Source organism: Ipomoea nil, unplaced genomic scaffold (assembly GCF_001879475.1).
Source record: "Ipomoea nil cultivar Tokyo-kokei standard unplaced genomic scaffold, Asagao_1.1 scaffold0188, whole genome shotgun sequence".
Classification (NCBI taxonomy): domain Eukaryota; kingdom Viridiplantae; phylum Streptophyta; class Magnoliopsida; order Solanales; family Convolvulaceae; genus Ipomoea; species Ipomoea nil.
In genome coordinates, this window is record NW_017616616.1 from 1,497,868 (window position 1) to 1,623,495 (window position 125,628).

The 125,628-nt window shown below is 36.9% G+C and overlaps 14 protein-coding genes and 1 long non-coding RNA gene across 20 annotated transcripts; 7 read left to right on the plus strand and 8 right to left on the minus strand.

The window, feature by feature from the left end:
* Positions 1–13,345: 13,345 nt before the first annotated feature.
* On the plus strand, positions 13,346–15,783 carry LOC109181372 (zinc finger A20 and AN1 domain-containing stress-associated protein 4-like). Its single transcript, XM_019331124.1, has 3 exons — positions 13,346–13,488; positions 13,907–13,959; positions 15,061–15,783. The coding sequence occupies exon 3, from the start codon at positions 15,075–15,077 to the stop codon at positions 15,558–15,560; it is 486 nt and encodes a 161-aa protein (XP_019186669.1). The 5' UTR covers positions 13,346–13,488; positions 13,907–13,959; positions 15,061–15,074; the 3' UTR covers positions 15,561–15,783.
* LOC109181381 lies at positions 13,974–30,734 on the plus strand. The gene is made up of 3 exons (XR_002054183.1): positions 13,974–14,646; positions 26,867–26,873; positions 30,724–30,734. It is a non-coding gene; the product is annotated as an uncharacterized LOC109181381 (long non-coding RNA).
* On the plus strand, positions 22,359–23,389 carry LOC109181361 (zinc finger A20 and AN1 domain-containing stress-associated protein 5-like). The gene has a single exon (XM_019331114.1). The coding sequence runs from the start codon at positions 22,529–22,531 to the stop codon at positions 23,051–23,053; it is 525 nt and encodes a 174-aa protein (XP_019186659.1). The 5' UTR covers positions 22,359–22,528; the 3' UTR covers positions 23,054–23,389.
* Positions 30,735–34,509: 3,775 nt separating the features above from the next.
* On the minus strand, positions 34,510–36,623 carry LOC109181389 (berberine bridge enzyme-like 13). Its single transcript, XM_019331139.1, has one exon. It carries the CDS (start codon positions 36,354–36,356, stop codon positions 34,695–34,697), a length of 1,662 nt encoding a protein of 553 aa, XP_019186684.1. The 5' UTR covers positions 36,357–36,623; the 3' UTR covers positions 34,510–34,694.
* A 6,748-nt stretch (positions 36,624–43,371) lies between these two features.
* LOC109181397 (60S ribosomal protein L31) lies at positions 43,372–45,026 on the plus strand. Its single transcript, XM_019331152.1, has 2 exons — positions 43,372–43,546; positions 44,549–45,026. The coding sequence occupies exons 1-2, from the start codon at positions 43,461–43,463 to the stop codon at positions 44,829–44,831; spliced, it is 369 nt and encodes a 122-aa protein (XP_019186697.1). The 5' UTR covers positions 43,372–43,460; the 3' UTR covers positions 44,832–45,026.
* A 458-nt stretch (positions 45,027–45,484) lies between these two features.
* On the minus strand, positions 45,485–49,474 carry LOC109181407 (putative tRNA (cytidine(34)-2'-O)-methyltransferase). 2 transcript variants are annotated; one of them, XM_019331162.1, is made up of 7 exons: positions 49,209–49,474; positions 48,988–49,088; positions 48,061–48,129; positions 47,892–47,950; positions 46,725–46,785; positions 46,567–46,620; positions 45,485–45,863 (listed from the first exon to the last, which is right to left on the minus strand). In XM_019331162.1, exons 1-7 carry the CDS (start codon positions 49,369–49,371, stop codon positions 45,591–45,593), a joined length of 780 nt encoding a protein of 259 aa, XP_019186707.1. In that variant the 5' UTR covers positions 49,372–49,474; the 3' UTR covers positions 45,485–45,590. The 2 variants fall into 2 exon arrangements, with proteins under 2 accessions (XP_019186707.1, XP_019186716.1); XM_019331171.1 differs by having other exon boundaries at positions 45,736–45,849.
* A 3,663-nt stretch (positions 49,475–53,137) lies between these two features.
* LOC109181419 (SURP and G-patch domain-containing protein 1-like protein) lies at positions 53,138–57,768 on the plus strand. 2 transcript variants are annotated; one of them, XM_019331183.1, is made up of 9 exons: positions 53,138–53,362; positions 53,926–54,384; positions 55,090–55,216; positions 55,858–55,964; positions 56,260–56,400; positions 56,474–56,608; positions 56,716–56,904; positions 57,205–57,383; positions 57,534–57,768. In XM_019331183.1, exons 2-9 carry the CDS (start codon positions 53,970–53,972, stop codon positions 57,558–57,560), a joined length of 1,320 nt encoding a protein of 439 aa, XP_019186728.1. In that variant the 5' UTR covers positions 53,138–53,362; positions 53,926–53,969; the 3' UTR covers positions 57,561–57,768. The 2 variants fall into 2 exon arrangements, with proteins under 2 accessions (XP_019186728.1, XP_019186736.1); XM_019331191.1 differs by having other exon boundaries at positions 53,140–53,362; positions 53,912–54,384.
* A 1,400-nt stretch (positions 57,769–59,168) lies between these two features.
* On the plus strand, positions 59,169–61,216 carry LOC109181449 (ras-related protein RGP1-like). The gene is made up of 2 exons (XM_019331220.1): positions 59,169–59,633; positions 60,401–61,216. The coding sequence occupies exons 1-2, from the start codon at positions 59,398–59,400 to the stop codon at positions 60,855–60,857; spliced, it is 693 nt and encodes a 230-aa protein (XP_019186765.1). The 5' UTR covers positions 59,169–59,397; the 3' UTR covers positions 60,858–61,216.
* LOC109181434 (thaumatin-like protein) lies at positions 61,156–62,495 on the minus strand. 2 transcript variants are annotated; one of them, XM_019331209.1, is made up of 3 exons: positions 62,107–62,495; positions 61,314–61,997; positions 61,156–61,251 (listed from the first exon to the last, which is right to left on the minus strand). In XM_019331209.1, exons 1-2 carry the CDS (start codon positions 62,159–62,161, stop codon positions 61,333–61,335), a joined length of 720 nt encoding a protein of 239 aa, XP_019186754.1. In that variant the 5' UTR covers positions 62,162–62,495; the 3' UTR covers positions 61,156–61,251; positions 61,314–61,332. The 2 variants fall into 2 exon arrangements, with proteins under 2 accessions (XP_019186754.1, XP_019186745.1); XM_019331200.1 differs by having other exon boundaries at positions 61,314–62,009.
* Positions 62,496–69,317: 6,822 nt separating this feature from the next.
* On the minus strand, positions 69,318–70,560 carry LOC109181481 (putative lipid-transfer protein DIR1). The gene is made up of 2 exons (XM_019331271.1): positions 70,135–70,560; positions 69,318–69,516 (listed from the first exon to the last, which is right to left on the minus strand). Exons 1-2 carry the CDS (start codon positions 70,451–70,453, stop codon positions 69,500–69,502), a joined length of 336 nt encoding a protein of 111 aa, XP_019186816.1. The 5' UTR covers positions 70,454–70,560; the 3' UTR covers positions 69,318–69,499.
* A 1,238-nt stretch (positions 70,561–71,798) lies between these two features.
* On the minus strand, positions 71,799–76,054 carry LOC109181464 (disease resistance protein RPM1-like). Of its 3 annotated transcripts, none has more exons than XM_019331252.1 (3): positions 75,722–76,054; positions 75,211–75,613; positions 71,799–75,126 (listed from the first exon to the last, which is right to left on the minus strand). In XM_019331252.1, the coding sequence occupies exon 3, from the start codon at positions 74,683–74,685 to the stop codon at positions 71,821–71,823; it is 2,865 nt and encodes a 954-aa protein (XP_019186797.1). In that variant the 5' UTR covers positions 74,686–75,126; positions 75,211–75,613; positions 75,722–76,054; the 3' UTR covers positions 71,799–71,820. The 3 variants fall into 3 exon arrangements, with proteins under 3 accessions (XP_019186797.1, XP_019186788.1, XP_019186805.1); XM_019331243.1 differs by having other exon boundaries at positions 75,211–75,639; XM_019331260.1 differs by lacking the exon at positions 75,211–75,613.
* A 2,046-nt stretch (positions 76,055–78,100) lies between these two features.
* LOC109181458 (disease resistance protein RPM1-like) lies at positions 78,101–92,315 on the minus strand. The gene is made up of 3 exons (XM_019331232.1): positions 92,216–92,315; positions 78,523–81,378; positions 78,101–78,414 (listed from the first exon to the last, which is right to left on the minus strand). The coding sequence occupies exons 1-2, from the start codon at positions 92,268–92,270 to the stop codon at positions 78,536–78,538; spliced, it is 2,898 nt and encodes a 965-aa protein (XP_019186777.1). The 5' UTR covers positions 92,271–92,315; the 3' UTR covers positions 78,101–78,414; positions 78,523–78,535.
* A 649-nt stretch (positions 92,316–92,964) lies between these two features.
* On the minus strand, positions 92,965–93,738 carry LOC109186323 (F-box/kelch-repeat protein At1g80440-like). The gene has a single exon (XM_019336262.1). The coding sequence runs from the start codon at positions 93,736–93,738 to the stop codon at positions 92,965–92,967; it is 774 nt and encodes a 257-aa protein (XP_019191807.1).
* A 17,536-nt stretch (positions 93,739–111,274) lies between these two features.
* Positions 111,275–113,364, plus strand: LOC109186339 (F-box/kelch-repeat protein At1g15670-like). The gene is made up of 2 exons (XM_019336284.1): positions 111,275–111,304; positions 112,225–113,364. Exons 1-2 carry the CDS (start codon positions 111,275–111,277, stop codon positions 113,362–113,364), a joined length of 1,170 nt encoding a protein of 389 aa, XP_019191829.1.
* Positions 113,365–122,226: 8,862 nt separating this feature from the next.
* Positions 122,227–122,934, minus strand: LOC109181490 (histone H3.2). The gene has a single exon (XM_019331284.1). The coding sequence runs from the start codon at positions 122,854–122,856 to the stop codon at positions 122,446–122,448; it is 411 nt and encodes a 136-aa protein (XP_019186829.1). The 5' UTR covers positions 122,857–122,934; the 3' UTR covers positions 122,227–122,445.
* Between the last annotated feature and the right edge of the window lie 2,694 nt (positions 122,935–125,628).

Sequence of the window (125,628 nt, forward strand, 5' to 3'; positions counted from 1 at the left end):
AGGTTAAGGGTTTGATCCTTTAACCTTAAATTTCATGTCAGTTTTGGGTACAACAAAAAAAAAAAAAAAAAAACTACAAATTTTTCTCATTACCCAATCGATAAATAACATTTTCCATTTATTTATGCATTATTAACTTAATTTGTTCTTAAAAAATATATAAAATAGAATTTATAAATTCAACTAATATATATATATATATATATATATATATATATATATATATATGTATATATATATATACACACGATAAAGTACAACTATAACATAAAGTTCAATTTGAAATTTATGATTATCAAGTCAACTGTTTGACCAACTCAAAAAAGAATTGTCCCTAATCAAAGACTAATTTACAAGAACACTTCCTTACCGGACTGAGAGAGTAACTTTTTACTCTACGAACCAATTCGCTGCCTGATTTTATCCTCCACATATGAAAAAACAGCTCTCTTATTCCTCCCTACAAAAGATGGTAGGCCCAAATATTTCCCAAAATTGGGTGCTTGCACCACCCCCAAACAATTCGCTACCTGTGTCCTGTGAGCTTCCTGGGTATTTATGCTAAAACATATATTAGATTTATTATAATTGACCACCTGGCCTGACAATTTCTCATACCTCGCAAGGCACTGCCTTATAACTTCTGCCTCCTGGATATTTGCTTTAAAAAATACGAGACTCATACCTGGGATCCGCATATTTTGTCTGATTTATTTCTTCCTGAAGATGTGGAGCGAATAAATATGATCCATGTTAGTCCTGAGTATGAGGACTCATGGTATTGGGTGAGTGACCCAAAGGGGACATATACAGTAAAGAATGCCTACAGTCGTATTGTGGGTGATTATGAGAATAATCCAGCGAATTTTGATAAATGGGTAGCAGTGTGGAAAATAAAAGTCCCCCCTAAATGGAAAACCTTCTTGTGGAGAGCCATATGTGACATTTTACCAACAACCCTTAATTTGATATTTAAAAGGGTAGAGGTGGAACCAACTTGCCCGATGTGTGGTTTAGATCATGAGGATGTGTTGCATGCTTTAGTGCTCTGTGAATATTCTAGACTTGTTTGGAATATAACACAATTGCCTATTATTAATATTATTGCAGGCTCGTTTACAACATGGCTAAAAGGGGCTATGGCGGCCTTGACGGAGGAGCAGACCCGGTTAATGGTAGCAGTGTTATATTATATTTGGAGACCCGGAATTCAGCTGTCTGGAAGGGATCAATGATGCGGCCTACCCAATTGGTCAGAGCAGCCACCGTAGCACTACACGCATACGGCACTGCCCATGCCCACCGAACCGAACCCGCACCGGCGACGGACCACTTGAACGGTCCAGGGGAGGATGGTCTACGGTGTTATGTGGACGCGGGTTTCCGGCACGACACGGGCGAAGCAACTTACGGCATGATAATTATAGCGCCAGATGGCTCGTTTGTGGTAGCGAGGAATGGCAAGTCACCGATTTGTTTTTCACCACTTATGGCGGAGGCCCAGGCATACAAGGAGGCTTTGTCTTGGCTGCTTGAACGGGGCAACACATCAGTAAGTATACTCACGGATTGTATGGAGTTGACGACGATTATCAGGCATCATCATACGCCAATCCATTCGTACGTTGGGGTCACAGTTGACCAGTGCAGAACATTTATGTTATTATTTAATCGTATTACTTTGGATTACATCTCTAGGCAGATTAATTTACATGCGCATACTTTAGCTACATTAGCATTTACTCAGGATCAAGATATGTACTGGGATGCTATCCCACCTGACGCTATTTCAGCTTTGATTCATTAATACAATCGCAAGATTGACCTTCAAAAAAAAAAAAAAAGACTAATTTACAAGCACTTCATATTGTTATCAATGCGACTAGTTTAGCACTGAAAAGAATAAGATTACTTTTTATTTAGATGACAATGAAAATTGGGTAAATTTTATGTGCAATAGATTGTAAATCACATTATTCTAAACTTGCTTTTTTTTTTTTTTTTTTTTGATATATCAAACAAACAAAAGTAGTTAACAATTTAGAATGGTAAGTCACCCGTCATCACACTACATAATAGTTGACATACGAATTTTGTTATATTTAATTATGACATATGAGATAATGCTTATTTGATTAACTCATAAAAGGTTATAATTTTAATTAGTTTATTCATGTAGTAAAAGTTGGACAGATATTATTCCAAATCCATATGGAACTTGATATGTAATAAATAAGTGGATGAGGATCAAATAGATCATTCAACTATAGATCAAAATGTAATTAATCTCTTAAATTAACAAAAGTTTCAATTAGACCCTTCATCTTTTCACTTTTATGCAATTAAATTAATTAACAGGTTACATTTAAGTCATAAGTAAATTTCTTTTCTTTTCTATTTTAATTTTAAAAATTAATTAAAATACAAAATATTTTTAATTTAAATAAATTAATAATTTTTTTTAAAAAAAAAAGTCCGGCGACCGACTGACTTCTCCGTCCAACTAGATGAAAAAGTCCACCTGGCTTCTTCGTCCAACTTTTCAGGTTTTTTTTTTGTTTGTAAATTCTTTTTTTTTTTTTTAAATCAATTTTACCTACTATTACCTTGTGTTTACCTGCAAATTGAGCTAATTGCACAAATTTAAAAGGTTATGGATTTAATTACATACAAGTGAAGAGATGAACGTCCTAAATGCCTAATTGGAGCTTTTGTTAATTTATGGAGCTAATTGTATTTTGGCTTATAGTTTAAGGGCCTATTTGACTATAAGCCAAATAATAATAATAATAATAATAATAATAATAATAACAATAATAACAATAATAACAATAATAATAATGATAATAATAATAATAATAATAATAATAATAATAATAATAATAATAATAATATACTATATATAAAAACAAAATCCTTCATTTTAACTTCCCGCCCAAAAGACTCCTACACTATTAAGCTTTCATGGGCTCCGAGGTTGGTTCAACATTAGAATTGTTTATAATTTCATCTTTAATTTTATTATCTAAATATATAATAAAAAATTTTATTCGTGCATCGCACGCACATCGCACGTGTATCTTAATGCCTGAATACTAAAACATAAAAAATATCCATTCATTATTATGCTATGAACTGTGGGCACCAACATCATAAGAACATATTGACTAAAAATATACTCACTACGCCCTAATATTGCCACCTCCAAAGGATATGCGCAAGCAGTCCAACCATGAGGACCTCTTACTATGGCAAGAAAGGCAACAAAAATGACGATATTGTATGGATACCTCATTATGTTGTTCTCGGCATCACCGACTCGTCTCAAAACTATTGTCAAACTAAGCTACAATGTAAGAAATTAAATATATATATTAATATATTAATTTTAATTTCTATGACGACACATTTTGAAATTAATTCAATATAATGAGTAATATATATAGAATAATATTTAAAATAATGAAATACCTGACAAAGTGACAAAGTCAGGCAAGATAGCACGGTCATCCTCCTTTTCCCAAAACGCAGGATGAGGTAAAAAGAAAAAAATAAATGTAATAACAAGTACAAGTGTGGCCCCTACTAGAAAAGAAAGAAATGGCAGGAGCCTACCCCTATGGATTCAAAGGAAAAAGGGACCAAGACTAGTGGCCCTAACCATATAAGCGGGGGAAACATAGCGGAAGCAATCCTATCTCACAAGACAGATCAATGTGAGCGCATCAACACAATGAAAGGTCTATATGGCTCACTAGTGTGTCATGTATTAATTCTACCAAGCAAAATTGATGGCAAAAGAAATAAGGCATCAATAACTACTAAAACGAAAAAAGTTGAACGCCAATGTAGTGGAAAAAAGGTTATAGATCAAAAAATTTGCAAGAAATAGACAAAATTTCCCGAATAAAAAAGAAAGATCAAATATCCTATCTAAAACATCTCTATTATGGCCGGCAGATATCCAAATGAGTAACATAGAGATATCATGCAAATGATTAGTATAATTAGTTTAAATACAATTAGCATAAAAAGTGGCACCAAAGTGTCAAGTTATATTATAAAATATGTGTGAAAGTAGAAAACGTCTTACCGCTCGAGTGATGCCAATGCCCATCCCTATTATCAGAAGAAACCACATTGCACTGATGATGGGGTGTGGAGCCACTAGGACAGACGTGAGAGCACCATTTAATATCAGTAGGGGTCCAAGTATAAAAGTCAACTTGGACTACCTTGGTGAGTGCACCGCCAAGCCAATAAATGCTCCAATCAAAGTCCTCAATATGAATGAAATAGTAAAATATATCATTCCCCCACTTAGGACATCACATAAGTTGGTGGTGTATGCCGTTTTTTATTTATGGTACCATGCTCTTGAAAGCTCGACTTGGAAGATGAGCATAATTAACATACCACATACAATAATTAGAAAGTGATCGAATTATATCTCCCACGAAATCAATGCACCAGATGGATACACAAGTTCACACATTAAGATTGGTATGCACCAGAAAACCACCCTCTCTCTCTCTCTCTCTCTCTCTATATATATATATATATATATATATATATATATATATATATATATATATATATTCTGTCCCAATACTATTTAAATAAATACATTTTAGGTAAAATGAATCCCAAAACATGACATCTGATATCTATAACAAAGAATTATCTGTCACCATTGCATATAAACGAGGAAATTCAATTCATTCAATTCTCCATCGTTTCTGCTGATTCCAGCTATCAGAAACTTTCTACTCAATTAGATAAAATTTCATTAAGATTATCCATAAAAATTTAAAAAGAAGAATTGAATTTGATGCTGAGTTTATCTGAAATCGAGAACTCCGTACTACTTTTACTAAACTCCAATATAATTGCTTCGTAGAACCATGATTCAAACTAACACACGCATACACATGGTATTTTTTTTGAAAGGTGGCCAGCATTTATTCAAACTATTCTGAAATAGAGTCTGAAGGGACATCGTTCGAATATATAACAATAGAATAAATAAAAGCAGAAGCAGCTAAACTATGAGTTAAATAATTCTCCGACCTAGGAATAAAAATAACTGGGCAGTAATTAAAAGAGATAATGCGTGCTCTGCAAGCATCAACGACATAGCCAATGTAGGTCCGAAGTAAGACAGTTGCGTTTGACAAGTATTGCTGTAGTGTTAAACAATCCGTGAACAAGCGTATAGATCGTTCCCCACGATTCCACAACCAAGACAAGGCTTCTTTGCATGCTACCGCTTCAGCCATAAGTGGGGAGAAGCAATCCGACAAGGGTGCAATGAATGCCGAGATATATTCCCCCTCCTCGCTGATCAAGACTACGCCAACTGTGGCTTTTCCAGTGGTGGGCAAAAAACCAACATCGAAATAACACTTTCGCATTGGCGTATAAAGGTCCGGCGGTGTAATTTCGTTCCCGGCAGCAATCACTGCCTCGGCAGCGTCCTCCTGCTGTTGCTGGTGTACCACGGCAGTAGCAGTATTGGGCTGCTGTGCGACAGCCTGGTGGGGTGCATGGTGGTGATTCGGGTAGGTGTGTTGCCACGCAAGTACCGTGGCTCTGGCCGAGGCTAGTATTTTCCGTGGTCGCGGTAAACACGCATCCCATATCGCTTCGTTTCTGGCCTTCCAAATGTAGTATAAGATTGCAGCTGCGTGAATAATCTGGTAGTGTCTAAAATATTCAAATAGATCACTAAACCAAGTATGAAAAATATTTGTTGTTATCATGGGGATTGGAAGGTGAGATTGAGCCCAAATGGAATTTGCATAACCACATGTTACTAAGGCATGCATTGTGTCTTCATTCATCACCCCACACATAGCACATGTTGGTTGTATTTCCACTCTCCTTATAATCAAATTTGTTGTAGTGGGGAGGATACCACTCAAAGTCTTCCATAAAAATGTTTTCTATTTGGGAGATTTTAAGCTTCCATAGATGCAACCAATAATCATCATTACCCATATTGTCATTACGCATACACATGGTATAGTGTAAAAGAAATGTAAAAATAAAAAATAAAAAAATTAGAAGAATCTTAGTGTTTGTATAAAGACTGCATAAAATGTCCGAATACTATTTAAATAAATATTATATATATATATATATATATATATATATATATATATATATATATTTGGGAGATTTTAAGCTTCCATAGATGCAACCAATAATCATCATTACCCATATTGTCATTACGCATACACATGGTATAGTGTAAAAGAAATGTAAAAATAAAAAATAAAAAAATTAGAAGAATCTTAGTGTTTGTATAAAGACTGCATAAAATGTCCGAATACTATTTAAATAAATAAATATATATATATATATATATATATATATATATATATATATATATATATATATATATATATATATATATGCTTGTAATATTTTGATGAAGTAAAATTTGTGAGCTTCCAAAAATACATAGATTTGATATTATAAATCAATTCCTAATTAATAATGATTCTGTTTCCTTAATTATAACCATGCAATCAATTATAATGCCTATAAATGCAATAACCCTAACCTTTTCCCTTCCCCTTTATGTTTAACCCTTCTTCTTTCTCTCTGTGTTTTTAAGAACTCACACCACTTCATCAAGGTACTTTCTTGCATTATTATGCGACTTCTTTTTACTTTTTTTTTTTAAAAAAAAAATTCTTTGTTTGGGGTCATTTTATTGTGTTTTTGAATGTTCAATATAATATAATATTGTTCAAGTTTATTGTTCTTATTATTACAGTCATTGTCACTAAAATTTGAATTTACTTTGGTATTCAATTCCAACTATCAATTCATACTACTATATATATATATATATATATATATATATATATATATATATATTGGAACTGTACTGTTTATTGGGTAATTTAGATTGATTTAACTTAGTGACTTGCAATATATAATATAGATGGGGCGTGCAAAACTGAACTTAGAACTGATCCCAAAAGAGAAAGCCAGAAACTTGACCTACAAGAAAAGGAAGGAAGGGATTATGAAGAAAATGAGAGAGTTCACTACGCTGTGCGACGTGAATGCGTGCATGATCATATACGGTCCCAACAGCCAATCATCGGAGCCGCCGGCGATTTGGCCGGCCGATCGATCGGAGGTGGAACGCATGATCGAGGTGTACAAGGAGAAGGTGGCTGCGGACAACGCGACCCGCTCCTACGGGATCTCCAATTTCTTCATGGATCGGAAGAAGAAGTTGGAGGAAGAAGTGAGGAAATTGAAGCAGAAAAACTTGGAGGCCAAGTATCCGACGAATCTGGAGTTCATGGATCGAATGTCGAAGGCGGAATTGGAGAATTTTGTTAGGGTTTTGGACGGGAAACTTGAGGCGGCGGCGGCTAGGTTGGAGATGATGAATAATATTAATGGAGAATTACAGGAACAATCGATCTTCCCAGGGTATAATAATCAGGATTACTACATTAATTCCGTGATTGATCCAATGGAAATGGATAATTTAGGGTACGTGAATCCGCTGCAAGTTGTTTATAATAGCCCTAACATTATTCCCGATGATGATCAAGAGAAGAATTACGGGCTGTTGGGCTACGCAAACCCTAACCCGACTCCGGGGAGGATGATGACTCCGGTGATGAAGGAAGCAGAGTACATGCATTTAGCCGGCGGAGCCTCCTCCAGCGGCGGCGGCGGCGGCGGCGGCTTTATTATCTATAACAACGACATGATGAGTTTCCCGGCCGAATACCGGCAGCAGCAAGTCAACTTGTACGAACCGGTTGGTGGTGGGATGATGGCGCAATACTCCATGGATCGCACTACAATGCAGCTGGCAATGCCGCCGCCGCCGCCGTATATGGGCGGTGATTTGCCCCCACTGCCGCCGTATTACTTGGAGATGAACGAGGTGAAATGCACACTTCCGGGTCTGCCCGGAGGCGGTACGTGTTACTTGGAGGAGAAGGAGACCAACAATAACTATCTGCCGGCGGCGGGTGGCAGTGGCCTGCCCCAATTGCCGCCGCCGTATAGTTATACGGAGGAGAAGGAGGCGGCCGGCAGTAGTAGTAGTATTAACCATTACCAACTCACAAATCAGATAACAAGGTTCAGCTAGTTACGTTGTTCGTTGGTGTTTATGCATGGAAATGGAATAATATATAATAGTTATGATGATGAGATTGGAAATTGGGTACGTAATTTCAGTTTTTAATTTAGAATTGTTAATCTTAATGACAATTGATTGTTGGTAATCTACTGTAATAAGTACTAATAGTTCTCCTTTATTTGAATTTTCTAGCTATGTTTCTATAATAATGTACAATCCCAGCCCGTATATATATATATATATATATATATATATATATATATGAATATCTAATATTGTTTATATATTATATTATGGATACTAGTGATGATTGATACCATAAATATATGTAGAGCATTGATGCATATGAATATATGTGTGTTGGGCCTGTTGGCTTTGCATTTTATGTATTAATTTTGGAATTTTTTTCTCTAGCAATATGATTGAATTTTTGAATTATTATATTTATGGTTTGATTCCATGGATTATTTTTAAATATCTTGGATGCCCAAATTTGAATATCCTGCATTTTTTTTTTTTTGTTGGAGACCATGACTGATGAAAAGTTAAAACATCTATGTCCAAGGAAGTGGTGGATGTTCTTCCAAGATGTGAAGATGCAAAGTTTATCTACATTAACTTTTCTAATCTCTTTATGAAGTATATATATATATATATATAATTGATCGTTGAATACCGAATTAAATTAATAATGTATTCACTTTCTTCAAAAAAAATTATTTTTAATTGCATTTAAATGTTGGACATGAAATTTCACGCATTGTGCACACATCATACACATAAATTACCAGGTAGTAATAATAAAAGGAGGGACAGACTCACTAAAGAAGTACACTATATATATATATATATATATATATATATATATATATATATATATATATGGAAACAATTTTGTCAATTCCAGATTACAAACACAAGCAAATAGGAAAGATAGTAAGCAATGGAAGTGGTTGTGAAGCATACTAAATAGAGAGCCAGGCAGCCTTCACATATATTGAGGATAAAATCAGACAGAGAATTGGTTTCTAGAGTAAGAAGTAGCTATCACAGGCAGTTAAAAGAAAATATTGTTGAAAAGTGTAGCTCATGTCTATTTTTTCAATGAGTGTTTTTTTACTATCTATGTCTGTTTGTACAACACTTGAGCGTATCATGAACCGCTACTGGTGGGGTTCTGAACTGACCGTGGAAAGCGTGGGATAGACTATGTGTGCTCCAAAAAGTATGGTGACCTGGGTTTTAAGGATGTGCTCCAAAAAGTATGGTGACCTGGGTTTTAAGAATATAAAGGCTTTTAATTTGGCTAGGTTGGGAAAACAAGTGTCGCGCTTCCTTACTATGCCTGATTCGTTGGTGACACGAGTCTACAAGGCCAGGTACTTCCCTAAGAGTTCATTCTCTTAGCCATGTTTAGGGAATAACCTCACTTAGTTATTGTTGGCCTAGTATAATGGCAGCTCAGGGGCTAGTTCAGAGTGGCATGATGCGCGTGATTGGTAATGCGGAATCTACATTAATTTGGGGACAACCCTTGCTCAAGGGGCTAGTTCAAAGTGGCATGAGGCGCAAGGTGGGTAATGCAGAATCTACCTTAATTTGGAGATAACCTTGGCTCCAAGATGATCAAGACCCTGTGATCTAGACTGAGATGCCCCTCAGTTGGCTAGTGCAAGAGTAGTAGGTTTGATTGATCAGGATACTAGTTCGTGGGATCATTCTATTTTATCTGATCTATTTCTCCCCATGATATTACTCGTATTCAGAAAATTCCCGTTAGCCCTAATTATGAGAATATTTGGTATTGGCATGGGACCCCAAGAGTTGCTATTCTGTAATGCCTATAAAATCATTGTAGGGGACTACGTTAATTGTGAAGGGTCTTTTGATAAATGGCTCACATGGTAGAAATTAAAAGTCCCCCAAAATGGAAAACCTTTCTTGGGAGAGGTTTGAATGATATCTCAACCAAGAATTTGCTTATAAAAAGAGTGGATGTGGATCATATATGTGCCATGTGTGGTATTCATCAAGAACACATATTGCATGCATTGGTGCTATGTGATTTTGCATCCTCTGTTTGGCGTGATTCCAACCTTCCAATCCCTAATGTTATGACAAATATTTTTTTTGTTTGGTTTGAGGAAGTTACAAATATTTTAGACACTAATCAAATTATGCTCGCAGCTGGCCTCCTATACTACATTTGGAAAGCACGGAACAATGCGGTGTGAGATTGTTTCCTGCCGACACCGAGGAAATTGATGGCAACTGCCACAGCCGCTATACATCCATGACGAAGTGTTCACCAAATTGCCACCTCTCAGCCATCCATGTTGCACCCCGCGTTGGACCACACGTCCGCCTCAGTTCGACGATGCTTTGTCGACGCCGGTTATCATGCTACAACCAGCAGAGCTACGACTGGGGCAGTACTCTTGGACGAAGTAGGGGGTTTCGTTGCGGCGTTCAACACCAGTCTCCCGGATTGCTCTTCTCTGTTAATGGCCGAGGCCCTTGCATGCAAAGAGGATTTGTCCTGGTTGAGGGATCGTGGAAAACAGACGGTGGAGCTTCACACAGATTGCTTGACTCTTCAGCACTATTTGGCTACGAATGCGGGACCTTTTCGCTCATACATTGGCTATGCTATCGATGGTTGCAGATCTATTATGTCTACTACTTTCACGCATTGTTTTTTGAAGTTTGTTCCTAGATCAGCTAATTTAATAGTTCATACTCTAGCTTCTACTGCTTTTGCTCATTCTCTACTGCTTTGTATTGAAATTCTATCCCTCCTGACTCTATTTTAGCGTATCTTTAATATATGCCGGTTATTTTGCTTTCAAAAAAATAGAGAAGCCAAGATAGATCATTTTTGTTTAGATTAATTTTTCCCCTACTGCATTAACTTTGAACCAGCAGCCCGAATGGCGCTCTTGCAAGTTGAAGTCTTGAGTTGAACCAGAGAACGCGGTCCATTGTCATTAAAGAAGGCAAGTCACCACCTAGACTTTCTGCAGGTGTTGTTACCTTTAAAGAAGAAAATAAAGAGAATAAACAACCCCCTAGAAATCAATAACCTCAATCCTCAAATTCCAATATTACAAAGAGAAAAATACAACAACTTTGAAATGAAGCACACATCAATAGAAAGGTTCTTCAATTTCTACTTCACTTACCTCAAGAATCAGAACCAATTGAAAGAAAGAAAGAAATAAAATAAACAAAACCCAGAAATTCAAATAAAGAGAATTCCAGGGTGGTTCATAAATTCTTGAAAAGCAAACAACAATTGCCCTTCATTAAGCAAGCAAACGAATATGAGGACTCGTGCAATCCATCCCAGACAGCAATTAACACAAACAAAAACCATAAAAAAACGGAGAGAATCACGAGAAAAGACTGCAGGGAGAGGGAAAACTCACCTCCGTGGCTCCGTCTACGCTCTCGTCTTCACTGACTGTTAAGTTCGGTACCTGTCTTTACTTTTTTCGTAAATTTTGTTAGAGTTTATTATTGAAAGAGTAAATACTCAAAATGGTCCCTCGACTATAGCTAAATTCACAAATTGGTCATCGACTTTCAATTTCAACCAATTAAGTCCTTAACTTTGTAATTTTAACACAATTTGGTCCTCTGTTTATTTGATCGTTTGTTGACTGTGATTTTTGAGGATATATATGTAATTTCATGGTCCATCGTCGGGTTTTTAAAGTTCCGATTGCATTTTCAGACTGCACTGTTACATTTGAATCCACTGCCGAAAGCAATCTACCAAATCCGGTCGCCTTTCTTCATCCTCCCTTTGGATTCAATGTAGTTGAGTTCGTACCAGAGCGAAGAAGACGACGTGTTTCCAAACCGGTGCAACGTCATCCTGGAGGCCTCCACGTGCTCCGACGAGAGCTGAAAGTTCTTCTGGAGATCGTCGATCACGGTCAACAAAAGGTCAAATAGATGGAGGACTAAATCGTGTCAAAATTGCAAAGTTAAGGACTTAATTGGTTGAAATTGAAAGTTGAGGACCAATTTGTGAATTTAGCTATAGCCGAGGGACTATTTTGGGTATTTACTCTTACTAAAATGCTTCCTCGACTATTGCGAAATTATTAATTTGATTCTCGACTATTTTTCGTTTTCAATTAAGCTTTCGACTTTAAAAAAGTTAATCATTTTGATAAGCTTTCGACTTTGAAAAAGTTAATCATTTTAATCCTATATTCGTTTAGGTGTTAGAAGTCTCTTTAAGTAAAGGACATTCTGTATTTCTGTATAAATAAATATGGGATAAAGGTTAAATAGACCCTTCAACTATAGACATTGATCACTTAAACTAACAAAAGCTTTAATTAGACTCTTAATCTTTTCACTTTTATACAATTAAGTTTTTTTTTTTTTTGAAAAATTATACAATTAAGTTAATTAACCGGTCTTTCAAAAAAAAAGTTAATTAACTGGTTATATTTAAGTCACATGTAAATTTCTTTTTTTTTCTTTTTTTTTTAATTTTAAAAATTAATATAAATAAAAATATATTTTTAATTCACAAAATAAATAAATAAATAAAGTATGGCGACCGACCGGCTTCTCCGTTCAAACCGGTTTGGCTTCTTCATCCAGTTGAACGGAAAAGTCAGCCTGGCTTCTTCGTTAATACCATGTCCCGTTAAAAATTCGAATAGGTATTGTATTGTGCTCAATTTAGTCATCGACTTTGATAATTTTACCCAATTTAGTCATTTGTTAAAAATTTTGACGGTTAGAAATAGGATCCTAATGCTAATTTCTCATCATTTATCAATTTCAGATGATTCATTCTTCTTCTCTTTATTAAGATTCACGCAGAAATGTAAATATTTGTACCCAAATCAACTCCAACCCTATAGGATTGAAGTTGATTTGGGGATGAAGATCTCAATTTTTAAGTAGTGTTGAATAAGGGAAAGAAGAATAAATCATTTCAAATGAGATAAGGGTGATGAATTACTTTATGATCATATTTTTAATAGTCAATTAACAAAAATGTTTACAAAAAAAATTAAATAGTATAAATCCATCAAAATAGATAATACGATTATAATTGATGATTAAATTGGATATTAACTCATTAAAAATCACCCAAAAAAATGAGGAGAGTTTTTTTTTTTGAAAATAAATGAGGAGAGTTAAACTTGAAGTGTTTTATAAGTACTAGAAAACCTTATTAGATTAAACCCCAAACAGATGGCATTCTCTCCTCGTCCATCTAACGTAGGACTATAAATGTCTCATTCGGCCACTCCCTCTGTTTCCAGTTTCTTCTGGTCCTTCCAAACCTAAAGCTTTTCAAAGCCCTTTTCCTGTTCGCTCCTCCTCCTAGGGTTTGTTTCTACGACCCCCTCTCCTTATAGTCTTATACGATGATGATGATAAACTTTTACATATTTACATTGTTCGATGTCTGTTGTTTGATTTGACGGTGTGATTGAGATTTTTGCTTTAAATTTCAAAAATTTCCCTTCGCTTTCCCACTTTATTCTAAGATGCCGTCGTTTGTGCTGGAATGTCGGTTGATGTTCGTTCGCATTGTTTTTTTTTTGTTTTCTGTTAAATTACAACTATTTTCTATGTTCTGCCAATCTATTGTATAAATTTCAGATATGATTGTTTGGCTGTTGGATGTTCTGTCTGTTTTGTATTTATGTTTGTATGTTTGCTTTACATTACGACACTGTTTTTTTTTTTTTTTTTTTTTTTTTGCTAATTTATTGTATGATTATGCGGTCGTTTGTTCTGTAGGGTTCACAGTTTTCTACACGAAAGATCTTTTATTTGTCTCCTCAGGCGAACAGGTGAGTGTTTTTTGTTTATGTTTATGTTTTACAAGGAATCTATAGTGGCTGAATTTTAAGTAACTCTTATGTGTTGTGAGTGAACCATGAATTCTTTCCTCTTTTTTTTTGTCTGTTTTTGTTTTTTTTCATTTGAAATCTCAACTTGCTCAGGACAACTAATTGTGCTTCGTTAACTGTCGGGTGTTGAGAAAGTGAAAAGGATGTATGAGTTTTTGCAAGTTTGTATCATAACATTGTTGCATTGAGTGTTTGAGATGGAGTAATATATGTGGATTTGTCGGTTGTGATACTTTAACATTATATTGACTATGAACTTTTAAGATCTTATCTTAACTCTTGAGTGTACGGAGATGATTCCCGTGATTAGCTCCTTAACTATGAAACATGAATGGTTTCTTGTCGGCATATAGCTTAAGAAACTTGCATGTTGCCATCCATTGATCTGTTACCTTAATGAAAGCTTTTCTTTAAAAATTTGATGAGTCTTGCTACAAGTTACTCGTTGGCTTTATGGTCCCAGTGAATGTGTTTTTGATTTATGGGAAAACCATAGCCCTTACCCGAAGGGGAACTATGGGTGAGGCTCGCCTTGTGACCCTAGCCGGTAAAGGACCACAAGGAGGTAAATCAACCTAGATTGCCTAAATTGTTGATAGCTGATTGGCTCAAACCAAGAAGACCAATGTACGAGGAACCTTGTGGTTAGTTGGTTAGTTGGTTACCAAGCCAATTGCCCAACCAACTCGACTGGGTTGCCTCCCACTAAATGTGTTTTTAGTTTGCTGTTATCAAGAAAGCAAATTTTGTTTTTAAATGGGTAATTTCATTTTGCTAGACTCTTGAAACAAAAATATGTATTTGAGAAATAAAGAAACATATAAATCCCACTGAGTTTAGCTGTAAGATGCATTCTCTGTGTGTATATATGCATCTTTCTATCCAAGGATTTGATGACTTATCATAAGTTTACTTACATTGCTTATCGTTTGGTACTAATTTTCCGCATTTTCTGGGATGAAAGAGAGGTCTGATATTTGCATCCTCTCAGTAGATATGATTAACCAGTCATTCTTTATTAAAGAAGTAATTGCGGTGCAGGAAATTTCAAAGACATGGAGCAGAACGAAGCAGGCGTCCAAGCTCCCGTCCTTTGCGTCAACAACTGCGGGTTCTTTGGAACCGTAGCGACCATGAACATGTGTTCTAAATGCTACAAGGACACCGTCTTGAAGCAAGAGCAGGCTAGGCTCGCCGCTTCCTCCATCGAGAGTATCATGAACGGCGGGAAGTCCGTAGATGTTGTCGCCGTAAGCTCCCACGATGGTTCCGCCGAGTCCAGTGCAGTAACTGCCCAAGTCTCGTGCATGCAACCCGAGAACAACGGCGGTGAGAACACGAAGGAAGGTCCGAAGAGGTGCAGCGCTTGCAGGAAGCGAGTGGGGCTAACAGGCTTCAGCTGTCGATGCGGGAACCTCTTCTGCGCGGTTCATCGCTACTCTGACAAACACGAGTGCCAGTTCGATTACCAGAAGGCAGCTCAGGAGTCCATATCCAAAGCCAACCCGGTTGTTAAGGCTGAAAAGCTCGACAAAATCTAGGGAGGAGGGGGGATGGAAGAGAGGCGTGATATGGCATCTATTCAAGAAATCAAGGAAGGTTTTCGATTTCTTGTTTATCAGTGTAGTGCATCATGTTATGGCTTCATCTGCACTTTGCTTCTTTTGTGGCTTGGTTTATTGACATTCTTGTGATTAGTCTTCTATATATACTGCTTTGTAAAGCTTATTTAATTTCAATCTTTTGTTTATTCACCAACTCTATAATTCAAGATTGTTAGAAGATTTAGCAGGGCTGGAGCAAGGAGTGTTGGTTTGATCAGCACTTATTTCTTGCACGGACAGTTCAGTTAGTGTTGCACGGGCAGTTCAGTTAGTATTTCAGGTAGTTTCTCGTACGGGCAGTTCAGTTAGTATTTCAGGTAGTACTTTGAGGGTAATGATTTACGAATCAGGAGTAAGCATATGGGAGTTTTATCTATCGTAATGTGTTTTTTGTGGGTAATGATTTAAGAATCAGGATTAAACATTGACGATCACAATATGAGAGTTTTACCTATTGCGATGTATTCGTTGTGGATGTTTTTTTACTAAGAAGTCGTTAAATAATTGTGATTTATCTTTCTACAATCTTATTGGGTCGGAGTGTAGGCTTTATGAATTGAGAGCCAATACTAAAAATGTACAATAGTTTGGGGATCAAAAGTAGAAATAAGTCAAATGACCCTATATACGCACAACAAAAAGTTGAAACTGCAAAATGCAAAAGTATGAATTTCTTGAATGATTCAACTATTCGTGTTTTATATGCATCATTAATTTCATATATATATATCACAAATAGTCGTTTTCATAAACCAATTCAAGAAAAAAACAGAGACAATTTTGTCAATTGCGGATAAGTATGAATACATTGAAAATAAATTCATCTAATGAAGACCCACCAGAAAATCAGTATAAATAAATTTGGAAAAAATTGCATATTTGAATCCGAGTACTCCGGCTTAGTCAATCAATTATGACTGTATCCATTTTTTACTCCTTAGTTATGGCCGAAAGTGACAAATTTAGTTCTTGACGTTAGATTTTCGTCTTAACCTGACACTATATATATATATATATATATATATATATATATATATATTCCTTCAGCAATCCTTGAATTAGAAAAGCCTTTGTTGTGTCGTAGCTGTAACTGTGGACATATGCTTCGCTATCACTTCATTTGTGCTTCGGAAATGCACATCATGATTTCAAACAATTGTGATCTAGGATCCGCATTATTGCTTGACCCGACATCTCGATATTTGATAATCACATTACATTTTAATAATTTTATTGTTGAATTGTTATCAAACTTTATTCAAAAGAGTTATTCTTTCACATTTGTAAAAAATAAACTCTCAAATGGATCAAATAATAATGTGAATCTTAAATCGGTAAAAGAGTATAGTTGAGTTATTAAGTTACATATTCAACAAGTTACTACTAATTTGACACTGACTATGCTTCTATACATGCTATTATTATGATGGGGTTGTTACTTGAAACCCAATGTAACAGTGACAAGAAAACAAAAACTATGGATATCAATATTAATAGTATCCAATAAACAAAATGTAGCCCGTAATATATACAATGTTATACATACGATACGATATTATTGACGTGAGTGTGAATTAAGACGATAAACTTTCTTCCTCGATAATATAAATTATAGTGTTGGAGGTAGGGCCCGCAATTTACAGCACGTGAAAGCGAGAGATAGAATGGGGAGGAAGAGTGGGACCCAAAACTTGACTGGGGTCCCACACAACCGAATGAAAAAGCAAAGGCCTCAGCAAGCCGACTCCAAAGTTGAGAAAGAGACGGTCAGGTTGGGCGGCTAAGCGCCGCTACTGAATGAGCCGCTCATATAATATATATATATATAGAGAGAGAGAGAGAGACTTATAGAGAGAGAGAGAGAGATGAGTGATGGTGGGACAGGAGACTTGGGAGGAGGGACGCAATTGAATTGTCGAAATTGCCCTCTGGATGGGGAGTTAAAACACGGAGGAACACAATTGTCACGCGCTGAAAGATTAGGAGTAATTTAAAGTTTGGACATGGTGGATTAGGAAAGAAGAAAGCAAGTTGTGTCCCACTTTCCTTCTCACATTATTGCCTGTTTTGCCTTTATATATATATACTTAAACTTGGTGACCCAATAACGATTTGTTTAGAATTTTATGATCATAATTAAATAGCATTTGGTTTTAAGTGATTTTACAAGATTGCAATGGTGGGTGTAAATTGCGTAAAACTATCAAAATCGAAAATCTAATTAAATATACAAAAAATATGACTAAATCAAGAAAAATCACTATAGTCGATCACTAAACTGGATACTAATTCTTTCATAAACTTCCTGTTCTAATTATATGTAATTAACATTACATATCTAATGCATGAAACATCCCAAGTGATGTGGAAATTGTGGATCATATAATTAGTTAATGACTTAATGGTGAGTTCAGTCATTTCTCAATTCTCATGCAAGTTGCAGGGGTCAATTTATGTAAAGCGATTATGGGCAGTTGATCCCTTGATGGGCTATGATATAAAAATTTCAATTGTAATGGGTGGTAGGTTAGAAATGAATTTTAAAATTATACAACTATACTACCCAATCCTTTAATATAACGTTTTAAAAATCAACAATAAAAATAAAAATAAAGTCAAATTAAGAGAGTAAATATAAGTTGGGCTCACATAGACAACTTAACTGGTTCCTTGGTGATAATTGCGGGCAATGAATCTAATAATACATGATCAACTCCCGACAGTCACAGTGTAAGAATTTCACATAATGTAGTGAGTTCTTTATGGAGAATCAAACACTGATCCATCAATAGTCACATCTAATGTGTCGCTGTGTTATCGTTATTTACTCATTTATTATCTTATCAGGTCAAAATAGAAAATTTCGTATTTGTAGACTTGGAGAGTTGGAGGGTGAATATATGAGGCTACATGCTACTCAAAAGTCAAAACTATTGTTATCCTTATAGTTGAACCAACCCCGGGGGGTAGAGGATAAATAATCATATTTAAAAATGATTAAAATACGTTCTAATTTTGTTTTCACTAAATCTTATAGGCACAAGTGTCAAATAGACCCATCTACTACTGCGAAGTGCTCAATTTTCACCACAAACTAAATTAAGTGTCAAATAGACCCATTTACCAGCTAAATTTGTTCAATTAGCTTTTTTTACAGGTTACCTATTTATTAATTATTAATAAATAAATAAATAAAATAATTAAAAAAAAAAAGATAATAGCCACCGGCTGTCCGGCGAGGACAGCCGGTGGCTGCCCATTCACAGACAGCCGTCCAACTGAGGTCCAAATCTGGGAATCGAACTCCAATTAAAATATATTTGCAGAGGATATGAATTAGTCAAAAGGAGAAAACATGATAGGAAACAGTTGATTTGAATGAAAACCATCAAACAAGTGTGAAGTTGAACTAATGAGAAATATCTGCTGCAGTCACTGGAAATCTTGGAGAACATTAAAACGAAGAAGTTTGTTTTGATACATGGAGAGGGATTTGGAACTTGGTGTTGGTACAAAACTGTTGCTTTATTGGAGGAAACGGGATTGCATCCTACTGCGTTGGACCTCACAGGATCTGGCATCGATCTGACAGATACGAACAATATAACAACACTGGTAGAATACTCGAAGCCTTTGATTGATTATCTCCAGAACTTACCAGATGATGAAAAAGTAAAATGACTTTTTGCAAGATTGATTAGTTTCCTCTTCCTAGATCATCTTGATATTTCAGCAGAAATAACTAATAAGTATATTTATGCATTCTTCTACTAGGTGATTTTGGTCGGTCATAATACCGGAGTTGGACAGCCGTGGATGTCCAGATGTGCTCGCCAGACAGCCGGTGGCTATTATCTTTTTTTAATTTTTTAATTTTTTTTTAATTATTTTATTTATTTATTTATTAATAATTAATAAATAGGTAACCTATTGGTAATCTGTAAAAAAAGTTAATTGAACAAATTTAACTGGTAAATGGACCTATTTGACACTTAATTTAGTTTGTGGTGGGAATTGAGCACTTCACAGTAATAGATGAGTCTATTTGACACTTGTGCCAATCTTATATTATTTTAACTATTAATAAATCAATACTCCATATATTATTATAATATTTTGAGATAATATTTAATATAAAACGGAGTATATATTTTTGAAAAAAGCATCATTATTATTCTAGAAAATATAAAGATGTCCTTCGCATAGAAGGGGTCACTTTCCTAACACTTCCAGGCTGTATAAAAAATAAAAAATATCCTACTGCTCCGTATTTACATTTATGTATTTATATATATTATATTATATTTGTTGGAGATTTATTATTTTATTATCGGGTACCTAATACGGGTTGGCATATTCAACCATTCGCGTTCAACTCTTTTGGCATATTTGATTCATATGGTTATTTTACTTTTACAAAAATAATCACTTAGCAGTTCTAAATTCATTATGGTTTTGGATTATTACGTGACAAAATAGACAATTATTACTAGTTTTAAGATTGTATGTTATAACTATCTCCTGAATTATGTTCTAAAGTCACAAATGTCGATTATTTAATTTATAATTGTAAAATTTTCTAACCATATATAAATGTCTCTTTATTGAGAGTTCATAATCTGTAAATATTTAAAACACTTGAGCTCACGAATCATCTCTGGTGATTCAAGCTACTTCCTTCTTCATCCAAATAGTTTATAATTGTACATTTGTACTTACAAGTTTTTGTATGTGTTTCTATTAATCTATTACCTGTTAATTTATATAAGAACTATCAAACACTAGCTATATTATATTTGCATGAAGTAAAACAAAAGTTTCCCCGGCTATTGCTCATAACTATAATTGTTGGGGAATATCCATGGACTAGCCCGTATTGTGTATCGGGTCGGTGCCGGTACGAATTATCGGAGAGCATCATTCTCGACCCTAATTCTCTCGGATTGACCACATGTTTGTGTGCCGACCAGAGTTTGGTAAATAAGCCTACCGCTAAGGCCTTGGGGTGCTCCCTATCCTCTGAGGTCAGGAGATGTAAAACCCAAGCTACAACACTTAAGAGGTTAAGAGACTCTATAAAGTCGTGAAGTGAGAGAAGGATGTTAGTATTAGGAATCTTCAGACGTGTGGGGGAAGCAGTGAAGTCCCCGGTCTGCCCTTTTGAATGGTCCTACATGTCGGGTTCGCGGCATGTGCTCCCATAGACCATCCTATAAATACCACATTAAATGTTAAAGATGAGGGCTTTTGGGCATCCTCAAAAGCTAACCTTTGTTATAAATAATTATTTCATAACACTGATTTATATAGTAAAGGTTGTAATTTCATAAGGTACTAACGTTGATGATTAGTGAGGTGTAAAGACGGAATTACTGGGTGAAATTCCATCCCTCTCATCCTATTAACATTTAAGTTTATAAGGGTTAAAAGATGTATAATGGAAAAAGGTTATGTGTTTTCTAAAAGGAGGTTTCACATTCCTAAAGGGATTTCTATTCAAGGAAGTTACCCATTCCTCTTGAAAGAGGGTTTCTCATCACATCTATAAATACACAGGAAAACTCTAGGGATTATTTAGTTTTTCGATCTCTAAGTTTTCCAGTCTCCGTATCATCACGAGATTAATAAGGCATACAAATTAGATAGGTGAAACATTCTTGATCTAAGCCTATTTAAAAATTACATCTTCAATTGAACAAGTAAGTTTTATCTTTACTTCTGTTTAATTAAAAATCAATGATCATAAACATTGTTTAGTTAATTGATTTGATTTAAATGTGATTCAATGTTAATTGTGCTTCTGCATTCAAGTTATAGCTCATAAAAGATTATTTAACATTATTTTACCCGGAAATCTCTGACCCGCTGTCACGTGACCCGAACATATGAACTTAAACCAACAAGCAGACTAAGAAAATGACGAACTCAAGTTCGACCGAAACACTGTACATTCGGTAATATTCTCCATATTTACTACATCAATAATAAGCCATCTAATGCCATAAACACTAGCCAATAGCTATATTATATTTTTCATCAAAATACTCTTTAACTTTACCTACAAAATTTGATTTGTATTATCTAGTTAATTTATACAAGGACTACCACACATAAACACTAGCAAGATTATATTACTTCATCCAAACACTCTATAACTTTACTTATAATTTTTAATCTATATTTCTACTACTCCTTAATTTATATAAGGACTACCAAACATATAAACACTAGCAATATCATATTATTTCATTCAGATACTCTCTAACTTTACTCGCAAGTTCTAATTCGTATTTCTATCATTTGTTAATTTATGTAGAGACTACCGAACGTATAAACAGTAACAATATTATATTATTGTAGTAGATTGTGGGCAATGACAAACCATAATATTATATTATTTTATTCAAAAGCTCTCAAATTTTAATCCGTATTTTATTATCAATAATTTATGTTAGGATTATAGGACATATAAATATTAAGAATATTATTATATATTATATTATATTATACGGTATATGTGAAGGGTCCCCCGAAGGGAACAATATTAAAATATTCAGAAATGTGACGCTTAAGTAAATAACACGTCAGAGCTAATCTAGAACCGCCCAAGTACGACCACCACCAAATTGGCGTAATTACGAAAAAGTTACAAGGGCATTTTGGTCCACACAGCGGCCTCCAATTTGCGTGATACGCGTCCCTAATGAGGCCATTATTCTATCGCCATTACCGACCTCTCTCCCCCCCTTAAATCTCCTCTCGTCTCCTCAAACCCAACCCAAATCCGACTCGCTTCCTATATCTCTCTCTCTCTCCGTTTCTTCAACCTCAGCTCTCTCTCTCTAGAATTGTTCATACAGAAATCGTTTGTTTTTTTCTTTTGAGAAATTTTTGTTGTTGTGAAAATGGTACAGAAGACGGAGAAGGAGGAGACGGAGTTCAAGGTGGTACCTGAGACCATAACGCCGTGCGTCAACAACTGCGGCGTGACCGGGAACCCGGCCACCAACAGCATGTGTCAGAAGTGCTTCAACGCCACCACGGCTGCGTCTACCTCCAGCTCCGTCGCGGCGTCAACAGTGCCGATTCCGCACAAGTTCGCCGAGAAGTCGCCTAGATCTACCTTCCGGAGGACTTCTCCCGGGAGAACGGTTCCAGATCTGAAGAAGCTGGAAGATTCGACGGACAAAATCGACGAGAAAACCGGAGAGAGCTCGCCGGCTCCTGCGAAGAGAGAGGTGAACCGTTGCTCCGGCTGCCGGAGGAAGGTCGGCTTGACCGGATTCCGTTGCCGGTGCGGCGAGCTCTTCTGCGGAGAGCACCGGTACTCCGACCGACACGACTGCAGTTACGACTACAAAGCCGCCGGCCGGGAGGCCATCGCGAGGGAGAATCCTGTCGTGAGGGCCGCCAAGATCTTCAAACTCTGAAGGTGGAAACACGAAATAACACGGCGTATCTACTGGACGTGGGATTGGAAACGGAACGTAGCTGGGGAAGGGAGATCGATACCTCCATCGATCTCCGCAGCTGTTTCCGCTCTTGTTTGTTGCTCTCTAGGGAGAGAAATGAATCGAAAAAAGTGAAGAGAAATTCGTAATTAAATTGTTGTGATGATAAAATCTCGCTCTAGCGATTGTTATTCATGGGATGATTAATCTTATTTCAGATTTTTCACTTTTTTTTTCTTCGAAATGATAGATAAAAGATTTGTAGCTTCACGATTGCTAATTAGTAATTTCAATAGTTTTTTATTGTGCTGTTCATCGGATGTTCGATTGTTCATAAATCTTAATTTCACGATGAGACGGGGACCGGCGGGCCGCCGTGTCGACTTACCGGGGCATCTTGTGGTAAATTAGGTGAGGTGTTTGGGGCAAAGTTGTCATTGCGGGTTCGTGGGCCCTAAAGCAGTGAAAGACTGAAAGTGATAGTTTCGTGAGAAATTGGAGATAAAAGGACGAGACTTTTAAATGATGTGTGAGAAAATCTTTAAGGCGTGGGTTGATGAATATACCCCTGATTTTCGTTTACTTTTTGCTTTTTGGTGAAAATAGTAAAATACAGTATTTTAAATATTAAATTATTTGGACGATTGAGAATAATTCTGGATGGGCACTAGAAAGTTGCCTCTCTTTATATAAAATATATAATATTCTTATTAAAAAAACTGCTTATAATATAAAGAATACATGTTGAATTTAATTATTAATTTAGTTTTTTCTTTTTATGAGACAGAATCAATGAATCATCAGATATTTGGATGTATCAATATGATGAGAAAACAAGGAATCGTGTATAATGTTACCAGTAATCATGTGATCAAGTTGTTCTAAATGAAACATCTTAAATATACCAATCTAAAAACATAATAAGTCTCGATCAAAGTTATATTTCAAATTTATGTTAATGTTTTTAGTGCTAATTATTTTGTGTATTGTATTTTAAAAATTATGCTATATAATATTTGAATTTTTAGATAAAAATACTTCTATTGTTATAATTTATGTTATTTTTTCTATTATTATGATTATGCATCCACCATATTTTTTCTTATATTCTTTAATTTAAGGATGATAATATTCTTTTAGGGCTTGCTCATGGGGGATAAAATAGTATTCAAATCTAGCAAAAATAGAAGCCTTAACACCCACCCCCGTTTCAAAATTGTTTTTCTTTTAAGAATTTTACTGACTTTAAATTGAAATTTAAACATCTCAAATTCTCAATAAATAAACTAAAATTTATTGTGTTGACTCTATTTTTACTTTTTTTTTAAAATAATAATAAAGGAGCTAATTCATTAATTATATGCTGAAATGTTTACAACAAAGATTAATGGAAGTAATCAAGCATTCATTACCGTTAGATATAGAAACAACTCCCCTAGCATTGCTACAAAAACTTAAGAGCTCTTTAACTATACGAATTAAGGAATTTTCAAGATCCGATTTGTCATCTATATTATGAACATTGATAGGATAATTGGACTGACACTCAACTCGGAATTAGCCGAAAAAGACTAACGGTCACGTAACCGAAACATTTACTTCAACATCGACCTATTCAACGGGAAACGATTACCACACTTAATGCAGAATCAGCTTCCCATTATTATAGGGCCGTTACTTCAGCAAAGAACGTTGAGGGCACTAATATAAGTATGGTACTTTTCATTAGGCAAGGATACGTTCAATACTTTGTACTGAAATTCTTAAGCAATTCAAGCTTGATTACTTTCTAGAACTATTCGGGTAACCTTATTTACCGTCAAACAATCACTAATATAATGTTTCTAATTCAAGTTTCCATATTATGAACCCTTTTCTATACAAATCAATTTTAACTAAAACTCTTAACATTCTTCCCCAACCCACCCAAAAAAAAAAAAAAAATTAATTTTAATACAATAAAATTCCATAACATACCTCTATAATAAATAAATTAATTAATAATTTAAAATAAAAAATTTTGGGTGGCCGACTAGAATTAACAAAACGGGGTTATGAGTAATCTGTTACGTTGACATGCAACTGACAGGCAGGAGCGCAGAAGCAAGCAGGGAGAGAAGATGGAAGAATAAATAAAAAATACGGCACCAAATTGAAAGTGACGTTTTATCGCGATTATTCGGTCTCTATACATCTCTTATATCTTTCGAGAAAAAAAAAAGTAAAAAAATCGCGAGATTTATGACGCGATTTTGCCTCGGATTTCAATGCAAAAAGGCTGCATTCCTTTACCAATAGTCAGATGTGCATTTACTATTTCCTCATCAACTGGGAACTTCTTTATGTCATCACCACTTGTTCATTGTAGTACATTCTTTATGGCTTTACCGGCAAATATAATGTTACGGAAAATGATTTTTATTTTTTTTTATAAAAAATGTTACTGAAAATAATATATGTACTCTTATAGTGTAATATAAGAGAGTTTTAAACTTGATATTTAGTAGCAGCGTTTTATGACATCTTTTGATTTGATCTGATAAGTTATTTGTAGATTAGGTTAACTTTTAATTATAATTTTTTGTCAAACATCAATGTCTCTACTGAGGCTCAAACATGACTTATCATTTGGGAGAATCACAATTATACCGCTTGACCCGTCAATATTACATGTTAATTAGGATTAATATCCACACCATATTAGACATGACCCGTTAAGTTTTGATTTGCTTGATCACTTGAACTCGAATCTATAGGTCATTTGGTCGCTTATGATTGATTCCGTCGTTCTCATGAGGAATCACTTCCAAACATTTATTAGTTATGAAGTTATCTGGATCGAAACTACTCTTAGTTGGGATCACTACAAGACACAGTAGGTAGTTATCATCAATATCAATCTTATACGTTACAACTCTAGCTATTTGTCTTATGCTACAAACGACAAACATTCATTAGTCGTCATCTCCCCCATTTTTATCTTGCATTAACTTAATTATAATGGTTAGACTCTTTTCTTATAAATACTATATATTTGTATTTTTAAAAAAGTCTACAATTCGTCACTACATCATACACTTTAGTCTCAGTCCACCCTCAATTATTCGAACTCTTTCCATTTATATCCAAACATGCTTTAGATTTTTATTAAAACTATTATACATTTGATATTTAAATTACGTGTAACGGTCTTATATAAGTTTTTATTATGTTATATTGAATTTTACTTTTTCTTTAATACATAATGAATTTTACTTAGACTAGCTTGAAGACATTAAGATAAGCAAAACAAGGTGAATATAATCTTTTACATATATATTGTACGTACCATAAATGTTCCACATGCCAAAAGCATATATATATATATATACATATATATATATATATATATATATATATATATATATATGTGGCTTCACCATGCATGTTCAATGGACCTCAAATAGTTGTACGTTTTCAAAGTTATTAGGGGCTCCATCTATCTTTTGAAGCATTCCATTTTCGTCCGATACAATGTCTTAATGTGTTAATCTATTAAGAACCTAAACTTTTAGTTCACATTTACTAGGAAAAAAAAAAAGTAAAAATCTTTTTCTCCAACTTAAATTTTCTCCCGAATTCTCGTCCGTTCAAATAACGAATTTAAAAAATTTACACATTCAAAAAGAATTATCTTAATACATCTCGTAACGAAGAGATATCAATTTTTCCCTGAAAGTGACAACTAAGTTAGTGGTGCATGACCAAGACTATGTGGTCTAATGATATCCGGGTTGGACTTTCATTTAAAAGATGGTGAGTTCGAGCCTTAATGGAGGCGTTATTTGTTCTTTGTGTTTCAGTAGGTTGAGAAAGTATATGAACAGATAACAGATACTACAATGTAATAGAGCCATTAACATCCAAAAAAAGTTAGTGGTGCATGATTTTTATACTCGACGGTCACAGATTTTATTCTTGCTAAGACTTTCTTAGTCAAGTGGCCTGTCGCACATGATCTTTCTATTGCAGTTTACGTTTCTTATGTTATTTATGGACTACTACATAAAAGTAAGGTTTACCTATTGTCATCCTCAGATAATGACTGCGGGTTTTTCTCATCACGCAAAAAAAAAAAAAAAAAAAAAGGTAAGAAGAGATATCAAGTTTACTGTTATACAAATTTGAACAGTGAGGTTAACATAGCAACACCATGAATTCATAGATACCGCATACATAAAAGAACAAACATATTCCAGAATGGAATCTAATCTTTCTGAGGTGTTACATTGGAATCCTAGGTCTTTTATTCTTTAAAGAGTATTTGTCAGTGGAATATATATAATATATAATAAAATGTAAAATGGAAGATGATTAGACTTTGAGTATTAATTAAACACTAATTTTTTTTGGAGCAAAAATTAAACACTAATTAATCCAATGGGAAATGAGAAATCATTGACAAAACAACCCCCACTTTCCTATATATATCTATCTATTGGGGACCATATATATGTGTAAATATCATCCCATTTAATAGTCCCTTACCAAAAAGCCAGAATGTCATGCCAATAATGGAATCCTATATGGCTGTATATATGTATGAGAGGATTCAGGTGAGAAGTGAGAGCAAGCTATCAGATTAAAAAGTGAAAATTAATATGATCTATTTAATTATTTAGGTAAAGTAACGGTTGAATGCTGCAAAATAAAAAAATAAAAAAATATATAGGAATCAGTTTTATAAATATTACAAACTTCAAAATTTGCAATGATTATAAAATTGTTCATTTTTTTAAAAAATGCCAAATTTGGTAAATGGTTGTTAGCTGTTAGTTGATTGGGTTAATTAGAGGGTATAACTAGTTGATAACATTACCAAGTGGCTTGTGGTCCACTGGTATCGGATTACTCCCCTATGTGGGAGGTCTAGTTGATAACATTAGCTGATTGTACAAAGGTGTTTGGTAAATTAGTTGTTAGCTGATAGCTGTTTGGTATAATTTATTTTCTAAAAAAGCTAATTGAAAAAGTCGATTTGAGTAACTTATTGAATTTTAACATTTTGGAATACAAAAAGCTAATTAACCAAACACTTATATTGATTTTTAAACCAAGTCAAACAACTAATAATGATCAAATAAGCCAAAATTGACCTATAGGCTAATTATGCCTATATATAACTCTCAACCATTAATAAACCTTGACGGAATGTTAAAATCAATTTTCACTTTTTACAAGAAATCATGTTCTCATATGTATGTATGTGTATATATAGGAGAGCGTTCAGGTGCGAATGGCTTGCCCAAGAAAAAAATGAGAATGCATGTCATCCGCCTACGTGTCTAGATCCAATGGATGATAAACACTGATTTTTTAAAAAATGTGGTGACATTTTTGTAAATAATTTAACATCGAAGTGCAAGTAAAATATATTACAAGTGCAAGTATCAGTTTCATATAGTGCACCTAAGTGCAGTAAAATGTATTACAAGTGCATGTAAAATGTATTATAGGTACAAGTAAGATTTACACTAAACATCAATACTAAGTGCACCTGACGTTATAACTAGGTGCATCTATAGTTATAAGTAGTTGCACCTAGGTGCACGAATGTCGTTAACAAGGTAAAATTACTTGCATTTGTAAGTGATTTTACTTACACTTTTTACTTGCAAAGATGCACCAGTTACTTGCACTTATAACACATTTACTTACATCAAAGTTTGAGTTATTTACAAAAATGCCACCATGTCGTTTTTTCAAAATTACATCTAATTCGTTGATCTAGACATATGATTGACATGCATTCTTATTTCTCTCCTGGACGACTATCCTCACCAGATTGTGCTAATGTGAAATTTATTTTGATTATAATAAAAAAAAAATTAAAATTAAAAATCAAAGGCAAATGAAGGTCTCCATCTATAGAGGTGGTCTGTTTGTCTCCATTGGGATACAAACAAGTCATGTAACAAAGAAGCCTCCTTTGTATCCAGATCTGGAAACATAGGAGGAAATGAAGGAACCCATGCATGCCTTCAATTTTTTTTTTCCTAAAAAGAAATTAGTAATTTACAATGGCACTGTTTGGTAAAATAGTTAGTCTATCAATCAATTTTGAATTATTTGACTATTAGCTGTTTGACTTGGTTAAACAATCAATATAAGTGTTTGATTAATTATTATTATTATTATTATTTTTTTGTAACAACTTATTGCTCTAAAATGCTAATATTAAAAAAAAATTACTCAAAGTAGTTTTTTCGATCAGTTTTTTTTACCAAACAGCTAATTTACCAAACACTTTTCTACAATAAACTAATGTTATCAACTAATCAAACATTCAAACTCACTAACACAATCAGCTAACAGTCATTACTTAACACCCCAACATTAAAAAAAAAATGTCATATTAAAATTAAAGTTAGTTGTTATTGTTGTTGTTATGATGACACCGAAGCCATCATAGAAGAATGCAATGGCTAAATCATTCATTTGTAAGGGCAACATGTTACTAACCTATAAAAATAGATTAATTGCATGAACTGAATAGTTTGGTCCAATCCAAATAGTAATTTATACCAATTAGAGGGAGGGGGAAAAAAGAAAGTGGAGTGTGAGAGACAAATCTAGAAAATATCTTTCAAGTAAAAATCTCAAATTATATTTCAGTTAAAATGAATTTTTTTTTCTTTGATTAGAATAAGTATTTTTCGTTGACTTTTTTAATCAAACATTAAAATTTTCAAAAATGACTTTCAAGGTCATTATATTTTTTGGGTTTCCAGACGAACCATTGAATTTTGTAAAAAAGAAATTACTTAAAATTATTAATTCTATTATTTGATTTGTAAAAAATAAGTTCTTGAAAATAATTAATATATATAAAAATTCAATGACTCTACATAATAAAGATATGTAAGAGTAATATAAAAATTCATGTTGTCTTCCTTTTGCTAAAAAAGTACGTGTGAAAAGTGAAATACTTAACAAAATCAAGGAATTCATTTTTCTTAAAATTGAGAAATTTATGTTCCATTGCAATAACTTCTACATTAATCAAATAATGTAAAATATGTTTTAATTTTTTCCTCAACTTTGACGCTATCCAACGATCATTATTTTTGGTTTAGATCCCTTTGATTCTTTTTATTGCATGACGAATAAAACACCCAGCTACTACATAAGAGTTTCATTCTTGAATAATAGTCCCAAATTACATAAAAGAGATAAATGTATTAATTAATAAGATTTTATGTAATTAATTCAACTAAAAATGTGTGACAATAATAAAATTTCTGATCTTTTAATATGAAAGCTATGCTCGAATTACTCTTTTCAAGTCCCGTCACTTTGATTCTAATACCGAGATAAAACGCCCCGTGACAATTAATGTTGAGAGTAAGGCGCCACTCACCCAAACAATCACTTTTTCTTCTTTTCAGATTTAATAGTCTTTTAACAATGGCCATTATATTACTTTCTTAGATTCTCACCAAAAGTAACACTCTACACACTTCCTTCATCACCTTTCTGCCCTACCCTCAAAATTAAGAAAAGACGACGCAGAAAAAAGAAAAAGAAAAATGACACTAATTAATGAATGTCACATGAAACCAACCATCGCATGTTAGTGTTTTGTCATGCCATCCAGTTTTTTTAATTAGTTCCCATGATGAAGAGATTAAAGGGTGATTAATTGGAGGGTGACCCTCTATTTATGTTGTTTTCTTTTGGTTCTACGTTATCCCTTTGTTCCTTTGACTAGTTTGTTTTCTCTCGTTTCTCTGCAGGCGAGTGTTTCATTCTCGTCTCTTTGACGAGTTCTCCTCATAAGCGTGGAATAATAAAATGGTCTCACCAGAGTCAGGCTTGGCTATGTTTGACCAGATCTGTGAAGAAGCCGAGTTCATCCAACAACTTCGGCTTCAAATTTGTAAAACAGTCTGGGATTCAAGTTTTTTATTACATTGTTAGGAAATTTGACTGTAAAGAATGTATTGTCATTCTAACAATCTGTATCGTAAACATTTCTCCTTATAATTAATGAATTAGCCTTTTATTTTCAAATTGGAGGGTGACTAAGAAGGAATCTATTTTGTTTGATCCAATCACTAAGCCCGTTTTAGGGTTCATTAATTTGAGCGTGACAATTAAGCACTAATTAAAGTCATCAATCATTAGGCTTTTAAAGCTTCACATTATCAGGCACTTTTGTTCTGAATGGACACATCTTTTTCTGATAACTTTGGGTGTTGGTTTCTGGATAGACCAACTAAGAAAAGTGTTATTCATTGAGTTTTTTGGACGGGTTTAGTAAAGAGTGATTCGACAGTAGCTACATAGAAGATTATTAAAAAAAAAAAAAAAAGGATAGGTAAGAGATTCTTAGTTCCACTTAGCTAAAGTAATTAATTAGAGACTTTCTGAAATGTGTTGAGATTATTTATCAAGTATAATATAATATGTGTGTATATTGGAAGATTTTGAAAATTGAAAATTCCATACTTGGGTTACAAGTGTTTGAATCACATGGGCCTCTCGATGGAATTGGCATATAATTTTGAGTTGTTGGTTTTTAGTTAGATCAACTAAGAAAAGTGTTACATATATAACAAGATTCTTTAATTGGCTTAGTTGAGAGTGACTCGATGGTAGATAAGATACTTAGTAGCTAGATTGCAAGAGCAAATAGATTAGGGATCTCCACTCTCACCCGATTGAGGCAATTAATTAAAGTCTTTTTTTTTTTTAATGCAATTAGATTTATTCCGTCAAGTATAATATGTGTACGTACATATTTAGATCACTTTGAAAAATTAAGAATTTCACACTTGAATTACAAGTATTTGATACTCTTGTCGAAGGATCGTAATTCATCATAAGATTGATTTTTGTTGTCACTAACTTGAAATTTAAGTATGTCTTATTATTATTATTTTTATGTATGCCATGAAAGAAAAAGGTGAAACAATGTGGAAATTATCTAAAGGAAATGTGGACTGCACCCAATGCCACTACTACTTCATATGCATATAATGTTAGCAGAATTATTGCCTTTGGTTACAATCTTTCTTGTAGGTGTGAAATGAGAGCAACCCACTAGTGACTAGTCTTTTGAAATATATATATATATATATATATATATATATATATATATATATATATATATATATATATATATATATATATATATATATATATATATATATATATATATATGGAATATGTGTATTTATAGCCCAATAGGCACATATATATGATTGTCTTATGTTTTGTTGTTGTGGGAGAAGAGACACCACTACTGTACTATTTTTACTTTTGGGGTATTGCACCAATCTTGAAGGTTCCAAAATTTCTAATGCTCAATACTATTCCTTTTCAACCCACTTTGGGTGACTTGAGTTGTCTTTTTTTTCATGTACGGAGTAATATTCAATATTTGTATTCATGTAAGACTAATTTGGATTTGACGGAAATTATATGAAAATTCTAATATAGAACTCTTTAACAAGACGCGAACATTTATAAATTCAACCTCCCATCTAAAATAGTGAATCCCAAATGACAATAGAGCTTTTCTTTGGAATCCCAAACTTAAAACCTCTCACTGTTCATGGGCAAATTATATTGTGGACTGCGATCCACAATGCATTATGGTCCATGCATCAAATATACTAGCAGTTTCATTTCAACACAACTACAATATAATTTTGATATAACTACAGTTTCGTTGGACAATATACCCTCAAATATGTGAAATTGTTATTCAGTTTCATTTTGTATACATTGCAGTTTCATTTCAACACAACTACAGTTTCATTTCAATTCAATTGCAGTGTCAGTTTAGATACACTATAGTGTTTGTCGTTTTGGACCATGGTCTACAAAGCTTTGTGGACTGCGGCCCACTATATAATTGCCACCGCTCATGTCTTAGAAACTCGTGAGAAGGAAATCACAAGATGTGTCTCAACTGGTCAAATGTCAAATTCATACCTGCATTTTTTAATCCTTGGTAAGTTGGGTGTAGTTTATATACATGATTTGATGTGTATGTGCTCTATGTGAAACAGCCTAAGTTGCACATAGTTGACCTGCTTAAACAAATATTGTCAATAGATTGTAGTTTTCATGAAGAGTTGAACCTTATGACTATTGAACCATTTGTACAATCAACTCGATTAAGATTGCACTCACATATTAATTACTCAAGTTACAAGAACTTTGAGGTTAGAATCATTTGGTCATGGATTCAATTTTTAACGAAAATTATATTGTATATATGTCACGAGTTTATGAAACTCTCAAATATAGCATCAATAAAATGGCAGCTATCCTGACACGAATGAACCAAAATTCGTTTGAGTAGACGAGCATACCTATTCTATTCCGTGTATCATGTCCACTAAACCAAAGTGGAGAATTGCTTGTTATGCAATATAATAATGGAGCACCAAACAACACTCCAAATATATTTGTTTTGGTGAATAGTATGAAATGGATAAATTTTATTTTTGTATAAGATAAATTGTACTAGAAAAATTTTGTATGAATCAAGATATTTTGACAAGAAACAAACTTGTGACCAGAAATTAGGAGTCTTGTATTAGAAAGCTTAAAGACAATTACAATTGATTGTAATGCTTATATATTCACACACATAAGGCAACCAAAAAAAAACTTGATTAAATAGGTAGAACACTATTATCGTACCAAAAAATCCAATATTATGAGTGACATGTTGAATTAAGATGCTGCCAAGAATCTATAAGTCGTGGGGAAAACTATCAAATTCTCTTTCAAACATATACACTTCACATATAGGAGTGAATTCCATTTTTGGTCCTACTGTTATTGGGGCATTTCTAATTTCAGTCTACTTTAATTTTTTTTTTGCCACTTTACAACCACTGTTATTGGATGTGTTCCATTTTTAGTCCACCGTTAATATTTTCGTCAAGAGGCCCTATAATCAAAGAGTATTTTGGTCTTTTTATGTTTGTCTCTCCTCTTTTAATCCAGGCGCTTCGTCCTCCTCCTCCGATATTCGAAGATGGCTCTTCGAACAACGAGAATGGGAAGCCAAAGCTACATCGTTTCATTCGTTCCAACATGGGCCGACGAGGTTTCTTAGGTTTTAGGTTTAATGTTCTCATTTCTTCAGTCAAACATAGTCTTGGATGAGAAGAAATGTCAAAATACCCCTAGATTACACGGCCTCTTGATGGGAATACTAACGGTGGGACTAAAAGTGGAACACATTCAATAATAGTGATTATAAAGTGGCAAGAAAATTAAGGTGGACTAAAATTGAAAACGCCCCTATAACAGTAGGACCAAAAATGGAATTCACTGTTACATAAAGTATTACAAATTAAAAGGGCTTTTCCACTTGAAAGTAAATAAGAGATTAAATTTTTTTTTTTAAGAAAAAAGGAACATAAGCAATGGGTATTTGGTGCATAGCATATTAAGACTATCTTCAACCCTTTACACCAAATTCAAAAGAAATATTTTCAACATATTTTTACATGGAATTTTTTTTTTATCTTCCATCCATTACACCAAATTTAACAACATAAGACTCATGAAATTTAAATAAAAATTAGCTAGTAAACTATAAATAATATATACTTCAATGGATCATCGTCTTCCCCATGCCATGCTCCTCCATGGACAGAGGAAGCGTGGGGATGCTCTGTTCATGTCTGAAAAAGTTATCAGGATCAACTCTGCTCTTCACCCTTACCAATCTATCAAAATTCTCCATCTTGAAATACTTGTTCCCCCACGCCATAGCCTTGATGAAGCTCTCATTCCCTCCCTTGCTCATTCCCAGATCAAGATCCCTGTAATTCACGTACGCCTCTCTGGGAAACATGGACGCGAAAGGCGCCATGTAATTGTACAGCTTCCTCATCCAATCGTAGTGCTTCGCTTCCGATTCCGGCGACGCGTCGTTCCACAGCGTCAAGTATTGGATCATGAAGATGACGCCTTTTCTGTGCGGGAATGGGGTTTCGGTTTCTGGGATCTCCGCCATCATGCCGCCGTACGGGTTCCATATCAGCAGCGGCGAGGATTCTTGGAGGAGGCGTTTCCAGAGGCCTTCCAGGCCGGATTCTGGGATGGGTTCTCTTATGAAGTCGGATTTGGCTTTGAAGAAGTTCTTGAAGAGGGATTTGCCCTGGAGGAGAATTTCCGGCGGGGTGGTTCTTGGATATCCGGCGATGTAGAGGATGGATTGGATCCAGCTCATTTCGATGCAGTCTTTTTTGGTTAATCCTAGTTCTGGGAAATTCTTGGACATTATTTGGAGAAGACGGTCGGATTGGCCGAGGAACAGGGCGTTGTAGGCGGTTTGGATGGTTCTCTGGCCGCCGCCTTTCTTGGCGGCGTTCACGGCGGAGATGATGACTCTGATGAAGAGATCCTCGTCGAGTTTATCGGCGGCGACGGTTTGCCATTTGTACAGGAGTTTGGTGGCGCCGTCTTCCAGGGTTTTGGGAACGGTGAAGACGGTCACGGTGGAGGGGACGGGCACTAACCTTAACTTCCACGAGAGAATGATTCCGAAGCTGGCGCCGCCGCCGCCCCTGATTGCCCAGAACAGCTCCTCCCCCATTGCTTGCCGGTCAAGAATCTTCCCGTTAACGTCGACAATCCTGGCATCTTCCACGTTATCAGCTCCGAGGCCGTACTTCCTCATCATGGTCCCATACGCGCCGCCGGTGATGTGCCCGCCGATGCCCAGGCTGGTGCAGAGCCCCGCCGGGAAGCCGTGGGTGCGGCTCTGCTGAGAAATCCGGTAATACACTTCTCCGACGGTCGCCCCGGCCTGAGCCCACGCCGTGTTCTCCTCCACGTTCACCTCTACCCTCCTCAGCTTCCCCAGATCAAGAATCACGAACGGCGAATCCATCTCGGAGATATACGACAGGCATTCGTAATCATGGCCGCCGCTCCGGACTCTGAGCTGAACTCTGAGCTGCTTGGCGCAGATAACCGCCGCCTGGACGTGGGACTCAACCAATGGGGTGAAAATAAGTTTGGGTTTCGGGACAGACGGCACCAGACACCTCAGGTTCTGGGCCGTCGACTGGAGAATTGGAGTAAACGAAGCATTGTTCGGGGCGAAGAAGGCCGCCGAGAAGGGTATGGTGAAGTCAGAGTTCGAACAAACACATTGGTAAAAACTTTCTTGGAATAATGAATCTGAGAAAGCAAAGGAAGTTGATGATAAAGTGATGAGGATTGTGAGAATCCTTAGAAACCATGAGGAGTTTAAGGTTGCCATTTCTTTGGTTTTGGTTTTGGTTTTGGTGTGTTTTAGGTTTGGGCTGTTTAGGGGTTTATATATATGTGCATGTGTTGGAGTGTGGGTTTTGTGATGACTTCATATGACACAATGCAAATGTCAATTAAGGTTTAATTAAGAGTAATGATGATTGTATTAACAAGAAAGATAATTAGATTGAGTGGGTAGAGGTAATTTTGCAAGGTTTGTCTCCATTTCTTGGACACTTTTGACCACACAATGTAGTAACTTGGAATCTTTCTTGCCTTTCAATTAAAACTTTAATGGAAATGATGGATACAATGTATTTAGTAAGTGTAACACTTGGTTTGCTTAGAATAAAATATTACTCTCAATGAAAATTAATGGTGAGTGAATCACTTAAGATGGATACTTAGGCATCTAAAGACGATTAAGGGTATAGTAATTGATGAAATGCTTGAGAGAATTGAAAAATAAGTATAGATAGGTAGATTTTAAATACAGCAACCTTTTGAATTACAAATCATGGGTAGACAAGAGACAACATATCAAAGTAGTCTAAAGAAAAAAAAGCTTCACGAAGTTGAAAATAAACATAGATAGACAAATTTTTAAATAGGGTAACCTTTCAAATTGTGAATCATGGGCATGTAAGAGACAACACGTCAAATAGAAACAAATTATAATGAGTAACCTAAAACATGAGCGGAAAACGGAGTTACCGAAGAGTATGTAGAACAAGTATGATGTATGCTATTAGGCGAAACAACCTAAATGTTGCACTTTAGACGATGACAATCCAAAAGTCAAACACATCACTAGATTATTATGCTCTACCCTAAATAACATGGGACACGTTGAATCCCGCGGGCGAGTGACCAATACTCACTAAGTTTTTAAAACATTAATTTTGTTACTAAGTAGTTGACGTGGTAAATACACTAGGGTATTAGCCTACGTATAGTCTACGGAGTAGGTACATGAGCTCGGGTAGCTTAGACGGTGGGTCAGAGGTTCCCAAGTTAAAATGTATTGTTATTGAAAAGGTTCAAAAGTCCCTTCTTTCAGTCAATAAAGGCGCCTTATATAGAGGCTTGGAGGACACACATGTCGAGCGCCCGACATGCGCACCACGTGTCCTGCATGCACCGGTCTTGAACAAGGGAAATCTCGAGAGGAGATTCCTGACTGTCGCATCATCAGGATACGGTTGGGGTGATGTGTTCAGTTTGGACATGCTCTTTAAACAATGAAGGTCTTTGTTCGGAATAATTCATCCAACCATACGAGGTCGGTTCCTAAGTCCCGTGCATATATATACAGCGTAACTATTAAATTCCCAGCTGTAATTATTCCTTGACTACACTCGAGTCGAGTAGATCTAGTGAGGTCGGTCATGTTCGAAAAAAATACCTCTTAGCCACATGTTTGTATGCCAAACAAGTTTTCAATCGTACAAACGAGGGATATACTTATCAGTAATTACATATTATCAATAAAAATACTCACTAACAAATTAACAATTACACTTCTTCCTAGTAAGTAGCTCTACCCAAAATGTTCAAACCGAACTACAAATCTCACACCACTAATCCAGAATAAATCTTTACCTTATCGTAACAAGTACTCCCCCAAGCACAAACTTTTAATCCTCTTTCAACAAAAGCCAATAAGATTTTTCATATTATTGTGACTTAAAGATTGGACATTGTTTAATTTCTTGGCCGCCGACAGTGTAGTGGAGCAGTTTATATCAGCTGTTACTTTAAGAAAAGATATAACTTCCTTCCAAGTTGATAGTATGTTTCCAAGTCAATTCTCTCTCTCTCTCGACATTAAGTTTTTTTTTTCTTTTTTTTTTTTTTTTGAGTGTATGATGATAAAAACATACAATCGCCACATGAGACCACAAGATTGTTGAAAGTGTATATTGATAAATCTCGTATTGTAACCCTAGTTAGTAAAGATTCACAAGAAAGTAAATTAGACAAGTAATCATGTTTAAGTTGCTCATAACTAACTAATTCAAACTAAATGGTAAAATATCATAAGAAAATAAATGACAAAATAAATCAACCTAAGTTATTCATAGTTAATTGATCCAAATTAAATCAATAAGATTAATAGTCACCCTCATTGAACATTAAACTTAAAATTCTATAGTTATCAAGTTAATTATTTGACCAACTTAATTAAAATTGTACCCGATTACAAACAAGCTTTGTGGTTAAGGTGGCTTAAAACAACGACAATAAAGACATAAAGACCGACAACCCTTTGTCCCATGATTTTGCTTTTTTCCAAACTTTATCCAAATCTGAACAGCTAAACAGATAGCTTTAAGTCTATTCTCTTAGGATTAATAATAATAAGAATATGTATGTGATGACATATGAATTATTGCAATTAATTAAAAAAATGTTTTGATGGTCTATGTAGATCACATGCAACGCATTGGCTGATAGATATGTATATGCTTCGGTCATGCTGATACAATTTGGTTCTAAGCAAAAAAAATTTCATTTTTCCTAACGCGATTTACTTCTCTAAGAAAACCAACAAGCAAGATTACATAAACCTAGACCATTTAACATCCAACTTAATTCTTAACAATTCATTGTTCCCATAAAGATTGAATCCCTAACCTCAAGGGTCCTCCACGTCTCGACTCGACAGAGCATCTGAGAAAATATAAATTATGATAACTCAGCTGAACATAGAGACTAGACATTTACTTAATTACTGCGCACAAGGAGCCCCCGAGCCCCCTTCGCTCTTTGAGAGATTGCTCTCACACTGTTGTTAGTGAGACTCGATTCAGCGTCATTGTTCCCAAACTTCTAAACAATTCAACGTGTATATGGTTCGTTTCATATATGGTGGATATATATGCTTAATCATACAAGTCTAATTGACTTAATAAAATGATAAGTAAAACAAAAAAATTAGTACTTATTATTAGAGTTAGTTAATTATTTATAATTTAGTGTACATGCATTCATTCATCATATAAAACACAAATAAATAAATAAATAAATAAGTAAAATTAGCTAGTTAATTGGCAAGTTTGATCTTGTTGTCACGATTATGTGTGTATAGTTAAATCACTGTCGAAAACATCGTAATCATGAGATCACTACTGAATTTTGTTTGTCTGTTTCAATATATATAATTATATATACACACACATCACCCACCATTACACCTAACATTTGCTATCTAGTATATTCCATGGCTGTCTATATAAACTCCATCGCAATTCAAGTAGCAAGAAATTAAAAATGACTGCTTATTTAACCTAGGAATTTATGACGGTTGGTAATATAACTATAAAGTTGGAAGTTTTATTATTGTACCAATTTTTATATTCGGATTGAGGTCCATCTTGCATTGATACAAGTTTATTTTTAAAATATATATTGTAATTTTATTTGTAGTGTACTACATGTTCATTTTGACATGTAATATACTAAAAATGAATTTGCAATATAAAAATGAATTGTCACACGAGATTAAATCGGTCGGTTCGATCGATCCTCTTAAAATCTTGCTCTAGCAGTAGGCCGGGTGAGGGTTAACAAGTAATGGGTAAAAGACCGTGCAATATCAATAGTGCAGCGTTGAAATCCAACAGAAGCTCATACTCCTCATCATGATTATAAAAGTTTTTCATCCAATCAACACAAAAAACTACACAAATGTCAATATAGAAATTAGTTGATGACCTCACAAATCTCAATACATCATATGCGGTTAACAATACATTCAAAATTTATTCTACACAAACGTCAAATCTTTTTTAAGATGATACAGACACATAAATAAAAGCTACTTCAAGAGTAAAATTTGATTTTAATTTAAGTATGATTCAATAATTTCTCGTTGAGTTAGAATCGTATCTGAAAGTTTCCTTTTTATTTGGTAAAATGTGGCAATGTGGGTCTCAAAAGTGCCATAGCTAACTGCATGTCCTCTCTTAGCATGATTTTTCAACTTGGCAGATAGGGAGTAGGGAGAAAAAGAAAGTTAAATAATCTTCAGTTGGACTTAACCATTTCTTTTTCCTATTTTTTTAATCAAGAAGAAAAAAAAAAAAAAAAAAAAAAAAGATAAAACGAAACCTGAAACATGCCCAATATATATATAACAATATCATGTAGAGTTGTAGGCCAAATTTGGTAGTCCTTTTTCCATAAGAAATTTAATGCGAATATTGAATTATATATTCCTTTGGTATATAAATTATGATCAAGAAATTAATAAATTTTATGAGATATATATCAAATCACATCAAAATCCTTTCATTTAGAATCATAATTGTTGGATTATTGATAAGGTGTTTGTTAAAGTTGGCGACTGATCAAGTCTATAACTCAATAATAACAATTGTCGAGAAGTAATGAATTAGAAGAACGTGAATGTTATTATAGTTGTATTATCTTAACGATGTAAAGATTAAAAAAAAATAAAATCAAATATTACAGCTATAGAGTATGTGTTTTACATAATTTAACTATTCTCAATGTGGATTACTTGTCTAAAATTACAAGGGAAATTGCTATTTATACGAAAGTGAACTTTTGTATTCCCACTATCTTTGGGTGTCCTTCCCACGTGAGAGGATGCCACATGTTCTATCCGCATGAATTTAGCTCAAATGGTTCAATAGATCGCAATATTTGAGAGAAGAGATCAAAGTTCAAACTTCAGCGATGTGAGGATTATGTCTAAAGTGAACAGATTCCTTGTGTGTACCGACATTTGGTTCTATCTGCTGAGTTATTAAGTCACCGTGCTTTATATCTCATCAAATCTTTGTCAAATCGGAGTGTGGGGACCCTAGTGGTTGAAGATTCAACATTTAGGGAGAAGGATGTCACAAGCAAATTATATCGTGGACCAGAGTTCACAGTGCATGGTCCAATACACATAATTTGACTTCATAATGCACAGAATTCATGTTCATAATACACTACATATACATAAACACGATATAATGAACATGAATTCTGTGAATTATGAACATGAATTATGTGTATTATGTTAAGTGTTTACATGTCCTTAGTTATATAATACACAAAATTCATGTTCATAATGCACAAATTTCATGCTCATTATATCATATTTATGTGTATGTGTATTATGAACATGAATTCTGTGTATTGGACCAGGATCACTGTGGACCCTGATCCACGATATAACGATTGGATGTCACATGTCCGCAAATTATGCTGCACACGGTTGCAAAAACGACGTCGTTTTGACTAAAAACGCGCGTCCCGCTTAACTTAAAAAAAAAAAAAATCAGGTTTGATTCCCGGCAATAGCATTTTTTTGTACATAATTTGAATTTATATATCCACAATGAATGAACTAAATATCCACAGTGAATGAATAACTAAAAATACAGAATGAATGAACTAAATATCCACAATGAATGAATAACTAAAAATCCAGAATGAATGAACTAAATATCTACAATGAATGAACTAAATATCCACAATGAATGAATTAAAAATCCAGAATGAATGAACAACATAATACTGTTGAGGGGAATCAAAACTCAATTTTTTTTTTATAAATAAGACGCACGTTTTTAATCAAAAACGACATCATTTTACAATCGTGTGCACCATCGGTTCCACAACATCACTATTCCAACATGTCCTTACCATGGGCTTTATTCTTTTGCTCCAAGCCCAATATTATTTCTTCTCCCAAAGAAATAAGTCGTGCACCATAATTCCAACAATAATTTACATATTTCTTTCTTGTATAAGCTTACAAAGTTACAAGGTACAACCATGCCTGAATGCTATTTGGTTGTATCATATACAATCAACATTAGTTTCAATACTATTCTCTGCAATTAAATATAATATATATATAACAGTACTTGATACAAAAGATATTGATGTTGATTCACACTTTAAAATTTTATAATTATATCATAAATACCTAACAAAAGTACCTTTTGGATGGTGTTTGGAAGTTTAACCATTAGGGTGGTGAAACACTTCAAACTCAATGCGTCTAACCACCCAAATTAAAGTCAAATTCTCACAAGACCAAATGGTTTGGTGGTGGGAGTGTTTGAAAACATTTTCTCATCAAAGTTGTATACAAATGTATTTTATCATTAACATCTCACCACTACCATTGTTTTTACAAACAAACACGTTTTCACAACTCTAATCACTATTGCTTCAATCTAATCACCACCACTATAATTTGATCATGACTACTTTAGCCATTATAATCTCATTGTTCTCCTAAACAGACTTGATAAGTAAATATTGATTGATCCCATTGCAAATTTTATAATGTACTTTCAAATAATATACCATTAGTATATTGAAAATGTACATTTTATTCATGTTTTATGGACCATAGTCCATAGAATAATGACTGTTGGTCGCATCAATCATTATTGTGTGGACCATACTATCAAATAATGTACATTCAGTACACAAATAATGTATTTTTAATATATTAAAAATGTACATTATATTAAGGGTAAGTACATTATTTGTGTACTGAAAGTACATTATTTTGTATAATGTACATTCAGTACATGAATAATGTACTTTTTGTTATAGTTCACACAATAATTTGCCTGGTCGCATGGCAAATTATTGACTGGACCATGGTCCGCACAATGTTGTGTGGACCATAACAGAATGTATATTTTTAATATACTAAATGTACATTATTTGTGTACTGAATGTACATTATACAATATAATATACACTCAGTACACAAATAATATACATTTTCTGAATATCGTGTACATTTTTAATATATTAAAAATACATTATTTTTGTACTGAATGTACATTATTTTACACATTACAAAATATGGTCCACACAATAATGATTTCTGGTCGCATGTATTGGGCCAAAATCTACCCTTTCTCTTTGGATCAAAGCAGTTGGGCTTTTGGACGGCCATGTACGTGGCCCACGAGCCTGCGCAAGCCCAAAGTCTGGAAGGGCATTTCAGGGAGAGTGGACCAAAACTATCCACCACTATAACAACTAGGGTTTTTCTCTGGCAGCTGAGACATAGCAGCGGAGCAACTCTAGGAGTTCGGGAGAGAGAGAGATAAGCGGAGCTGCTACAATGGCGGAGAAGGGGAGCAAAGCCAGGAAGGAGGAGGTCGTCACGAGAGAGTACACTATCAATCTCCATAAACGCTTGCATGGATGGTATGCTCATCTCTCTGTATGCGCATTATTAATCTGTCAATTGAACTTGATTTGCATTCCTTAACGCTGAATCTGTCTTTGACGCTTTCTTTCTTTCTTTCTTTCTACAATTAAAGTGAGGTTAGGGTTTGTATCGTTGGGGATCTGAAATGTAAGTTTGATTAGGGTTTTGTACTAAGTCATTGAAGACCAATATGTTATATTGTCTGGGTTTGGAGGAAGCTTATGTGTTATTGTCTTGTGATATCATACCCCACATTGGTGTGCGATTAGAATTGTAGTGGCCATATAAGATTGTGCTTCTACACTAATATGCAACATTTTAGCTTGTTTAGTTCTAATAAGAGTCCAACTTGTATTCCATATTTCCATGGTTGTGCGTCACCCTTGCCTGGACTTATTTATACTGTAATATGTTGGAGAGAACTATGAAGATTGAAATAAGATGTATGGCCTTCTAACTCAAATGCTGCCGGTAGGATGAAAGGAGGTACTTACCATTTTAGTGTAGTCTTGTGTCCAAAGATGGCAATAGATATTATATTTTACCCTTTGTATTTTTATTATTGTTAAACTTCAAGACTATAATCTGTTTGGTTAAGTTGGTTAATCTCATATTATTAGGGTAAAGGTTGATAAAAAACTTTTGGCACAACCATAATCTACAAGAATATAAGTTTATATTGGATGTTCCAAAACAAGTATATACCTGTAAGCTACCTTCCACTTTACCCTTTTTCTTTTTGTGTTTTTTATGGTTACATTTAGAATTGGCACAATAAATAGTCTGATTTTATGCACTATCTATCGCGGTAGTGTTGGTATTTTTGCGTGTGAAGAGTGTACCATTTTTTACCTCTTTGAGTTTTGGGGTATATTACATGAGTGTCAAAGGACACCCTCCCTGTTTTCTTGTTTCTCATCACGAGTCCTACCATATATAGTTATGTCATGCATTTTTAGTATAATCTTCAGTCACACCCATCATATTTTTATGTGCAGCACTTTCAAGAAGAAGGCTCCCAATGCTATAAAGGAAATCAGGAAGTTTGCCCAAAAGGCAATGGGAACAACTGATGTTAGGGTTGATGTGAAGCTCAACAAACACATCTGGAGCCGAGGGATCCGAAGTGTTCCAAGGAGAATTCGTGTTCGCATTGCACGAAAGAGAAATGACGACGAAGATGCCAAGGAGGAGCTTTACTCATTGGTCACTGTTGCCGAAATTCCCCCAGAGGGACTCAAGGGCTTGGGTACCGCAATCATTGACGACGATGAAGAGTGAATAACATCCTCTAGGAGATTTTAATACATCTACAGTTTTGTTTGTTGAATACTCTAATTTTGCAGTCAATCACTCTGTCACATCCTAGATCTTTGTTGTTTGGGTGTTTTTCTTATTTATGGATTCAACTTTGTTAGATGCTTATTATGTCCATTACATTCTGCCTTTTATATCTGTGGTTTGAATTTGATGCTACTGTTGAGCTCTGGAATTTAGTTTGATCCTGTTGTCTATTTTAGGATATGCTATCCCTAAAAGAGAACATGCATTTGGTTAAGATTTGAAACATCAGCTCATTAAGACTCTTCTAGTTGAGACATTATGAAAGATCATGAGTTTGAAATGTCATATTATTATGTAAATTTCTTTTAGTTGAGATTGAACACATTATTTGTAAGAAAATATCTGTAGCCTTTATCCATTATATGTATCTATGTATAAAATGAAAATATGGTCATCTTGTAAAAGAAGAACTTACCAACTCATTGAGATTTTAGTAAAAGAAAAGTAAGTCAATTTTATAATTATTACAAAATTTTAAGTTTTCAATATCTATAAAAGTGATATTGACATTGAACCATCTTTTGTATTCTGCAACAGTGTTTATAGTAGATAGACATTGAACCATCTTTTCCTCTCAATGCAAGTATGACTGGTACAAGGTCAACTCAACTTGAACATCAAAGAGAACAATGATAAATCAGGTGTACAAGGAGAAAAAGAATATTGAAGCATTTTTGCATAGTGCGCAGAAAAAAACTAGGCAAAAATATCTTCGGTAGTAAATGATATATGTGTACAAGGTTCTGGCTCAGACTGAAGCTGCTCGTAGTTTATTTGTCGAGAAGCTTCGTATAAAGCAATGCCAACACTCACTGATAAGTTCAAGCACCTAACATATGTTTCAACCATTGGAATCCGGAGGGTCCCCCCGCCATGTGGTTGTGTCTTGCAATCAAGCAGGATTTCGGGTAGCAGCCCTTTAGTTTCTGAGCCAAATACAAGCCAATCACCCCTCCTGTAGGAAAAGTCCTGATATTACATAAAATTTATGTCCTTCAATAAAATTGCATTTTAAACCAAAGTACAAAGAAAATTTCTACCTACTCATTTCACTATGGCATAAGAGTACATTTTGATCTTATATTCCATGGAGTATTTCTTTACTATGAACAACCTCACATGCTAAGTTCACTGGTTATATGCCCTTCTTAAGTGATGCAAGTCCTATTTTGAGACCTCCAAGTCACAAGAAGTCTGATTAATTTTAAAGTAAAAGCAAGACTCTTTCATCTCTTGATATCAGTCAAGCTGGTACATTTTTACTGAAATACTGGACTTGTGGCTGGTCATTCCTATGCGGGGAGTATCCAACTTGAACTCTGGCACAATTTATTTAGGCCACAGGTCACAAGTTTCCACTTTATCCAATTAAGGTGGTGAGCTAGCTTAGAACCCAAAATTATCAGTTACTTTCAAATTGTGTTTTTACTAAATCTGCTCTTCACTGAATTAGCAAACACTGAATCATAAAGTTGTATATTGCTAGCCCCCTTGTGTTTCTTATAATCATATTTGCTAGCAATTATGACATAATACAGAGATTTTGGAGATAGCCACAACATTGTTATTCCTGAGTTCTTTTCTAAGGCAAAAATGTCTTACTTTTGCGGTAAAATTTTCAATTTGGAGAATCTGAACCCAACAAATGTAATAACACAAATGCAGTACTTACTGAATGGATTGTTGTCCCTCTCTTAGTAAATGCCAAAAGCCTCTTGTCCCCAGTCTGTAGTGGAAAAATATTTATATTAAAACCCCATGAATTAAAAATGGAAGAACTAAGAAGGGTTTTAATTTCACTGATTAAGATTTGAGGGCAGAAAAAGACACCTGTCCGCTGAAATAGTCCTGAAACTCGGACCACGATTGATGCACTTTTACAACAACATATCTGATGTGAAGAGTTAAAATCTGAAAACTTTGTTATAGTACCAATTTAAAAATAAGCAGAGTACAAAATGTATACATGTCCAGTTTATCACCTCCCTTTGATCCAATTGTGCATGCATGCATGCCCAATTTTATGCACATCTAAGTTTATCATATTTACTTTTTTACTCGCTAATTTTGACACTCTTCTCTAAGTACATATAGTCTTCAAAGAAAATGTAAGAATGACTAGAAGTAAAATTCACCATGTAGAGCTTGCCAAAACAAATATTTGGAGAGTGGAGACACTTCAGCAAGTGATAAGCACATCCTAGATCAGAGGTCTGCTAGGTTGTGACTATCTTAAGTGACCAGCAAAAGGCGTTGGCGATGCACAGAGAAAGAGAGAGAGAGTTTGTGGTGTTGCATACAGTATCAACTAAAGAGGAAAAGGGGGGAAGATGAATGGCGGCCAGACATCCAAAGCTAGCTACAGATGCAGAAGCAGACAGAAGCCCAAAATATTAATCATGCCTTCTGACTCTTCTAAGTGATGCAGTCATGCTTTCTGACGCTTCTGAGTTGCTAAGTAGAGTCTTCATATTTGTTATCTATTGTTATATGCTGCAATACATATCCTAAGTCTTAGTACTTATGCTATGAGTTCTGGATTTCTTCAAAGTTGTGTATCCCATTTGGAGTGGACTTGTTTTCTAGGATAGCAGTGCAACAAAAAGTCTACGCCTACCCTATATATAGTCTCTTGTAATGAAGGGGGTGTGGAAGTCGACATTGTATCTTTTTCATATGAAGATGCTTGAGCTCTCTTGGGTTCCTTGAAAGCTATTCTCTTTATTCTTATCATATTGTTCTCTTCTCTATCTTGTTTTATTTATTACTCCGTACTATACTTGTTTCTCTCAGCTTTTTCAACAGTTCAACTCATATCTACATTAAAGCCTCTGCAGTTGATTTGGCCAACCTGCTGCATCAGTTTGCTATGGTAGAAATTTCATGCCAGTATTACACAACAGTAATAAGCACTAAAAGGCCAAAATTTAAACAAACTATGAAAATAAACAGTATTAATATGAACAAATACAGATTACGAAGTGCTGCAAAGGATACGGCCAGTAATCCAGTCCTGCACGCTTTAGCTTTGTATCATCAATTTGAAATCCTAATGGCTGGAAAAGGCAAAGAGCTAAGCTGGTTATAGTTGCCAACATGGACTTCTTATTAAGAAATTAAAGTACCTACATAGCCTATTCAGCTCTAAAACTCTATATATAGCTACCTCAACCAGGTGGAGTTTAACACCAGATGCTGCACAAGTTCTCGCAATACTTCCAACATTTCCAGGAATCTATCAGAGGCAAGGGATCAGTGGGCAGTTAATGTTACCAAGCTAAAAGAACACATTTTATATAGTTTTTAGTTTTGTACACCGATTGGCTCCCTGCTAGAACATGAATGTGATAAATACATCACTGACATTGACAACAAAATAACAAGGTCAGAATTGTAGACTGAATGCAAAAACATAGTGTACCAAATCTAATCTCACAATTTGCTTCCAGTCCTCCACTGTAAGCAACAGATAACCCCCAAAAAAAATCCAGATAAGTTCAGCTTAAATCAGGCTGATTGGTTGGTTATCAAACAAGTATGTATTGAACTTTGAACTTATCAAAATACAATCCCAGGTTTTCAATTGCTCAACGCCAAGCACCTTGTGCTCAGATAGAACCTTTGTGGCTCTCCTTGAGGGAAGGTCACAGGATCGAACCTCGATGGTGGGGTATTGACTCATTGTTCTACAACAGATAGAGAAAGTATAGAACAATTTGTCCCACCCAAAAGAGGTGCCTACAATTCAACGAGGGATTAGGCACTGTGTGTGTGTCGTCTTGATGGACTAATCGAACTGAGTACTTCTTTCAAAGACTATCATGTTTGGATTGTCTACAGTTCATCTTGAAATGATAGCTATTATTTACATGTCCAACAGGTTAAGCAGTGTTTATAACAATGCAGCAACAAAAAGCTTCAAATTTGCAGACAGAGGAACCACTGTAAATGATTCATAGAGCATACTATCATGTCCTAAATATGAAATTATTTCTTGTGCAGCTGTGATTTATGACTGCATAGGCATTTAAAACATTAAAAAAAATAAGGAGCAATAATTAACAGATTAGGAATTCACAGTTCGGTTAGCAACCTGAGGAGAAACTAAAACCACTTGAAGAAGACCATTCTTTGAAGCCTCACTCACAGCCACACCAGCTCCATTAGGCAAGGCTTTCGCACTGCTTTTTTCAGCTGCAAATTAGAACAGAAAGAGAACAAATAAATGATCTGTACCTAGACTTTATAATGAAGCTTCGCATTCATATTTACCGAGAAGAAGCTAGAGTACGAGTAATAGGCGGAATTACTTACGCAGTGAGCACAATGGAAAAAAATGAGAAGCAGAACGCAATATAGGGAAATGGAATCTGTGGCGGAGCTGATGAGGCAAGTGAAAAGGGCGTAGGAGAGAGGCTTTGGAGGCGAGATTGATAGGTACGGCAATGGAGTTTAAGGTTTTCAAGCCAATTGCCATGTCTATCGCCGGCAGAGACTCGGCGATATATCGTCCGTTCCTCTTGCCTTGTCCTTCGCCTCTACACACTATAGCTCAGACTTATCAGTTATCACCAGCATTCACCGCTGGATGGCAATTCTTCTACCTTTGTTCTATGTTAACTATAAATTTATATATTCATAATTTTTGAATTTTATAATGTCGGTGCGCAAAAGGAATCTGCTTACTTTAAACATAATTCTCATACTACCGCTATTGAGATTCGAACCTTGGTTTCTTCTCTCAAATAATATTCATTGAACCATTGAGCTAAGCCCGTGTTCTACCCGCACTCAATGAGTTTCCCGCATCCTCGCCCTTACAGATTTTAAAATACGCACATAATTTGGGTAATGGGTGCGGGTATAGGGGGAATTTTGTATACCTGCGCGGGTATGGGGCGGGTGCGGGGAGATATCCCGCACCTGCACGGCCGCACTTATATATATTGTTATTAGTATTCATTTATTATATAAGTTTATGTATATTTTACGATTAAAATGTACAATGAATTAAACTTATTAATTTGTTGTTTATGAAAATTGAATATGAACAACACAAATAGCATAATGAGTAAACACTTAATATAATTGATACTACCAACACAACTTTAGTTCCAATTAAGGACTAACTTTATTGGCTTTTATTAAATTTTAGAGTTGTGTTCAAACTTATAAAAAAAAAAATCATATGATAATTAGAATTGTAGATGACACTTTTTTCCCATGTGTTATATACGTATAACACTTTTTCCCTTTGTATTATCTTAGTGATAGTTTTCCATCATATTATGTTAAATGGACATATTTACTCTTAAAATAAATATTCATTTATTTTTCTTCTCGAACAAATTATAACCACGATATGGTTCAAACCGAACAGACACTATAACAACCAAACAGAAAGGTTATGATGACAATTTCGAACCATAACCCGATATTTAGAGTTTATTAAAATCGTGAACTGAAACTGACAGTTCATGTTCTGAATTGAAAAATTAAAATATATTAATTATTGAATTTATAATATTTTAAAAATAAAAATATACAAGTTTAAAAGAAAGTTTGAACCAGTAATTCAAATTGGATATGAAATCGTGAATTGACGGTTCAAAATGAAAACCAAATTGCGTTTATATATATTCATATGTGAGAATCAGAATAAATGCGAAAAAAGAACATACACTATTTGCAACTATTATAATTCTAATTTTAAGCTAATGCTAGTAGTTGTTCCGATTTGAACATCCGGTTCACGATTAATGATCTATCTTTTTTAGTTCACGATTTTAATATAACGGAAACTCAAATATTGGGTTCTGGTTCTGAATCATAACAAAAAAATTTCGATTTGATTGCTATAGTGTCCGATTTAATTCGAACCGAACCGTAGTCATCAATCCGTATAAACAATAATTTGTTAAAGAAGATAAATAAATAAAATATTTATTTTACGGGTATAAATGTCCATTTAATATATAAGAGAAAAAAAAATCACAACTTTTATAATAATTGAGGGAGCAAATGTATGAATAACTCGGGGGGAAAAGTGCAATTTTTTCTAAATTTTTTATTAGATTTAAGTGTAATAGTAATAATTAGATCGAGAGTTGCGGGTTGGGTATTACTCGCATCCGCAAAATTCCTGCAGGGACGGGTATGAAGTATGAATTTCATTACCCACGCGGGGTGCGGGAAGTGGGTTGGGAATGTGGGTGCGGGAAATATATCCCCCGCACCCACTCGCCCCATTGTCATTCATACACTCCATCGTCGCGCTACAGCCTACAAGTAAAGAAACCGACTTTTCAAGTGGATGGAACATTATTTTTATATTAGTTACCACACACGAATAATTTAATGTTCAATGTGTATTTTGAAATTAATGTTTCATAATTTATCAAAGTGTCATTCGGTATCTTAGCATATATCAATACAAAATTATAAAAATAAATATTTCAAGAATATATAACTATGACATGTGATAAAAACATTGAGGGGGCGTTTGGTTCACGGAATCTTGGATTACCCCAGGTAATAGGATTACCTCCTGGAAGGTAATGTGAGATTTTGGGAATGTAAGATTACCTTGTGTGTTTGGTTTGGATGGTGTAATCTAATATTACCTTGTTTGGTTCAGGGTTATATTTTAGGTTATATGGATCAATTTATAATAATGCCCTCAATAATATATATATATATATATATATATATATATATATATATATATATATATATATGATGGGGATATGGGACCCTAGGGGTCCATTTTATTGGGAAAGTATTGATCTAAGTGGGGGTGGTGAAAGAAGGAAGTTAGACCAAGTCTTGTTGGGCTAGGAAGACAAGCACGCATGGTGGGCCAGGGTGAAGAACATGGACCGGAAGGCGAGAGGAAATAGGTGCGGGAGGTAGGTACGACGTGAGGGGGGATGTAGGTACGATATGAGGGGGGGAGGTAGGTACGGCGTGAGGGGGGAGGTAGGTACGGCATGAGGGGGTAGGTACGGTGTGAGGGGGTAGGTAGGTACGATATGAGGGGGGGAGGTAGGTACGGCGTGAGGGGGGTAGGTACGGCGTGAGGGGTAGGTACGTACGATATGAGGGGGGGAGGTAGGTACGACGTGAGGGGGGGAGGTAGGTACGGCGTGAGGGGGGAGGTAGGTACGGCATGAGGGGGGGTAGGTACGGCGTGAGGGGATAGGTAGGTACGGCTGAGGGGGGAGGTAGGTGCGGCGTGCATGGTGGAGGATGCGGGAGTCGCGGGGATAGTGGCGACGTGACATGCATGGCGACAAACAAGCGGAGTGGGGGAGGAGCAACGTGGGACACGCGGACGCCAGAGGAGGAGGGGGGCTTGCTATAAATAGGGGCCCTGGATCTTTGGCTAAGGGGCAACTCAGACACGACAGGCACACTAGTCCAGTGGTCTTGGTCTCATACTCTCAATCCAGTCACCTGGGTTCGATTCCTGTTAGTAGCATAGTTAGCTATAGCCCACCTTGTGGGCCTTATCCTTTGTATTTGGGTCGTTGTTCTTGGGCCTGTACCTCGGGCTTCTATACATATCGTGTTGGGCCTAGCGCCCTACCCTCCGTTCTGTACTCTCTGTACTCGGTTTATGGTGGACCCGGTCCTAATAAAACCATCAATATATTATGTGTGTTTTTTTATTTATATCTATGAATGTATATCAAAATTTAAATATTAAAAAAAATATATATAAATATACACATATGTATATTTAATTATATAAACATATATTAATTTCATTATTATTATTATTATTATTATAATAATAATAATAATAATAATATAATGATTAGTTAACAAGGACAAAGTTGGAATAATTCAAGGTAATCTAAGATTACCTAAAAAAATGGGGGTAATCACATTACCTTGAAATATTACCGCCACATCAGCTTTCAGGTAATATAACATTACTTGATAATCTCATAACTTGAACCAAACAATGTAATATAACATTATCAGACTCAGATGACCTAGATAATCTAAGACGACCTGAACCAAACGCCCCCTGAATGTTCTAGTACAATAACAATTTTATAGAAAAACATCCTCACTATCTTAAGAATAATTTTTGCAACATAAAACCTTATTATAATTAAAAACAAAAAAAGGAAACCAAAACAAAAAAGGAGTGGTAGACTTTTGTCTAAGGGCTGAAGAAAGAAATAAAGCCAAATTCAGGGACCTACGGTGCAACTTCACTACATAAAATCCAATCCTGCAAACCCTAAGCTCAAAAGTCACATGGTCTCCTTTCCTCGTCCTATCATTTAACATACGTTGTATCCAACCCGACGAAGAAGGGTGCGTTGCCATCACACAATATCTCGCCTGTATGTCAGTACATGTATCTCTGGTTTGCATCCCGATCATCCTTTCTTGCACTGATCACAATCCAATCGAAGACTGAATTGGAGACGATTCTTGATTTTCCTTTCCAGGTAGAAAATCTTGAGGATTGCAGATCAAAAAATTGTTTTCGATTCTAAATTCGTGTAGCTAAATTATAACTATGGGTTGAATTGTTCTTATTTGTCGTTTTGTATCTGATTGTCAAACTTTGGATGGTAGAATTATGATAATACTTCATTGAGTGGGGTTGTTGTAAAATTTAGGGTTTTTTTTATTTTATTTTATATATAATCATTTTCAAGATCATTACTTTCTTCTCCCTCGTCGTTTTAGAACAAATTTGGGCTGTTTTGGTTTAATTATTTTCGTTTGAGAGGGCTACACAAGGTATGAGGTTGTTGAACCATCCCATCCCACACAAAAAAAATGATGTTTGTTAGTTCAATGCATTATATACAGATGATTGTTGGCAAGCAGTGTATTGGTGTATGGTTTTGTCAGTCATATATGCATCCTTGTAACTATTTTTGGTTTTGAGCTCCGATTATTGCATGGGGGAAGGATCTTGGTTTTGTTGGATTGGGCTGGCTTTGTTGCCAGCTCAAATTATGTATTTCTGTCTCTAAATACCTTTTTAGTGCCTGCCAAGCAGTGAAACATTGTGGTGACCAAAAATTCGTAGTAGAAGTTTTGTCAATGGAGAAAGCAAAAGATCCTAGCCTCTTTGTTAATGATGGTTCATTCATGGAGAGGTTTAAACAGCTTCAACAAGAGAAGGATAAGGAGAAGGGGAAGACAGACACTGAATTAAAGAGTTCAAAAGTAGCTTCAAATTTGTCAGGAACTTCAACTCCCAAGCTTATCATTAATAAAACAAGCTTTGCATTAAAGGGCAATGAATCTCGAAAGCCCACTCCTGCTCCTTCTGGTGGGAAACTTGCATTCAGCCTAAAACAGAAGTCTAAAATTGTGGCACCTTCTGTTAAGTTGGGTGAAGATGAGGATGAGAATGAAAAGGATGCTGGAAATCCTTCTGGAGATGCCCCATCTAAACGGCAAAAGTTGGATGAGCCCGTTGGTTCTGTGCAATCATTGAGGCAATTTGATGTTGGTAATTATTTATATTATGAATGTTTGAATTTTGGCCACCATATTACAACTTGATAGATAGAGCTGTTTTCAATGGTAAATGGTTTTTCCACAACTTTCTAATTTCTGCACCTATGTGTGTGCATTACTAATTCCACTAAAATGGCAAACCTTTCTGAAAAGATTTTCTTGATATTCATAGTTTTAACACCAGAAATAAAAAAACATTATAGTCTAGAGGCTGGAGGCATAAGTTTGTGACTTTAGATAATCGGTCATGTGTTCAATCCTCATTCCCCTAAGTTGTACCAAAAAAAAGTTGTTTTAAAAGTGCTTGTGTTATAATGCAACTTTGATTCTGAAAACTAGTTTTGATTCCTTGTCTTTCTGGATGTGCAGATAGGGAATTTTTTTAGTACTATTCTTGTTTTAAGTTCAATTTTGCTATCATAGAGAGAGTAATAGTTTTGCAAAAATGTTCCCTTGGTTGCAATAGAAGAATTTCTATTGGTGTTTCTCTACTTGAGGTGATGGATAAGTAGAGGACAAAACATTCTTGAATTATTCTTGTCTCATGAATGCAGTGTATAACTTAATCTCTGTCAACATTGGTGGGAAAGAGATGTTCAATGAAAGATTTGGAAAATTTCGCACGCCTGCTACAAGAGTAATTTACATTCACTTGTTCATGCTCTCGGTATTAATCAGTTCTTTAAGTGACATGCAGCACCACCTCCGCCAAGTGATCCTACAGTGAAGAAAGTTGCAGACAAATTGGCAAGTTTTGTGGCCAAGAATGGAAGGCAATTTGAGGATATTACACGCCAAAAGAATCCTGGAGACACTCCCTTTAAGTATGCCCTTGCAACCTTTTTGAATGGTTATTAGTCTTTTGTTCTGATTACATGATCCCTTTTTGGTGATCTTTGCTTCACTTTCTGTCTTGTGTTATTAGTGGAATTCTTGATTTTAAAAAAAATCCACTCCCTGACATTTTGGTGGATTGTACGTGCCTTGTGTTTGTGTTCTGAAAATCCACTGACTGCTGCGGTGTTATGGCGTTGATCCTCATTTTCCAGTATTTGTTCTTGCATGTGTATAAGTGTATTTGCATATGCAGTTTGTACATTACCTGGGTTAGGTATAGTTTAATGCAGATTATTTTGCTTTTGAATTTTATTTTTCCTTATAGGTTGGTTTGGAGGCAGTCTTTGCCTCCTGGCTAGCTGTAGATGCTCAACTGGTGTTAGGCCAAGTGTTGACTTTGAATGAATTTTTAGTTTGTGGCTAAAATTTACCTTGTGTGTATACAACTATATATTGGTAACTTGTTTGTCTGTCTACTTCATTTAACTTTGATAATAAAATTTTGTAGTTCGTTTTTCTCTTTTTTCCGCTCTTTGATTAAATACCTGAAGACTGTAATTTGTTTTTCATGTTTAGTTTGTAGCATATCCTGAAATTTACCATCTATATATATATTGGACTCTTGCAGGTTCTTATTTGATGATAGTTGTCCTGATTACAAATACTATGAATATCGGCTTGGTGAAGAGGAAAAGGCTCTGTCACAAACCACTGACTCTCAAACTGCACAAAGTGGTCAGTTAACTTTCATCTTTTGTTCCAAATCTCCTAATTCTAGACTGTTAGTCATGCGTGACTTCCTCTCCTTTTTTCCATTTCAATTGTGCTTCTTACTTGTACGTGTTTGTTTCACTAAGTTTGCTTCTCTGTCTCATACAATTCATTTCTTGGCTTCTTATTTGGATAATGTAAAGTTCTAATATAGTCTGCTATCTAAAACAGCTGTGTATTGGGATATTTTAAAGAATCTGTTACATTGTCTTCGTTTCCTAAAATGATGTATTTTTCTGTCGTTCCATCACACTCACAGGAGGTACAAAAACTTCTTACTCAAGTTCAAGTAGCGGATCTCAAAGGTCATATCAGCAACGCTCGAATTATCAAATTCCAGCATCAGCTTTGTATGGTACAGCAGATGCTTCTAGAGAGGATGCATATACTGGAAGATATGGTGAGAGGGTTAGATGCAGATTCTTTCGAACATACATTCTCTCGTATTTTACTCATTTAGGATCTATTTGTAGGTGAACCTAATCCTCCAACAGCAGCAGATCCAATAGCAATGATGGAGTTTTACATGAAGAAGGCTGCACAAGAAGAGAAATTGAGGCCCCTAAAGTCATCAAAGGATGAGATGCCTCCACCCCCTTCCCTTCAAGGTTTTTCTTTTGATGTTGTTATAATCTACAACTATTGATGCATTACTGATATGGCTAACTTCATTGGAACTATACTAATTTCTTAGTTCATGTTTTATGATGCACAGTTGCTGCTTCTTCTGGCAAGAAAGGGCATCATATGGGAGACTATATCCCACCCGAAGAGCTTGCAAAGTTCATGGCTAACTGCAATGATGCTGCTGCGCAGAAAGCAACCAAGGAGATTGCTGAGAGGAACAAAATTCAGGCCAATAATATCGGTCACAAACTGTTATCAAAAATGGGATGGAGAGAAGGTAAAATACTTTTTGTATGAAAATCCCATATCATTGGGGGCAACCCCAACCAAGTTGATCAGACTGCTAACTTGGTAACTACAAGGTTACAAGTTCGACTCCCAGCCTATTGGTTTTCTTGGTTCGAATATAGGCAACCTAGGCTAGTTTACCTCCTTGTGGTCCTTGCTGGCTAGAGTCACAAGGCGGGGTTTCTCGTCACTCAAAAATCCCAGACCATTTTATTCTAGATTGAGCATAACTTGGTCGAACTACTTCAATGATCTCTCATCCTTCCTCACCAATCTTTGTGATTTGCAGGTGAAGGTCTGGGAAGCTCTAGAAGCGGTATTGCTGATCCAATTACAGCAGGTGAAGTAAAGTCAAACAACCTCGGGGTTGGTGCTCATAATCCCGGGGAGGTCACTCCAGAAGACGATATCTATGAGCAGTACAAGAAGCGGATGATGCTGGGCTATCGATACAGGCCAAATCCTTTGGTACGATTCACCACATTTATAGAGACACCAAAAGATTACCTTCCATAAACTAGTTTTTTTTTTTTTTTTCATATTCTATGCCGCAACTAACCCCTGAAACATGAACATGCCAGCAAAAGCTCACCACATCTCATTTCTATTTTGTTGCAGAACAATCCTCGGAAATCGTATTACTGAGACGATTTCTTGATCTCTCCAATCGTATCTGCCATGGAATGCTGTAATAACACCTCTGCATCAAAGCACCCCAGCTCTCGGTCTATATTGTTTTTCAGGAAAAGAATCCACTTTTAAAGTTTGTGTCCTTACAGATTGAATGACTTCCCTGCAAATTTGTATTAAGTGTTGAAATTAAACTTGCTTGCTTATTTATCATAATGGCCCATCTCCAGGTCATCTTCTTAATGAATGTCTTATCTCATTCCTTGCCCCATCTTTTATTCTTTTATGTTGCTCTTGCCATCTTAGACTCTTAGAGCATCCCCATTATAGTTTTTTGGTATGGTTTTTGAGGATGACAAGCAGAAAAATGACTAAGGTTGGTTTGGAAAGTAGGAAAATGACTTTTGGAAAATGAGTCATTTTTCGGAAAATATTTTCTTTTCTCGTGTTTGGCAGAAAACTGTTTTTGTATGTTTTGTTCATTTTCTAAAAAATAGGTAGAATTATATAATTAAACATTTTGTTTAAAATAAAATTTTTTTATAATAATATTTATTTTTTGAAATCAAATAATATTAATTATTTAAAAGTTTGTGTTTCAAAAAAAAATTATTTAAAAGTTTGAAAGAACAAAATAAAACAAAAAGGACAGGTGGAAACTCTCTTTGGTTTCCCCGTTGAAAACCAGAGGGAACTTCTCTCTGGTTTTTGTCGAAAAGTATAGCTCTGGCGTTCGCAAGAAACATTGTTGTATGTTTGGCAGAATATTTGGCGGAAGTCATTTTTCGTCAAATTAACTTGATTTTTTTTAAGGAAAATGTTTTTTGTTGACTGAGTTTTTCAATCACATCCAAATCAGAAAAACTCATCATTTTTCGAGTTTTCAAATATAGCCTAAGTTAAATAGTTTGCTTTTATTATTGAGATTTGTGATAGAATTTAATGTACCTTTAAAATGGATTAGAGGATATACATATCATGAACGAAATTATTTTCAAAGTAAATTAATTTTTAATCTTATGTCGAAGAAATCTCAAACCTTACTAAATTGAAGAAAAAAAATAATATAAAAGTTTAGTGGGAGTGGTCATATTTTATGAGATATAAATATTAAATTATTAATACAACATGCAAAAGAGAGCGAAGCAGAGAAATTCTATGAAACTCCAATAGACAATGTGGGTAGGATTTAACTATCATATTGGCAGAGATTTGAGGATTATCAAAGGGTTAATATTGGTTTAAGACTGAGTTTTGGTATCAAATTTTGCAATTTAGATTAACTAATGACTAATAAATAAATATCAATTAATGAATAGATACTACATTGTAATAGAACCAGTAGGATTAAAAAAAATGACTAATAAATAAATATCAATTAATGATTAATAAATAAACAATTATAACATTTATTATAAATTAAATGAAGATGTTATTGAGGTGAAAATACCATATTTCAAAAATAAAAAGTGGTAAATGTTTAATTACTTACTCAACATATATTATTAATTATTATTATATAATTTTCTATAAATTATATTATTGAATTTTAAAATGTAATAGAAATAAGATTTTTTTTTTTTCAAAAAATAGAGTAAAATATCTTCCGAGTTCCGGCAAGAAGCCGTTAGTACACGCCCTTCGCCGCCAAGTCCAACTAGACAAACGGTTTGGAAAGCTGTCAGCCGACTAAAACCATTTTCAACTCCGCCGGCTTTACCATTTGACCATTTCGTCAAACACCTCGTCTCCTCCATCTTCCTCCCATTCAATCAGACCTAAATCTCCAACGCCTGAGAAGTTCAAGATCTTTTGGCGTCTTTGACGATCGGTTCTTGGTCTGATTTCCACGATGTCGAGGATGTACGGAGGCGGAGGCGACTACAATCAGAAGATCGACTACGTGTTCAAGGTGGTGCTGATCGGAGACTCGGCGGTCGGGAAGTCGCAGCTCTTGGCGCGGTTCTCTAGGGACGACTTCAGCATCGACTCCAAGGCCACCATCGGAGTCGAATTCCAGACACGGACCGTCGTCATCGATGACAAGAGCGTCAAGGCTCAGATTTGGGACACCGCCGGCCAAGAGAGGTTCCGTTACTACTACTGCTACAGTACTACTTTTCCCTATTCTGTATCGCCTGTTTGTCGCGTTCGTTTATCCATCGAGCATATGAATAAACTGAAATTCGGAGTAATTTTGTTATGCTTGAACTATTGCTTAGGTGTATTGTTGTGGCGATTGATCTAGATTTTTCGCGTATCTCTACATTGAGATGGATTAAATTTTAGCGGATTATCTTATTTCATGATATGGAAACACAAATGCTTAGTTCTGTGAAAACCCTTTGGCTTTTTGACAGATCTTTATCAAATTATCACCTATCACTGAACTGTGTAGTCTTGCATATTCATATTAGTGCAATCTGATTTAACTTGATTGAACTAGACAAATTCACTTCTTGTCCAACTGGATGTAGTTTCTGATCATCTGTTTAATTATTGAACTTGTTTGGAAACAGATGAGAATTTGCTTGTCTCCATAATCTCAATGAATCTCTTAGTATGCTTGTGATAGCGTTTGACATATGATCATTTTTCAAAACTATCTGGAAAAATAGTTTTGAAATTGGGTTAAACGCATTTGGGAAATGCATTTTTGACGGAGTTGGACTTGCATTTCCAAACTAGTTTTTACCTATTTTTGTTCGGATTTCAAGATCTTCCTATTTTCATATGTATCACACCAAATCTTCCCATTTCAGTCAATTTCCCTTCACAAGAAACTTTATCTTGGATTCTGCATTCTTCCTGTTGTTAATTAGTCTCTCTGAAACTGCATCTTTGTTTGGTTCCAGATATCGAGCGGTGACAAGTGCATACTACAGAGGTGCACTGGGAGCAATGCTGGTCTATGACATAACCAAACGTCAAACGTTCGACCATATTGCAAGGTGGTTAGAGGAGCTGCGTGGCCATGCTGATAAGAACCTTGTGATCATACTTGTGGGCAACAAGACTGACCTGGAGAGTGACAGAGTTGTGTCTACAGAGGATGCCAAGGAGTATGCTGAGAAGGAGAATCTGTTCTTCATTGAAACATCCGCCCTCGACTCAACCAATGTCGAGACAGCTTTCCTCAACATCCTGACAGAGATTTACCGGGTTGTCAGCAAAAAATCTCTTGTCGCCAATGAAGAAGCAGAATCAGCTGGAAGTTCATCCCTTCTCAAGGGAACTCAAATTGTTCTCCCTGGGACTGGACATGAACCTGTATCAGCTGGGAGTTCATATAGTTGCTGTAGATCTTCATAGAACTGATTCTTCACAGAATTGGTTCATCAGCCATGGTTTTGCAGTCATATACCAGCACAGGTGAAGCATCTTCTGCTGCATGAGAATACATCTCCATCATCCGATCTTTTTGATTCATAGTTAGGTTGTCTGTATGTAACTCAAGGCTTTTCGGCCACGATATTGATTCACATGAAATTGGTAGTTTTAAATGTAATATGATTGATCAATAGTCCACATTTTTCTTGTGGCTACCAAGCCAACTGCTCAACTAACTCTGTTGGAAAATTGTCACCAAAGTATGATCTGAGCTATAGAATTTGTTCATATAGTTGTATGTTTTTCAATCTTTCATATATGATTATAAAGCTTTCTTGAAATTAAACAGCCTTTATGACCATCATGGCTGCTAGATAGGTGTATGTTCTGTCTTTGACTAAAAGTATAAACTGATAGTTAGACTGCATATTAAATAGTTAGACTGCATATTAAATTTCTAACAGAAAGCTATCAAGTAATCTGCTTTTGTGCAGGTGAAAGTGCTCGTGGCATCATCATATGGATAGCTATAAGCTCTTGGACAAGCATTCTTGAATATACGGGAATAGTTTGTTGGCTGGCATGTTTGCGGATTGCCGTACTCGCCGGTGCAGCAATATTCCGGCTGGTTGAAGGCGATGCATGCGCTTTTGCACGCTATGACTTCGCCGCCGGTGGACCGGACCTGCAGTTCTTGCGGGCACGACCTGTTCAGGTCCCGGAGACACTTGACCTCGGAGCAATCCCCGGATCCGCCGGACGGGTAGACGGATAGGGGAACGTTGAAGCCGTCGACGAGGCTGACGTCGTAGAAGTCGAGCGGGCTGTCCAGGGTGAACTCCGCCAGCGACGCCGGCGGGGCTCCACCCGCGCCGTCGCACTGGAGGGTCCCGCCGCAGTCGCCCGTGCCGCAAGTCCCTCTCCCGGATTGATCAAACGCGCATCGACTCCGCGGCCAGATCCTCCCCGACCACCCCGCCGGCGCGTCGATTCTCTCGCTCCGCCCCGCTTCCAGCACTAACCCTCCTTTCATCAGTACGGGATGCCCCGCTCCTGATTGAATCCCCGGCCATATCGTCACGTTGCATCTATTCTTCAACGTGAAAGTTGCTGCATCAACTCCTCCATTTTCACCTGAAAAAATAAGACAGAAACATGTGTTTATAAAGTTATAACCCCGTCAAATTAATTAATCGGATTCAATTTTTTAGCGTGGTTTAATTTTACTCACCAATCAACGATGAAATGCAGAGCAGGGTGAGAAAGAGATGCATTGGAAATGCCATGAGATCGATTTACAGAGAAGAATCAAGTGAAATTGATGATCTCGGATCCCTTATTTTCTTCCTATCTACTGAGAACAAACTTCGTTCACAGATTGAATTAATGCAGTCAATAAATTAAAGGGACTGTTCATCACATGCAAAGCTTAATTTTGTAAATTACTTTTGCATGGAAGAATTTGAGTGGGGATCGGATGTATAAATAGATAGAGTGGCCGGTGAAGAGTTTAAGGCATGCAAGTTATTAATGTTTTGGATTGGCGTAATCAACTCCATCATCATGACTAATGTTAGAAATGGATATTTATGAAGAGTGACAAGTTATTCTATTTTGTTTTGCTTTTCTTTAGGGTTCAATTAAACCATAATGTCATTAATTAACACTTCACATCATTGCCCAGAAAAAATAACGTAACTGAGTGAATAAAGCATGATTTTAGTATTAGAAAGTCACTAGTTTGATTTTTGTCAATCACTCTTAGTTAATCAAGTCTCTAACACGGAATTTTTTTAATGTGGTCTATCTCTCTTGTGTGATTTGTGGACTATTATATAAGAGGGATGCACATCCTCGAGTTCTAGGAGTGGTGCACAGTGATAAATATGTACCATGTTTGTTAGTTTAATACGGAGTACTACTTCAATCCTAAAATAATGGAACAATGTAATGATCACTTCAATTCACAATTAAAATTATATATGTTTTTTCCTTTTTTTTTTCTTTAAATTGTATTATTGTACTGTCTCTATATCTCATTTTGCATGTTAGTGTGTGTATATATACACAAAAACACACACAATTCAATGGACAAACTTTGAAGTGGCTACCGTTCAAACTAGGCCTCCCATAAGGTAGGACCAGGGACGGAGGGTGAGGGGGGCTGGGGGCGGCTGCCCCCTCACCCCACCCTCACCCTGTGTATAGTATTTGTATGTATATATGTATATATAGTACATGTTTTAGTATTAGTATAAAAAAACTATAAAATGTTAATAAGAATTGAGTTAGAGTAGGTGGTAGAGCACATCTTTGGTAATAATAATGAGGTTAAGGGTTTCAATCTTAGCATCAACTAAAACATAGTTTTACAATTCTTTTTTAATAGCTTTTTAATATTACACACACTCTCTATAATAAGATGTGTAATTTATAATGTGTTTTCTATTCAAATTATTTTATTAATTATGTTTCATATTTTGTTATGAATATTTTTATAAAGTTTAGATTTGTTTTATTTTTTGTCCATATCCAACAATATTTACAATTATATTTCTTAGGTAGTTTATTTATTTATTTTTAAATTATCTCTTTTGTTTTAATATTTCGCCTTTTCTGAAAAAAAATTCTGAATCCGTCTGTACTGTTTCGCCCCCCTCAATCGAATTTCTGACTCCGTCCCTGGGTAGGACTTGACGCGGAGCACTTGGAACATGAGTAGGGCTAGTCTCATGCTTATTCTAGACTTACCGTGAGCAAAAAAATAACAGACCACCCGAATAATCAAATTATTGTTCAAAAATTCCAGTTATTGATTTTATAGTTTAATTCAATTATGATTGACCAAGTGAAAATTTTCGATATCAATTACAAGTATAAATTTTGTTGGTTTTAATCATCTAAAAAAAATTTCAGTTATTGACCGAAACTAACCGCTCATCACCCTTACACATATTGGTCCCTAAGAGTTGGACCAGGATTCACTTTACAAGGTAAACACTGATCCTAAACGACGTATAAATTTTATATTTTTAGTATTAGAATTGTGAATCTCTAGAATATAAATTGTGCTTCTAAGTTAAAACACATAACAACTATAAAAGGAAATATAATACATGGTCATCAAATCCTAATATGTTAATATTGTATGACTACAATATTTGAAAGGAACTTATGAATACAAAACAAGATAATCAATTGCATATATGTTAACATTGTATGTTTGTAGTATATAAATTGTAAATTTTTAAAAGATAAATTGTGAATATTTATTATTATTTTGTGAACATTTAGACCTAGGTCCACAGAATAATTTGTGGGTCCCCAAGCTAGTGAATATATATTGTTTTTTTTTTTTTTCACTTTTCTTCTTTAATACTCCGCGCGCGTTTGTGTGTGTGTGTATGTATATGTGTATAAACTAAGAATCAACTTTAGTTTTACACCTGTAAAAATCATATGGATTAAATCAGATTTTAAAAAAATGCAGTAGCATTTTTATAATTAATGTCAATTTCATTTTGCAAATGTGAATACTTAAATATCTAAATCTAGATAATTTTAAAAAAATTAATAAAAAAGCTAAATTTTAAATCTAAACCATAAATCTTATATTCTAAGCGGTAAAAAGTGAACCACTAAACCAAATAAAATTAAAAATTCAGTTATAAACTCTAAAATCGAAACTTTAAGTGCAATGCATTCTCGAATTTTTGCAAATGCAATCTTTTAATACTAAATGTACAAAATATTAATACTAAATGTGCAATATGTTAATATTAAATTTGCAAACTTGAAAAATTCTGAGAAGTGCAGATTTTAGTATTCAAGTTTGCATAGGAAAGTTGGTGATAATTATGAAAATGCCACAGTGTTTTATTTTTAAATTTGATTTTGTCGGTTTGATTTTTCTAGATGTAAAGTTGAGATTGTTCTTAGTTGCCTCCTAAGAACTTTTATGTGTGTGTGTTAAATTTTTGGAATGCTACTGACTCTATTATAATGTAGTATTCATAATTATTTTCTTAACTTACTGAAGCACAAAGAGTCAAATACCACATCTAATGAGACTCGAACGCACAATCTCTCATAAAATAAAATTAGATGCTATAAAATATAAAAGAGTAAATACCCAAAATAGTCCCTCGACTATAGCTAAATTCACAAATTGGTTTTTGACTTTCAATTTCAACCAATTAAGTCCTTAACTTTGTAATTTTAACACAATTTGGTCCTCTGTCTATTTGACCGTTTGTTGGTTGTGATTTTTGAGGATATATATGCGATTTCATGGTCCATCGTCGATTTTTTAAGATTCTGGTTGCATTTCCAGACCGCACTGTTACATTTAAATCCACTGCCAAAAAGCAATCTACTAAATCCAGTCGCCTTTCTTCATCCTCCCTTTGGATTCAATGTAGTTGAGTTCGTACCAGAGCGAAGAAGACGACGTGTTTCCAAACCAGTGCAACGTCATCCTGGAGGCCTCCACGTGCTTCGACGAGAGCTGAAGGTTCTTCTGGAGATCGTTGATCACGGTCAACAAACGGTCAAATAGATGAAGGACCAAATCGTGTCAAAATTACAAAGTTAAGGACTTAATTGGTTAAAATTGAAAGTCAAGGACCAATTTGTGAATTTAGCTATAGTCGAGGGACCATTTTGGGTATTTACTCAATATAAAATTTATTCCATATAATGTTATCTTAGTGGATAGACTTTTAGTTAGTTGGGTGATTAACGAAGGAATATTTGATGACAATTCAAGTGGACTTTTAGATAATTATATGAATTTATGATCCAAGGAATAATATTTCCAAATATATTTAAATATCAGGTGTTATATTTTCTTCCCTCAAAGTCCTTTTCTCACTCTTTTTTCTATCCACACGAAATCTCTTTGGAATTACAAAATACAATAAAAATGTCCAAAACACACTTTTGTTCAAGACAAGGTACAATAATTTTACCATCAGATCGTTATATTATACAGAGTAAATCACTGACATACATGTTAATTTTTAGTATACTACATGTATTGTATTGCAAATTAATTTTTTAAAGTATTGATAGTTATCATGATTTATTTTTTTACAATCCTATCGAGTCTGGACTTGAGGGTCCTGATAAGCGCAGGTCTTTACTTTTGAGGGAGAAAAATAATTTTTAGTATACTAAAAATAAATATTTATCAATTATTCACCTTACAATATGGACCATGCATAGTTCACAGTATAATTTGCCATGATTTTATGCTTTTCAAAAATTATTATTCTATGTGAATTCTGTAATGTTCATAATCGTGGGAACACAAATCTCGACACAGATAAAATGGTAGCGAATAATGACTCTGGACAACTTAGCTTCGAGACTTTGGTTAATCAAAACATTTTATACTTGTACGCAATGCATTATATACCTTTTAATGTTTTATACTCAATTCTAATTAAGTTAGGTACATGTAATTAAGTATTTTTCCGTGATCGCACGGACTAAATATTAAAAATATTGTTATTGTGTTATAGTGAGATAATTATTATAATTACTTTAAGTTCTTTATGGTAGACTTAATTTAACCATAATAAATATATACATGAATTTAAATTTTAAATTAAAAACCAAAAATTATTATTAATTAATAAAAAGTAAATTGAATATTACACATTATTTAAAACTTCATGGTAAACAATGTTAGTAGTTGAAGTACTAATGGTATTCGGGTCACTACATATTAATATTTTCAATCCAGTTAGATTGCTAACTCTAGAAGCTAAGCAACGACGTACAATTGACCATGAACAAAAATATGTTACTTTAGAAGCAAGCCAACATGTGATCTGGTAGTGTTTGCCCTTGAATCTTAGCTTATTAATGATCATTGCATATGACAACATTAAAGAGAATTGTCTTCTTTGAATTTGAAAGGTAGTCTAGGATCTGATGGTGTCATGGTCATACGGGGAACCAAAACCTTAGTGCATGTATTGCTACCAATTATTATCTTTGCTTCAATTACATGATCTACTAGTTTAGTGATAACCAATCTAGTGCCATTGCATAAACCAAATGAAATGGTCTATGTTCCTCAACAACATTACAAGTGAACCAACTTTTAACGTCAAGGAATGATTGGGTACACTTGGCGCTTTTATACCATTTAGGAACCCTGGCGTGTAGTGCACATCAGCAAGGATTCCACTGCGTGCTTGAATTTGATTTGCAAACACTGTCACAACTTAAGTACGTTCTGCTTTCAGCAATATGCAAGGCACTCATATATTCATTAATAGAGTTAACCACATCAAGTGTTGGTGCTAATATAGCCCGACCTTCAAGAAATCTAATATCACACTTACCATTAATGAACATAGGAAATGTACTTTCTACAATCGTGAAAATTGGGTCTCCATTACATGATAATAACATATCGATCATCTGGGATAGCCCACCAACTGTTCCATCACCTATGGCTGCAATCCAATTTACAAAGTCCTCAAACATATCAACACCAGGACCACTCCTATTTAAGAGAAGGTTTTTGAAAAGAGAATAATTTTTCTTTAATAGTGGTAGATAATCAACTTAGTGATATTTTGTTGAATACTGTGAATTCTATTACAATGTAGTATCTGTTCATAGCTACTTTTTCAATTTACTGAAGTACAAAGAGTTAATATTGTCCCCACTAGGACTCGAATTCATGACCTCTCATTTGGGAGAGCCACAAAGTGTTATTTCAAACTGATTTATATTATCCTAGGAAGCAAGGCAAGTGAGGTAAGAGCTATGCACTATCCATATCTTCCAAGTTACCTTTACAGAACTACTTTAGGAGTTTAGGTGATGTTTTATTATTTTGGATTGTGATAAATTAAAGCTGATGCCAGATACATGGCATAAATAATTCATTTCCAATTATTGTAATTATGTTTAGAGACTTAAGATCATATCTTAACTGTTAAGATGCGCATAACTATATATATATATATATATATATATATATATATATATATATATATATATATATAAAGTAACATTGATATTACTCCACAGTACAATAAAAAAATAAGTTAACAAAACTGTATTTGTACTAATATTTTTCTGTACAATACAAACTAATTTAATAGTATACATAACGTAACTATCTTTCTAAAAGTAACATTGATATTACTCTATAATACTCCGTACAATAAAAAATAAGTTAACAAAATTGTATCCGTATTCTATATACCATACAATACAAACTTGGTTTAGAAAATCGAACACCACCATCAATCCCAACATAAGTGTTCGGCAACAGACGCGCAGACATGGCTCAGCACGGCTGTGACCAATTTGGAGCCATGTCGGGCGAGGTTCGTCGACCTCAAAGACATTGGCAACATTTTGCCGGCCGTGACGTCAAATAACGTGTTGTATTTGATCAGCAACACTTTGCCGTTAACAAAGAATTCACTGCAACCAACAACAACGAGGCAACATGGTACACTGAAGGTTTCCCTAATTGGTTAGGCCCGGTTTCAGTGTACCATGTTGCCTCGTTGTTGGTTGCAGTGAACCCTTTGTTAACAGTCAAAGTGTTGTTGATAGGGGTGTTCATTCGGTTAACCGAACCGAATTAACCGAAATTTTTTTTGTCTTAATCATTAACCGAACCGAAATGCGCTCTACCGAATTAACCGAACTGAACTTTTTTTCGGTTAACCGAAATTTTTAACCCTAAAATTGAAAATACTAAAAATAACTCCTAAAATAATAAATTCAATTAAAATAAAATACATATCATAATAAATTCATATCAAAACATACAAAAATAATACCATAAGTCCATAATCCATTTGACTATTTGGAATTTTAGTACATATTATATATTTATATTTAATATTTAATATATTATATATATATTCCAAAATTCGGTTAACCGTTCGGTTAATTCGGTTAACCGACACTTTCGAACCGAATTAACCGTTAACCGAATTTTGGGAAAACCTTTAACCATTCTCCGAACCGAAATATTTCGGTTAAAAAACGGTTAACCGAATTATGTCGGTTCGGTCGGTTAACCGAAATTTCTCCGAAATTTGCACACCCCTAGTTGTTGATCAAATACAACACATTATTTGACGTCACGGTCGGAAAAATGTTGCCGGTGACTTCGAGGTCGACGAACTCTGCGCGACACATCTCCAGGTTGGTCACAGTCATGCTGAGCCATGTCTACTCGTCCGCGGTCGAACATTTAACGTTTGGATCCACGATGTTGTCGATTATCTGAAACATATATGCTTTTCAAAAATTCTATGTGAATTTTGCACTTGATATTATAATGTTCATAATCATGGGAACACGAATTTCGGCACAGATTAAATGGTAGCGAATAATGACTCTGATCATCTGGACAAATTAGCTTGGAGACTTTTGCTAAGCAAAAACATTTTTAACTTGTAGGCAATGCATTATATATCTTTCAATGTTTTATACTCAATACTAATTAAGTTTGGTACATGTAATTAACCTAACTATTGTAATAACTGTTATTCAAGATAAAAGCTAAGGAAAAGACAGAACTGCCCTCCATATCCTTGTTTATTCATTTCCATCTTCCCACCCTATCCACAGTAACACTACTTCCCAAGCTCACCTGCACATATAACAACAGTCATAGAACAGCCCCCTTTATAAAGTTGAACAGAAATTCCGACCAACTTTCCGTCCATCAATTTTTAGGGACATGAAGTTAAAATTTTTATTAAAGTATCGACCAATATTCGGTTGAACGGAAATGTTGGATGAAAATAGCGAAATTTCCATTTGTGTTAGCAGAAATTAAGGATATTTACAAATTTCAAGTTGACATGTTGTACGTCCAATGGTGGTGGGATATTTAGTGTTGAGCATATAATATTTAAAGTACAAGTCGGAAAATTTAAATTGCATGTAAGACATTTTAAATAATTTTTAATGCGCATTAACATGTAATACTTTGTATTTTGTTGAGTTATACTATATACTTAAAAGAACAAAGTACAATCTATCATTGTACCGTCACTATCCGAAAATGCATACCCAGTGAAATCCATTTTGTGATCTTAGTTGTAAAGGAGTTAGGTTACTCATAACTATAACTCAAACTAATAAAGTCATTAGATAGTATAGATATATAGCTACCCACGAAAAGTCAAATTTGAAACTATCAAGTAAATTTACTAGGATAATAAATGTAGAATTAATTTATGTTAAGAAGAGAGGAGGGGCTCACACGGTTCAAAGTTGGCAGTGCATTTATCTGGAAGCTGCAAAGCCATGTTCCGATCGACGCCGATGATGGGAGGGCCATTGACGACGGCGCAAAGGCAGGGCTGGCCGAGAGACCTGACGGCGGCGCAGCAAGCCTCGGTGGGCGGAAACGGCCTGAAAGCGGAGACGGCGGGCCTGCAGGGTAAGAGCTGAATAATGGTGGAGACAAAAGTGGAACCGCAAGGGGCGGCCTTGCTTTCCCACACCAGACTCGCCATTACCACCAACCACAACACCATTAACCACACCCAACAATAACTCTCCTGCCAGAGCTTCTTCATTTCAATTCCTATACTAGCAGCTAATTAATTAAGGTTGTCTGATCTGATCTGCCAATTCAAAACCTCTGATAGATCGATCGTACCAAGTATATGGGGATGTTGAAGTGCCTTATCAGAGTTGATTTGTGGAAATATATAGCGGAGATTGGAGTATGTAGGCCGGTGTGCTGTTTCGTGCTGCCGTCCTAACTCCCAGTCATGCTCAGTTTGCTTCACTGGGCATGAATTGCATGCATGCATGTCTCCGGTGCAGTTCAACAAAAGTTTTATGAAATGGCCGGCAACTATAATCCACCTTAATTGGACCCCAATCCCTAGAATTCCAAAATCTTAGGATGAACTAAATCACGAGATAGGTATAGGTAAGTGCTTCAAATCAACAACTATCTGAAGGTGCGTTCAGGGTGAATGTCGACCTAGCTGCAAAAGACCACAAGCAGGTAAATCAATCTATATATATATATGCAGATTGAGAGCCATGATATACTAGAGCCAATTCATTTCCTTCTGCCATAGGTGGCCATGGCAGATTTGTTGCAGTTTTCATTCTTTAATTTCCAGTTCATCTCTAATGAACTCAACTTCAATTCCTGCTCAACCCCCTCCAACAAATTCACATTTTCTTCCAACAAAAGAGTAATCTTGTCAAGAACTAACGCAACCAAACAATCCGCCACATCTATTTCTCCCCTCGGGTTTCCCTTTCTTGCTTAGCTTAACACAGATTTTCAGCTCTGAAACACCATTTCCTGACATCTAGAAGCAAAGAAAAGACATTGACTTGATGAAAGCTGCAGGTTGACTTTCTGCTAGACTTAGAAAAGTTCTACCCAAATGATTTTCCATCAGTTGTTAGATGAATATATAATCACAACTTGAACCTGCTCCAGAAAGGGATTTCAGAACTTCAAAGATATAAACAAAGATTTGATAAGAGAAACATGTCATTCTACATAAGTTAAAACGAAGTAAAATAAAAAGTTTCAAAATTGACAAGAAAACAAGAACTGCAGACTGAATACCGTGATTTATCATTTACTTTATGCCACAAACTTTATGCTAATTTTATAGTTAAAGTTGTTTCCCTCTAAACTTATTTCAAGCTCAAATAAAACAGATATACATCTAGAATGAACTTCACTTTCACTAAAACCGAATTGTGTTTTCATTCTACATAAACCTAGTGTTTTCATTGGTGCACAAGAGGCATTAGATTCGTGCAATCTCCACACCAGAAGTACAAGATTCCTCTTTGAGCAACAAATCTCTTAGATTAAACACTACTATATATAAGAACTGAAAAGATATATCAAATTCAATTGAAGTGAGACTATAAGCTGAATTGCAAAAGCAAAATCAATTACTAGCTAGAGCCATTTCCTTTGTTCATATGTGTTCATGGCAGATTTGTTGCAGTCTTCCTTCACCTGTGTATCCTCGAGTGAGTAAACCATCCATCGACCTTCCTTCCAATACGCGTAATAAACCTCGGGAATGTGTGCAATTCTGCAGTGATCTAAGCCTCGTCTATCAGGAAGAAATGTCTCTACAAAGTCTTCTGGCATGTCTATGAACTCAAGGAACTTCATGTTTACCTGGCGTTCGATTCCAGCAGGCACTCTCTCCAGAGAGTTGCATCTTCTAACGACTAGCTTCTCAAGAAGAGGAACTGAACCTACCTCCATTGTTACAGATCTTAGGCCTTCCAATCTGTCGAGATCTAACAGTCTCAGCTTCTCAAATTTCCCAGCCTTGAAACAAAGCGTCTCCCCAACATAACACCTTAGAAACTCAATGTGTACGAGGTTTGGTAAGTCTTGGAGATATTCTAGCGGATTCTCCATTAAGTGGCTCCACTGGAAATATACTTTTACTAGGCCTTTAAGAGTCGGTACCCAATGTGGCACCTTTTGTAAGCAGCCCTTCAGATATAGCCGCTGAAGAAAGCGTGGAGGAGAAGACATGAAGCTTAGATCAAGGATTTCACATCCTTCCAGTGATCTTATGCTTAAAGATCGGAGCTTTTCGATACTGGAACACAATGTTTCACTGTCTTCCCTTCTCAACTTTGTAATGCTAAGTCTCCTCAGATCAGTCATCATCCCGATTTCTCTTATAATGCCACTGCCATGGTTTAACTCAATGAAACTGAGTTTCTGTAAACGTGACAAACCTCCTATTCCCACTGGTGCCTTAAAACCGTGCAAGTGTTCAAATGGCTCGAAAGATGGATATGAGTACTGCCCGTGGTAATACACTAAAAGTTGGCGAATAAATTGAAGTTTGAGAATCTCGACTGGCAGTTCAGTAACCAAAGTCTGTTTAAGATCCAAGATTTCAAGATTTTGGAGATTCTTGATAGATCTGGGAATCATCTTTATTCCCGTACTTCTCAAGCTCAAGTATCTTAGATGAAGCAGTTTCAGAATTTCTTTTGGGAAAATTTCTAGAGGAACTCCTCTGAGATCTAAAACTTTCACCATCTTGCAGCTACTGAGCAACTGGACTGCACAAGATGTTGATTGGCTATCTATTACATCAAATGTAAGCAAAGACCGGAGCCTGGCAACATACCTTTTATTCGGTACACCTCCAAAAGTGCCATGAACTGATAGGCACCGAGCTTTGTTTGGCCATGTAGTGATATGTTCATTGACAGTTGACACGAAATTATGATCTCTAGATTTCGAAACAGCAATCTCCCGATAGAAGTCGTGGATGTGGCCTAACTTGAGGCTTCCATCGTCGTTGCTTTGGATGGCACGGATCAAGCTTCTGTTGATGAGTTCGTTAAGATAGCCATCTGCAACTTCTTCTAGTGTCCTCCCCTCTCTCTCTTTCACGAACCCTTCGGCTATCCACAGCCGGATCAGTGTGTTGTGCTCGATCAAATGATTCTCCGGAAAGATGCTCATGTACAGAAGGCATGGCTTTAGATAGAAAGGAAGCTCTTTGAAACTAATCTGCAAAATGACTCTGATACTCTCGAGTCTGTCATTTGCTTCCAATTCAAAGCCGAGGTGGCGGTTGAACACCTGCCACTCCTCGATATTGTTCTTGTTCTTTGAAGTCAAGACCCCGGAAATGGCTACAATTGCTAGTGGCAGTCCCCCGCATTTTTTTAAGATGTTTTTGGAAATTTCTTCCAAGTGTGAGGGGCAAGCAGTAGCACTCTCTTGAAATGTTTTACGAGAAAACAGAGTCCACGACTCTTCTTCTGTCAGAGGCTTGAGCTCATACTTATACCCGTTGGATTCTAGGATAGAATAGGAACCCACATCATTGATTCTAGTCGTTAGAATCACACGGCTTCCATCGTTTTCATTAGGCAATGCAAGCTGAATAGATTGCCAAACTGCGATAGCCCACACATCATCAAAGACGATTATGTATCTTCTCCCAAGCAGGAATTCTTTTGCTACTTCTTTCAGCCTAATAGCATTCATGGTATTCAGTCCTTCAGGAAGCGATTTCTTTACTTCATCAAAGAGCTGTTGAACTAAGTCCTTGAGAACGTCCTCGATCTTGAAAGACTCGGAGACAGTTATCCAAGCATGGCTGTGGAAATGTTTCCTCACTGTGGCATCATCATAAACTTTCTTAGCCAAAGTGGACTTCCCCAATCCTCCCATCCCAACAATCGAAACAACTTTGAGCCCGGAACCCACCTCCAAAAGCCAGCCAATTACTTGTCTTTTGCGGCCATCAATGCCAACAAGCTCACATTCTTCGAGTAGAAGTGCATCACCTCTACAATCAGTCGCAAAGCTGTTGGCAGGTGTCAAGCTTGAACCTTGGTCCGGGACATTAAACTTGAAACGATATCGTTGATGTCTCTCAGAAATATTGCTCACTCTTGATTTGAGGCTTTGAACTTTGGAAGCAATAGCCAAGCGAGCTCGCAGTTTACTGATTTTGAGACATAATCTGGCAAGGAAATTGAAGGGTTGATATTGAGCACAAATATTAGTCTGATGGAGAACAAACTGATCAAGAGTTTCCTCAATCTCATAGGCTGCATCTCGTACTTGCTTAACCCACACTTTGAGTTCTGCATCTTTCTCTTCCATGGAATCCGCTACTCCAAGGAAAGCTATCATTCTTTCCAGTTCATCTCTGATGTACTCAACTTCCTCCTTGACTCCCTTCAATAAATTCACCTTTTCTTCCAATAAAAGGGTAACATTCTCAAGAATAAATTCAATTAAATAATCTCCCATGCATACATTCATCTATACTCAGGTTTTTCTTGTCTTCATGAGGGGTTTCTATTCTGAAGTTATCAACAAGGCGATATAGCAACTTATGCATCAATTCATACATGAACATATAGACTCTAGAGGCAAAGAAGAAACACTGATTTTGTGAAAGTGTGGTGAGATTTCTTAATAACTTTCTAGGATGTGAAGACTGAAATTTCAGTAAAGATAGGAAATTGCCATGCAAATGAACTTCTGTTAGGTAGATGAAGATAGAAAGCCAACCCAAAGTCTGCTTTGACATCATAGTTTATGCATAAAGCTATTTGAAAATTCAAATAAACCAATAGTATAAGACAACAAAACAAAACTAAAGATTAAAGAACTCAACTGAGAAGGGTCCTGGCTGTCAACCAACTTGAATGGGTGGCAGAAGACTATATGAAAGACTGAAGAGCTTAATCCTCATTGGCACTGAGAGAGGAAAAAAAAACTGTGAATACAAGGTGTTACATCAATGTTGACCAGCAAACTCTTCTTTAATAAGTTGGAGCAAACCTGCATTTTTAGTGATAGAATCACCAGTTGGATACACAAAGTGGCAGTATTAGATACATCATGTTCTTGAAATCTTTTATCAGATACTTGCTATATATGGCACCAGAACATATTCACACCACAGCAAACTCTCTTGCCCGGGCGAAATTCTCTTGGCCCGGGCCCCACACCCCGGTCTGACAGGATAGTGGAGGATAAATTACAATGACTAGGTGGGGAGGACCTTGTCTAGTGCCTACAAGAGAATCCGGCCCGACAGGAGTGAAGGATAAATTACGGTGACTCAACGATTTATTAGGTGGAAGGACCCGTGTGTCCACAAGAGAGCCTATCACATTGAGTGTAACTCCCAGACTGACTGCAGCTGTCGGGAGCTGCACAAAATTCTTTGTTTGTCCTAGCCCTATCCAAGGCTAGACATTAAGCAGGCTACTCAATGAAGAAAATAGTCATAAGCAGAGTAATTATGTACTTAAAAAGAGAAAGAACAACAAAACAAATCAAAAATTACCTGCAGATTAGCAAGAACACGACATTGCAGAGTTTGTTAGGAATGGACCATTCCTTCCTTCGGAAAAAAGGTCATTTTTTTGGACCAAATCTTTCAATTATGCTATTTTTGTTCATCCCAAACATGTACAATATTGGTTTTGTGCATTGCGTCATGTGTGGTGTATGCCGTGTAGAAGGGTGAAAACCAGACATGGAAAAATGAGTTTTTTTTTATTTGCCTTTTGTCTGCTCCGGCGCATGGGAAAAGAAGGAAGAAAAATGGCACTTCCTCTTTGACGGGAAATAGAGGAAGAGTGGAAGACAAGGGGAATTATTTTCTATGCTTAATATCATTTTGTCTCTATTGTTACTAGTAAGTATGCCGTGCGTTGCATGGACTATTATTAATTTAACAAAATAAGTAAATTACACTTTTGGTCCTATAACTATATGGGATGTATAATTTTTGTTTCATGACTTTTAAAATTAACAATTTAGTTCTTTAATTATGTTTTTTTTAGCAGATTTGGTCCTTCCAGCCAAATTACTGGTGAAAATTGGCCAGAAAATTTTAAACCTTTTTTAATTTGTTATTCATGAGGGCAAAATAGTCTTTTTATGTAAGCTGTTTATTCTTCTTCGCGTTCATGAGTTACAGCTAACAGTTGTCTTTGCTTCCAAGAAAGAACAGCTCCAAGAATCGAAGCCCCAAGTTCAGAAGCAAGGTATGATTTTTATCCTCAGTTTTTTCTTCAAGCCTACTGCACATTTCTTGATTCATCTTCCCCAAATCGCACGGTATAAAGCTCTCTATAAGAGATCTAAACTCCCAAAAATATTCTTCTCCCAATTCTAGTCACCACCATCCTCCCGATTCCATCCACGACCAACACATAAGTGTAGTACTGGTTGTGGTCCTGTGGATGATGGTTTATTTATAGTGTTGAAGTAGGTGTAAATGTTCATGTAAATATTGATTCTGAATTTTAAAATTTATCTCCAATCAATTATTGCAATGTTAATTCTCAATTATGGATCAACAATTATTACTCAAATTAATTTTGTGAATTACTCCCATATCCACTAAAATCTTTTTGCTTATTATTCACTTTAATTTTCTTTTCATCTTTATTTAATTATTTATGATGATTATGATTAGGAAATAATTTTCCCTAATCATTTTGCTTTAATTAATATATATAGAGATAGAGATAGAGAAGAGAAGAGAAGAGAAGAGAAGAGATATAATATATAATATATGTAATATTTTATAAATTAATGATAGAGGCATGTTATGTTGACATGTTGATGTTGATTTGATTTTCAATTAAAATTACATAAATTTATAAAGTAATGTGAATATAATAAATGCTTTTACACTTTGAAGAGAAAATTTATTTCCTAATCACTTTGCTTTAATATATATAGAGAAGAGCTTCATTTTCTATATCTGATCTTGACATCAACAGTGGATAGTTTGTTGGGGAGCTTGAGAGTTTTTGCCTTAATTTTCTTTGCTTTCTTGTTATATTTTACTTAATTATTTGTTTTCGCTTTTCAAAAAACTAAGTCAATTATTATATAATGTGACGACATTTCGATTATCATTTCAAATGAGTGATCTCACAGATAAGGATCTATAGTCTCGCAAAGTGGGACCCTTAAGTAAAGATTTGAGGGACTAATTTGACTATCTTATACTTAAAAAACTAAATTTACAAATACAATAAAATAATTGATTAAATTGCATATTAGTCAACAATTAAGAGACCAAATGTGTCATTATCGATATTGAATTGAATATATAAAAACAAGTTAACTTTGTCCACAAAGGTAAAATTTCATCGCCCCTAGAGCATCATGATTAAAACTGAAATATGTAATATAAACATGTTTGGTTTAAGAGTTACTTTTTATGTTATAATGATTTTTTAAATATCTTTAACATATTTTTATGTATTTCAATAAACTTCAAAATTAAAATAAATAAATAAGACAATAGTAATACATATGTACATAATTTAAAAATAATTCAATTAAGAATTTGAGTTTGAAAAACAAAATGACTCTATAAACTAACATGACGTAATAAAAAATAAAATAAAATATATAATTACAAAATAATTAAATATGATACGTATAATAAACTAACAAAAAATATATATTTTATAATAATTAAAATTAAAAGGGCAAAGTAATAAATAAGCATAGGAATCTTAAAATAAAAATAAAAAAATAAAGAAAAACAAACACCCCTTATAGTGACTCAGTCAAAGCCCGACCCTAACTAAGCAAGCTACTTTATTCAAAAGGTTCAAACAACAACTATGTTACATATGAACATATATTACATTGTAACTGAGTCAGTAGTACTAAAAAAAAAAAAAAAAAAACTATGTTACATAAGCCAAACATCAATCAAAAGTACATTATTACAAGAAAGTAGACAACATATGAGACATGCAACAGACAAAGTTAAAGATTGGGAAGACAAATGAGAAACATGATATATGCATGTAGGATGATGCAACAGAGAACACCAGAGCCAATTCCTCCATCCTTTTATTGCAAATGCCACTCTGGGCTGGCTAGCATGTACTGGCTCAAGTGTGTATAATACCCCATCAATATGCTTCATGTACTCTCTCCAGCAAGCTTCAATTCATCCTTGAACAATGATCTTCTCCAAAAATGGTGATACCATTTTAGCTCCTGCAGATTGGAAAGTTGAAACACAAATTGAAGATATGAAAGTGAATCTGAAATGTATCTTAACTAGGGAGTTTAGAGATGGTAAGGTTAAAAACTTCATGCTATTACCATGAGTAGAGAACTATAGGGAATTGCGCCGTCCAGAGATCTTAACAGCAGTTTCAGGACCACTAGAGGTCTCCTGGACTGAGTTCACCTCCCAGCAACCATCTTTCCAGTATGTATAATAAACCTCAGAAATGTGTGAAACTTTACAATAATCTTCACCTCGTTTATCTGGAAGGAACGTCGAGATGAAATCATCAGTCATATCGAAAAATTCAAGGTACCTCAGGTTGAAGAGACACTCGATTCCCGCAGGCACGCTTGCCAGCTGATTACATCTCTGAATAACCAGCTTCTCAAGATGTGGCATTGCACCCTCCCCAATCACCACATTTCTCAGCTCTTCTAACTTATCCAGATTCAACAGTCTTAGGCTTTGGAACTTCCCAGCATTGAAGTGCATATGTTCTCCAGTATAGCCCACAAGAAATTCAAGATGGACAAGATTAGGCAAATCTTGAAGATGTTCAAGCGGGTCATCCTTGAGTTTACTCCACCGGAAGTATATTTTGACCAGGTTACGAAGAGACTTTATCCAATGTGGCATCTTCCCCATGTATCCTGACAAGTAAAGGCGTTGAAGAAGAGGGGGAGGCGAAGAAAGGTAATTGACATCTAGGACCACATCCTCTTCTATTGATTTCAGATTCAACGATCGAAGTTTCAGGAGCTTCTCAATGGATGAGCACACAGCTTTACCATCTTCAGTTCTCAACTTCAGAATGCAGAGTCTCTTCAGCTCATTTAGTTTCCCTATTTCTTCTATTGTGCCATTACCAGGGTTAGCCTCAACATACACAAGTTTCTCTAAAGATCCCAACTTTCCTAACCCTTTTGGTGCCTTAAACCCTGGGGAACAATTATATGGTAGATATGCAAATGATACATGGGAATAGACTATAAGGTGTCGCAAATGTTGAAGCTTTAAGATCTCAACTGGCAGCTCAGTAACAAATGTATACTTGAGATCCAATATCTCTAGCATTCTGAGCTTCTTAATTGACCTTGGAAGCACTTTCACCTTTGTACTTCTCAAACTTAGATATCTTAAGTGAAGCAATTGGAAAATTTCTTCAGGAACTATTTCTAAAGAAGTGCTTTGTAAGTCCAAAACTTTGATAACCCTACAGCTACTAAGTATTTGAACGACGTGTGACGAGAACTGAGAATCTGTCACATTAAATGTAAGCAAAGATCGAAGTTTAGTTCCTTGCCTTTTCATTTGTGCATTGCCCAATGTGCCATGGACTGACAAGTGCCGGGCTTTCTCAGGCCATGCTGCAGTCTCTTCATCGATTGTGGTGACAAAATTGTGATCTGTTGATTTTGAAAGGATGATCTCTCGGTAAAGATCATGGATTCGACCCTGCTTCATGCTTCCATCATCGTTGAGCTTCACAGGAAGGATCAAGCTTCTATTTATGAGTTCAAAGAGATAGCCTTCTGCAACTTCTTCTACTGTCTTTCCCGCTTTTTGCTTCACAAAGCCCTCCATTGTCCACTGATAAATCAGAGAATTGTGCTCAATCAAATGATCTTCTGGATAGATGCTCAGATACATAAAACACAGTTTAAGATATTGAGGCAGATCATTGAAACTCAGAAGCAGAATAATTCTCAGGCTTTCAAATTGATCATTGCCTTCAAAATCCGGGCCAAGGCTGTGATAAAGGGCTCCCCATTCATTGATGTTGGTCTTGTTCTTGGTTGCCAAAACACCACCAATGGCCACAATTGCAAGAGGCAATCCCCCACATCTTTTCAAGATTTGCTTTAAAATCTCCGTTAAATGTGACGGGCATGAGCTCGCATGAAATGCCTTCCGGCACAAGAGGGCCCAAGACACTTCTTCAGACAAGGGTGTCATCTCATAAATATAGCCGTTTGTATCAGTGCTAGAAGAAGAAGCTACATCCATAAGACGTGTTGAAATCATGGCACGGCAGCCATGCTTTTCCTTAGGTAACACATGTTTAATAGCTTCCCAAACTCGAGCAGTCCAAACATCATCAAAGACAATAACATACTTCCTCCTTAACAGGAACTCTTTCACAATCACTTTCAGCTTGTTTGCATTCATTGAGCCCATTCCTTCCGGGACTGGTTGCTTTAGTTCTGCAAACAGCTGCTGAATCATGTCTTTCAAGACCTCTTCAACCTTGAATGTCTGAGAAACTGTTATCCAGGCATGGCTCTGGAAATGTTTCTTCACATCATCATATACCATTTTCACCAGAGTGGTTTTGCCAGAACCACCCATTCCGACTACAGAGATCACTTTGAGTGTAGGATCATCCTTCAGAAGCAAGCTAATTAGCTCTTTTCTGGGGTTTTCAATTCCCACAATCTCATCTTCCTCCAATAGAAGTGCATCACTTCGACGGTCATTTGCTATCTCATAAGCATGACTTGTACTCGAGACTTGGTCCGGGACATGATACCTGTAACGGTACCTCTGATGTCCCTCTGCAATGTTGCGCACCCTGGATTTGATGCTTTGGATTTCAGAAGCAACCCTTTGCTGTGATTTCAAGTTCCTAATGGAGAAAAAGAATCTCCACAGGAAGCCACAGAATCTACTAGACTGATGCTCAGCAGGTACGAGGAGCAAGAACTCATCAATGGTATCTTCAATGTCATATGCAACATCTCGGACTTGCTTAACCCAGACCTTGATCTCTGCATCAGCATCTTCCACAGTATCAGCAACTCCAAGGAAAGCTATCACCCTTTCCAGTTCATCCTTGATGTATTCAATTTCGTCCTTGAGCCCGTGCAGCAGTACCACTTTTGCCTCTAACAAGATTGTTATCTTGTCCAGCACAAAAACGACAGTACACTCTGCCATCTGTTCTGTATGTTCAAGATTGTATTTGTATGATTGTGCATAACCTGAAAGAGAGAGGTCCTCCATTTATACACGAGCAACACCTTTTACAAGTCTCCCAAGTCAACCCCTCAAGATTTAATATTTCGCAAGAGTAGTTGGAATTGGCTGGTATTAAATTTGAATTTGAGTTGCTACTTGACAATAAATTGACTTGCCAAAGACTTGCTACAGCATAGAAAATGACAAGGCTTCTAACATTTATTCCAGTTCAGCTCACTCTTGTTTAGCTTTAACAAGAAAAAAGAAATAACAATAGAAGCCTCAATGTATATGCTGCTCAAGTTAGATAAATCATATACGCATGAAAAGATGAATAGATCGAGATGAAGTGAGTAGCTGGAAATGGGGGAGGTAGCAGAAGAACGGGAGGAAAGAAACATGTGGATGGATATGAAAGATTACCTGTGAGCGTTCAGAGCCTGAGTGAAACCCCATCAATGAAAAACATACGAATTTTTAAGAAAATTCTGCAGGTCCGTGGCCTTACGAGACTATTTGGTTTAGGTCATTTTCAGCATGAGACATTGAAACCTACTCCCAGTCCCACTCAAGGTTTGTCCAATACATCAAGTTGTTTTGGAATGTTGATGCTGAGTCATTCTTGATGTATTGGAAAGTTGTAAGAAATTTCATTGATTGACACCATTATATATAAAAGACAAGCTCAATAACATAGACTAAATAGTGCTGTAGAATAAATAATACAAAGAATAATCTAGGCACACAAGAGGCCATTTCAGCTCAGGGTTTAGTGGGTATATAACTCAATTACAGAAGCACATTACACTAAGATGGAATCAAATGCCAAAGTCCAAAGTCATTCTTAATTCAAATGCAAAAGTCATTCTTAAATCAAATAATGATACATTAATAAAGTTGATTGCACCAAGTCTGGAATTCAATGCCTAAGTCATTTTTTATTCAAATAATGATAAGAAGAAACAAAATGTTGGCCTTTAGATCAAATGCACTGAAGCAAGAAAGAAAACAAAAAAAAAAAAACAAAAAAATCTTGAAAGACAATATCATCGTAACAATTAAATTAAATAATTATAATAAAAAAAACTTATAATTCAAATTTATAAACAGCAGAGACATTATGAAGGTCAAATGTGCCCTCTCATTTATGTAATATACTCATGGAAGAGAAATATGGTTAAATTATGAATCATTTGCAGATACAAGACAATCGCAATAATCCTTGAAATAGAACCAGTTAAATTGAAGTTTCACTAGCACAGTGCACAGTGACTGCATATCTACATCTCTTCAACAATACTGCAGGAACCCTAGGATTTACACTATTCTAACACCACATACCAGGAAAAGCAGCATAGTAAGCAAACACAAAACAGAACAGACTTCTACTCAACAGAAACTAAAATGAACCAGATTATCAAACCTCAGCTTAAGCCCTCTTGCCACAAATCCTCCTAGCCGGCCAGCTGAATATCCTTAGGCATAATGATGACTCTCTTGGCATGAATATTGCAAAGGTTCTCTGAAACCTAAGATCGGTCTTGAAATCCTGCGCGATTTCTCTAACCAGTCACTGGAACCGGCAGTTTTCGGATCAAAAGCTCAGTGGAGTTCTGGTACAGTGCATCAGTACAAATGATTCAAGAATCATTTTTCGATCAGCACAAGACTACAAATGTCAAGTTAGCATCATGAATCTAGTAAGCTGTTGTTGGTTGCTATGGTTTCTCAATTCAACTGACATTATAGTTGAGTGACTCTCTTTTCTCATCCTACCCTTCTCTAGGCCATGTTTCTAAAGGAGGCCTTTCATCAAACATCTTGGAGTCATTCCAGCAATTGAATAAACTAACATACCACACAATGACAGCATGCTATGCTAACTGATGCTAAGAGAATTCAGGAAACAAATAATATCGAAATTCTAGCTTCATTATTGTGATAGTCAAGCATTTTTCGCACTATTTACCCTACAGATGAGTGTATTATGTAATTCGTATCATCACATAAAAAAAAAAAAATTCAACACACTAATACTAAGGAGGTGTTTAGTTGTTAGATTAACTTATGGAATGTTAGGGTGTGTTTGGTTGGTGGGTTTTGCCCATAGGAATGGGTATGAAAGTGATTGTTGTTATTTGGTTAATAGGTTTTTAGAACACTACTATGGGTTTCGAATACTCATCAATTGAAAAACCCATACCCAAATACAATAAGGGGGCGTTTGGTTCAGGTTATATAACATAACCAAGGGAATGTGACATTCCAAACCTCACATTCCTATGTTTGGTTCAAATTATCTCAGGGAATCTAACATTCCTCAGGAATGTCACATTCCCTCCACATAGGATTTTGAAGGGAATGTGATTCCCTTCAATTTTTAAGGTTATGTAAGATAACCTTGGTTATGTTAGTTTATTACACACACACATATATATATAATTATTTTTGTAATTATATACTTTTTATTTTTATTATGTTAGGTTAGCATATAAAATAATTGTTTCTCAAGTTCAATATTTTAGTTAATATTTTAAAATCATGTAATTATATATGATACCGTTATCTTATTTATTTATTTTAATTTTTAAATTTATTTAAATATATCAAAATATGTTAAGGATATTATAGTGTGTGAATAAAAGATAACCCTAAACCAAACATGATTATATTACATACCCCAATTTTAACCAAACACAGGAATCTAACATTCCCAGTAATCTAACATTTCCAGTAATCTAACATTCCCAGCAATCTAACATTCTCTAGGGTAATCTGACATTCCTTGAACCAAACGACCCCTAAGGGTTTCATTCCCTTATTCATTCTTAACCACTACTATTAGTAACCATTCTCATTCCACCCTACTACCAAACATGTTAAATACTTTCACCAAAACTCATTACCATTACCAAGTATTTGATACCCATTCCGATTTCGATTCCTATGTGCGAACCAAACACACCCTTAGATTGCTGAGATATTAGATTATTTGCTATCTATGGTACCAGAACATATTCCAATCGTTATGCTACGGACCCGTGTCCAGCATGCATGCTGGACACGGTAACGGTGCCATTAGTGGCACCTTTATCTTTCATTTTTTTTTTTTTAAAGTGGAAGCAAAGTAGAAATTCCAAGTGATTATTGCCGTCATGTTCTATCAGGTTGTTGTATGGCAAATTATGCTATGCGCACGTGCGGACCTTGCAAGGTGCGCACGTCTCTAAAACGGCGTCATCTTCAGGGAAAACGACGCTGTCCTAACTAAAAAAAAAAAAAAAAAAATTGTTCGAAAGGCTGTTAACGGCGTTAATAGCGTATTCGTTATGAAATTATGAATGTACAGTTATGACATTATGAATGTACAGTTATAGAATTATGGATGTACAGTTACGGAATTATGAACATAGAGCTTCGAAAATTATGAATGTACAGTATGGAATTATGAATATACAGTATGGAATTATGAATGTACAATTATGGAATTATGAATGTACAGTTATTGAATTATGAATGTACAGTTATGAAATTATGAACACAGAACTCTGACATTATGAACATAGAGCTTCGAAAATTATGAATTTACAGTTATTGAATTATGAATGTACAGTTATGGAATTATGAATGTACAATTATGAAATTATGAACACAGAGCTGTGAATATATGCTCCTATAACGAAGCGGTCTGAAATTTAAAAAAAAAAAAAAAAAAGGAAGATAACGGTGCCACTGACGACACCGTTACCGTCCCCATGATGCACGTTGGGCACGAGTCCACAGCATAACGATTGGTTGTTGTATAGACCTCTAAAAGGAATACTGAAACCCCACCCCTGCCCGGCCCGGCCGGATCCATCATAATTCATTTTATTGAAACACTTAGGATCAAGTAGTATCTATTCTAATCTTTTTTCGACCTAAAGGATCAATGAATTGATCAACATCTTTTTTAGTACATTCATTATCTTAGATGATTGAGATTAAATGTTTCACATAATGAGAATACGTTACATTTCTATTTCGTGTTTAAAATTATTGTGATTTGAATGTTTCAAAGTGAAAATATGATGCATTTGAGTTGCTTTACTTTTCTATTTGAGCTTTCTGGGTATTGGTATTTATGTGGATATATAATAGCTCCAAATTTGTTGTTATTTGATGAATCTTAGTTCATCTGATCTGCTTAGTAAAGTAGCAATCTAGTATTCTTCCACATCATCTACTCTGCTTTGGTTATCAATAAGCTACTTTGTATATAAGCTATATGTTTACACAGAAGCATGCATGTATCTATTTGAAGTTTGAAGTTTGATATTCTTTTATTTTTATATCATTACTTTTTTATTTCTCAGCCTTTTGTCTAAAAATTCCTTACATGGATTTCTCTCTTTTTATTGCAGGATTGAGCAATGCTTCTTTTACAGGTTAGTGATATAAACACAAAATATTTATTTGTGCTAGCTTCCACTTAAATTTTACTTGAATGGAAGACATTTGGTTGTTTGTGTCCAGCTTTTTAAAGATGAAACTGAGGAATGCATTGGCCCTGTTTGGTAAAATGGCGGTTAGCTGATAGGTGTTTACTGTTAGCTGATTGTGTTAATTATAGGGTATAAATAGTTGATAACATTGACTGATTGTAGAAAAGTGTTTGGTAAATTAGCTGTTAGCTGATAGCTGTTTGGTATAATTTCCTTTCTCAAAGAGCTAATTGAAAAAGTTGCTTGTAGAAAAGTGTTTGGTAAATTAGCTGTTAGCTGATAGCTGTTTGGTATAATTTCCTTTCTCAAAGAGCTAATTGAAAAAGTTGCTTGGAGTAGCCTTTTGAATTTTAGCCTTTTGGAGTTGCAAAAAGTTAATTAACCAAACATTTATATTGATATTTTAACTAAATCAAACAATTAATAATGGTCAAATAAGCCAAAATTAGCCCATAGGCCAATTTTTTACCAAACAGGGCGAATATGATTTTACTTCTGCACTTGCTCCCTTAGCTCCAGTTTGATTATTTATAGTCAAATGTATAACGATTGATTCAGTACCTTCCTTTTTTACGCCTATTAAATAGATCTGCATGGGGTGAGGTTGAAATCATTTGAAGCATTATTTTAGTAATAACAGTTTCTTTGTGTTCAAGTGGCCGGAATCATGGAATCATAAAACTGTGTCTGCATCATAAGTTGTCTTGTCTTGCAATCCCAATGAATTCTCAGTAAGTTAGCCACCCGGGGAATAATGTTCCTTAACAACGTAACATTTATTATATGTATTAGTGGATTGGCAGTCGTTTAGAAAGAAGAAGAGGATAAACTTGAGATGATTCTCTTTTAGACATACATTGGGTGAAAGGGAAGGAATGCTGGTGGTTCTTTCCTTCACGATATCACTGGTTTCACTCTAATCTTCCAAATGCTCATGATTAATCCTTGTCATATTTCTTGCCCTCTCTACTACTGTTTAATGGCACCACCTAAAAAGAATAGCAGGTTAAGTGTAATGCTGTGAACCTTATGACATCCTTGCAATGTAGGGGGAAGATCTTCATAGTTTAATGACAATAGAGAAACTTGATCTTTTTTTTTAGCAAAAAAGAGCACCGATGCTGCAAATTCTACTATTACGTTTTGCTATTGTTCTTGTCTCCCATACTTCTCCTTTTGGAGCATATTGATACCTGTGCCATTTGGTCTGAGATCACACATGTCCCTTTTTTTCAATTTTCACACTTTACAGATAGTGAAAAGCATGATTCCCAGGTGGGTGAAGACACAGAAAAATTTGAGGAATTAAAATCCTGAGAAGCTGAACCCTCAGGAACTATGTCTTCACCCACCTCGAGATCATGCTTTCCACGATCTGTAAAGTGTGAAAATTGAAAAAAGGGACATGTGTGATCTCAAATCGATCAAATGCCACAGGCATCAATATGCTGCAAAAGGAGCAAGTATGGGAAACAAGATCACAAGAATAATGACAAAACTTAATAGTAGAATTTGCATCCTCCGTGCTCATTTTTTGCTAAAAGAATAGACCAAGTAAGTTTCTCTAGTGTCATTAAACTAGGAAGATCTTTCCCCTACATTACAAGCCACTCCATCACACCACGCAAAGATTAAACAACCTTAGCTGACTCATAAGTCACTCAGTTCGCAAACCAATACACAAAACAAAACTCAATACTCCCTAACTTAAGGCTTTCTTCCGTAGTTGATCTTCTATAATCTTCCATTAGAATCTCTTGTTACCTTGTTGGTGCCCCAATCTTGCAGCATCTTCTTAATGGGGTCCTTTCTGATGAAATTAACGATGTGGTCCTCTTTGACCATGGCAGAGAAAGAGCTGAAGGCGAAGTTTAGCTCCTCATCGGTTCGCTGAGGAGCGGCGACGCCGCGGTTGACACAGTGAGTGGTGTAGTAGCTCCAGCACTCACGCATGAGCTCCACCTCTGATGGCTCCTGGTATTGCCCAGCGGGTTGGTACTTGCGCTTCTTACGGGCCAGCTTGCGCTTGTACTTATCATCAAGAGCGCGCAATTTCTCAAGGAGCTCCGCTCTCTTCTTTTCCCATTCGGCGCGGATAGCCATCTGATATTGGGCCAGATCGAATCTTTGGTGGTTGAAAAGAGCCAGCAACGCGACATCCTCGGCGCGGCAGTTATCCGTGGCTTTCTGCTCAAGTTTGAGGCGGTTGTGACCGTCACGAACATCCTGCTGACCCAGGGGTGACCTTAGATAGTTGCAGAAATTGAGAAAGGTGGCCGGCACAATGTTGCGGGCCTCACGGAAGAAGCCACGCCTGACTCCACATTGCATCATAACCGATCGCCGGAGTTCATCCTCAACTGCAGTAAAGATACGTACCTTCTGGAGGTACTTGTCAACGGGCATAGGGATCGCACGGATAGCAATGGGGGTGTACTCATCAAGAGGGAATTTGTGAACGGCGAGGGTCTCCTTGATCTTGTTAAGCTCGGAAGTCGCATCGAACCTGTTCCGAGGAGAAATCCCGGCTGGCACCACGTCGCTCAGAGTCTTCACAGGCCGATTAGGTAATTGGCAGGTGGACTCTAATAAATATAGATGATGGTTGATGGCTGTTCACGTCGGAAATTTTCTAGAAATGGCCATTTTTGCCGGTTGTTCTTTTGGGTTGCGTAAAGGGTGGCGGCTCATTTAATTGTGTTTGGGAATTATTATTTGAATTTATGATGATGCATGTTGGGGCAATAAAAAGTTCTCAATATTCATTCATGGGAATCTGATATGCTTTTATTATTGAACTTAGAGCATCTATATCAGTTTGAGATCCCTAGGGAGAGAACGTAATAGTGGGTAGGAAAGAGAATAATGTGAGAGGAGAGGGAAAAAAAATGTCAAAACTGATTTTATAAAAAAAATATATAAAAAATAAACATGTCATTTCTCTATTGGTTCTCTTTCCTCCATCATTAATTTTTTTTCTTGGGCGGAGTAATATTCCAACATTTGCAGATGCTCCCCACCCCTTCTCTCTCTTGATTCTCTCTCTGCCACCATGGCATTTTAGCCTCAAAAGTAGTGAATTCTCCCCCATTTCTCCCCTGATGTAGATGCTCTTAAACTAATCTATCTCTGTTTGAAATTTGCGTTGCATGAAAATAGGCAAATTATTGTACAATAGTTATGCTGTGCATGGTGCACACAGTTGCAAAACGACGTCGTTTCGACTAAAAACGCGCGTCCCATTTTTTTTTTAAAAAAAAATCAGTTTCAATTCCACTCAACAACATTATGTTGTTCATTCATCGTGGATATTCAGTTCATTCATTGTGTATATTTAATTTAATCATTGTGGATATTTAGTTCATTCATTGTGAATATTTAGTTCATTCATTCTGGATTTTGTGTTATTTATTCACTGTGGATATATAGTTATGAATTTGTGGATATATAATTCAAATTATGCACACAAAAATGTTATTGTCAGAAATCGAACCTGAATTATTTTTTTTTTAAGTGGGAGGCGCGTTTTAGTCAAAAAACGTTAGTTTTTGCAACCGGCGATTATTGTATGGAACATGGCTGATGGATTATCATTTTGGGCTCAAAGAATTTACCGTTTGGGCTACATTGTTTTTTGAAGAATTGAGCACGGTAGAATTTGTGAAATTGCAATTTGGTATATTGGAGACAAATTATTCCGTGGATCCGGATTCATCTTGCAAGGTGGATTCAGGTCTAAAAATACACGATTTATATATTGAATGTTTACAATCTACCTGCTGGATGTTCACAACTGAAAATTCACAATTTTACATACTGAATGTTCACAATTTTACATACTGAATATTCACAATTTTGCATACTGAATGCTCACAATTTACATATTGAATGTTCACAATTTACATATTGAATGTTCAGAGTCTAAGATTGGACTACCCTCCCTTGAAACAAAAGTGATAACATGTTATAATTTATGATTGGTTACCCAATCCATGAAACGAAAGCTTATAAAACGCCACTAATACCACGAGTACGCAATTGGGTGAACACAAAGTGAACCAAACATACTCTGATATCATGTTATAATCTAATATTGGGTTACCATCCCCTAAAACGAAAGCTTGGACACCACGAGTAGACAACTAGGTTTGTAAATTTTTGTGTATATGTGATATTCTCGTTTGGGTTTGCGTTCGATCCTTTTTGGAATGACTACAAGGTGTTAAATATTGTGGATGTTGGGTCTGAAAATGCTCATGGACTTGAAATTGCCCGTCCCAAAGTTGAGATCCTTAGGTTGAGCAGACGGGTATGAAAAGACATTAGTGATAATGCACTTGCCTTTACCATTACTGGAAGATCTAGTCAACCTTGTCTAAAGGGGGTTTGCCTTTTCCATTGCTGGAAGATCTAGTCAAGCCTGTCTAAAAGGGTTCATTAGGGTAGAAAACATATGCTGGATTGAGAGGTTATGAACTTGATAAGGCCCAAAATAATGAAAAAGTTCGAGGCACAAGCTTAGAATGGCGGTCTAAATACAAAGATTACGGCTCAAGGAATGGAATAAGACCCAAAATAGTGACTAAACAAGCCAAGGGAATTAATAAATTAAGTAGAACTAAATATGTTACCAATAAGATTCAAACTCTGGTGTGCCAACAGGGGGTCAAAGACTCACACCAACGAATCAAAAGGGGATTGGTGAGCTAAAGGGTGCATTTAAAAGAGAGGGAATGATGCTTATTTATACTGTTGAGGGTTCACGGATGGTTGACAGATGGATGGCATTTGACAGCCTTCATTCTAGAGCACACATGTGTCCCTCCACTACCTTACTTCCAGCGCACTCTCGTGCATAAGTGGAGCTTCCTGCCCTTTAGTACATAAGATCTTGATTGGCTTGGTGGTTTGGGACTTGTGTTGTCCCCCTAGTAATAATTTAACAATATTTTGTTACAAGCTTCCTTCTTTCCTTAGCTCAACAGAATTTCATTATTCTTATTGGGTCAACAACTCACCCATAAAAATGGACACCCCGGACCCACCTCACTCATAAAGATAGACACTCCGCTTAGCGATTGGGCCAAAACTTTCTCAATAAAATGGACCCCAGGGTCCCATATCCCCATCATCAACTTACCTTTGTTTTGCCAAGCCTTTTTATTTTTCCTTTCTTTTCACAAAGATTTTGTATGACCACTTTAACTTTGAACATCTATTACTGTGGATACACAAAGATTATGAAACAAACTAGATGATATTGTGGTGTTGCAACAAAGAATTTGTATCATTAAATAAATTGATATTTGATCTGATCTTTGGTGTCTTGTTTGGATCTTTTAGAACTGATACCTTTGCCTTCAAGGTATTGGACGCGTGGGTTGTGGAGATACACCCTCTACTTGCACAATGTCATATGGAAAACAAACAGGGCTTATAGATTTCCTTATTGAGGATGCTAAGTAAGTTAATATTCCATCTTCACTGCTTTGAAATGAAATTAACTCTAAAAATTAAATTTGTAAAATCAAATCAGAAAACTAAAAAATTGGAAATTGAAAAAAAAAAGTAGAAAATGAAAAATCACAATATACAAATAAATAACTCTTTTAGGGCATCTCTATAGGAGGAAAAAGAAAGAAGATTATTGGTGGGAAGGGAGAGAACTCAGAGGAGCATGTTGCTCCGGAGAGAAATTTATCTCCCTAATAACATAATTCATTAAATTCTGAAGGTGTGATGATGTTCACACCTTTTATCATTATTTTTAAAAAATGAAAAGAAGAAATTACATCGAATCAGCCTCAAAATGTTAAAAAGAGAGAATGGTCGGAGAGAAAATAAGATGAGAGATTATAGATTATGTAGAGGAGATTGCCCGCAAAATAGGAAATATAAGGGGAGAACATGATGCCCTTATAATGATTATACAGTGCATCAGTGACTCAAGAAACTCAAGATCCAAAACATTCAAAATTCTAGTAAAGCCATACTGCATTTCCAATATACCATACATTCTTAGAGAACAGCAAATAGCACAATCTTTTAAAATACAACTGAAAAATGAGCACAACAAAATGCCAAGCATATTTACTATACAAGTATAAAACTCAGGATTAGGAGCTGCAATGCAGCATGATAATCATCCCGAAAAGTTGGAGACTAGAGTGCGTTGCACCGCCCAGTGATCTTAGCAGCAGCAGCAGTTCCAGGCCCTCGAGAGGTGTTGCTCCCGAGCTTCTCTTCAAGTGAATTCACCTCCCAGAACCCATCTTTCCAATATGTACAATAGTCCTCAGGAATGTGTGAAACTTTACAATAATCTTCACCATATGTTATGTATTTTCAAGACTGTAATTGTATAATTGTGCATAACCTGAAAGAGGCTGGCCCTCCATTTATAAGAGCAACACCTTTTGCAAGTCTCCTACAAGTCAATCCTCAAGCTTGTAATTATGAACTACCACCAACTGAAAAAGTTAGGGGTAAAAAGATTGCTACTTTACTAAGCAGATGAACTCAGATTCATCAAATAACAGCAAATTTGGAGCTATTATAAATATATCCACATAAATACCAATATCCAGAAAGTTCAAAGTGGATGTATAGACAGTGAAGTAAAGCAATTCAAATGTATCATACGTATTCCCATTATGTGAAATATTTAACCTCAATCATCTAAGATGAATGTACTAAAAAAAGATGATGATCAATTCATTGATTCTTTAAGCCGAAAAAGAAAATTATCAAAGTATAGAATAGATACTATTTCGTAAATAATCACAAGTGTTTCAAAAGAACAAATGATGGATCTGAGGTTTCAGTATTCCTTTTAGAGGTCTATACAACAACACTGAACATGTTCGCAATAATCACTTGAAATTTCTACTTTGGTCCATTTCTTACTCTTCATCTCCAGCACATAAGCTCTCCGTCGTCTCCGAGTTCTATTATATTCTACCCTTCCAATCACCATCATCTTCCCCTGCCACCCTGTCACATGTGCCACGTGGCGTAGCGGGACTCTCGCGATGACCACCCATGTGCCGTCCTCTAATGCAATCACGTCTTTACTTGCACTGACTATGTATATTACCCCACAATTTCTAGGTAAGTTGTCTCACGCGATAAGGCCGCCACTTCTGAGATTCTGTCACCTAGGCGCCATTGGCGGGTGACAAGGTCGAGTGTTTCGGTAGTTTGACGGGCCTCCACCTCGTAGCTGCCGACAACGTGGAACTTGCCACGGTGGAAGATGCACGTGCACTTGTGTCGCCGGTATGACATGTCCGGCAACGGCATCCACCTGTCCCTCGCCACGTCATACGCCAACGTGGATTTTAGCGAGATGTTGCCCAAGCCAAGTCCGCCAGCGACCACCACCGTCCCCTCCTCCTCCGACGCCGCGCATCCGAAGAACAGGCGTCCCTTGCCTGGCATATCGGCCCCGCGCCTCCACCTGGCGGATAAGAAATTGTAGATGAAAACAGAATTCAGAAACCGCCCTGTCCGCAAATCACACCCGCCTATCACCGCCAGCTCCGGCCCAATCCCGACGACGCGACAGAAATTCGGCATCCCTGCCACCATCTCCGGTATCGGCGGAACATCGTAACAACGCCCTTTTACCGGCTCGAAAAGCGTGAGCCGGTCCGGTAGATTCCCGGATAAACCATTATTGGACTGAGCCATGGCAATGACAGGTCGGGTTAGACCGGAAGCTTTCCGGCGCCGGAAGAACTCCGGCTGCTTAATCACACCGTTCCATGCTCTACAGACAGATGCAGCTTTGGGAAACTGATCAAACGAAATCCGAAGAAGACATTCCAGAGCTACGTCGTCCGGAAGACCAGGAATCAACTCCATACACAGAAAAGCAAGGGATTATTAAATTTGAGAATTTTGGGTTCTTGAAGATGAAAGCTAAGGAAACAGTAAATACAGGTTATACAGTCTTTATTACCGGCGTATGATATTCAAACTTTTATAAACTTTAGTACGTACAATTTTAGAATTATTCGTTTCTAATTTTTACAAATCCTAATAGTAGTTGATTTAAACTTCAAAATAAATTTAAAAAGTAAAAAAACTATTCGATTTGGACTCTAATATTTAATTCAGACTTTTAAATGGTTTAAGTTTATTAGGATTATAAAACAACTCATAAACTTTTAACAAATTACTATTTTTCTCCCTAAATTCATCATTTTTCTATTTTTTTTTTTGTAAAAATAAAATTAAAAGCATACAAATATATCATTAAAAATTTTAAATAAGATTTTTTTTATTTAACCACAAAAAACCAGGCATATTGATTTTTATTTTTTATTTTTTAGTTAAACTATAATTATAATTGTAGGCTAATTAAAAATATAAAATTAATATCAGTATCATTTAAAAGATTTTAATATATTAGAGTTTTGTAATAATATGTCGTTTACAAGGTGGATGATTTAAATTAAACCACCTCTTGCACTCATGCCCAAAGGCGGTTCAAGTTTGGAATGTCTTCCTTTCTAGGCGCACTTGATCATGGTCTTTGCAGCCGTTTTGCTGAATGGTTTGCATGGAACGTGAGGAGCGGCAGCTTTCGGTTCAAAAGCTCAGTGTACTTCTGGTCTATACAACAACATACATTTGAACATAGAATAGATACTACGTAAAATGTATATATAAAGTGAAACATGTATAAGGACAACCAAAGAAATTGTAAAGAACATATAAGCAGGCTATTTGTGAATTTAAATTATGTTATTTTGATTTTTTCGGTTGTGCTTAAACATAAGTATTCAAAAATAAAGATTAAAACAAATAAAAATTAATAACTAGCCACATGTAATATATACATTAAGAGATAACAAAAGCTTAAATATAGTTATATTCATCATAGGCTATTTAAAGACTCAGTGGGTAAAAATTCAAATTCATACTTATTTTTATAAGTAAAATATATTTTGACATTTGAAAAGTACATAAAATTTTAAATTTTTCTACAAGTTTCTAATGTTTATTATTATTTTTTAAAACCACAAGAGTAATAAATAATTTGAAATAGTAATTCCTTCCCTACACTTATTTTGAGCATTGTCCTTTGAGAAAATAAATTAAAAGAGAAGTAAAGACTCCTTATAAACTTTCTTAATAACTTGTAAATCACATTCCATACATTGAGTTACATTTGTATGAAATATCTGCAAAGAAATAAAATCAAATCAAATAAAGATAAAGTAATTATTTTATTGAGTTAATTGGATAATGCATAATATAATGAATAATTTTAATAGTCCTTAGCTTGTAATCCAAAAAGCTAGAATGATAGAATATAATTACTAAATATAATAAACATAGAAAATTTCCATTACAAAAAATAATCTTAAAGAATTTATAACTCAAATTACACATTTGTTGTAACTAATTAAAAGTCAGGTAATGTGCTCAATCAAATAATTTTGTATTTTTTCCCGAACAATTTCTAAAGAAGTCTCTCTTTTAACTCCTGGCTTTTCCTCTTTGCTCCACACCACAAAGCCTTCCATTGTCCACTATAAATAAAAGTAATGTGCTTAATCAAATGATGTTCTGTATAGATGCTCAAATACAAAAAACATTGTTTAAGATATTGAGAAAGATCATTGAAATTAAACGGGCAAAAAGATTCTCGGACTTTGAAATTAATGATCATTGTCTTCAAAATCACACCACCACAACTTGCAGATCAGATCCATTGCATGAATGCCTGTCAGTATTAATCTTTTCAAATTTAGAGGAAGTTTCTCTCAACGGAGGTTAGTCTATCAGTATGAACTTGAAGAAGTTATAATTCGTAAGGTATTGTGGTGTTCACTAAATTGATGGTTGATTAAATTGTTTTTAAGCTATGGGGACTTGTTTTAATATTTTTTTAAAAGTCTAAATTAAATATTAGAGTCGAAATCCAATAGTTCTTTACTTTCTAAATTTGTTTAGACATTAAATCAAATACTATTAGGATTTGTAAAAATTAAGAATCGAATAATTCCAAAATTGTATGAGTGCGGAGTGCCCGCCGCGAGCCAACACCGCCAAGATGCTCATCGTCTTTGAGATCCTCTCCTTTAACTTCTTCCTCTTCCCCTCCCTCGTTGCCCAGTCCATCAAGCTCTCCCTGGACCTCCAACCCTCCTCCGATAAGGCCGTCGTCGACGAAACCTTGTTGACGGCCGAAGTTCCCTTCTCGACGATGTCGTCAGTGGTAGGGTGACTATTGTTGCTGGAGTCGGCAATAAACTTGTATTAATCCACATAAGATCAGAGAACTCGAAGAACATGAGACTGTAAACACAAAAAGTAAACTTTGTATATATTCACAAAATTCCGTGTACAGCGTGTGTATAATTCAATGTAGGTACAAAATCTCTGTCTAGTCCTCTGATTCTTCACTGACGTTATCTATGGAAGTGCGTCCGGGATTCAAGTAGCGTAGCCTCCGGGATTTAAGTGGCGCGTGCCTCCGGGATTTAATTGGCGTGACTCCCAACAACGAGCATCAAGGATTTAGAAGTAATCAATCCTGCAAAATTTCAAAAACACATGCAATGGATTCAAGCCGCCTTAAGGTCCTCAAATGCCTTCAGAAGACTTCAAGATCTTCGAGACACTCAATTCTGCAAAGCTCCAAAGTACCTGCAATGGATTCAAATTGCCTGCAAAATATTCAAAAGATGCCTCCAAGCCTTCAAGCGTTCTTCAAATGCTCTCAACTCCTTAACTCTTCAAGTTGTGCAATGCCTTCAAGCTCTAAGCATTCAAGTTCTTCAAACTTTCAAGTGTCTTTTGGAATGAAATGAAGGCTCTATTTATACCAAAAGCTTAACTAAAATTCCTCAACCAACTCCCCTTTTTAGTTAACTAATTAATTAATTAACTAATTAGGAAAATGAACCTTGCCCAAGATCAAGTCCAGGTTCATTATTGTATAATCTAATTCAAATTCAAATTAAATTATAATTATCTAATTCAAATATAATAAAATTAATATTATATTTAAATTATAATTATAATTTATAATTCAAATTCAAATATAAAATGGGCTTGGACCAGTTAATTAATTAATTCAATGGCCCAAATCAAATCTAATTGGGCTAATTAAATTAAATTAATTTATATGATCCAATTAATTAAATTGGCCCAATAATCAATCCCGATGTCGGTCCAATAACCATTTATCAGTCCATTTGTTGGGTTCAAATTTTCTGTGTCTACAAATTGCCCCCTCGAGACTTGCCGGGACATGTCGCTTAATGTGCTTGGAGCGAGGAAGTCTTGAAACTTAACAAAACGGTCCTTTAAATTCATCGTGGTGCATCTATCTCCACGGGCCCAAATGTATGTGCGGATATTTCGCGAATACAAATCAAAAGATTAAATTGCCACAAAATGAGCCCGACTATAAACTTGAATATTCTATGAGCCAAAATAGTGCATTACATGGGCCCAAACATATTCATTGAGCCCAAAATTATTTTAGGATGAAGTTGGTGTAGCAACACTCCATGATCCCAAAGGTAAGAAGCTATACAACGTCCATTGACCAATTTAAAATTCTAAGCCCATCAACAAACTCAAGTCAAGTTCAAAGTCACGGTGTGCACGTGAATTCTAACTCAAGCCAAGCTAACACCATGATTTCAGCAGTATAACTGAGTAACTGACTCATATTGTTGGAAAATTGTATCTGATTGTAGAATCCAACTCCAATCACAACTCCCTTACGATGAACTATAAATAAGAGCCTCATCACACTTATAAACTCACACCAACATCACAAACAGAGAAGCGAGGAGGAGCAATCCAAGGTCCGACTATCTAATCGGGTAAAACCTTATATTTCATCTTCCCTATATGCATTTTTTATTTACAGGAACAAGAAGAGGGGAATGCCAGAAACAACCGTGCACCATGAAAGGATAGTTGCCCATCTCGTAGGACAGCCGCCGTTGAACCGCCTCAAGGAAACTTGTCAATCTCATGGAACAACAAGCATCGTGAAATCTTTCGCCGGATTTTTTTTTTTTTTTTTTTTTGCAGAAGTCACCGGAGATCACCAGGTTGTTGAGATTGCCGGAGGTAGATGGGAGCCGGAATCCATTCTTCGTCATTAAAGCCATCGAAACCGCTCAAGGATGACACCGCTCAGCCTTTCACCGGAGAACGACGTTGTTGGAAGATTCATCGCTGGGCTCTGTTTCTGTTTGTTGCAGGTCGCCGGAGATCGCCGCGGCTGGAGGGTTATCGCAGAGCTCTGTTTTTGTCTTTTGCAGGTCGCCGGAGATCGCCGCTGCTGGAGGGTCGCCGGAATTGCCCGCCGGAGATTTTTTTGTTTTTGCAGAAGTTGCCGCTCACCCACCAACGCTGCTGCCGGAGGATCGCAAAAGTCACAACTCACCAGAGACTACCGGAGCTGCTACGTCTACTGGAAGTTAACCGGAGCCGGCTGATGGGTGTAGCTGGAGATTAGCGTTGCCGGAAGTGGATCGTCGCACCACCGTCGTTGCAGCTTACCGGAGTTCCTTCCTGTTTGTCGAGTTTTTTTTCTTTGCTGTCAACAGTACTTACTGGAGCTTGGAGGTGTGCCTACACGATTTAATACTGGGTCTGCTGGAATTTCTCGCCATCCGTCGCTGGGATTGCCGGTATCCGTTGCTGAAGCTTTTTCCTATCGCAATGGACCGCTGGGCGTGAAGAGACTGGGAAACTATGTATACATGGGAATCGCTGCTTTCATTCTTGTGAAGAGAGCTCTTTTATTTCATTCTTTTTAGAGAAGGACACGTGGCACACTACACTCCACACACGTCCTTTTCCCTTGAAGCTTTAAGCAAATAACATCATATACATGAAATACATACTTTAAACAAAACTTATTTCCCTTTTCCTATTCGTTTTTTTTTTTTGTTTTTCTTCTGCTTCGTTTTTTTCATTTTGCTCTTTTCTTTTGTTTTCTTCTTTTCATCTCTTTTTTTTTTTTTTTTTTTTTTTTTTTTTTTAGAAATCGCCGCTCAACCGCCGGAGCCGCTGGAAATTATTGCCGTAGCCTGTACTTCCCGTCAAGGCTGTCATCGGAGCCATTGGAGCCTGCTACCAGGTTGCCATAGCCAACTAAGGAGAAGTCGAGCTCTGAATATTTAAGATGACTTCTTGGATGTATGGGAGAGTGTTAGGAATATAGCGGAATAATGCGGAAGCGAAGAATCGAAAATTGAGAATTATAGAAGTTAAATAATAGGAAAAAATATAAAATGACAAAAATAATTAATAAGAATGAAAATATAAATATATATATATTAGTATGCTACGTGAGAAAGAAAGAATGAATATAATATATGTTGAATTGATGTGTGTTTGAAAACAAAGGAGCTAATGCTATTTATACATTGAATAAGAGAAAATAGCGCATGAATAATGGGAAAATGTGAGAACATGTGTTGATTGTGCGGCAGTTGCAGTACATGAATCTGGAGTGCTACCATGCGACGCGGGATGTCCGAAGATTAATTCTTCAAAGGATTTTGAGCCATACATTTATGTCCTAACAATCTCCACCTTGGATCAAATTCACTGTGGGAATTAACAACTGAAACAGCCGATTAAACTCAAGCACTGCTTGAACTTAGTGATAGGTAGAGGCTTGGTGAGCATATCTGCTGGATTCTCCAATGTATGAATCTTCTGAACGACTATATCTCCCGCAGCTACAACATCTCGAATAAAATGATATCTGACATCAATGTGTTTGGTTTTGGCATGATAGGTATCATTCTTGGTGAGATGGATAGCACTTTGACTATCAGAGAACACAATAGTGTGACCTTGTGAAACACCAAGTTCCATAACCAAACCCCGTAGCCAAGTAGCTTCTTTGACACCTTCTGTTGCTGCAATATATTCCGCCTCAGTCGTAGATAACGCAGCAATAGACTGAAGCGTAGCTTTCCAACTGATAGCACAATTACAAAGAGTGAAAATATAACTGGAAAGCGACCGACGTCTGTCAAGATCACCACCATAATCAGAATCTACAAAGCCCACAATATCAGTAGATGTAGAAGAATTTCGATCAAAAACCAAGCCCAAAGACGAAGTACCCTTTAGGTACCGTAGAATCCATTTAACGGCGTTCCAATGTTCCTTACCAGGGTTATGCATGTAACGACTCACAACACTTACAGCATGAGCCAAATCAGGTCTAGTGCATACCATAGCATACATAAGACTTCCAACAGCACTAGAGTAAGGAACTTTTGACATATAAGCCACATCAACATCAGACTTAGGGCATGAACCAGAGGATACCTTAAAATGTGCACCAAGTGGAGTAGACACAGGTTTACAATTGGACATATTGAATCGATCAAGAACCTTCTCAACATACTTTTTCTGGGATAGATAAAGTTTACCCGCTTGACGATCCCTGTGTATCTCCATGCCAAGAATCTTCTTTGCTGCACCGAGGTCTTTCATCTCAAACTCATTGCTTAGTTGAGACTTCAAGTCATCAACCAGAGACATATCAGGGGAAGCAATGAGCATATCATCAACATAAAGAAGCAAATAGACAAAAGACCCTTTAGAAAATTCTTTAAAATAGACACAACTATCATACTGGCTTCTTGAGAACCCTTGCCCCAACATACACGCATCAAACCGCTTATACCATTGCCTTGGAGCTTGCTTTAACCCATAAAGAGATTTTTGTAGACGGCAGACACAATGTTCCTTCCCAGGAACTTCAAATCCCTCAGGTTGGTACATGTAAAGTTCTTCATCAAGCTCTCCATGTAGGAAAGCAGTCTTTACATCAAGTTGCTCCAACTCCAAATCAAAAAGAGCAACAAAAGCAAGTAGAACACGTATAGAAGTATGACGAACAACTGGAGAAAATATCTCGTTAAAGTCAATACCTTCACGTTGATCAAAACCTCGAACAACTAACCGTGCCTTCCACCGTGCTTTCTCAACCCCAGGAATGCCTTCTTTCTTTTTGTAAATCCACTTACAGCTCAATGGGCGTTTACCTTTCGGCAAATCTACCAGCTCCTAAGTCTCATTCTTATGGAGACTTTCCATCTCTTCTTGCATAGCAACCAACCACTTGGACGAGTTGGCACAGGAAATAGCCTCAGAATAGCAGGATGGATCACCATCAACCTCCTGTGCAACTGAAAGCGCATAAGCAACCAAGTGGGTTTCATCGTCACTAGCGTACCTAGCAGGTTTTTTAATTGTCCTCCTAGGCCGATCTTAGGCAATAGAGTACTCTCGCTGTGGCTCGACGAGAGGTGCGGTACTTGTAGATGCATCATCTGTAGTATTACCATTAGTGGTAGTAATACTATCATTAGGCCTGAACTCACACTCCACCTTATCACCAGTACTCTGCGTCTCACCTGTACTGGAATCTTTTTCAGAAGAAAGTAGTGCATTTTCGTCAAAAGTGATATCTCGACTCAGAATGATTTTCTGAGAATCAGGAGACCATAGACGATACCCTTTTGACTCAGAGGCATAACCAAGGAAAATGCATTTGACAGCTCTCGGGTTTAATTTACCCGTACTAGAATGAGCATAAGCAGGACATCCAAAAACTCTTAAGATAGAGTAGTCAACAGGATTACCTGACCAAACTTCCTCTGGAATTTTGAAATCAAGGGATGAATGTGGAGATCTATTTACCAAATAGCAAGCAGTAGAAACGGCCTCGGCCCAAAAATCACACCGTTTCCATAACCCAGCATTAGAGAGCATACAACGAGCTCTTTCCAATAATGTCCTGTTTAGACGTTCGGCAACACCATTTTGCTGGGGTTTACCAGGCAAGGTCTTGTGCCTAGCGATTCCATTTGCCGCACAGAAGTCATTGAAATCTGACTCACAGAATTCCAAGCCATTGTCTGTCCTGGGCTTCTTGACCTTTTTCCCTGTCTGAGTCTCAACAAGTATTTTCCATTTTTTGAAAATAGGAAAAACCTGATTTTTGTGTTTCAAGAAATAGACCCAAACCTTACGGGAAAAGTCATCAATAATAGACATGAAATATCTACAGCCTCCCATAGACTGGAATTTAGTCGGTCCCCATAAATCGGAATGTATATATTCCAATACATCTTTGGTACGGTGTGTAGCAGTAGAGAAACTAACCCTCTTTTGTTTCCCAAAAATACAATGCTCACAAAATTGTAATTTACCCGTACCTGAATCACCAAGGAGACCTTTCTTGCTCAGGAGATGCATGCCTTTCTCACTCATATGCCCCAGACGCATATGCCATAATTGAGTGAGATCCGCATCAGACATCGATGAGGATACCGCTACTGAACCTGTCACAGTACTGCCATGCAACACGTACAAGCTTCCAGAACGAGAAGCTTTCATGAGAACAAGAGAGCCTTTTATGACTTTCAGAACTCCACCTTCAGCTATGTACTTGCACCCCAGAGATTCCAAGGTGCCCAAGGATATCAGATTGCGTTTCAAATCAGGAATATACCGAACATTGGTAAGAGTCCTGACAACATTATCATGAGTTTTAATCTGAACACTTCCAATTCCACTAACCTTGCATTGGGTATCATTACCCATCAAGACAACTCCACCATCAACTGGTTCCAGAGAGACGAACCAGTCTTTGTGAGGACACATGTGGAACGTACAACCAGAGTCCAGAATCCACTCAGTCTTGCTCCGTTTGTCACCGGAGCTAACAGATAACATAACATCGCCTTCTGAATCACTTTCAACAACACTAGCTTCAGCAGACTTCTTTTCTCTCTCTTGCTTGTTTTTCAACTTGAAGCATTCAGTCACATCGTGACCCTGCTTCTTGCAGTACTTACAGGATTTGTTGGACTTACGTCCTTTGGACTTGGATCTAGATTTTTTATTGCTACTCTCTGTTTCAAGTGAACGACCCCTTACAGTCAAGCCTTCACCTTTGTCCTCAGACTTAATTTCAGAGTCAAACTTTTCTTTGGACAATAGGTTTGACTTAACATTGTCAAAAGTAAGGGTATCACTACTATTACCATACAGCATAATTTCTTTGAAATGCTTGTACGATTTAGGGAGAGAGACAAGCAATAAAACAGCACGATCCTCATCTTCAATTACGACATCAATATTTTCCAAGTCCAATAAAATAGAATTAAATTCATCCAAGTGAGATTTAATCGAAGTACCTTCCGTCATACGGATTGTGTACAGACGCTCCTTCAGGCGCAGCTTGTTCGCCAGAGACTTGGCCATATAAAGCGACTCCAGCTCGGACCATAAATCTGACGTAGTCTTCTCACTTACCACTTCACGTAGAACCTCTTTAGACAGGCACAATTGAATGGTTGAACGTGCCTTGTCATCCAAATCTTCCCAATCTTCATCTGTCATTGCATCCGGTTTCTTCTTCTTCCCAGCTAGCGCTTTCTTCAAACCGTTCTGGGTTAGAACGGCTTCCATCTGAACCTTCCAGATAGAAAAGCTAATTTTCCCGTCGAACTTCTCGATATCGAACTTGGTAACAGTTGACATCTTTGAAAATAACTCTCAATTAAACCGCTCTGATACCACTTGTTAGGAATATAGCGGAATAATGCGGAAGCGAAGAATCGAAAATTGAGAATTATAGAAGTTAAATAATAGGAAAAAATATAAAATGACAAAAATAATTAATAAGAATGAAAATATAAATATATATATATTAGTATGCTACGTGAGAAAGAAAGAATGAATATAATATATGTTGAATTGATGTGTGTTTGAAAACAAAGGAGCTAATGCTATTTATACATTGAATAAGAGAAAATAGCGCATGAATAATGGGAAAATGTGAGAACATGTGTTGATTGTGCGGCAGTTGCAGTACATGAATCTGGAGTGCTACCATGCGACGCGGGATGTCCGAAGATTAATTCTTCAAAGGATTTTGAGCCATACATTTATGTCCTAACAGAGAGGACTTGATTTTAGCCTCTGTTTCACGTGATAGCGCAGGACGCCAGGACTGCTGCAACATTTATTGGGAAAACAAACTAGACATTGCTTCAAGGGGATCCGCCTGTCACTTGTCAAAACAACGCCACCATTCAACATATGTTCTATATATTCTAGCTTTGGCTTTGTTTTTTTTCCTTTCAATCTTTTGCTTTTCGTTTTTTTTTTTTTTTTGCCTTTTTCTTCTTTTTATTTTGTTTTTCGTTTGGTTTTTTTTTTCCTGTTTTACTTTCTGTTTCGTTTTTTTGTTTTGTTTTTTTTTTTTTTATATTTTTTTCCTTTTTTGTTTTGCAATATCTTAATAGTATAATAATAATAATAATAATAATAATAATAATAATAATAATAATAATAATAATAATAATAATAGTATTGTATATACATGTATATGATATATTATAATATTATCACTTTATCGTCCTTAACAATTGGACCCCTGAGTACGAAAGAGAAGTTCGAAGAAATTCATGACCAACAATTGAAGCTCTTTTTACCCATGCTCAACAATAACTCGATGCCACACAAGCTGTCGTTCTTCCATTGTAGTTTTGAATTTGTATTATCGCTTCACTTTAACCTGTTCCTTTATTGGAATGTTAAAGCATACTTCTCTTGCATTTTAATATCCCTGAACATTAAAAGGAACCATGAAAAATACTCATAAACCTTCTCATTGAAAGATTTAAATGAGATATGAACGTAGGAAATTCTGGACAGATTCGTGACTTCATTTCCCCTCGAATTTTGGTCCTTCAAATTTCATATTCAAGTTTAGATGTCTTCATGAAAATCGTAGCTCTGTAAGTTAGCTTTCCAACGATACCCAGATCACCTCAATCGGACTATTATAGACCGAGACATGACCAAAGTACCGAACAGTGACCGATTGCTGCAGGAATGCATGCTTTGACAATTATTTTACATTCCGAGACTTGCAATGCTTCCTAGACTAGACTTGTTCTCCTCCTTTCCATAGAATCACTATCTTGGACGAAAATATAAAATTTTTGTTATGACTGAACTTAGACAATAAAATTTCTAAGCTGCCTACGTACTCCCACAAAGGAGATCAAGTCAAACGTAGTTCAAATTTTTTTTTTTTTTTAAAAGTAAAGCCGTTCACAGTTTAAGCTCATGCGGGCCAGGAGCGTCTATGATTTGGGCCCACCCGTAGACAAGCGAGATGCATTAGCAGTTTAACTACGTGCTGCATTTTTTGTGGACATCATTCATCAAGTAGTCTTGTTTACTTAATTAATAGGGCCGACTTGCGCATCATTTTCATCAAAGTTGTACATGCCCCCTGCAATCGGGATCTCATCATGTCAATTAATGTGGAATGAAGACGGCACCTCATCTTGAGTTAGTGTCGCTCCATAACCGGAATCAAGGTCTTCTTCTTTTCCTTCTTGCACACGGGTGTATATAATGGTCTTTGGCTGGACCTTCAAAACTTCGCTGCATGAAACATGGACATCAACTTCTCGTCTCATACGAGAGGGAACTATACTTCTAAGTCTTTTTGAAGACTCTATTTCAATAGAAGTGCTGGTCTGTTCTTTTAAAACTCGAGCAGCTCCAAGTCTGTCATGTATTGACTTCCTCTTGGCAGGTTTTGGATTCGACCCAAGCCTATAAAAGGCTGACCGTCGTGGTTCTACCTCACCAATCCTATCAAAGACTGATTGCCTCTTGTGTTGTTCCTCCTCATCGGTAGACGTGATGCAATTACTTGCAACTCTGTTTATGAAGATTCGCACTGGTTTAGGGAGCCCATAGCCTAATCCTTTACGTTCATGCGGTCCCTGCTGATTTGACTTGCCTTTACCGCCGGCTTCTGGGATAAGTTTCCCCAACTTCTGCGGCTCATTGGGATTGTAGCCAGCTTTAGCTAGAAGTTTATAAGCATTGGGGTCGAAGCCATTAGTGCGCTTAACAGGCAACATTTCATCTATTCCATCCCGAACATCGTTATCTTTGGTTTCTTCTCCAAGCGGTTTGGCTGGGGGAGCTTTCAATGGTTCAATTCTTGTAAGCGGGAAAACAAGTTCCTTATGGCAATGAGGTTGGTCTACGACTTGTTTGCCTTTCCACTTTGGATCGGGAGGTGTGTCAACATCGCTTTGATCAGCCTCCTCTACAACTTGTTTCTTCAAGTAAAATTTTGCGTCTGCAAAGTACGACTCTGCTTCGATGAAGGGAGTTTCATCGGCGACTACCTTCTCTATCACACCGCCTTTTTCAAACATGAGGCATTGGTGCCAGGATGAGGGGACTACTCCATTCTCATGTATCCAAGGTCGGCCTAGCAACAAATTGTAGGACGTCCTTGCATCTATCACATAGCATAGTGTACTTGAGTTTAGTGTTCCGATCCTGAGGTCGAGTCTGATGGTACCCAGTGTTCTTTGTCTGCCTTGATTAAATCCTTGAATCATTAAGCGGCTTTGAGAGAGTTCATCGGTGGAGATGCCAAGTTCCTTCATAGCCCGGAGTGACAGAATGTTCACAGCCGACCCTTGATCAATCAAAATCCTTTTAATCTTTTGCTCGCGGGCATAACCTTCAACAAACAATGGACGATTATGTGGTGCACCACCAAGCAATAGATCTTCATCTTTGAAAATTATCTCTGTAGTGTAAGATGCGGCTTTGCGAGTTTGGACCTCGTTGCTTCCTTCAATCAAGGGGAATGAAGATTCTCCCACTTCAACATGTTCTTCATTGGTATTCAAGCAAGTTCCAAGAATGTCTGTTCTACTCAGGCGAAACACCTTTGGCATGTATCGAGCTAGGGTAACTGGTGCCCGTGGCTTGCTGGGACGTCCTTTCTTCTTCAAGTCATGGACGGGGTCCCTTGCCGACTTCTTCTCAACCCATTGCTTTGTCATCTTCTTTAATGGTCTAATATGACTAGTAGGATCAACTTGTGATGGTTTTAAGTACTGCACCTCAGCATGCTTTACTCTAAATGGAAGTGTGCATTTATGTTGCTTGCCCCCATTATTCTCCTCATCTTCTATAAGTAGTGGAGCGAACCTCCCACATGAAATTTGGTTTGTGCTTGCGCTAGCATCCGCAAGCTCTATCTTTCCATCACGAGCAAGTCCCATCACTTTATCCTTAAAGACGAAGCATTTTTCAATCGGGTGTCCGAGGAGACGATGATACTTGCAATAGTTGAGGTCATCCACCCTAGAAGCTTCTTCGGGGCGCTTCATCTCAGGTAACTCAATTAATTTGAGTTTCAGCAACTCGTCAAACATAGGAGAAACGTCAGAATCCAAGAATGGATATTGTTTCTCCCGCCACTCTTCAACAATTGGTTTTTCTAGCTCCCCTTGATGGGCCAGTGAATGATCTTTGCTTGGGCTTCTCAGCCACTTTGGTGAAAACCCGCATTGGTCATGTCATCACGTTCATCGTCTCTTTCTTCTCTTGCTTTGGAAAGAACTTACTCCATTTGTTGACATCTTGGTTTGCAGGTGCCTTTGATGAGTTGGGCATACTTGACATGTTTAGTCCCCCATTGGCTTCAATACTCAATTCCATGTCATGAGCACGACTGGATAATTCTTCAAATGTTCTAGGCTTGATTCCCTGCAAGATATAAGAGAGCTCAAAGTGCATGCCTTGGATGCACATTTCAATTGCAGAGCTTTGTGATATCCTCTCTTTACAGTTAAGGCACAACTCCCTCCATCTCTCGATGTAAGCGCCCGCACGCTCACCCTTCCATTGGTGGGTAGTGGTGAGCTCCAAGAAGCTGACAGTCCTTCTTGTGCTGTAGAAGCGGGTCAAGAACTCGCGCTCCATATCATTCCAGCTATCAATGCAACCATGCTCCAGGTTAGTGTACCAATCAAAGGCAGTGCCCTTCAGAGAGCGAACGAATTGCTTGACGAGGAGATCTCCGTATGTTCCTGCATCATTACAGGTTTCAATGAAGTGGGCGATGTGCTGCCTTGGGTTGCCTTTTCCATCAAACTGCTGGAACTTGGGAGGTTGATAGCCCAACGGCATCTTCATTTCTTCAATCCTTTGAGTATAGGGCTTAGTGTAAGTGTATGAAGATTGTCCTCCCTCGAGCTTCCCTTTAATTGCTCCCATGATGTAATCGTTCAACTGATCTACAGGTATCATGCCCTCAGAAATTGGAATACTCTTCTCAGCGGGTGGTGGACGAGAGATTGTCTCTTCCATTCCTGGCCTACTTTCATGACGCGGTGACTCGACATCAATCTCATCCTCTTGGGTTTGAGGCTGCTTCTCAGAAGCTCGACTTGTTTCGTCGTTTCTTCCGCTTTCAACCTTTTGACTGAGCTCATTGATTCTCCTTTCTTGGTTATGCATGAACGTAGTTATCCCCTTAAGAGCTTTGGTGATGTTTGCTAGTTGTTCCTCCACTGAAGCTGCGTTCGTCGTCATAACGGGCATGACTGTGTAGCTGTGAGTCAATTCCGACGATGTTTTCAGCAGAGGTGATGATTGAGATGTAGGAGACGAGCTACCGCTACTAGGGGTTCCTTTTGGGGGAGTCATACTCTTGCTGCCAATAGTTTCCCTCGTCGAAGATGAACCCTTGTCATATGCAGCTTTCCATGACTTGGTGGAGTTGCTTTCAATCCTTCGGACGATGTTATGAACCATGTTCTGGATCTCGTTCAGTTGCACCCCTAGGTTCCTCACTCGGCTCCGAGTCATTGCTCCTTCCACATTTTGGCTATCACCGGAACCGGCCACGGATGATGGCTTGGAGCGGGTAGCTTGAGCATAGGTCATCTTGGAGGAGGGATTTCTTGATGCCATTTGGATTCCTTCCTTGTAGAGCTCGTGAATCAATAGTGAAGAGATGAGAGGCAGAGTAGTCCCACTGGGCGTGCCAAAATCTGTAAACACAAAAAGTAAACTTTGTATATATTCACAAAATTCCGTGTACAGCGTGTGTATAATTCAATGTAGGTACAAAATCTCTGTCTAGTCCTCTGATTCTTCACTGACGTTATCTATGGAAGTGCCTCCGGGATTCAAGTAGCGTAGCCTCCGGGATTTAAGTGGCGCGTGCCTCCGGGATTTAATTGGCGTAGCTTCCGGAATTTAATTGGCGTGACTCCCAACAACGAGCGTCAAGGACTTAGAAGTAATCAATCCTGCAAAATTTCAAAAACACATGCAATGGATTCAAGCCGCCTTAAGGTCTTCAAATGCCTTCGGAAGACTTCAAGATCTTCGAGACACTCAATTCTGCAAAGCTCCAAAGTACCTGCAATGGATTCAAATTGCCTGCAAAATATTTAAAAGATGCCTCCAAGCCTTCAAGCGTTCTTCAAATGCTCTCAACTCCTTAAGTCTTCAAGTTGTGCAATGCCTTCAAGCTCTAAGCATTCAAGTTTTTCAAACTTTCAAGTGTCTTTTGGAATGAAATGAAGGCTCTATTTATACCAAAAGCTTAACCAAAATTCCTCAACCAACTCCCCTTTTTAGTTAACTAATTAATTAATTAACTAATTAGGAAAATGAACCTTGCCCAAGATCAAGTCCAGGTTCATTATTGTATAATCTAATTCAAATTCAAATTAAATTATAATTATCTAATTCAAATCTAATAAAATTAATATTATATTTAAATTATAATTATAATTTATAATTCAAATTCAAATATAAAATGGGCTTGGACCAGTTAATTAATTAATCCAATGGCCCAAATCAAATCTAATTGGGCTAATTAAATTAAATTAATTTATATGATCCAATTAATTAAATTGGCCCAATAATCAATCCCGATGTCGGTCCAATAACCATTTATCAGTCCATTTGTTGGGTTCAAATTTTCTATGTCTACAGAGACTTTGCCCAAAGATTCAGGAGAAGATGAGCAAGAAGATCAAAGAACTTGAAGAACAACTTCAGAGATTTCAAAATCTCAATAAATCCGTCAACAACCTTGAAAGAAGGCTGCAAGAAGGAGATATCATGAAATGTTACAATTACCCGCTTTCAAACGGCTATCTAAAGGAAATACAGAGGGAAGACCAAAATTATCCTCATCAATAAATTGTCCAATTTTTTTGTATAGATGATTAAAATTGTCCACGTTACTCTGTCCATAGTCTAAGACAAAAAAAAAAAAAAAAAAAAAAAAAAAAAAAAAAAAAAAAAAATCATTCAAAATCTTATTTACATTTTTTAATGATATAATTTTATATTTTTCATTTTATTTTTACAAAAATAGAAAACAGAAAATGATAAATTTAGAGAGAAAAATAGTAATTCAAAGTTCATAAGTTTTTTTTTTTTTTGAAAGGTTCATAAGTTGTTTTAATTCTAATAGACTTAAACTATTTTTTATTCAAAAAAAAAAAAACTATTTAAAGACTGAACTAAATATTAGAGTCCAAATCGAATAGTTTTTTAACATTATAAATTTATTTAGAAGTTTAAATTTGTACAAATTAAAAACGAATAATTCCAAAATCTACTATCTACTATACTAATAAGAGCCCAAGAGAGTTAGGCCTATAATGGGTATAAAAAATGGCGGTCACAGATTTTAATCAAATGTATGGCTCAGATTGATTAAAAGATTGATCAGATTTAAATTTTACACTAAAATTTCCTAAAATACCCACACACCGTTACTAATTCCGTTAAAATTTTAAGAATTGCCGTTAGTTCACCGTTAACTTACTCATTGATTTCAATAAAAAAAAGGTCTTAGGTTCGAACCTCATCCCAATCAAAGTTGGCATAATTAGTACTCTATTTTACTCTTATTAAATTATATAAATAATAATTTAGTAGTTACAACGAAAAATAATATATATGCATTTCTTTAATTTAGAATTATGTGTCCACAAGGGTCTTTATTCAAAAAAAAATAAATAAATTATTCATTATCAATAAATTAAATAAGAGAAATAATTTTATTAGTTATATTGTCTTTATTTTTCTTCAATATAAAAATTCTTTATATTCAAATTTATTAATTGATTATATTCGCTACATTATCCTTACAATGTCTTTATTCAGTGAAAAAAAATTATTAATTATCAATAAATTAATTAAAAGAAATATTTTCATTAGTTATATTGTCTTTATTTTTCTCAAATGTAAATATTTTTACATTTAAATTCATCAATTGATTATATTCACTACATTATCTATTATCTTTTTTTGTGCACTACTTTTCTAATTAAATATCAAAGTTATAATACAAAATAATGCTGTATATTTATTTACCAAGTATTTTATTAATACCATGAAAAAATTAAAAAAAATATATATATAATTAATAAAGTCAACCATATTAACTACTTGAGAGATTTTGTGACAAAGAGAGTATTCAAATCACAAAACAAATTGAAGCGAGAACTACCTCGCAATGTCCTTGTTTGACAATAAGCAGTTAGAGGTTAGCGTTAGCGGATTATACTAGCAGATTTGACCAGCGAATTTATTTAATTATTAATATTGGGTAGAAAAAATGACCGTCAAATTATTAAATCAAATGAATGGTTCATATTGTTCAGGTTTTAATTTTTTTCTTTTAAGATTTTATAATTTATCTTTAATTATATAATTATCCATTTAACTTTTCCGTTAATTCACCGTTAGTCTAATTCTAATATAGAATTATAACTACACCATTAATCCAATTCTAATATTAAAGTCTTAATAGAACTTAACCACAAATCCTAATGTCAGAATCTCCTCAAACAATATTAGTATATATTTAATATTTTATGCCCTAATTTTTATTTGTTTTCCCTTATGTCCGTATTTGGTTTCAATCATACCTATACAATTATTTTATTGACAATTATAATCAATCTTGACTATATTATCTTGCATTTGTAAACTTAGAATTACCTATTTAACCCGCACGGGCTTAGCTCAATGGTTTAGTGGGTAGTATTTGGGAGAAGAGACCAAGGTTTGAACTTCGGCAGCTGCAATGCGGGAATTATGTCCAAAGTTGGCAGATTCCTTGTGTGTATCAGCATTTTGCCCTGTCTGCTGAACCATTGAGTCACCGTGATTTACAACTTTCCACAATGCTCTGTCGGGTCGGAGTGCGGGGGGCCCTTGGGGTTGGGGACTCAACCTTTGGGAGAAGAATTACCTATTTAAATACGCAAATTCAACCTTCAATTATCTATGCATGAACAATTTCAATATAATCCTGCCTTAATATACTTTAAAGTACTTATTTAAAAAAAAAACATTGGGCATTATCCCAATCGCGCAATGCGCGTACAAAACTAGTTGTATGTAATAAAGATTAAAGTTGATAAAAGTTTGGATCCCATACGCCAACTAACCCTAAAAAAGTTTGGATCTCATACGCCAACCCTAACAAAGGTAATAGAGACTCTTGGATCCTTAGCTTTCATCTTCAAGAACCCAAAATTCTCAAATTTAATAATCCCTTGCTTTAATTTTGTGTGTATGGAGCTGATTCCAGGTCTTCCGAACGAGGTAGCTCTGGAATGTCTTATTCGGATTTCGTTTGATCAGTTTCCCAAGGCTGCATCTGTCTGTAGAGCATGGAACGGTGTGATTAAGCAGCCGGAGTTCCTCCGGCGCCGGAAAGCTTCCGGTCTAACCCGACCTTTCATTGCCATGGCTCAGTCCAAGGATCGTTTATGCGGGAATCAACCGGTTTGCCGGCTCACGCTTTTCGAGCCGGTAAAAGGGCGTTGTTACGATGTTCCACCCATACCGGAGATGGTGGAAAGTATGCCGGTTTTCTGCCGCGTCGTCGGAATTGGGCCGGAGCTGGCGGTGATAGGCGGGTGCGATCGGGTGACAGGGGAGTTTCTGAAATCAGTTTTCATCTACAATTTCTTATCCGCCAGGTGGAGGCGCGGGGCCGATATGCCAGGCAACGAACGCCTGTTCTTCGGATGCGCGGCGTCGGAGGAGGAGGGGATGGTGGTGGTCGCTGGCGGACTTGACTCGGATAACAACTCGCTAAACTCCACGTTGGCATATGACATGGCGAGGGACAGGTGGATGTCGTTGCCGGACATGTCATACGGGCGAGACCAGTGCACGTGTGTCTTCCACCGTGGCAAGTTCCACGCCATCGGCAGCTACTATGAGGTGGAGGCCAATCAAATCACTGAAACACTCGACCTCGTCACCCGTCAATGGCATCTAAGTGACAGAATCTCAGACGTGATGACTTTATCCTATCCGGCAATCTATCTAGAAATTTGTGGGGTAATATACATAGTGAACGAAAGCAGGGACGTGATTGCATTACAGGACGGCACATGGGTGGTCATCACGAGGGTTCCAGACGAGATATGCAGTGTAGCATATGTGACAAGGTGGCAGGGGAAGATGATGGTGATGGGAAGTCGAAGAGCTTATATGCTGGAGGTGAAGAGTAAGAAATGGACCAAAGTAGAAATTCCAAGTGAGTATTGCGGCTATGTTCTATCAAGTTGTTGTATAGACCTCTAGAAGCCTTGGCCCCGGCCGGATCCATCACAATTTATTTTATTGAAACCCTTACAAAGTAGTATCTATTCTAATATTTTTTTTTTCAGCCTAATGGATCAATGAATTGATCATCATCTTTTTTAGTACTTTGATTATCTTAGATGATTGAGATTAAATGTTGGGAATACATTACGTTTCTATTCCGTGTTTAACCATATATGCATTAATAAGACCAATTCAATTCTATGCCTTAATGAATTCTCAGTAAGTTAGCCACCTGGGGGATTAATGTATGTTCCTTCACGCTGTAAAGGCAGTCATTCGTTTAGCATTCACTGTCAACTTTTAATTAATTTGCACAACTTATTGTCATTTACTTCTGTGGTAATATACATTAGAATTAGAATGGTGATATTTTACTTCAAGTGGGGAATGTTATAGTGGTGAGACCCATTCATTCATGAGAATTGTGATTGATGGATATATTACGAATGGATCCGAATCGATCCGAGAGCATGGAGCAAGAACGGACCCTGGGGCGGCGCTGCGTGTCCCATTCGTCCACCTGCACGAGGCTTCGGCGGGCGCCTCAGCACTAGGCCCCGGCGAGAGACCTCGGCACGGACCCCGGGGCGGCGCTACGTGCCCCGTCTATCCACCTCGGCTGGAGGCCGACACGAGGTCGGCTGGAGGTTAGACCGAGATCGTCTGGAGGTCAGCTGGAGGTCGGTCCGAGCTCGGCAGCCGACCTCAGTCGCGTTGCCCGGTCTCCAGACCGGGCGCGGTCATGGCAGGGGCAACCGCTTTCCCCGATTTAGGAGGTCATGACTTGTATAAAAGACCCACTCTTTGTCCAATTAAGGGACATTCTATCATTCTTACATACTCTGTCCTAGCAAACCATTGTAATAGCCTATTTACGGCATATAATACAATATACGGTCTTCACGATCTATTACGACATCGTTTCTATCTATTTCCTATTCGTGTTCTTATTCGCGTTTAATAATTCAGGTCACCCAAGGTTAATTAAATCCATTAGTGATGAAGAATATTCTCTCTGAAAACTGAAAACTGAAAACTCAGAATCTATAGTCTATACTGTGTTTTTGAGGAATGTCAGAAGGTATTGTTCAGAATGTGGATTACTCCTCTCCTTGGAAAGTTATAAGAATGTAATTGGATTATTACCTCACAAAGCTGATAATGTAATAAGATTACTTCCTCAAAGGTTAAGGCTACGAGAATGTGTAAGATTACTTTGTGCGTTTGTTGGTTTTCTATATGTGGATTACCTCTCTTGAACGTTATAAAAAAAGTATTTCGTGAAACGTGAATAATGTATGACTACGAGAATGTTGATAATCTCAAATTACTCAAATAGGTAAATGATATTTTCATCCAATGATGTGATGCTTTGATAAAGGAACAATCGCCCACGCGACCAGCGTAATTTTAAAATAAAAATTTAAAAAAAATATAGTGAAAGCTAACACAATCGCCCATGCGGGCTGCAACGGACCAGCTTTTCTTTTCTTTTCTTTTCTTTTCCTAAAAAAAAAAAAAAAAAAAAAAAAAAAACTGACACAATTTATTTATTTATTGATACTGCTAATTATACGTAAACAATATAAAATAAACCCGAGACCAATCAAAGTAAATAAACGTCTTTATTGATCACGGTAGAGGCCCTAAGTACAATCTACTTGGTTGCTCTGAGTGCTGACTGACTGTCGCTCGGATATATCCCGACCGTGGAGGCTTACCTGTTTCGTCAAGGCCTAGGAATCGGGTGAACTCTATCGGGTTGGCCAGTCTGACGTCGGAACTTCAGAGACACGACCGGGTCGTAAGGTCGGGCGTCGCACGGGTCGAATACTGCAAGACCAGGCCAAAAGGCCATGAGGTCGAGCACTAAAGGTCGGCATTTGCATGACTAAGGTTAAAAGTAAAAGGGCGGGAAAAGAGGCGAACGACACAAGTTTGACAAAAAACAAGCTTCATATGATGACCAATTGACAGGTCGGATCAAACGAAATCCGAAGAAGACCTGTGCCGAACTGATCCGGAAGGGGTCCAGCGACCGGTCGAGCAATCACCGATCGTATGTACATTAAACCTTCCCGCTCGCAGGCGATTAAATAAATATTTACAATCATAAAATTTAATTACAAACGACGACCGGGACTAACTCGCAGGTCGAGCCCCCACTTCGTCTAAAGATTACAAAAAATAGGCTAATGCCTAAACATAACGAGGTGCTCGGAATTCCAAGTCCCCTCAATTATCCAACCGGTTGTCGTCTCCAATCGGTATGTACCCGGCCGTATGATTGCGCTGATGATGTACGGCCCTTCCCAATTCTGAGCTAGCTTTCCGCCCTCCAAAGGTTGACTGGCCTCCCTTCGTCGTAGAACGTAATCTCCAACTTGGAAGTAACGAGGGTTGACCCGAACATCTTTCGAGCTCTTGACCCGCTTCTGGTACTCGGCCATACGCCGAGCGGCTAGTTCTCTTTTTTCCTCGACCCCGTCGAGATCCACGACCATCGCATGTTCGTTTTCCTCCGCATTGTATGTTCTCTCTCGATCGGTCGGGACCCAAGCCTCGATTGGGAGTCGGGCTTCTGCTCCATAAACCAGGGCGAAAGGGGTCTCCAAAGTAGCTTCCCTCGTGGTCGTCCGATAAGTCCACAAGACATATGACAACTCATCGGCCCAACTACGACCAGCCGAGTGTAACTTCTTTTTTAGACCTTCCAAAATCGTCCGGTTGGCGTTCTCCACTTGACCGTTTCCCTGCGGGTAAGCCACCGACGACCGGACGTGAGTCGTCTCGATCGTGGCCAAGAAGTTCTGGAAATATTGGCTTACGAATTGGCGGCCGTTGTCGCTGATGAGATGCACGGGCACACAAAAGCGGGAAATCACATTACGCCAAAGGAACCGAGCACATTGCTGAGAAGTGATCGTGGCTAAGGGCTCGGCTTCTATCCACTTAGAGAAGTAATCGATGGCGACTATCACGAATTTTCTCCGACCGGAGAGCTGAGGGAAAGGGCCCAAGATATCTACCCCCACCTTGCAAAGGGAATTGCAGTCGTGACCGGCTGATAGAAGGTCGTCGGTCGTCCAGGCATCCGGGCAAACAGTTGGCACGTCTCACATTCCCGAGCTAACTTTTCACAGTCTAGCTGGAGGGACGGCCAATAGTACCCGATCAGCATGATACGACGGGCCAGGGATCGGCCTTCTTGATGTGAAGAACAAATTCCCGAGTGCAATTCCTTCATGACTAAATCAGCCTCAAATGCGGTCAAGCAACGCATAAGAGGGCCTCCATACGATCGCCTGTAGAGACGACCGTCCAAGACTTGGAACCTCGGGGCTCTCAGTTTGGCTTTTCGAGCACGCTGGGGGTCGTCTGGGAATCGACCGTGCTCGAGGAACTCCTTCAGATCAGTGGTCCAATTGTCTTCTACCGGTTGGATCGGATTGACCGGTAGGCGATGGATGCTGTGTCTCGGGATCACCAAAATCCGAGCTATCTTCGACATGTGTTCCGGGGCGTCTTGAGCCAATTTAGACAAGATATCTGCATCGGCATTATCCAATCGGGGTATGTGCCGAACGGTATACCCCCGGAACTGAGCAAGCTTCTCCACGGCCAGGTCTCGGTACAGTTGTAGACGCTCTCCATTGACCTCATAATCTCCGAGAACCTGCCCGACCACGAGCGCAGAATCTGTTTGAGCTCGGATGTATTCAGCCCCCAAGTCCCGAGCGCATTGTAAGCCATTAACAAATGCTTCGTATTCGGCTTCGTTATTGGTCGGATGGAACTGATACATGAGAGCAAAATAAACTTTAAATCCTTCCGGGCTCGTGACCACCACTCCTCCTCCTGCTCCTTTCTTGCTACTCGACCCGTCAGTAGCCAGCAACCACCACTCAGCCTCAGGATCCGCGACCTCGGGGGGTCGGGTGTCCCGGGCGGTGCACTCGACCAAGAAATCAGCAAGGGCCTGACCTTTGATGGTAGGTCTTGGTCGGTATTCGATCGCGTACTGGGTCAGCATTAACGCCCACTTGACTAGGCGACCCACTTGACTAGGCGACCGGATGATGAAGCAGTTCGGAGGACTGGTCCGATCGGCTGATCGGTCAACACGCGAATTGCTCGAACTTGGAAATAGGGAGCCAACTTCTTCGCGGCAATGTATAAGGCATAGACGACCTTCTCTAACCGGGAGTATCGGAGCTCGGGACCATGTAGCGCGTGGCTTACATAGTACACCGGTCGCTGGACCCCTTCCGGATCGGTTCGGCACAGGTCTTCTTCGGATTTCGTTTGATCCGACCTGTCAATTGGTCATCATATAACCGGATGACCAATCGACCTTCTCTACGTCGTCCCGAACGGTGGAATTCCTTGGAGAGGAATTGGCCGGGTTAGGTTCAATTCCTCTCTTGGTCATCATATAGCCGAGGAACTTGCCGGTCTGAACCGCAAATGTGCACTTGGTCGGGTTCTGTCTCCTCCCGGTCTCCCGGGAATCCACAATAGCGACCGGGCAATTGGTCCGCGGTCGGGAAGCGTCTTCCAATCCACCAAAAATAACGTGGATAGTGGGCTTTCCTGAGGGTCGGCTGCTGGACGAAGGGTCAGGGTCCCGTCGAGCATCATGACAATCGTCCCTTCGATCATCTCTTCGGTCCTGACCTGACCGATCGGAGCGTCCATCGCGATCAGATCGATCGGAGCGGTGATGGGAACGCCAGTGATCTCTCCGATCGGTATTCCTCCTGTTGTCCTCTCTCTTCCCCACGCACTTGTCCAACTTCCCCAAGTTGAGCAAATCTTCTAACAGTTGGCGCAAGTGGGTACACTCCTCGGTGTCATGCCCGGCACATCGGTGGTAAGCACAATGCTTATTCTTGTCGGGGCCGTCTCGATCGGGATGGGGGAGTTTGATGAGATTGCAGGACTGGGCGTACTGCATGGCCTCCGCTGCGGATCGGTTCAAGGCCGTAAACTCACCAGGCCTGGTGCGGGATCGGGAATGGTCATCACCCGACCGATGTTCCGCCCGGCCGGCCGGTTTACGGGACGAGGAACCGACCACCTGCGAGCGCTTTACGGCATTCGCCTCGCCGGCGTTGGCGTAATCTGTGACCCTTCGAAGGGCCTCCTCATAAATGGCCGGGGGGTGTAGGATGAAGTCTTGATACAAATATCCCGCCCGGAGAGAGATGTGAAGCATGTGGGTGGCGGTCGCATCGTCCATAGGCTCGACCTCCCCGACCGCCGCCTTCCACTTGATGAGGAAGTCGGTCAAGCTTTCCCCTTCGAGCTGCTTGGCCTTCTCCAGATACATATAGGGCTTCCTCACCACTTTGGAAGTGATGAACTTCCTCACGAACTTGATCGCCAAGGTGTCAAATTTGTCGATCGAGCCCGGTTGCAAGGTTCGAAACCATTCTGCCGCCCGACCGGTGAGCGTAGAATAGAAAGCCCTACACATTACGGCGTCTGAAACGCCCTTCAGCATCATATTGCTGTAAAAATCGTTAACGTGGGCTTCGGGGTCTGCCCGACCATCATAAGTTTTCTCTCCAGAGACCTTTAAATCAAGCGGGTAAGGCTGGGCCATCACCGCCGCTGTAAAAGGCGTCTGGTGCAGGGTCGATTGGTCGACCGGGGGTGTTGCAGGGTACGCATTTTTGAGTTGCGCGACTTCCGCCTGGAGATTATAGAGCAATCCTCGGGTTTCGTTGAGCTCGGCGGCTTGGGCTGTGTCCCGAGCGCGTCGCCGACGGTGTGATCTCGACCCGCTATGCCCGGATGAAGCCTCCTGGCTGGCGTCCTGCATGTGCACGTCTTCCGGCTGGCGATTTGGGTCTTGGGGCCCCAATCTTTGCCGCATTTCCGGTCGAAGACGGTCAAAAGCTACCGCTCGGGTAACTTCTTCAGGGTCCTCCGCTCGGGCGGGAACCTCCTCTGCTTGCTGGGCCTGCCATGGTGCCTCCATCGCAACAGCACCCCCCGACCCCAACCGCGAACGAGCCGAGCGTCGAGCCCGGGAAGTGGGCTGATGCTGCGGCTCTACTTGAGCGGCCGGGTATACTGGAGGGGCGGCGGCTGGAGCCGTGTACGCAGGTATGAAAGGTGAATAGCCAACCGGGGGAGTGTAGTACATTGGTTGGCCTGGCCAATATCCGTACAATTGAGGTGGGACCGGGTATGGATACTGACTGGGATACATCATTGGTTGCGTGTATTGCTGACCAGGCGTCTGAAGTCCCGGTTGTATGTAGTTCACCGGCTGTTGGGCGGCCGGGTATTTGTTGGATGGATGCGGTGGTGAGAGGTTGAGATTGAGATCCACCGTCTGACCTTGCTGTTGGGTAGCGTGATGGTCAGATGAGCTCGCCGCATCTGCTTGGTCGTCGGCGAAGTTGTTGTATACCCACGGATACATTGTTGTAAAGAGACCGGGTGCTCGTCTAGACGTTGCTTTCTTGCACGGGTCCCCACAGACGGCGCCAAAATGATACTGCTAATTATACGTAAACAATATAAAATAAACTCGAGACCAATCAAAGCAAATAAACGTCTTTATTGATCACGGTAGAGGCCCTAAGTACAATCTACTTGGTTGCTCTGAGTGTCGACTGACTGCGGTCGGGATTCTCTAACAACAACCTATCGATCGTCCAAAAATCCTCTACACTGTAGCTACTGTAGGTATTTATAGCCGCTGTGCCGGAGACAAGAATCCGGTCGTTCGGCATGTTCTCCACGTAGCCACCATGTGTCATCCTCCCGGGTGCCCTGTCTGTCGTCGTAGAGAGCCGCCACGTGTCCTTTGTCAGCTCTCTCGCCAAAGGGCTACCGCTCGGTGGTCGACACTGCCGCTCGGGCAACTCCCGGTCGGGGTTCTTCACAAGGAGCCCGCCCTGTTACCTGCAAAGACAAAGAGAAAGGGACGAAGGCGTCTCGGTCGGGTGTAAGCTTATGCCGGTCGGGATATTCCCTACCATTTATATTTATTTATTTTTTTGCAGGGGAAAGAAATGCCTAAAACCCCATACTCCCATTTGTCAAAAGCTAAGCTCCAAAGATTTCACTGTTCCAAAAGTCTTGGATGGACCCCTGTTGGGGTTGCTCTAAGTAGCAAAAGAGGAGCTCAAGTCAAAGTAAAATAGCAAAGATGTTAGCGAAGGAGCAAAGATCAAGTGTTCAAATCTCCAAGGAAGCAAATTATTAGAATAACAAAAGTTTTAACAAAGTTTCAAAAAAAAAAAAAAAAAAAAAAAAAGGTGCTAGCAAGGTAACAGAGGTGCAGTGCTAAGGTTGTGCCAAGGGTTGTGCTAAGGGTTGTGATAAGAGTTTTGCCAAGATATTATAATAAAACACTCATATATCACTATTAATACTAAAAAAAGTTATAAAAAAAATATATTAAAATTAAGACTAAAAAACACAATGTTACAAATAAAGAATACAATTAGAATTAATCTCTCTATAAAATCATGTAGTTGTATTATTTGAACCCCTATCATTTAACATTTAGGGAAAAACTAGATATCTTACCATCGTTTCCAAAAACAAAAAAAAAAAAAAAAAAAAAAAAAAAAAAAAAAAAGATATCTTACCATCTAAACTAACACATTATATACTTAAGGGTTGTCCTAAGAATTGTGCTAAGACTTGTGCTATGGTTGTGCAAGGGGTTGTGCTAAGGGTGGTGCTAAGAGTTGTGCTAAGAGTTTTGCTAAGAGTAGGGACGAATTCAGAAATCTTTTTAGTGGGGTTGAAAGATTAAAGACAAATGAGCTATTTTGAAAAAATAAATACTTAAAGCCGAGTAATAAATATGATTAATTAGGATAAATAATTAATTTTGATATAAAAACTATTCAAAATATAAAATATAATTAATTAGATAAAATAAAGCAACCTTGTCAAGCACAGAGGTAACTACAAACATTGTCATTTCCTGGTATATTGTAATGTGTTAGTTATATTATAGTAAGCTGCTCTTGAAGGATAATACATGCAAGTTCACAGTTATAGACTGTAACTAAGTGGCATGTTTTTTGCAGTTCCACATCTCCTTTCTCAGTTATAGTGACTAAAGATACGTTCACAGCCTCAGAGCAAAGCAATCAGTTTCACAGAATTATTTTGTAAGACCAGACAGAACTTCTGCAGAAGAGATGATTACTGCTCCAATTACAAAGAATAAGACACTTTTGCAACTTGCAAGACAACATATATTTTATAAAAATTTAAGCAACATGAAACATACTCCAACTTGCAATTATCCCAACACTGAGTTATTTTGGAATATTGAAACAGTACACTAATAAAGGATGTACCTTTACCATTTTTAAGTTATTATAGTCATAAGGAATTTGATGGATTCCTGCACCAATATATACATAAGAAAAGCTTAGAGTTAAATAGTGCTGCAGTATAAATAATGCAAAGAATCATATAAGCACATAACAGCCATTTCACTTCAGAACTTATCAGTCATTACTCAACTTTTACATAAATAATTGAAAGAAACTTTTATGCAGGTACCTACTCTATATATGGAATCATATGCAAGCCATTTTTAATCAAAATATTGATATAATGATACAAAATATGTTAAACCTAACGCACTGGAACACACAACAAAGAATAATAATTGGGGACATGGGGTGAGTTTAAGGGCATATCAATCATTCAATCCTTTACTAGCAAAACTTATAATTCAAGTTTATGAACATCACAGATTTCAAAGTTCATGGATACCATTTTTTGTGCAGGCCATTAATAGAAGATCCATTCAGAAAACATGGTTATCTCAGATTGCTATTTGCTTCCAGATGGCAGAAAACTTGATAAATTTCATTAACCAGGATAACCTAAATTTTCACTAGCACAGTGACTACACGTCTACATATCTTTCAACAATGCTGCAGGAACCCTAGAATTTACACCATTCTAACACCACATACCAGGAAAAGCAGCACAGTAAGCAAACACAAAACAGAACAGACTACTACGCAACAGAAACTGAAATCAACCAGATTATCAAACTTCAACCTAAGCCCTCTCGCCACGAATCCTCCTAGCGAGCTGAATATCCTTAGGCATAATGGTGACTCTCTTGGCGTGAATAGCGCAAAGGTTGGTGTCCTCGAAGAGTCCGACGAGGTAGGCCTCCGCCGCCTCCTGGAGTGCCGCGACGGCGCTGCTCTGGAACCTAAGATCGGTTTTGAAATCCTGCGCAATCTCTCTAACGAGTCTCTGGAACGGCAGCTTTCGGATCAGGAGCTCGGTGGACTTCTGATACTTCCGGATCTCCCTCAGAGCCACCGTCCCTGGACGGAAACGGTGGGGCTTCTTCACTCCGCCGGTGGCCGGAGCAGATTTCCTTGCGGCCTTGGTGGCCAGCTGCTTCCGGGGAGCCTTTCCTCCGGTCGACTTGCGAGCTGTCTGCTTGGTACGTGCCATTGGAACGATTGAAAGCTCAAATTGTATGTATAGATTGCAGAAATTGCTATGAATGCTTGTGAGATTGAAAGGGATTTGGGGGAAATTTATATAAGGGTTTTGAGGGCGGGAGGGTTGGGTATTTGGGGAGTTTTTGAAATTTGGGATTTTCGGAGGCGAGTTTCAGCCGTTGATTAATTTCAACTTTGGTCGGTTCAGATAGGATATAAGGTCGTGATCCGTAAAACGATCCTCGTGGAGGGAACCACTTCGAATCAAATATAAACACGTGTCCATCAAATATAAAGCCTGTGCATTTCATTTTCGCGCCTGGCGGGTTCGACAAAAAATGATTTTTACAAATTTGTACTCCGTAATTAGGTACGTTAACAATGGTTAATTACTTAATAATCTCTAAGCTTTCGTGTAATTATGCCCCAAATCCTCAATGCACTAGGAAAAGTGGAAAACAATGTACACAACTAATACAATCGATGTTTAGTTCAGCATTTTTTAGCAACGAAATTATAACGAAAATGGAAAATTAAAGGTTAATGTGAATTTCATCTACTTAGCTTCTCTTCTTTTTTTTTTTTCTAGATGAACGAGAGGCTAGGCCTCGGATTAGAGGGTTCTCTGAGTGGCAGTCTCACTCGCGTCTGCCAGCAAAATGTTAATTAAATCATCCGGGGGTCCTCAAGAAATGTTGTTCCCTAATTTCTCATTAGCCCCACTCACGTTTGGCAAGAAAGTCGGCATATTTGTTTCCTTCTCGCAATACATGCATGACTCTTAGGTAAGAGAACTTCGATGCAAGAAACCTGTAGTCCAAGATTAAGGCATTATGCTTATCTTCATTGCTCAATTTGTCCAATAAGTCAATAACACCTCGGTCCCGCCTTAGAATCAAGCTCTACGATGATATTATTATCAAATATTTTCTCGTAACAAAGTTGTAGACCCTCACAGTTTTACAACAAATATGTCAGCTAGACATTGGATTATGAATGAATGTAAAGTACCCGCATGGGCATCTCAACTGGTCATAGAGGTGAATATTTGGAAGAATGAATAGGGATTGAGTCTCACCAGCGGCCTTTTGTATATAAAATAACTTAACCTTTTATTTAAAAATAAAATAAAATTAATTTGATTGCCAAAATTATATGACCATAATAAAAAGTAAACAACATTTTCAATCACTATATATGGTGGTGGAAAAAGTTTAAAACCTTAATTTCATATCACTTCTTTATGTAGTACAAAAATCGTAAATTTTCACTCTAGAAAATGCAATTTTTTTTATTTTTATTTTTGAAATTATCTTATGCAGTTGAGCTATTTCTCACACAAAGTGGTATGACAATCCATTTATATCAATATGGTTATTGTATTCAGGGCTTCCTAGTAGATATATCTATCTTTCAAATCAACTCCTCATGTGTTCACTTGACAATCTAAAAACCAAAACTTCCTAATCGTGGGTATACATCTATTAACAAAGGTTCACAAAAGATGACCACCATCAAGGTTTATCAATAAATTATAATTTGTATTTTTTTAAAAAAATGAGGTCAGTTTTATAATTATTAAAAACTGTTAAAATTGAAGTTGATTTTATAATTATTGCAAATTTGAAAGTTTATAAGTGTTAATATTATTTATCAATATGAAATGTGTGGTTATATATGTCCATATTTTGAACTCGCGGTCACTTACGCCAATCAAGCTGGTTGTGGATGGTAGTTAATGAAGATTTTCACTTTTGTGTGTGTGTGATTCGTGGTGAAGCAACGAACAGTTAATGAAGATTCTCACTTGTGTGTGTGTGTGTGTTTCGTGGGGAAGCAACGAACTCCCAAGCTATCAATTAGAGATGCCAGATCAACAACAATTTCTATATTGAAATTAAACATTCTTCTTGAAATCCCAAAAAGTTGAATCTCCGACTCTAAGGGCACACTCCGACCTGATAAAGCATGTGAGAGGATATAAATCACGGTGATTTAATGGTTCAGCAGACAGGGCCAATGCCGGTGCGCACAAGGAATCTGCCCACTTTGAACATAATTCTTACACTGTCGCCGCCGAGGTTCAAACCTTAGTCTCTTCCCCCAAATTCTGCCCAATAAACCATTAAGCTATTATGAGGAAAAAAAAAACAACGACAACTCAATATTGTATTTAGTATATTATTGTGCTTGTTACTCATTTATCCTCAATTATTAAAATGTGTGGTCAACCTAATTTTAAAAAACCATCTATAGCCAATATTTTATATTATTTTAATATATAAATAATATTAATATTAATTGCCAATAAAAATCCTTATCCAATTTAAAAGAGCTAAAAAGAAAAAAGTAAGCAATGACCATTGACCCATAGTGTTCCGCGTTGAATTCGTCAGCCGCGCCCCTTTCACACGTTGTGACCTTAGACTACTTGCACACGAAAATTGAAAGACGTAAGAAGCGGGCACACGAAGTTTCCGCACTGCCCCTACCCCTAACATGTTATTTGGTAAATGAAAATTTCAATTTTTTTTTAAACGAAAATTTCAATTTATTTTCAACATAATTCCTTAGCTTCATTTGTTTTTTAGAAAAAATTACAATTTCCCAAAAATTCTCTATTTTATGAAATTTTAATTACCACCATTTCTCCATTAATTTATATTTCATGCCGAATGGAAAGAAAAAAAAAATTAACGAGTAAAGAAATTCACCCTTATTTTGTTTGTCAAACACATGTCTTACATTGTTTTGCTTATTATTATTATTATTATTATAGTAA

Coding starts and splice junctions, on each gene's coding strand:
- LOC109181372 (XM_019331124.1), top strand. CDS start 15,075: ATGGAGCAGAACGAAGCAGGCGTCCAAGCTCCCGTCCTTTGCGTCAAC.
- LOC109181361 (XM_019331114.1), top strand. CDS start 22,529: ATGGTACAGAAGACGGAGAAGGAGGAGACGGAGTTCAAGGTGGTACCT.
- LOC109181389 (XM_019331139.1), bottom strand. CDS start 36,356: ATGGCAACCTTAAACTCCTCATGGTTTCTAAGGATTCTCACAATCCTC.
- LOC109181397 (XM_019331152.1), top strand. CDS start 43,461: ATGGCGGAGAAGGGGAGCAAAGCCAGGAAGGAGGAGGTCGTCACGAGA. Junction 43,547..44,548: donor CATAAACGCTTGCATGGATG/GTATGCTCATCT, acceptor TTTTATGTGCAG/CACTTTCAAGAAGAAGGCTC.
- LOC109181407 (XM_019331162.1), bottom strand. CDS start 49,371: ATGGCAATTGGCTTGAAAACCTTAAACTCCATTGCCGTACCTATCAAT. Junction 48,130..48,987: donor TGGTTTTAGTTTCTCCTCAG/GTTGCTAACCGA, acceptor TGCCTCTGATAG/ATTCCTGGAAATGTTGGAAG. Junction 46,621..46,724: donor AGGACTATTTCAGCGGACAG/GTGTCTTTTTCT, acceptor TTTCCACTACAG/ACTGGGGACAAGAGGCTTTT.
- LOC109181419 (XM_019331183.1), top strand. CDS start 53,970: ATGGAGAAAGCAAAAGATCCTAGCCTCTTTGTTAATGATGGTTCATTC. Junction 56,905..57,204: donor AAAAATGGGATGGAGAGAAG/GTAAAATACTTT, acceptor TGTGATTTGCAG/GTGAAGGTCTGGGAAGCTCT. Junction 57,384..57,533: donor GATACAGGCCAAATCCTTTG/GTACGATTCACC, acceptor ATTTTGTTGCAG/AACAATCCTCGGAAATCGTA.
- LOC109181449 (XM_019331220.1), top strand. CDS start 59,398: ATGTCGAGGATGTACGGAGGCGGAGGCGACTACAATCAGAAGATCGAC. Junction 59,634..60,400: donor GACACCGCCGGCCAAGAGAG/GTTCCGTTACTA, acceptor GTTTGGTTCCAG/ATATCGAGCGGTGACAAGTG.
- LOC109181434 (XM_019331200.1), bottom strand. CDS start 62,161: ATGGCATTTCCAATGCATCTCTTTCTCACCCTGCTCTGCATTTCATCG. Junction 62,010..62,106: donor CTGCATTTCATCGTTGATTG/GTGAGTAAAATT, acceptor TTATTTTTTCAG/GTGAAAATGGAGGAGTTGAT.
- LOC109181481 (XM_019331271.1), bottom strand. CDS start 70,453: ATGAAGAAGCTCTGGCAGGAGAGTTATTGTTGGGTGTGGTTAATGGTG.
- LOC109181464 (XM_019331260.1), bottom strand. CDS start 74,685: ATGAATGTATGCATGGGAGATTATTTAATTGAATTTATTCTTGAGAAT.
- LOC109181458 (XM_019331232.1), bottom strand. CDS start 92,270: ATGGAGGGCCAGCCTCTTTCAGGTTATGCACAATTATACAATTACAGT. Junction 81,379..92,215: donor ATACAATTACAGTCTTGAAA/ATACATAACATA, acceptor ACAATCTTGAAC/ATACAGAACAGATGGCAGAG.
- LOC109186323 (XM_019336262.1), bottom strand. CDS start 93,738: ATGGAGTTGATTCCTGGTCTTCCGGACGACGTAGCTCTGGAATGTCTT.
- LOC109186339 (XM_019336284.1), top strand. CDS start 111,275: ATGTCCTTGTTTGACAATAAGCAGTTAGAG. Junction 111,305..112,224: donor TTGACAATAAGCAGTTAGAG/GTTAGCGTTAGC, acceptor ACCCTAAAAAAG/TTTGGATCTCATACGCCAAC.
- LOC109181490 (XM_019331284.1), bottom strand. CDS start 122,856: ATGGCACGTACCAAGCAGACAGCTCGCAAGTCGACCGGAGGAAAGGCT.